General features: G+C 41.6%; 5 protein-coding genes across 9 annotated transcripts; 1 reads left to right on the top strand and 4 right to left on the bottom strand.

Moving 5' to 3' along the window:
* Positions 1-529: 529 nt before the first annotated feature.
* On the bottom strand, positions 530-16,256 carry LOC136750473 (vesicle transport protein GOT1B). The gene is made up of 5 exons (XM_066705620.1): positions 16,097-16,256; positions 15,042-15,133; positions 3,472-3,650; positions 2,877-2,958; positions 530-1,561 (listed from the first exon to the last, which is right to left on the bottom strand). The coding sequence occupies exons 1-5, from the start codon at positions 16,119-16,121 to the stop codon at positions 1,523-1,525; spliced, it is 417 nt and encodes a 138-aa protein (XP_066561717.1). The 5' UTR covers positions 16,122-16,256; the 3' UTR covers positions 530-1,522.
* A 139-nt stretch (positions 16,257-16,395) lies between these two features.
* recql (RecQ helicase-like) lies at positions 16,396-32,801 on the top strand. Of its 3 annotated transcripts, none has more exons than XM_066705615.1 (16): positions 16,401-16,547; positions 19,813-19,852; positions 20,186-20,386; positions 22,045-22,224; positions 23,681-23,787; positions 24,040-24,238; positions 24,564-24,730; positions 24,927-25,008; positions 25,446-25,594; positions 26,121-26,238; positions 26,495-26,633; positions 26,840-26,931; positions 27,803-28,022; positions 29,298-29,427; positions 31,874-32,026; positions 32,663-32,801. In XM_066705615.1, the coding sequence occupies exons 2-15, from the start codon at positions 19,837-19,839 to the stop codon at positions 32,000-32,002; spliced, it is 1,929 nt and encodes a 642-aa protein (XP_066561712.1). In that variant the 5' UTR covers positions 16,401-16,547; positions 19,813-19,836; the 3' UTR covers positions 32,003-32,026; positions 32,663-32,801. The 3 variants fall into 3 exon arrangements, with proteins under 3 accessions (XP_066561714.1, XP_066561712.1, XP_066561713.1); XM_066705616.1 differs by lacking the exon at positions 16,401-16,547 and adding an exon at positions 18,826-18,844; XM_066705617.1 differs by lacking the exon at positions 32,663-32,801 and having other exon boundaries at positions 16,396-16,547; positions 30,344-32,016.
* Positions 32,802-34,186: 1,385 nt separating this feature from the next.
* Positions 34,187-53,304, bottom strand: pyroxd1 (pyridine nucleotide-disulphide oxidoreductase domain 1). 2 transcript variants are annotated; one of them, XM_066705618.1, is made up of 12 exons: positions 52,836-53,303; positions 52,151-52,231; positions 51,573-51,692; positions 48,543-48,671; positions 47,862-47,935; positions 47,544-47,704; positions 44,763-44,863; positions 44,092-44,230; positions 43,725-43,840; positions 43,210-43,332; positions 42,290-42,427; positions 34,187-35,301 (listed from the first exon to the last, which is right to left on the bottom strand). In XM_066705618.1, the coding sequence occupies exons 1-12, from the start codon at positions 52,908-52,910 to the stop codon at positions 35,053-35,055; spliced, it is 1,506 nt and encodes a 501-aa protein (XP_066561715.1). In that variant the 5' UTR covers positions 52,911-53,303; the 3' UTR covers positions 34,187-35,052. The 2 variants fall into 2 exon arrangements, with proteins under 2 accessions (XP_066561715.1, XP_066561716.1); XM_066705619.1 differs by lacking the exon at positions 34,187-35,301 and adding an exon at positions 36,299-38,850 and having other exon boundaries at positions 52,836-53,304.
* A 13,275-nt stretch (positions 53,305-66,579) lies between these two features.
* iapp (islet amyloid polypeptide) lies at positions 66,580-69,533 on the bottom strand. 2 transcript variants are annotated; one of them, XM_066705614.1, is made up of 4 exons: positions 69,095-69,533; positions 68,497-68,600; positions 67,832-67,957; positions 66,580-66,773 (listed from the first exon to the last, which is right to left on the bottom strand). In XM_066705614.1, exons 2-4 carry the CDS (start codon positions 68,574-68,576, stop codon positions 66,596-66,598), a joined length of 384 nt encoding a protein of 127 aa, XP_066561711.1. In that variant the 5' UTR covers positions 68,577-68,600; positions 69,095-69,533; the 3' UTR covers positions 66,580-66,595. The 2 variants fall into 2 exon arrangements, with proteins under 2 accessions (XP_066561711.1, XP_066561710.1); XM_066705613.1 differs by having other exon boundaries at positions 66,580-66,776; positions 69,095-69,528.
* An 8,457-nt stretch (positions 69,534-77,990) lies between these two features.
* LOC136750469 (solute carrier organic anion transporter family member 1C1) lies at positions 77,991-90,386 on the bottom strand. Its single transcript, XM_066705611.1, has 15 exons — positions 90,244-90,386; positions 89,512-89,684; positions 85,818-85,959; positions 85,584-85,716; positions 85,206-85,324; positions 83,454-83,600; positions 83,095-83,193; positions 82,786-83,010; positions 82,430-82,594; positions 81,950-82,145; positions 81,564-81,729; positions 80,462-80,646; positions 80,124-80,188; positions 79,461-79,578; positions 77,991-79,315 (listed from the first exon to the last, which is right to left on the bottom strand). Exons 2-15 carry the CDS (start codon positions 89,620-89,622, stop codon positions 79,171-79,173), a joined length of 2,016 nt encoding a protein of 671 aa, XP_066561708.1. The 5' UTR covers positions 89,623-89,684; positions 90,244-90,386; the 3' UTR covers positions 77,991-79,170.
* Positions 90,387-121,896: the final 31,510 nt, after the last annotated feature.

The raw sequence follows: 121,896 nt of genomic DNA, 5'->3' as shown, positions 1-121,896 counted from the left end.
GAGGAATCTCCAAACTCCTGGAATGGCTGAAAAGATTAGAGATGGACTGATTTACACCGCAGTGTATTCAAGAATCGACCCATTACCAGGATTGAAAAGGAAAATATCACAGCTGTGAAACTCCTCACTGCATTATCAATAAACTTGTCTAATGCTGGCTAATACTCCTTTCTGTTTAAAGTAAAAGAGCAAAAAGGAAATATACCCATGTCTCTCCAAGATGCAAATTCTACATGCGTAATCAATGTTCTCAACATGTTTAATAGACTAAATACTGTGAAAAGTAGAACGTTTCAATCCCTTTCTGTAGATACATTTTGTTACTAAAACTGTGGAGATGCCTCCATCCAGCAGTGATGGATTGTACCAGAGGGCATTTGTCATTTGTATTCCCCCATATGGTTTCTGAAAGATTTGATATACATGGCATACATGGTTAAACCTTATTATTCTGAATGACCCATTGTGAAGAACATTTTGCTGCCCCGTTATTTTTAAAGCAAACAAAAAGGCAATTCTTCTCTGATGCTTCCTTCTCAGGCCACAGTAGTGTTTATTGGGATTGTCTTAAAAAACACATAACAAGTTTCGTATTTCAAATGTGTATTTACAAAAGTTTCTTACAGCAAAACATTATACTTTGTTAAATTGTTGTTGATTTTTGTCTTCAATACTTTACACAGGTAAAAGTGACTGAAAAATTTTACTTTTAAAAATAATATAATGCAGTCCAACCTCCTTACGCCACTAGATACATTGAAGGTTCTAATACAAAGGAGTATTTTTTTTTTTTTTCTTTCATTCATTTTTTTTTTGGCCTTTTAGTTTTCCAGAACAAAACTAAACAAAAAAAAAACAAAACTAAATAAAATATAAATTTCTTTTACAGCACTTAAGCTTTCTCCAAAGGAAAGCAAACGTCCAGGCACATTAATGTAGCACAGCCGATTATCTTTGTAACAGAACCCACAATGCCATTATCTCCAAATGAAAGCTTGGTACAACGGCATAAAGTGAAATGGTTGACGGAAGCTTTCAGAAACTGCATTCCGAGGAACTTCTAACTCATAGGATCAGCCTGGTACATTTAATTCTTTCAGAGACTATATCTTCCACAAAAAATGTATGTTTAGAAAGGACACATATAGCAAAGGATCTTGTAACAGTATACACTGTCTGCGCATTGTGCTATTTAAGCTCCATTAAAGTAACTATGTCCCCCTGATTATTTGAGACTGGAGAACTTCCACCCGCTGCACTACAAAAGCTGACACGATGTAGTCTTTCCCGGCTTCTTCTTGATTTTTGCAACATGGATCAAAGAAGAAATAAATAAAGCAGATTTGATTTGTTTTAAAAATTGAAAACAAAGGTAAAATATATTTCCTGGATTTACCTCATTAGTAACATCAGACAGGGTAAAGTGGGGGGTAAAGTAACTTTAGGAAACCCTTATAAATATAATAAAGCGATTAAAAAAAAAAAAAAAAAAAAAAAAAAAAAAAAAAACTTGAAGTCACTGTTATACCATGTTGTTGCTCTCTCCAACTTTATCCACAAACTGTGAAAAGAAGAAAAACGGGAAGGGAAATGTGGTTAGACAATGATCTTGACCTTTCGGCTATACACATACCTACACACACACACACACACAAAAAACAATGCATTGGTAAAAATAACCTATTGCAGAAACCAAAACAAAGAAATCTAGGAGAGGAGAGAGCAGAATGATTCAGAAGCAGCTTTGTTTCAAAGATGCACTGACACAACTGTTTAAGGTTCTCTTTCTGACTTGAATACAGAAAAAATTAAAAAAAAAAAAATCATGACAGAAATCAAGTGCATTTACAAAGAAGAATGCTTGTTTGGGTGACTTCATTCCAGTAGGGAACTTCAGAAGAAAATAATGAAAAGAAAAAAAAAGTTCTAGAAAACATCCTAAGTTAAAATGTACAATGGTTTAATGCATCTCCTCTTAAACAACTATTGGAAAATAACTAGCTGAGGGCATCATGCAGACAAAAGTTCAGTGATAAAATTTACTGATAAAATCACAAAGAAAGCTATTCATTGCACAATGGCAAGGTTTTTACTCTTAACTCCATAAAATATTGTATCTGTTTTCATCAGATACTGCACAGATGATAAATGTGGTAATAAGGGTAGCATTTCCCTCTCTCACTAAGCTTTCAGTTTTCTTTTGCCATTATTAAGCCAACACCCAGCTTTGTAGGAAACCATGGGGTATCCTTAGTACAGCAAGAGCAATATGATTGCACCATTTTAAATACAATTCATGCTATGAAACAGAATTACGATTATAATTAAGAAACTGAGAATTAACAATGGTTCAACAAAGTAGGTATATTTTCATTAATACTGATGAAAGAGAATTAACAACCCTGATACATTATTTTATTTCTATTAACTACTAACACACATAGTGGAAAAATTTAATTTAAAAAAATGATCTTATGAAATTTAGCACTACTTTTAACATGTTAACATGAAATAGTCCAAAAGTCACAACTACTGTGTATTTTATTCACCGATGGAGGGTACTGGAAATGCATGCAATATAGAAAACCTAATGAAAGATGAACAGTGACTGACCATTACCGCAGACTCTTCTCAGCCTTAGGTAGGCTTTAAAAAAATATTACAAAAGCACATTTACCTTAAAGAAAGAAACATTTGCACTTCAATAAAGAATAACCCTATTGCAATGATGACACCAATTTGACAAAGCGTCAGATATTGTTTCCTCCAAACAACATATTTGCTACTTTTGGCACTTTTACGTATTACACACTGTCTATCTGTAAATGTCCAAATATATAATACAGGCTGACTAACTTACAGTTAGAGACACTTACCCCTCTGATTCCTGGCAAATTCAATAATGATCCAAGAACTGGAATTCTTCTGATGAACCCAACAGCCACAGGAAAGAACCCCCTTAAACACAATGAAGAGAAACCATATGCTTTACAATTAGTACAATTAGCTGAATTTGCACGATACATATTTTAGCCTAGTTCTGTCCTTTTATTTCATTTTCAGACTTATCCACACATAAGAATTGACATACACCAATACTAGGTGTTCTGTGGAGGTTCAGAGATGGTCATTAAGAATATACACAAAAAATAAGATAATTGAAATGCCAGGGAAGACTGACTTTCCTCAAGTTGGGTGGATGAAAGATAGGTTTAAATGTGTCTTTCTGTTGAAGACACACAATAAATAATTATGCACTGATAACTTGGACAATGTGTGACAGGGATCTGCCTGTGAGACCAAAATCACACACCCAAGGGTTACAGTCATTGTAAAGCTAGGTTTTGGATTCTGATTTTGATTAACCATGCACATTGTATGGTACACTGTTGCTCGCCCCCTTCCCCTCAAGCTTTCCAGAAAAAACAAAACGTGCCACACCAACTGCAATAATTCCACATCTGTTCTCACCGGAACAAAAGGAAGAATCCATAGATCTCCAGCACCATCCCAACCATGGGCCAGCCAATCAGCACAATGAACACACCACCCAGGAAGAAGCCAGTAGCTTTCATCTTGTGTTTCTGGAAGAAGAACCTAAAGGTCCTCTCCAGTCCGATGACAAAGGACAGGCCTGCCACAAACAAGATCTAGAGACCAAGAGAGACAGATTTAGAGAGAGATTTACAGAACAAGCCAGAGGAATCACACCTTCACTTCACTCCTTAGAGGATTTTCTAAACATCAACATAATTTCTCAGTTTGGATGTGAATTTGCTGGAGCAGCTCCATTCAAACACAGACCTATGAAAGTCTTTGCAACCTCCCAGGCAGGCAGGGTGCACTGCAGGGGGATCAGGGTCTTGGAGCAGAGAGAAGTGGCAGAACATGCAAGTCAGGATCCCGCAAAGGTCACCCAAGCTACAGTTCACAGAAATACTAAACGGTTATGATGGAGAATGTGAAAACGAGATTTTAAATATATCAACAACATAATCAATATTTTTAATATTAAATAATATGAATAATAGCCTAGTTGTTTATAATTGATAATTACATAGTCATAGGTCCTCATAAGAGAGGAACAATTATATAGGCCCTATGTACAAGACACGTGCACTACTGTTGACGCTGTTTGAAGTTACATGGTTTACAGATTGAAGCATCTTCATACAATTTAAGAAATCGGTTTACTCCACAAGTTAACCTTTCCATGAATATTCCCTTTCTTCAAGGCAAACAAACACTCAGCTTTGAGAGAAAATAAAATGTTTACACACAAGCTGTGAATTTAAGAAAAGATCTGAAGATGTCTTTTACCTCTTGAGTATTTCTGTAGGCCTTTATGATTCATGCAACATTCCCATAATGAAACACAGTGTCAAGGTAACAAATCAACATTTAATGAAGGGGCAGATTGCCATTGGCTTTCTGCCCTGTAACCTCGGACATTGACAAACACACTGCAGGTGACTGTTTCTCAGCTGAATCTGATGGTAGGTTGGATTATATCAATAATCATGACTGTCCATTAAAAAGAGACTGCAATACTGGGGTCAGTTTGAATTCATCAGTTACCGTTTTATATCTAGAGTCCTGGGATATACATAGTGAGTCTGCTGGTGTTCTCTTTGCTCTCTCTGCATGATTAAACTACAGATAATTAAAACCAATTGCACACAAGTTAACAGCGAAGTTAACAGTGCCAGTAAATGCCTAGGCCCATTTTTCCAAGAGGAAAAACATGTAGATGATCAGACAACACCTGCTGGTGACCTCTCACATGTGTGATGTGAGAAATATGTTTGTAACACTTCATGACTGTAAATGTCTTCACCTTCCCATTGGGCCCTACATTTTGTACACCTTTTAACAAATTGTAATTCATTCGTTCTCCTGCTGGTAGCTCTGTAGACACTGCAATACAACTAAAACAAGTAATAAACGAAGATATTAACACAAAGCTCTGACTAAGTAAAAAAGGGAAACAATTAGGCTTTTTATGTGCTGCCATTAAATAAATTGCCACAATTTAAAGAAAGGATGCAGAAAAGCACTTTTAAACACAAAATCTCTTTTGAAATAGGATAACATCAAAATAAATGTTAAACATCAAATAAAGCAATAAAATACGTTTCTAGGTGGTTTGCACAAGTTTACATTTTAATGTATAAAAAATACATGTAATTATGGACTCATTAGTATAAAAATAAAATATAAATCAAATTATCCATTAAGCTTTTAATATGTGGTTCTGCTTATCATTGTTTATAGATTTAAAATATATTTAATTTGAATGAATAGTAAATTGCACTATTTGGCAGTGAGTTACTTTGTGTTGTATGTTATGAACAGAGTAGGAAAATATAGGTGATTACCATTGACAGCAGTGCACTTACAGTGAGGGAAAGAAGTATCTGATCCCCTGCTGATTTTGTACGTTTGCCCACTGACAAAGAAATGATCAGTCTATAATTTTAATGGTAGGTGTATTTTAACAGTCAGAGACAGAATAACAACAAAAAAATCCAGAAAAACATTTTTCAAAAAAGTTATAAATTGATTTGCATGTTAATGAGGGAAATAAGTATTTGATCCCCTATCAATCAGCAAGATTTCTTGCTCCCAGGTGTCTTTCATACAGGTAACGAGCTGAGATTAGGAGCACTCTCTTAAAGGGACTGCTCCTAATCTCAGCTCGTTACCTGTATAAAAGACACCTGTCCACAGAAGCAATCAATCAATCACATTCCAAACTCTCCACCATGGCCAAGAGCAAAGAGCTGTCCAAGGATGTCAGGGACAAGATTGTAGACCTACACAAGGCTGGAATGGGCTACGAGACCATCGCCAAGCAGCTTGGTGAGAAGGTGACAACAGTCGGTGCGATTATTCGCAAATGGAAGAAATACAAAATAACTGTCAGTCTCCCTCGGTCTGGGGCTCCATGCAAGATCTCACCTTGTGGAGTTTTAATGATCATGAGAACGGTGAGGAATCAGCCCAGAACTACACGGGAGGATCTTGTTAATGATCTCAAGGCAGCTGGGACCATAGTCACCAAGAAACAATTGGTAACACACTACGCCGTGAAGGACTGAAATCCTGCAGCGCCCGCAAGGCCCCCTGCTCAAGAAAGCACATGTACAGGCCCGTCTGAAGTTTGCCAATGAACATCTGAATGATTCAGAGGAGAACTGGGTGAAAATCGAGCTCTTTGGCATCAACTCAACTCGCCGTGTTTGGAGGAGGAGGAATGACCCCAAGAACACTATCCCCACCGTCAAACATGGAGGTGGAAACATTATGCTTTGGGGGTGTTTTTCTGCTAAGGGGACAGGACAACTGCACCGCATCAAAGGGATGATGGATGGGGCCATGTACCGTTAAGTCTTGGGTGAAAACCTCCTTCCCTCAGCCAGGGCATTGAAAAGGGGTCGTGGATGGGTATTCCAGCATGACAATGACCCAAAACACACAGCCAAGGTAACAAAGGAGTGGCTCAAGAAGAAGCACATTAAGGTCCTGGAGTGGCCTAGCCAGGGCAACACAGCACATGAGGAAGAGAGTGTGGAGAAGTGAGCAGCACTGAGCTTCCTGTATCCTGGAGATGTCTTGATAGCGACACATGCACAAGCACTAACATTGCTCGGCAAAAGAAATGCAATCCCCAGATTAACTTTGTCTGAAGCTGAAAGCCTTTGCATGACCAAATCTTGAATAGCTCACTGCCACACTGCTCCAACTTCTACTGAATTTGAATCTATGTGTTAACTGAATTTTCTGCTGCATTCTGTATTTTGTTGTTACACCACTTTACAATATATTTTTGCACTTTGTATTGTGCTTATATTTTGTAAGTCGACCTGGATAAGGGTGTCTCCTAATAAATAAATAATAATAATAATAATAATAATAATAATAATAATAATAATAATAATAATTGATTTTTCTTTTAATACATGTAATTGAAGTTGCCTAGGGAAAAGACATTAGCCACATGAAGTAATAACAGGATAAGAAGGAAATGCAAAACAACACATGAAAGCAGATTCCCTTTCAAATCGAAAGACAGCCATTACCTAATGGGAAGAGCCTTCTGACCTGCCAATCATTGAAAGTATGTACCAAAGCTGCCCAACAGGGCAAAAGTCTGCTCCTGACTGCAGCTCCCTGCCATTTCTTTCTTTCACCTTGCCAGTGATTGTGCTTTATTGTGTTTTCGCTTGCGATCACCTTAAAGTTTTGAGAAGTGTGCTCACCTGCTCTTCGGAGTTAGGTTAAATTTTTGCTAATCCTCTACGGAGTGTTATTATCCAATTTTTTGTCCCTCCGGAGCTCAGACTACGGTCTTTTTAATTACTATTGCTTCACTTTGGAGGTAAGTGTGCAGTGGGAGTCTCGCTCAGAGCCAGCCTCGGTCCCTCCACTGAGATTTGTTGCACAATTTTACCTCCTGTACCATCCATTTTTCTTTTACAGATTCGAGTGGCGTAAGGACAGGAAAGAGGAAGGAGACTACTCTGCTGGAGCAGCTTCCCCACGGCTGGTCAGCTGATGTTCCGCTCTATCTTCTCCGGACTGTCTCAACCTCTATCGGCAGACTTTAAACTACTTGACATGTCGAGAACGGCTCTCGACAAACCAACACTGTCGACCTCAACCAACATGTCGACCTCGACCGACCTTGTTGATACCTCGACCTTTCTGTAGATATCGACCAACTCTCTCGATCCCTTGACCTCTCTGTCAACATCGATCTCGGAATTCCAGCCCTCATCCATCCCTTGACGACCTTGACCAACTTTGTCGACCACTTTTTTATTATTATTATTTTTTTATTATTTTATTTTTTATTTCTTGGCAGACGCCCTTATCCAGGTCCTACATCCTGGACGGTGAAAGCTAAATGCTGTCAAGATGTAGGGTCACAGTCAAGGGCTACGGGAAAGGGAGCAAGGAGGAAAACAATCAAGAACGCCAGAAGCATAATAAAAACTGTGAAGTGATATCTAGCAGGGATAGAGGACTAATATTACAAGTACTGTTGGAAAAGATGCGTCTTGACCACATCCGTCGACCTTCGTGTCACTCTTATCGAACTCGACGTCATCGCATCGACCCTCTCTCGACCTCTGGACACCCGTGTCGATCTCTTGGACCTCGACATTGAGGGGGACAGTATCAGCACTGAGGATCTGCCACACTGCGCAACTTTTAGGGAGGCCACACGCTGCAAGAGAGCCAGGAACTCCCCGGCGAGCTCGGCTCCATGCAGACCCCCTGCAAGTGTTTCTCCACAAACGCAGAACAGGCTGCAATCGTCTTCCTCCTGGGCTTCACCAGTGAGGGTGCAGTCTATCTCCCCTTCTCCACCTCCTCGCAGGCGCTCTCCCAGAAGGAGAGCGTGCTCCCCCAGACGATGGTCCCCGAGAGCGAGACGCTCCTGCTCCAGGTCATCCAGACGCTCCACTCAGTGGACTCCTCCACACCACAAAAGACAGGAGGGATTGCTACACTGCTCAGGCAGTTCAGGGAAATCAGACATAGGCTGGACTCCCAGCAGCAGTTGCTAAACACTGTGTGGGCGTGACTTCCACCGGAAGAGGACGCACACCTGGCCCCTCAGCTTTCCCACCTGGATAGGGTCCAGGCTGGTGCAGGCGAATGCGCTATTAGGCAATTAGGACGCTATTAGGACGCCTGAGGGAGCGCCAGTCTATGGCAGATGTGGAGGAGATGTAGCTGGTGAATGCCTACATGACGTACTTGCTACAAGAAGGGGTGAAGGCCATGGGGAGGTCCCTTGCCGCTTTGGTAGCAGCCAGACGCCATCTGTGGTTGACGCAGGCTAAACTCTAGGACAAGGAGAAGTCTGTCCTCCTTGACGCTCCCATCACCCCAGGTCAGACGTTCGGTGAGATGGTGGACCTCTCCATCAAACGGTTGGCAAAGGCAAAGGAAAAAGCGTCCAAATATACAGATCTCCAACAGGCTAGACGACAGCCACAGCAGCGCCCAACAGGCTGTGGCCGAGGCAGGGAAAGCCTGAACCTAGGCAAGTGGTCCACAGCCTGAGCATTGCCGCAGAAGCCAGCCACAGGCGAAAGAGAAGAACAGGCTCTCCAGCTGAAAGCCTAAGGGCAAGGGAGACACCAGAGGACCGGACTCGACCAATGGCAAGCCTGCATCCAGGACTCTTGACCCACTAATACGCCCTCCAATACCACTCTGGCCCCCCCTTCAGGAGAGGATTCGCCAGGAAGGAGCTCAAGTTCTCCTGATCTCCCCCCGGTGGCTGAGACAATTGTGGTTCGCGACGCTGGCATGGAGACGGGAAATCTGCATCCACACTGAAAGTTTATTTGGCTGCCATCTCAGCATGGCAAGATAAGATGGACAATGTCTCACCCGGAGCACATTTCCTTGTGATCCAGTTTCTGAAAGGTGCAAGACACTTGAGATAACAAATAAAGGACACAATTCCAGCCTGGGACTTGGAATTAGTGCTGAAAGAACTGAGCGGTGCTCCCTTTGAGCCCATCTCCACCACGGAGCTCCGCTTCCTCTAGCTCAAGGTAGCTTTCCTTGTAGCAATAACATCGGCAAGGAGAATTAGTGAATTTCATGTCTTATATGTGGATAAAGCCTGTCTAATCTTCTCGGGAAACAACAACAGAGTCACTCTCAGGACGAACCCGGCCTTCCTGCCCAAGGTCGTGTCGGCGTTCCATATAAACCAACCTGTTGTCCTGGAGTCTTTCCATCCCCCTCCACATACATCGGATGAGGACTACAGACTACATACACTTTGCCCTGTACAGCGTTTGCCACTGGACACTCAGGCAAGCCAGCAGAGGAGTCGCCTATCTCAGCCCAGTTAAGTATGTTTTTTTCGTGTATATCTCTTAGCTAAACTAGAGGACATCAATTGTTTACGTGGTTAATTGTTTAGCTAAGAGTTCGCTATATTTTGCACCTCTATTATACTAACGACAGTCAGTGTTTGTTAGTAAATTAGCAACTGACTTAACACACTTTGTCCTTAGATTGACACACAGTTTCTGTAAATCAGAAGCATTGTAGGCTGTTATTATTTAGTATTGTTGAGAGGTAATTGTTCAGTGTAACTGCGTGTGTCTGGCATGGTCTTTATCTGTATTCAGATTTATAGCGGCCATTAATTGTGCTATTAGCAGTCCTGCCTGGGAGGGATTGTACCATCATGACAGCCTTGTGTCAATCAATGCAACGCAGGTGTGTACTGTCCTAATTAGCTACAGGTGGAGTATTTAACAGCCCCCTGGACCTCTGCGCCAGCAGCCTCAGTGACTGCCTTCTAAAGGGCCACGCTTACAAAGGGCAGGGATTTTAGTTGTGGGACTCCAGCGAGAAGACTGCAAGGAGACGCTGCACAGCAGCAGCAAGAAGCCATGACAATCTCTCCGATTCCTGTCCTGTTCTCCTTCCACACCTGCATGCCATTGTCTCCCTAATCCCTCTAATGTCATCTCCCTGCCTCTCTCCTCCTCCTATCTATTCCACTCTCCAGAGGCCTGTGGAACTGCCACTCAGCCTCCAACAAGGCCGACTTCATCACCGTCTTCGCCTCCCACCAATCTCTCGATTTCCTCGCTCTCACCAAGACATGGAACTCCCCTGAGAACTCAACCACCCCTGCTGCCCCATCCTCTCCATTTGTCCTGTCCCACTCCCCCCATTTTCCCTGGCAGGGAGGAGGAACAGGGCTCCTGCTTTCCCCTTCTCTGTCCCACCATTTCTCTCCTCTATCACGACTAACAGTTTTGAATTCCACGCAGTGGACCTCACCTCTCCCTCTCACCTCTTCCTTCTAGTTCTCTACCATCCTCCCGGTCCACTTGCCTCCTTCCTGGATGAATTTGACTTTCTTCTCTCCTCCCTCTCTGTCCTCACCTACCATCCTCTTGGGAGACTTCAACATCCACCTCTCCAACCCCTGCCAGATTTCTTCCTCTCCTTCACTCCTTTAACTTCTCTCTCTCTCCCCCCACTCACAGGGCAGGGTGCCAGCTAAACCTCATCTTCTCTAGAGGCTGCTCCCCGTGACACCCATGAACATCTCAGACCACCATTTAATCTCCTTCTCCCAGCTCCCAGCTGCCCTCGAACTCTACCGCTCTCTACTGTCCACATTCTCCTCCTCACTCACCTCAGCCAAGAAGTCTTACTTCCAATCACTCTTTGAATCCACTGTCAACAACCCCCGCAAACTCTTCTCCACCTTCTCCTCCCTTGTCTCTCACTGCAGATCTTGCCTCCTTCTTCTCCTCTAAGATCACAGACATCCGCAAGCTCTTCAACAGTCCCCCCTCCTCTCACATCACACCTAGGCCCCCACCAACCAAGCTTCCTTTTCTTCATTCTCAACTTTCTCGGACTCTGAACTTTCCTCTCTCCTCCTAGGTCACAATCCTACAACGTGTCCTGGACCCTCTGCCCACTCATCTCCTCCAAGCGACTGCTCCTGATCTACTCCCCTTCATCTCCTCACTCCTCAACTCTTCACTCATCTCTGGCTGTTTCCCCTCTGCTTTTAAACAAGCTGCTGTCATCCCACTCCTCAAGAAACCTACCCTTAACCCCATCTCTCCTCAGAACTACCACCCTGTCTCCCTACTCCCCTTCCTCTCAAAGACCCTCAAACGTGCTGTTCACCGTCAGCTCTCTGCATTTCTTTACCATCACTCAATCCTGTATCCTCTGTAATCCAGCTTCTGCACAGCTCTCTCCACTGAGACGGCTCTCCTGACAATCACTGACTCCCTCAACTGTGCTCAGGCAGCTTCCCTCTCCTCACTCCTCATCCTCCTTGATCTCTCTGCAGCATTTGACACCATTGATCACTCCATCCTCCTCTCCTGCCTCGCTGACCTTGGAATCTCTGGAACTGCTCTCACCTGGTTCTCCTCCTAGCTCAATAAACTATGACATGGCGAGGTTCCTCATCCAACCCCCAACCTCTCCTTACAGGCGTACCCCATGGCTCCGTCCTGGGTCCCCTCCTGTTCTCTCTCTACACTTGCTCCCTGGGCCCCCTCATCGCATACGATGGTTTTTCCTAGCACTTCTACGCAGATGATGCCCAGATCTTCCTGTCTTTTACCTCTTCTGACCCTCTCATTCCCTCTCGCATCTCTTCCTGTTTGTCTGCTATCTCCACCTGGATGCACTCGCACCACCTCAAGCTCAACTTCTCCAAATCGGATCTCCTCTTTTGTCCCCCCTCTTCCTCACCTTCTGCTGATCAATTAATCTGAATCCCCTTGAAATCTACAAGTCTCCCCTTCTTCTTCCGCTAAGAACTTAGGAGTCACCCTCGATCCTGCGCTCTCCTACACTCAACACATCAACATGCTGACACGCACCTGCAAATTCTTCCTGAGCAACATACGTCGAATCCGACCCTTCCTCACCAACTACTCGACTTGGCTGCTCATTCAGTCCCTGGTCCTCTCCTGCCTGGACTACTGCAACTCCCTCCTGGCCGGCCTGCCTGCAACTACTACTCGCCTGCTCCAGCTCATCCAGAAATCTGCGGCTCGTCTGGTATTCTCTCTGCCCCGATTCGCACACGCTACTCCACTGCTCCGCTCTCTCCACTGGCTCCCGATAGCGGCACACATTCAGTTCAAGACTTTGACCCTCACCTACCACTGTCTCGACCACACTGCACCAAGCTACTTTCAGTCACTCGTCTCTCCATACATCCCCTCCAGACCACTGCGATCTTCCGGTGCAAGAAGACTAACTCTGCCTCCTCTCCACTCCCCTTCCTCCAGAGCCGCTCCTTCTCATCCCTGGCCCCTAAGTGGTGGAATGACCTTCCCACTGAAGTCAAAACAGCAGAGTCCTTGACCTCCTTCCGGCGCTTATTCAAAACACATCTTTTCAGACAGTACTTGTAATTTAGTCATTTACTCTCCTGTAAGATAGCAATTATACAACATTTTATCATCCTACTTGCCTTGCATTAGTAGTACTCGAATTGTTTATTTTGATTTCCCCTATGCTCCCTTTCACTTGGCCCTTGACTGTGAACTAACATCTTGTCCGCTCTCATCAGCTCTTGAAATCTAGATGTAAGACCTAATATATTGTATACACTTGTGTAAATTGGAATTTGCAAAATGCATCATGCTTTGAATTGCACTGTATTATGTGAATTGGAATTTGTCATGTTTTATGCCTTGAACTGCACTCTATTTTTGCACTTTGTATTGCGCTTATATTTTGTAAGTCGCCCTGAATAAGGGCTTCTGCTAAGAAATAAATATTAATAATAATAATGTCCGTCTTTCTTTTTCAGGGAACCGGGGTTATGATAATAACCTATCGTTATAGGACATATATAAATAAACAAAAAAAAACAATTCCAACATAAAAAGTGGGCAGGGAATTTCTGACCTACACCTACACCAGAGCAGAGGATAAATCAATAAAAAAATTCTGTAAGTTAGCTTTGTTTATAATCATGTCCTTTGTTCATTAACTGCACAAGACAGGTAATCAATCTCAGGGAAGTCATGCTTTTGACAACAGTTTATTTCAGCACCTTGTCTTGACCTTCCTCAGCTAGGTCAATTCTATAGGACTGATTTATCAAGTTATCAAGAGCTGGGGTGAGTCTGTTTGACGGCATGAATGACCCCTCTCCCACTCACAATCTCTCCTGGTCATTCACAATAAACCTTGTCTACCTTAGAAAAAAGCAGGAACTTAAAAGCTTTAACGTCTACCTGCCTGCAATATTTAGATCACTGATCTATACATATATGGATAGCGAGCACCAATGTTAAGTGATAGACAGTGAAAACACCGGAAGATTGTTTTTCACCATCTTGCCACAACCAAAACAAAGACACTCCATACTGTGCTATGCGTTGATTCCACTGATCTTTATCTGTTATTTTTAGCAAAACAACACAGAATCACTGTAACTTCACTCTGAAATACACAATGAAGTAAAGAAAGACCCTAAAACCCAGATGGATATGTGTGTATATCAATGCATGTCTCTATGTGTAAATATCTCATGTGCTGGAGTAGAGATTATATTCATTTGAATGAACCTTGTGGTCTGTACTTCGTGGACGGTGTTCAATATATGAATAGTGTAAACCTGTTTCAACACATCTACATCTGGATAATGGTTATTTTAATAAAAGTAGAAATGTGTTATATGCATGTATTTTCTAAACTTTATTGTGCATGTATTTATTTCTCCACAGATGAAAATAACTATATGGGGAGAAAAACTGTTGCATACACGCAAGAAAGAAAGAAATAAGCAGATGAGCCTGTCTATCTTTCTTGATGTCAACCTAGCAAAAGAAGGAATTTTGGTCGTATTTAGATTGGTTTCTGCTTGGATGAAGAAAACTTTAGGCTAGCTCTCTCGAGGAACAACCAATCAACTATATGGTATGTTTCTGCCTTTTTATAGTGTGGTCTTGCAAATGAATATACTTCATATTGTTGAATAAACATTAATTTTAAGGTGTTTTTATTATTTACGATAAGTCTACATGATATAGGATCATTTTATTTTTCAACAGCTTATGAGATATCTGTTATTAAACAGGTATTCAACTACTGACTCAGTGAGGGGGCAGTTATTTGGGTGTGGTAAGATGGTTCATACTGGCTTCATCTCCAGCACCAATATGTGCTGGCATTATCCATATATATCAGCGGTCAAGACAAATGCTTCAAAAGCTGTTCAGAAGTATTGGATGTCCACAAAGCACAAAGATGTCAAGGAATTAACACATCATTCTAGTATTCAATGATACAGCTTTTGATAATTGCTTGTCTGGAATGTTTCTGGAGCATAATCCAAACTGGATTCGTTTTTTGTTTTTTTTTCTCAAACAGACCTGAAAACACTTATTTTAAAAGTGGATTCTGCTCACTTTTCGTTTTTTTTTTTTTTTTTACACAATAAAATGCACAGAACTCAAAATAAATAAATAAAAAAACATGCAAAACTAAGCACTTACATTTCCTATAGCTAGGAGAGCTTTGTCAAAGAACAGGATCATTCCGAAAAACAGGAAAAACACACCAAAGCCTGTTAGTCCCATTCCGATTTCTGGGAAAAGAAAAAGAAATAACCAAAAAATAAATACATACAATGAGTGGACATTTGTTTATATATCTAGACTCTCTCACTAGTTTCTTTCAAACCACAGCAGTAGAATCTACAATATCTATTAAATTTAATGTTTTTAGGTTCCTAAAACGTCTGGAATTCCATTTCAGATTTGAGATTCATAAGAATTAATATGATGCAGCAATTTGATTATAATATTTCATGCAATATTGTTTTTCAAATCAGGCATCCCTTCGTTTGGAATAGAGGGGCTGCCAAAGCAAATGAGAGACTAGAAACTACACGTTGGCTCTCCATGCTGACAGTCATCTGTATTTAACCATCTGTACAATTTATTTGTAAGCAGTAATACAGAAATCGTAATGCAGAAATATATTATGATATACATATATAATGTGATATAATACAGCTAAAATTGGGAGATGACTGGCTGGAATCTATATTTAATATTTTCTTGTCACGAAACACAAATGATTCAATACTAGGAACCTGAATTCAGTAAACGAAACCTTTACACTATTGCCCATTGTTTGTCATAATCATAACCCACGTACACATGCAGATAACTCGACTGATGTGTGTGCAGTCATTTAGTTTCAAACCATTTGGACGAGTTTCTTAAATAATCCGCCCGTGGATTCTATTCGTGAGCTGCTCTCCAAGCGCAGAGGCTAATGTTCAGATTTTTATTTGACATTACAATCAATCATATAACCAGAGACCTATCAGAAACCATCTGCCGACAAATCAAAAATGTATTTTTCTAAATGATGCACAGAACCGGGGACCCGGTAGGGTACGGAGCAAAAAAGGCCTAAGAACTCCATTCATTCGGATGCAAGATAAACACAAATCTCGGGGATCGATTGCTCTCTTTTGCACACCTCTGTAGACAGATAACAGGCACAGATCGCGCCGAGGCATAAAACGTAATGCTCTTACTCTGTGAATCCGTTAGGGAGATCATTTTTGCAGTAGTGGATTGACCAAAAACTACACAGGCAACAACTGTCCACACTTAAAGAAAGCCCAACTCTCTTCCGAAAGCAGCTTGCTGTTGTTGCAGCCGCCACGTCTTCCGGAACCACACACTCACGCAGCAACCCGAGCAGACATTGGTCCACCATAAGCAGGCCAATCAGCTACAACTTTACACACTGTCAACGGATATGAAACTGAGTACGCATGATCCGCCATTTTGGCACCTAGAACCGTTGATGGGGACATAGGAGCGCAGGTGTATAGAGCCACAATGGTGTTCCTTTCCTCCTACTCAATCATGGAGCCGGCGTGATCTTCTTCTGATTGGCCGGGGCGTCTGGTACAAGGGCAGCGTAAGTAGCAACGGCTTTGCTATTACAAACAAGAGCCGAGGAGTGGTACCTCTAGAGGAGTAAGTATTGTACCTGCTCTAGGTTTATCTCTGCCTGTGATCAAAGTTTTTTCAGTGCAAGGAGACAGATTGTTCCCCGAATGGCTGCTCGATGCCCGTCAGTATTTACACCCGAGCTGCAGCTGCGGTGTTTCTCTGCTCGGTTTGTAAGGTTGCATGTGCGCACATCGTAGCAATATTCAACTGCTAGTTTCAGTTTTGAACTGTAGGCTATTAATTTATTAAGAATTATTATTATTATTTTTATTTTTTTCGGATATCAACTCAAGTCCTCGTCATTGAGGAATACTTACTGTACACATTTTACGATAGTTATTTTTTCTGACTAGGCTACAGGTGCTATTATATTAATATAGTCTAATCATAGTTTGACTAAACATTTTAGCAATACGTTTTGCATATGCTTTTGAGGGGTGATTTATATGAAATTATAATTTTCAGCCAAATTGATTGCCGTAATATAGTGTGCTTAGTTTGAATAAACTCGTTTTTATTTTGTCATAGCGTTAACTTTGACACAATGCTCATGTTTTATTAACCTCCTTTCCTTTGGATTTTGTAACATAACAGATTTAGTATTTTTAATTTATTTTTCTTCATTCAATGTCTCTTTTATGATCAGATAAGCTTACAATTTCCATAGTTTAACCCATTGAATAATCAGGTACACTTAACGGCTTTGGGACCTTTGACTGCCATTATCTATCCATGATCTAATTCAGTGTTAACTCGTATGAAGGACCTATATTCTTATAAAGTTTGGTTGAGACGCACAATAAACTATTTTTTGGGAAACCGCCACGTGTAAATAAGTGATTCAGTGACCTTAGATGAGCACAGATTCATTATATTTCTTGGTGGTTTTAAATATCGAAAGGAAAAGTTTCGTGGGGGGTTTCCTCTCCCATTCAGTGTCCTGTTATTGGTCATACATGGAAATTCCCCGTCGTTAGTGAGACATTTGGCAGGGTAACATAAATAACTGTCATGAACTTATGCGGGAAAAAAGAAATGTAAATGCAACTTGTGTGTGTATGTATATATATATATATATATATATATATATATATATATATATATACACACTCACCTAAAGGATTATTAGGAACACCATACTAATACTGTGTTTGACCCCCTTTCGCCTTCAGAACTGCCTTAATTCTACGTGGCATTGATTCAACAAGGTGCTGAAAGCATTCTTTAGAAATGTTGGCCCATATTGATAGGATAGCATCTTGCAGTTGATGGAGATTTGTGGGATGCACATCCAGGGCACGAAGCTCCCGTTCCACCACATCCCAAAGATGCTCTATTGGGTTGAGATCTGGTGACTGTGGGGGCCAGTTTAGTACAGTGAACTCATTGTCATGTTCAAGAAACCAATTTGAAATGATTCGACCTTTGTGACATGGTGCATTATCCTGCTGGAAGTAGCCATCAGAGGATGGGTACATGGTGGTCATAAAGGGATGGACATGGTCAGAAACAATGCTCAGGTAGGCCGTGGCATTTAAACGATGCCCAATTGGCACTAAGGGGCCTAAAGTGTGCCAAGAAAACATCCCCCACACCATTACACCACCACCACCAGCCTGCACAGTGGTAACAAGGCATGATGGATCCATGTTCTCATTCTGTTTACGCCAAATTCTGACTCTACCATCTGAATGTCTCAACAGAAATCGAGACTCATCAGACCAGGCAACATTTTTCCAGTCTTCAACTGTCCAATTTTGGTGAGCTTGTGCAAATTGTAGCCTCTTTTTCCTATTTGTAGTGGAGATGAGTGGTACCCGGTGGGGTCTTCTGCTGTTGTAGCCCATCCGCCTCAAGGTTGTACGTGTTGTGGCTTCACAAATGCTTTGCTGCATACCTCGGTTGTCACGAGTGGTTATTTCAGTCAAAGTTGCTCTTCTATCAGCTTGAATCAGTCGGCCCATTCTCCTCTGACCTCTAGCATCAACAAGGCATTTTCGCCCACAGGACTGCCGCATACTGGATGTTTTTCCCTTTTCACACCATTCTTTGTAAACCCTAGAAATGGTTGTGCGTGAAAATCCCAGTAACTGAGCAGATTGTGAAATACTCAGACCGGCCCGTCTGGCACCAACAACCATGCCACGCTCAAAATTGCTTAAATCACCTTTCTTTCCCATTCAGACATTCAGTTTGGAGTTCAGGAGATTGTCTTGACCAGGACCACACCCCTAAATGCATTGAAGCAACTGCCATGTGATTGGTTGGTTAGATAATTGCATTAATGAGAAATTGAACAGGTGTTCCTAATAATCCTTTAGGTGAGTGTATATATATATATATCTGAACAACAACCAAAAAAGAAACTGTATTGTGAATCTGTTTAACAGCTAGACTAGGGGAGGAAATCATTTTATAAACATTGGCGAGGAGCTTCCCAAGGCTGTCCTTACATACAGCGGAACACTTACTGTTTACACAGTAGAGTGTGTTAATAGCTGTTTTGTTTCTTGGATAGACCACTCTGTCTAAAACATGTTGTATATTTTAAAGTAGGTTAAAACAATATCAGTAACATCTGAGTTTTGTTATTCTTAGTGAGAAATGTATATAATAATTTAATAATAATAAAAAAAAAAAAAATCAAATCACTGGACCCCCTGCAATACTTTGTCCACTGCACTACAGCTCAGTGTTATCTTTAATGTCTCCCTAAGCACTACACTTTATGAAAAATTGGTTATCACTCTTGCCCCTTTACAACTTAGTTTTATTTATTTATTTATTTATTTATTTATTTTATTACAATTTGTATACTCGTTAGTATTGTGGCATTGCATGTTTTCTCATACTAGCTATATGTTTCATGCTGAAAGACATTTTGCCACAAATGCAAAAAATACATTTGACCACGAAACCCAACCCAAGACTTTGAGTCTTACTGTAGAATTCTGCCTCAAAATGTTCAGCAAAACCTAAATCACAAAATGCATGTTTTTTCTCTTAAACTGGGGTTATGCCACTCCAGTGCCGTGTTCATTTCTGGTTTGAATTCCATCTCTGATCTTAATTAATACTTTGATTCAAATCAAGTCAAATCAGCTGTCTGTCTGTCCCAGGTCTGACTTATTTGGCATTTGAAAAGGGCCTCTAAAACCTGCAGGAATCCAGCACTTATGGCCTGGCATTGCCTACTACCCTAGGTGTATACGAATAAGAAACTGAAAAAGTTTTGTAATAAAAGTTTGGAAGTAACTCTTTGTGTTTTTTTTTTTTTTGTCTCCTACAGAATTGAAGAAGTCTTGTTCATGAAATGGCAAGCCCTGAAGGTAAGTTACTCATAAAACTATGAAATAGTATGTTATTCTTGATACTAAAGACAAAGAAAGCCAGCTGAGAGTGAAGTGGGTGGTCTGTTAAATCACTTTTTACAGAAGCACTTGATACCTGGGCTTTGTAAGCACTGCAAGAAAACGGTTAACATCTCTTTAGGCATTAATAGCCTTTGTGTCCTTATGTCATGGTAAGGAATTAATTATGCACACGTAAACAAACTTAAAAACCCAAACAGACTCCCAACAAACATAAAAGCAAGGCTGAGTATGGGTGTTCAGTACAGGCTGGCTGTTTCAGTTGCTTACTTTTCCCATTTTCCCCTGAAGAGATACAACAGGAGTTGGACTCAGTAGAGTATGAGTTGCAGGCGATCGAGCTGCAGATCAGTGAGCTGCATGAGCGCCAGGTGGAGCTCAACTCCACCAAGAACCGCCTGAAGAAGAAGCTGAAGCAGGCCACCGAGCAGAGCCCAAGTGCTGGCACCAGCACAGCCCAAGCCGTCGATCTGCAAAGCTTTGTGAAGAAAGGTGGGCTGATGTCTCTTCATCCTTTTATGTATTTTTATTTTTTGGTTTATGCACTGATTGGCATTTATTAATCAATGTATTTTTTTTTTTTTTTTTTTACAGTGGCGAGAGTTTGTGAACCCCTTAGAATGTTTAAATATTTTATATTTCAAACCTAAAATGTTAAATAGTTAAATGTTTATAGTTAAAGATGACCTTATTAAACAAATTACCCAAACAAATACACTTTTTCAACAGCTATTTGTCACGAATGATTGAATATCATTGAATATCCATGTGTTTAAAAGTATGTGAACCTTTAGAATCAGTTACTTGTGACACCCTCTTGAGTAACAATTACTCCTTAGAGAACTGCTTCAACTCAATGACATTTGGGGGCTTTCTTGCATGGACCGCTCACTTCAGGTCCTGCCACAACATTTCAATGAGGTTTAGGTTCAGACTTTCATAAGACCATGCTAACGTGGAAGTTTTAGTTGCAATTCTGAGTCTATTCTTTTTTTAGACCTGCTTGTATGTTTTGGATTGTGTTGCTGCATGACCCACTTGTGTTTCTGCTTCAGCTCATGGGCGGATGGCCTGCCATTCTCTTCTAGAGTCTTCTGATGCAATGCAGAATTTCCCCCAGAAATTATGCCAGGCAGGGTGGTCTGGTGCTGAATTGTTAAAGGGGGGTGGGGCGTTGTAATGAATGTTGGGATGGGAGAGCTTTGTCATCACGCAATTTTTTTTTCATGTTGTTCAAGGGGGGCAGCTGGTGAGTTTGGGGGGGTGGACCCTAGGGAAAACACTGAGGTTCTTCTATTCAAATGCCATGTTTGGTTTTTGACAAATGTAACGTTTCTTATTGAAGCCAGAAAGTTCAACCTTTCATTCGTCTGTCCAGAGAACATTGTTCCACAAGTTTTGGGGATCATCTGTGTACTGTTTGGTGAACTTCAGATGTGCAGCAATGTTCTTTTTTAGAGAGCAGTGTTTTCCTCCTGGCCATCTTCCCACACCATTCTTGTTCAGTCTTTTTCTGATAATCGAGTCATGAACATTCACATTAGCCAAGGTGAGAGTGACCTACTGAACCTTAGATGTTATTCTGGAGTTCTTAGTGGTCTTGAACGATCAATGGATTGGCGGAGCCCAAAATCCTTATAAATGGTTTTGTAACCTTTTCTAGACCGAAGAGAATCAATAACTTATTTTTCCGAGGTCCTCAGATTTTATTTTTTATTTTTGTATGATGTTTTACCACACCTGTATGGTGAAGATCAAAGATGCAAAATGTGTTTTGATAAAACATTATGAAGATCAACCTAATCATCTAAACACCTGATTTTAATTATCTCCTTTAAGTGAGCTGATAGAACCAGTTTGCTTTTTCACATACCCTGACTCTGTTACTCATTGTTTGTCTAATTCAAACATACTTTTATTTCTAAAGAGATAATTGGTCCCTACTGGACATTTAAGAAATTACTAGTTTTGATTCAAGAAGCTATCATGGTAAAACTGTGGAAATTCTGTAATTATCATTGGGGTTCACATGTGTTTTCTGACCACTGTAAAAAAAAAAAAAAAAAAAAGGGAGTGTAAAATATGGTATGTTTGGTGTATTTCTATGCTTTTATCCTTTGACCCTTGTTTCTTCATGAATTTATAACTAGATTTCCCATGGTCCAAGAAGGTTCAGAAGAATCTAGATGAAATATTCCATCTGTCAGCATTCCGTCCGCTGCAGCTGCAGACGATAAACATCACTATGTCTGGGAAAGATGTCTTCCTGGTCATGCCCACTGGAGGGGGGAAGAGCCTGTGCTATCAGTTACCAGCTGTGTCTTCTGAGGGTAGTATAATTCTCTGTCATTATTAGAAGCAAACCCTCCTTGCTAAAATGAACTGCATAGAGTGCCTTGTGAAAGTATTCACCCCCTTGGCGTTTTTCCTATTTTGTTGCATTACAACCTGTAATTTAAATGGATTTTTATTTGGATTTCATGTAATGGACATTCACAAAATAGTCCAAATTGGTGAAGTGAAATTAAAAAAAATTACTTAAAAAAAAAAAAAACTGAAAAGTAGTGCTTGCATATGTATTCACCACCTTTGCTATAAAGCCTATAAATAAGAGCTGGTGCAACCAATTACCTTCAGAAGTCACATAATTAGATTGCACACAGGTGGACTTTATTTAACTAAGTGTCACATGATCTGTCACATGATCTCTGTATATATACACCTGTTCTGAAAGGCCCCAGAGTTTGCAACACCACCAAGCATGTGGCACCAAGTGGTTTAAGGGGAAACATTTAAATGTCTTGGAATGGCCTAATCAAAGCCCAGACCTCAATCCAATTGAGAATTTGTGGTTTGACTTAAAGATTGGTGTACACCAGCGGAACCCATCCAACTTGAAGGAGCTGGTGCAGTTTTGCCTTGAACAATGGGCAAAAATCCCAGTGGCTAGATGTGCCAAGCTTATAGAGATGTACCCCAAGAGACTTGCAGCTGTAATTGCTGCAAAAGGTGGCTCTACAAAGTATCGACTTGGGAGGAGTGAATAGTTATGCACGCTCAAGTTTTCTGTTTTTTTTGTCTTATTGTTGTATTGTCTTATTACTAAAGCTAGCATGTATGCTCTTTCAGGGTTTCAGGATGTATTGTCTTAACTTCGCACCACAACTACAAAAACACTGGATTTGTCTTCCTTGTGGCAAGTCATTATCAGGTCAACCTGAGTGTTAGTCTTTCACAGTCTTGCCCCTTGATGGCAATTATAGTTTCTATAGACATGTCTTGCTCTGCTCACGGCTGCAGTAAAGACCATTATTTTCTCCTTTCCAAACCAGGGGAGATGAATGTACTTATAAATCTCTGCAGCACATACTCCAACATTCAAAAAGGGAAAAAGATCCACAACTATCACTTTAATTAATCCAACATTTGCATAACTTGAATCATCCTACTCGCCTAAGCTGCTTTGTAGGAATAGGCTAATGCACATTAATGTATATTACAGTGTAAGATTTTTGGAATCGAATGTGTTCATAACCTAAATATACTGAACAAAATTCACTTCTGTAGCCACACAAATGGAACAAAAGTGCCCCTTTAAATATTAAACTAAATCAATGTATTGTGCATTAACGCTGGTCTACCAAGAATGGACTTCTTTAAGTAATTGTATTACTTCATTAGTAACTTTGTGTACTGTCGGTTTAACAGGTATTCTGTTATTTTAAAACATGTAATGGAAGTTCAGTAAAAAAAACTCTCTTTAATATGTACAATCTAATGTCTTAGGTTTTACGCTGGTGATTGCTCCCTTGGTGTCTTTAATGGAGGATCAACTCATGTATTTGGAGAGACTGGGCATTTCAGCAGCCACACTCAACGCCTCCAGCACCAAGGTAAACAGTGTTGTCACTGGACACTGAGCCAGTCTCGTCTCCTGGCTCCCACCTTCTGGATTGTTCATCAGATAGTGACCCTTGTTGCACATATGCTTGTTGTCTTATTAAAACAGTTTGGAGTATTTTACCATAAAACCACACTGCAACTCTACAGTTCAGTCTATTAACTGTTAAGCTAAAAAGCCACTGCTTAAGAGTAATCTAAATTCCATGTTCTCTATTAACTTGCTCCATGCCTCCACATTTTAGGAACACAATAAATGGGTGCTGAATGCAATGCTTGAAAAGTCATCTGAATTCAAGCTCCTGTATGTAACGCCGGAGAAGATCGCTAAAAGCAAAATGTTTATGTCCAAGCTGGAGAAAGCATACCATGCAGGGAGACTGACCCGCATTGCAGTGGATGAGGTTCACTGCTGCAGTCAGTGGGGACATGATTTCAGACCTGGTATGTATAGTAGCCAGCAGTAGAAAATGGAAACTCTGAATGTTATTGTCATTTCATCAAGTTGGCTTGGTTTTGAGCATTTTCGATGTGTTGTAGAACTTGGGTGAAATAAACATTGACACTTTGACACATTTTAACCAAATTGTTTACTCACATTTTTTAGAATAAATAGGAAATGCCTTCTTGGAACTGGAACCAAACTTAATTCTAAACTTTTTCAGTCAAAATAGACACACTTTTAAGTTCAAAGCAGTGGAACTTATCATTTTAATGTAAAATTACCCCTGTACTCCTTATGAGGAATCTGTTTGTCTCTTCTATCCAGATTATAAGGTCTTGGGAATCCTGAAAAGGCAGTTTCCTAATGTTCCATTAATTGGATTGACTGCCACAGCCACAAGCAATATTCTGAAAGACTGCCAGAAGATCCTGTGTGTTGAAAATCCATTGACTCTGACTGCATCTTTCAACAGGCCTAACCTTTATTATGAGGTTTGTATGGTTACAGTGAGACAGAAATCACAGCTGCAAACTATGTTGTGGGGAAACCTTTCATTGTGATTCCATTGGTTTAATTAATTCTCCTTTCTTTTGCAACACTTCTAGATCTTAAAATAATACTTCCTTTTAATAATTTCATAGTGTAAACAATATTTGCAAGTGATTTATATATTTTTCTTCTCTAAAGGTCAGGGATAAACCTTCAAGCACTGAGGATTTTACTGAAGACATAGCGAAATTGATCACCGGAAGATACAAGGATCAATCTGGTAACATTTGGCCATAGTTGCTGATGGTTTTAAGATTCCCTCTCCAGTGATCTACAAAATATTTATTTCCATTGTGAAATAATCCCCTGAGCATGGAAGGCTTAAATTGATTTAGAATTGAATCACTAATTGGACAAAGATTGATTCTCAATTCAATGGAACTTTAAGGGAAGTTCTGCAGTGAAGGCATTATTTGACAGATTTTTGATCAACAGGAAATAGTTGTCATCATTAATGGATGTGAGATAAACATAGCTTTTTCTTTTTATTTATTCATTTTTTAATTGCAGTGGTTTATTCTCTTAATACAAGGTTGGAGTAAAGATTATCTTGGTGAATTTCTGATTAACTTCAGATTACACATTTAAGTAAAGTTTAAAAAACAAACACTTTAGAAATGACTTAAAACCTTTCGATTTTACATTTTTCCCCCGCAGGGATCATTTACTGCTTTTCTCAGAAGGACTCTGAGTATGTTGCTGTAAATCTGCAGAAGATGGGCATCCGGGCAAAGCATTACCATGCAAACATGGAAGCTGCTGATAAGAGTGATGTGCACCGAAACTGGACAGACAACAAAATACAGGTGAGCATGAATGCCCCCAAAACAAAATAAAAAAACATCTAGATTAGGGCCCCTCAAAGCAGTCAAAGTGCTGGCACACATTTGGTTTCGGTGAATTCCAGGGGCACACAAGCTTAAGCGCTGGATTTATTTTTCCCATTCTGCAAGCCCTAGACCATTTCTACCCCAATACTTATCAACTTTCTGACAGCAGAAGCATAGAAGAAAAGTTATGTTACTGTAACCTCCACAACACCTGGCCATAATATAATGCACCTTTTAAGATATGAGCTTTGGCAGACACTGCAGCTTAACTCCAAGAGAATCAGTTTGAGGACTAGATCCATCTTTTATTTTAATTTTATTTTCTCCATATATTACCAAGGAAGGTTGTGTGCACTTCAAAATTGAATACTTATTCACATCCTGAAACGTCTTGGAAATTATGAAGCAAATGAATTATGCTGTAAAATACCAGCTGATGCACAGTGTTGGACAAATCCCTATGCCTGTGGAAAAAATATAATTACATACGTTTTCTTACTAGGTTGTTGTGGCCACTGTCGCCTTTGGAATGGGGATTGACAAACCCGATGTGAGGTTTATCATCCACCACTCGCTGAGCAAGTCCATGGAGAATTACTACCAAGAGAGTGGACGCGCAGGTACACTGTTCACACCTTTTGTGAAGTGTCAGAGACATCTTAGTAAGAGAATGTCAGGATTAAGTGGTCTATAAAGTAAATGCATTTAAAATATTGCATTTAGTGTAAATTGTTTACATTAGGAAGCATGCAATGTGTCTATTAATTTTCTCCACTCTTAGTTGTTGCAAGGTGTTTTTGCAAATTTGTCCAATTAAAGCCGGAAATACTCTTGGTCACTTTGTTTTAAGAACGTCCTTTAATGTGTTTTTTGTAGGGCGAGATGATAAGAAGGCCGACTGCATTCTTTACTACAGTTTTACGGACATCTTCAAAGTTAGTGCGATGGTTGTCATGGAGAATGTGGGTCAACAGAAGCTGTACCAGATGGTGTCTTTTTGCCAAGATAAAGAGAGGTGTGTGTCCCCTCTTTTAATTGCTGTGTGAAGGTGATACAAAACTCTAAATACAATATGTAACAGGGATGGTGTAAGAGAGTGTACAGGAAGTAGTCCATAAAGGTTTAAGTTCTACATAAACATCATACATCAGTATGTAACAGTTTCTACCATAGTATTTAGTGCACAGTGTTTTTTCATTGAGCATTCATGTCTCGCTGCAGGTGTCGTCGTGTCCAGATCGCTCAGCACTTTGATGAAGTTTGGGACTCCAAAGACTGTAACCAGATGTGTGATAACTGCCGCCATGACAACGGTGAGTGTCCCAGTTGTACTCTGAAGAACTCTTATTGTTTGTCAAATCTGTGTACTAGTTTTGCAATAGTACGTAAGTCAAACAATATAAATGGATAGAAGTTGCAGAAGCAAATGTGTAGGCCTGTTTGGTTTTTCTTGTGTTGCTTAAAACAATCTTTGATGCACACTCCTATCTTTAGGTAAATGCATGTAATTCCGCAACTACTTTATCCTTCAATAGAAACTTGGCAACAAAAACGTTAACACCATGGACAGCCATCCGAACGCTTGACCAAATATGAATTGTCAGCTTCTTTTAGCTGTTGAAGCCGTGAGAATATGTAATAAAAAAAAAAAAAAGGTATTTGTACATGCAAAATTTTTTTTGGCTGGTGTGCCCAAAATCTGCAGGTTCTTTTTGTCCCTCCCATTCCTTTTTTTGTTCACATATTATGATATTTAATTATAAATGTACAGATATAAAAAAGCAATAGTAAAAGCATGTTTGGAATGTGCCTTCCAAAGCATGTCACAACATAGAGAATATGTGCATCATACAATTAAAACATAATTTCAATACTGTTGTATTGTTAATCACATTTCATCATCCATTAAATTTGATTAGCAATATAATACAGTACATTTAAGAAACTATCACAGTGCACCATACTGCAGCAGAGGGACTGGACTCATGATTGGTGACACACTAACACTCATTTGCTTTATATTTATATCACACATCACTCACAGCGGCCTGATTTGTTTGCCCCCACCAACATTTTAAACACCTTCAAACATATGGAAATACATGGTGGGAAGATCCATACCAGGTGGCCTGTTACCGCATATTGCACACTCATTGCTTATTTTTCCTCTTCTTTCCCTGACAGCTTTCATTATTGTCAACATAGCCAACCACGCCAAGGACCTCGTCAAGATCCTGGAGCAGGCCCACAGCCTCGATGAGAAGCTCACCCCGCTGAAGCTGATTGACTCGTGGCTGGGCAAGGGCATCTCCAAACTAAGGGTGCTGAGCGTGGCCCCCCCTGGATTAAACCGAGTGCAGATTGAGGCTGTTATAGCCCACCTGCTGGTACAGCAATACTTCAGGTACAATGGGACCTTCACTGCATAAACAAACTTTTAGAGGGCAGCATGGAGTTCTTTCTGCCCACAATAGAGATTAATTTAGCATTTACATTAAAATTAAGAGGAGTGGGCAGTGTGCATATAAATAAATATGAGGTTTCCTCTTGTCTGCTTCTAGTAGAATGTTGGGTGAGTGCTTGTTTGTGTGTGTTTTTGTATGTTTGATTTCCACAATAACGGAAATCTAAATTAATATTGATATCTCAGGTCTGTATGGAAGTTAAGTCTGTTTGTAACTCCCAGTATCTGCTGTTTGGTCACACTTTTGCCTCGGTTCCACTGGCTTAAGCGACCGTGTCGTGTCATGCTGTGTCGGATGCGTCCGTCCTCAGACGTGTCCCAGACCTTTTTTTGCAAAACCAGGCTGTTGTGAAGTCCGTCCCCCTGATGGAGGAGCAGCGACTGTGGGTTTGGTTTGTGTTTCGTTTTAAAAACCTCCGCTGCTGATAGCGAATCATGTCCTCAGTGGGGACGGATGCTTACGGACACGCCCAGCACCAGCAAGTTAACCGGCCACAAAACACGGACGCGCCCAGACGCTTAACCAGTGGAAACACCCGTTTAAGCGTCCGGGGCCGGACGTGTCTGCCAGTGGAAATGGGGCATTTGTTTTAAATGGTGGGTTTGCATGCTAACAAAATACATGTGAATTCAGTTATTATTCACATATTTGTTCCTAGTTGTTAGAGAGCTAGGTAATGCATACATTTATAAACCGATACTTTTACTATCTACAAATTAAGTTATATATATAAAAAGAGATTATTATTATTTTCTAATAAATGCATATTATTTCCACTTAAAGCTGAATTGGAGGTCTTCACATCACAGAACCCAAGTTGGTTAAAATGTTTTGGAGAGCAGTGTTATTCCACTTAAATTGTGTTAAATCCAATCCTAAACAAATTCTGAATTTAAACTCCCTGTATCCATGTCATAGATGCTGTTGTGTATAAATTCAATAAAAGTAAAATAAAAAAATATTTGAATTGCACCACAGAGTGCATACAACAAACATACAACAAATAAATAAATAAATACATAAAAATAGACCTTTTTAACAGTTGCAATGAACAATAATAAAGTAAACAAACATTAAATAAACCATTAGGCATGTATGACTGAGGTGGTATTAATAATAATAATAATAATAATTTTTTTAAATAAGGGCTTGAAACTCCTTTTGGAAATACAAATGTTCTTGGCCTGATGCTTATTATTTTTCAATCTGTACAGGGAGGATTTCAGCTTCACCCCCTACACCACCATATCTTACATCAAACTCGGGCCCAAAGCAGGGCTACTGAAGAATGACAAGCATACCATTATGATGCGAATGAAGAAGGACAGCACAACCAAAGATCCAGTAAGTCTCTACCACCTGGCTAGGGTTAAGGTCCCTAGTTTCTTTAAAGAGGATTATTCTTAGGTTTCACAGATGTTTGCAAAGGTTACCATCTTAATACATCATTATTTTTTAAGGTAAATAATACTAAACCCCCTTCTTTTTTTCACCCTCTTTGTGCATGACAGGCACAATTAGCAAATGAATACAATACAATCTGTAGTTTATTATTTTTGTTTCGTATATTTCAAAGGCTTAAGTAACCCACTAGCAATTTTATTGTATGCTTAAATTATTCAGTTACAAAGGCTACTGGAGACAGCTGTAGTGGTTGACACAACAGGTTTCCTGGGACTGATAAATTTTATGATATAAACTTCTAATGATTAACTAGTTTGATATGGATAAGCATGGGGGGAGTAAAGAGTATCCAGCCTTCATATAGTTTTGTTTTGTTTTTTTTGTTAAATGTTTACGTCTGACTCTTTGGCTCGTGGCTGTATTTATAATTATGTAAACTTACTGCTTAAATATAAACCGAGTGTAATTTCTTAGCTGATGGTAATCTAGATTTTTAGTATTTAAAAAAAAATGTGATTTATTTATTTAATCTCACGGTCTTCTTTTCTCTTCATCTCTTTCATGGCACTTCTTCCTTAGATGAAATAACCCATAGTCACAGTAGATGATCTATTATGTATGTCTGTCTTATGTTATGTATTAAGAGGTTACATGTCATTTTAACCTTGCATACCTATTTATTGAAGATACTGTCATCAGCAATTTATAATTATGAAAGCCAGGACTGAAGGTAGGTTATATAAATCTTCTATTGCTATTTAAATGGGTGTAATACTCAACTTTTATAAGTGCTGTATAAGATGTAGTTTAATGCCCATATTTTGTGTGTTTTCTCTTTCTCTTTAAATTTTTCAAGGTTAGTATGGTCATTTATCCATGCACTAATACATGAGCATACAATTTACTAACGCCAATAAAACCAAACCCGTTTATATCACTTTCAAAGTCAATGAAACTGTTATTTTTTTGGGGAAACTGAATCATTCACAAAATTTAATTGTTGGAAAATCTCAGTTGGAATACACCGATCTTAATCCTCAATGTGCTAGAAGAAATTCTCCTTATAGTCTCCTAAATGCATGTGGATGTCTCTGTAGATTACCTTGTAGCATTTGGACCTTTTATTTTTAGGTGTGACTGATTCCTAGGGAGGGGTTAGTTCTTGTTTTCGGTGTTTCAGTTTTAAGGATACAGATATATTAAAACGGTATTGTTCATTTTCAAACCTTCACATTAGCTTTGGTGGTTTAGCTGAAACACATCCATTCATTTATTGCAGTAAGCAAAACATGTACAACAAAGTACTGTTGATCTTGTTCGGCAGCCTGTCGAACCCATATTCCTTCAAGTCTTTCTGCTTCTCTTTGACACCTCAAACATCCCTGCCTTCCTGTTCCTCCATGCTGCTGTTCTGCACTTTAGCCCTGGTCAGCATCCTGTGGCTCACAAGAAACTAAAGGAAGTCCTGGGAAGGATCTGACATCTTTCTGGGCCTGTGGCACAGCTTAGTATGCTTATGGTTCACGTTTAGGAGCATTTCGATTTTGTATATTTTTTCTTTTTCCAAAAGCCGCTGAATTTTAACTGCAAGCCTCTCCCCTAAAAAAAAATATTAATTAGTACCGCTGTACAGTTCTTTGTTTAAATTTAAGTGTGTTTTTAATGTCTATTAATTCCATTACAGCTTAGGATACTTCTCCTATAAACAAGAACATTTAATTTTTTTCCTTTACTTTTATACATTGTTTATACTTAATGTACATAATGTTTTTACTTGGATTCCCCCCCTCCCCCATAGCTCTTAATATAGAACAAAGCATTGCTTCTGGATATTGTGAATGGCTAATGGCAAATCCAATTTCTTTAATGATTCTTTCAGTTGATCTAAGAAGTGGTGGATATAGACAGACATGCTGCTAGGTTTATCTTGGTTGAATGACTCAGTGTGAGCAAATCTGTTCCCGTATATATAATTTCAGCAATTTTTTCTGAGAAATCCTCCATAGTCCTATTCTTCCTACCCTAACAAAAGTATTGTTCCATGTATTATTGCAAAAGTCCAATTAGTTGCCATAGAGATCTCAGTGGCACATATTAACCCCCTTCTCTTTACATGTTGTCCTGAAAATCTTTTAATGTTCAGTAGCAGTATTGCCAAACCGATGATACACACATTGGACAGCTTACACAGCCACTTGTTTAGACCAACTGAACAGACAACAAGGATTAAGCATCTCCATACTGCAGACTTGCTTCAGCCAGCATTGCTTTGCTAGACTGCAATGCTGAGTAAATCTATTCTATAACTTCAGTTCTTAACCCCTCTTTCTCAGTTTTTGTTTAGTACATACTCTCATGGTCCTGGATTGTATTAATGACCCCACAGGTAAAGTCCCCAAAGTTGTCCTCTGGAGATAAAAATAGTGCAGAGGTAAAGAAGGAACGGGGAGACCGGAAAAGGCCTCTGTCCGATGACTCCAGGATGCCCAAGAAAGTCAAGAAAGAGGTTGTTTGAGTCCTGCAGGAGAGCAAATACAAAGTACAGTCCACTATTCTCTGTATTTACATGTTCACAACTACTAAAGTACTAAGCTGTTCAGCATGGTAATGCTATTTTAAAGTGTATTTATCTTCAAAAGAAACCATTTTATCCCCCCCCTCTTTAACCTGTCTTCGGAAGCGTTTCTGAATTCTTTTTAGCAAATTGACCTAATCAGATGGTCCAAGTGCTGATTTAACTGCACTGAAAGGATTGAGAGGTAAAAATGATGGATTGTTTTAGCATTCTAGACTGAGTGTAGTGCTTGTTGAATTAAAAAGCAAGTGTGCAGAAGAAAACAGAACCACTTAAAGAGGGGAGGCAGAGGTGTATGTATGTATAGATGTATATTTTTATATCAGTGTTAAGTTTTTTTTTTTTTGTTGCCCCTCTTATAGTTCTGTAACCTTCCTTTAAACATACTTTAATACTGTAATCATATTCACAAATGCTATTAAATTATAACTGGTTACATGCAGATGAAACATGTGCATTCATGTTTACTAACTCATTGTGAAACGTTCTCAGTCCTTTGACTAACACCTTCACTAAATGCATGGTGGGTTAATGCATGATGGTGCATGTTTTGTATCAGTTAATCACAAAATGCTAAAGACAGTTTTCATATCTTTTTAGGAGGATGTACAGGCAGCTGTTTCAGAGGGGGAGAGCTCTCCTCCTGTAGTCAGAAGGGACAGACCTTCACAAAAGAAAAGAAAATACACAAAGAAAACCAAGAACCAACAAAATCATGCCAAGAAATACCATGAGAGCCCAGGTGAAAACACAGTTTCAGAGGATTTAGAGTCAAAGGGGAGTGACCAAACAGATGGTACCAGCCCAAGTGCAAATGGACACTTGATACAAGCAAGACTGGAACCCACTGCCATTGAGGTGGAAGTGCAGATTGATAATGCAAACCATGGCAGCAGCGAGAATATTGCTGCAGAGCCTCAGTCTGCTTTACCCCCAAAGACCAAACGCAAGGTGGCCACACCCAAAAAGAAAATTAAACCAGGTGATGACACAGAGCAGCCTCCAAGCCAGCAGAGGGCAGCACTGCTTTCTGCACCATCAGAAGTTTCCATTATTTCTGCAGCTGCAGTGGAAGAGCTGAGTCACTTGCACAGGTACTACAGCAAACAACTGCAGAGGATCAATTACATCTCCCGGGAAAACCTGCATGATTCGGACTCCGGTGTGCTGATCTGCAACAAAGGACCCCTGAAAAATTTCAGACTGGGCTGGCGGTCATCCATAGCTAGGACAGCCCGGAGTCTGTGGGCACGCCTGAGTACACGCAGGAAATTCTTTATCAGGAAATAAAGGCAACACAATGAATAGCCTCAGTTTATACATTTATCAAATAATTGCACTTTTGGTAATCTTTCAAAATCCTATGATTTTCATTTTTTTTTTAAGATTCAAATTAATTTGATTGTGGGATCTTTAACTAGTATAAAAGATTCACCTTTTAAATCTATATATTTATTTTTTTAAGGATGGCGGGGGATTAAGTGCATTGCCCTTTGAATTCTTCACCTTCTGGCTACTGAATCCTCTATCTGTAATCGGAAACCTGGCAACAAGAATTAAGTGTACCTTATTTTGCACCAACAATAATTTCTTAGAAACTTGTAAGCACTTTTAGCTAATCTATACTGTATTTGGGGGGGGGGGGGTGAAATCCCCACTTAAATTGCTTATCTTGGCTGGAAAGAGGTTATCCAAAGTATTCCTACAGATTACCTCCTATGGTCCAGCTCAAAATACTTTTACTATTTAATAAATTAGTTTTGTTTTACTTTAGATCCCTGTGGTTGTACCAGGAATTGTTTGTAAAATATATAAATGCCAAAATACATAAACAAAATTAAGTAATTTCCCTTTATATGTATTCTGGCATTTTGACTTACTTGCATTGCACTGCAACATGTTTTGGTACAACCCCCCTCATGATGAATAAGGTGATGTTACCAAATGGTGTATAAATGGTAAAAGCTGGAAAAAGCTTGATACAGAAAAGAAATTGCAAATGTGAAATTGTTGAACACTGCCCTCTACTGTTGTGACAATTTAAAACTAAAAATAAAATACTGGTCTTGACTGTTTTCACCGTAGCTCTTACTTTCTATGTATAGTGGACCCACACAATTTAAATTAAGAAGGGGACATGGTTTATTGGTTGAGGGAGGACACAATCTTTTTTGCATTTACAAACTCCATTATGAATTTATTAATACAATACTTAGCCAACAAAAAATATTTAAATGTGGCATAGTTTTAACTAAGAAAGCTCCCTTTAACCAAAAGAGAACTTAATTATTGCCTTTTCACTGAAGAGCTGATTGGGTTTGGGTGAGGTATTTAGGGATTATTAAACAATGACTTATAACTGGTATCTGCATATCATTCATTACATCCATAAATGTATACACAGATTGTTAAAATGAAAATGTATGAATTAAAGTCTCAAGATTATTGCATCATTCAATGTATCAATTCTTATATATATATATATATGCACAATTTGAAATTTCATTTTGAATCCCTCGGTAATAAAGTGCAACAAATTATACTTATTTTTAAATGTTTTCAGAGTTTACAAACACTGATTCAACTATAAATATACCAGTTATGATAGGAGAGTAAACTGCCATTCAAATAAATGAATAAAATGGTTTCAAATGAAAGGTCTATATAGACATACACATATGAGAGGCTGAAATGACCAAGCATTCAGTTTCCCCTGTACAATACATTCAACCTCAGAGCCTCCACCATAAAAATATTAAGAATCAGAATCAAGAATCAGGCACTGATCTGCAGAAGGCACCGTTTTTGCAAATCCAGATCAAAAACACAGCAATAACTACACGAACAAGCAAAACAACACAAATAAAGGGCAGCTTTCACAGACCCAGATTAGCACTAATCTTTAACTATCCAATGTTATTTTAGGTAGGGTAATCCAAGACTAGAGCTAATCTAGGTCTGTGGAACCAGCTGAGAAAAAAAAAAAAGTGTCAATCAAAGTAGTCCTCTATGTCAATGCTGGGGTTGAGAAGGTCCTCCCCATAGGCTGAGAGATCCATCTGGTTCAGAATTAGGTTTTCAAAGGTCTCCTCAAGGTTGGTATCTCCGATCAGCACGGCCCCCACCATGCGCCCTCCCCTCAGTACCAGCTTCACGTACTCCATCCCCTTGGTACAGCGCACCATCAGTTCATGATCTCTGCCCAGGCCCTGGGCATTGTATTTCCCCAGTAGCACCACCTGTCAATGTGAAACAGACACACACTCAGACCTGTTCAACTAGGTTGGTTTATTGAGCTTGCCCCCCTCATTTATTTCTTTATAGTCAATAATGCCCCCTGGAGTCCATGTGCTGCAGTTGCTATTAGAAATCCTATATCAAAAGATAACACACACACACAATACGAAATTTCTGTATTAGTTAGCATTTATTTAGCGTTGCTGCAAGCTATTGTTCAGTGTAAGTGTGTGTGTTCGGCGTGGTCTGTCTGTATTCAGATATAAAGCGGCCATTAATTGTGCTCTTAGCAGTCCGCGTGGGAGGGAGGGCCATCCTGACCAGCCTTCTGTCATTCAATGCAACACAGGTGTTTCTGTCCTAATTAGTTACAGGTGTCGTATTTAACAGCCCCCCACACCTCTGCGCCACACCTCTCACCGAGACATGGAGCTCCCCAGACAACTCTATCACCCCTGCTGCATTATCCTCTCTGCTCATCCTGTCCCACTCCCCTTGACTTACTGGGTGGGGGGGAGGAACAGGGCTCCTGCTCTCCCCTCGTCTCCTCTTCTCTGTTCCCCCCTTTCTCTCCTCTATCACAACCAACAGCTTTGAATTCCATGCAGTGGAACTCGCCTCTCCCTCTAGCCTCTTTCTTCTAGTTCTCTACCGTCTTCCTGGTCCACTCACCTCCTTCCTGGATGAACTCGACTTTCTTCTCTCTTCCCTCCCTTCGCTGTCATCACCTACCATCCTCTTGGGAGACTTTAACATCCACCTCTCCAACCCTTCCCACTCTGCCGGACTTCTTCCTCTCCTTCACTCCTTTAACTTCTCTCTCTCCCCGTCTCCCCCCACTCACAGGGCAGGCCGCAAGCTAGACCTCATCTTCTCTAGAGGCTGCTCCCTTCAACACTCTCCGTGACACCCATGGACATCTCAGACCACCACTTCATCTACTTCTCCCTTTCTTTCCCCTCCCACCCCACCCCACCCCACCCCACCCACTCCCTCCACTCCACCCACTCCCTCTGTCACCTTTCACCGTAATCTGCATTCCGAACACACGGGAGTCGGGGCCTGGGGTCTGGAAGCTCAACACCTCTCTGCTCGATGACCCTCGTGTTATTAAGACCTGTAGCAGACGCCTCAAGGAGTGGAGGACCCTGAAGGACCTTTTTGATTCTCCCATAGAGTGGTGGGAGATGGTGAAGAAAAGGACCAAGGGCTACTTCATTCAGCTGGGGAAACGGAAAGCTCGTGAGAGGCGGGCGAGATATTCCCATCTAAACGCCTGCCTCCAGCGTCTGAGTCTTTTACAGCTCAGAGGCTTCGACCTAGCTGAGGAGGTGGCCCGGGTCAAACTGAGTCTCTCCGCCCTCTATCGGGAGGAGCAAGAAAAGATCAAGGTCCTTTCCAGGGTCCGCATCATGGAGGACGACGAGAAGTGCAGCCGCTTCTTCTTCAAGAAAACGAAGGAGAGGCGGCCTGCAATGTCCTCCATGATCGACTTCTCGGGGCAGGAGGTGGAGGGCAGAGAGGCTGTTGAGACAGTGGTGCGGGACTTCTACAGGGAGTTGTACGATCAGAAGGTGGTGGATCAAAATCTGACCCATCACTTTCTGTCCCTGTTGGAGTCCCGCAACGAGGGGGACGAGGAGGTGGAGGAGGATGCAGAGATCACCACCACTGAACTCTCCCAGGTGATAAAGAGTCTTAACTCTGGAAGGACACCGGGTCCCGATGGGATCCCTGCTGAATTCTATAAGATCTTTTGGGAGGTGCTTAAGGAAGATCTGGCTCAGGTCTTGGGGTCGATGTACAGAGAGGGTAGACTGGCCCCTTCTATGAAGAGGAGTATCCTCTCTCTTCTTCATAAGAAGGGAGATCCAAAGGATCTGAGGAACTGGCGGCCGGTCAGCCTCCTGTGCACCGACTACAAGATACTGGCCAAAGCACTGACGCTCTGTCTGCAGCGGCCACTCCCTCAAGTCATGGGTCCCGACCAGGTCTGCGGTGCCCGGGGGAGATCGGCGGCCGACAACGCCATGCTGCTCAGGGATGTCGTGGCCTACTCGAACGAGAGAAGGCTTCCCCTGGTCCTAATCAGCCTGGACCAGGAGAAAGCCTTCGACAGAGTGGGCCACGAATACCTGCAGCTTGTTATGGAGAGGATGGGTCTCGCTCTTGGCCTGAGGAAGTGGGTTAAGATCATCTACAGCGGCCTAAGCAGCAGGGTCCTTGTGAACCGCCACCTGACAGAACCATTTCTGGTCAGGTTGGGGGTCCGACAGGGTTGTCCCCTGTCGGCCCTGCTGTACGTCCTCTGTCTGGAGCCGTTCATGCAGGCGATCCGCCGGGACGTCCGGGTGACAGGTTTCCATCTCCCGGGTTCCGGCGGAGAGCAACTGAAAGCCCTGGCCTATATGGACGACGTGGCCGTGGTATACACGGACGCGCCGTCCGTGGCCAGGGTTGAGGAACTGCTGGACGGCTTCTGCAGGGCGACGGGGGCCGCTGTCAATAGGGCCAAGAGCGAGGTCTACCTCTCCAGAGCATGGCCTGTCGGCCGGGGCCCGCCGACCGTGTTCCCTGTGAAGTGGCCATCAAGGTTCTGGGGATCACGATCGACGGGACCAACACGGGCACCCGGAGCTGGGAGGAGGCTTCATCTAAAGTCCAAAGAAAGATCCACGGCTGGAGCACAAGGACCTTGACGATGGCCGGTAGGGTGCTGGTCGTAAAGGCCATCCTCTTCCCGATACTCCTCTACGTAGGAATGATCTTCCCCCCAGACAAGGTCGTCGCAAAACTAGTGACCACAATTATATTTCGGTTTGTCTGGGGGAGCAAAATGGAGAGGCTGAAGAGGGTGCAAATGATGAAGGGTATCCTGGATGGAGGCAGGGGGGTCCCGGACGTTGTGCGGCTGATAAAGGCGCAGGGGCTGGCCTACGTGGTCAAGAACATCCAGGCTGCTTTTTATGAACTGCTTCTACTTTGCCAGCAGCCTGAAACCATTCGGCCTCTGCGCCATGGATAACACCAGGCCACACTCGTGGGATCCCCCGCCGTTCTACAGGGCGCTCCGAGCCTTTGCGCTCGAAGTAGGCCTCCATAAAGTCGTGCTGGCCTCCTGGGATTATAAGACCATCTGTAGCCACATGAGATCTACCCAGGAGACCAGCCGGATAGAAGATTTCCCTCCCGAAACCTGCCGGTTTATCTGGGCTAACGCTACGCACGTTTGCCTCACAAATACGCAGAAAGATGTCTCCTGGATGGCTGTGAGTCGGTGTCTCCCCACCCGAGTGTTCATGCACAGAAGGGGCCTAGCCCCTTATGACATCTGCCCCTACAAGGGTTGCCTGGGGAAGGAGACGGAGGCTCATATCTTTAGGGATTGCCCCTCCGCCTACAGGGTCTGGCTCCTGTTTTCTCCGTTCCTCCACAGGTTTGCCGTTCCTGTGCGGGCGACCGCCCAGCAGATCCTATATGGTCCAGCCAGGGGATTAACATCTTCCATCCTGAGGTGCTGGTGGCGTGTCGTCTGCGCAGTGAAGCAGGCCCTGTGGGAGGGACGGAACATCTGTCTATTCAATAAGCAGGAGCTGGACCCAATTGTCATCGCGCGGAGGGGCATAGTACTTGTGAGGGATTATGTCAATCTGGAGGTCCATCAGAGGGGCAAGGAGGAAGCCTTTAGGAACTGGCAGATACAAGATCTGGGGGAGCTCAGGATCCCATGATGGGACCCACCTCCGGGGACGGTCATCTCCCCCTGCTGGAGCCCGAGTCCAAGATCTTTTAACTTTTTAATGAATGATTGCCTATTAAAATGACTTTTAAAAATGAATTTTAACTGTTTTTAAAGATTTAGTTGTTTTTAAAACACTAGTTGTTGTTTTTTTTTTTTTGGTTTAGTTTTGTTCTATTTTTTTGTCAAATACATTTGGATTTAATTTTAAATGCATTGGACTGTTTTTGTTTGTTTTTTATTTTTACCATTTTAAATGTTTTTTTATTTGTCCAGTGCATTTTCAGTTATTTTCAATGTATTTGACTCTTTTGTTGGTAGCATTTTTTGCTTTAATCACGTTTGTTTTGTTGTTTTGTTTAAGCACATGTTTATTTGAGTTTATTTATTATATTAATCACTAAGATTTTAAAAATTTTAAGTGATTTTAAGAATTGATTTTATTTTTTTTTAATCACAAGTATTAAAATTTGATTGAATGTTTTTTATTGTAATGTAAAATACTTTTACCAATAAAACAGTATTCCAACGTAATCTCCACTTCGTTTCCCCTCCAACCCTTGCTTCAACTGCCCTCACTCTCTTACCTTCCATTGACTGTTTTTCCCATCTATCTGTCAACTGTGCTACCTCCTCTTTGTTCTCCTCCCTCACCTCCTCCCTTGACTCTCTGTCCTCTCACGTCTCGTCCTGTGAGTCCCTCCCCTCCTCAGCACTCTCCCTTCTCGCCTCCTCCAAGTGACCGCTCCTGATCTACTCCCTTTCATCTCCTCCCTTCTCAACTCCTCACTCCTCTCTGGCTGTTTCTTCTCTGCATTTAAACAAGCTGCTGTCATCCCACTCCTCAAGAAACCAACCCTTGACCCCACCTCTCCTCAGAACTACCGCCCTGTCTCCCTACTCCCCTTCCTCTCAAAGAGTCTCGAGCGGGCGGTCCACCGTCAGCTCTCTGCTTTTCTGTCCCACCACTCAGTCCTTGATCCTCTGCAATTCGGCTTCCGCACAGCTCACTCCACTGAGACGGCTCTCCTGGCTGTCACTGACTCCCTCAGCTGTGCTCTGGCAGCCTCCCTCTCCTCAGTCCTCATCCTCCTTGATCTCTCTGCAGCATTTGACACTGTCGATTACTCCATCCTCCTCTCCTGACCTTGGAATCTCTGGGACTGCTCTCATCTGGTTCTCCTCCTACCTCAATGACCGGTCCTACCAAGTGACATGGCGAGGCTCCTCATCCACCCCCCAACCTCTCCTCACAGGTGTTCCCCAAGGCTCCATCCTGGGCCCCCTCCTGTTCTCTCTACACTCGCTCCCTGGGCCCCCTTATCGCATCCCATGGTTTCTCCTACCACTTCTACGCTGATGATGCCCAGATCTTCCTGTCTTTTCCCTCTTCTGACCCTCTCATCCCCTCTCGCATCTCTTCCTGTTTGTCTGCTATCTGCGCCTGGATGCACTCGCACCACCTCAAGCTCAACCTCCAAATCTTTTATTTCCCCACTCTTCCTCACCTTCTGCTGATCTCTCCATCTCAATCCCCTTGGAATCCACCACACTCTCTCCTTCTTCTTCCGATAAAACTCTAGGAGTCACCCTCGATCCTGCGCTCTCCTACACCCAGCACATCACCACGCTGACACGCACCTGCAGATTCGTCCTGAGCAACATACGCCGAATCCGTCCCTTCCTCACCTCCCCATACATCCCCTCCAGACCACTGTGGTCTTCTGGTGCCAGAAGACTAACTCTGCCTCCTCTCCACTCCCACAGCCCACTCCTTCTCATCCCTGGCCTCTAAATGGTGGAACGACCTACCCACTGAAGTCAATACAGCAGAGTCCTTGACCTCCTTCCGGCACTTACTCAAGACGCATCTTTTCAGACAGTACTTGTAATATTAGTCCTTTTAATCCCCGTAAGATAGCACTTCACAACATTTTATTATGCTTCTTGCATTACTAATACTTGTATTATTGATTTCCCCCTTGCTCCCTTTCCCACAGCCCTTGACTGTGACCTAACATCTTGACTGCACTTAGCTTTTACTTTCCAGGATGTATGACCTCACTTATTGTATTTACTTGGGTAAATTTTAATTTGTAAAATGTATTATGCTTTGAATTGCTTTGTATAATGTAAATTTTAATTTGTAATGTTTGATGCCTTGTACTGAACTGTATTCTTGCACTTTGTATTGCGCTTTATTTTGTGAGTCGCCCTGGATAAGGGCGTCTGCCTATAAATAAAAAATAATAATAATAACATGCATAAAAAATGCTTTACATTACAATGATTTTTAAATGTCAAGAGTCAAATCCTCTCCAAAATGGTACTACTGATGTTAATGAACTCTGAATGGCCTCCCAAAACATTCTTAACACTGTTCCCCAAGATAAAATGTCCCTACAGAAACAAGTGATTTTTTAGATTATAATAAAACCCCAGAAGAAAAAAAATGTGTACACTCCCAAATAAAATGTTACTGGTCTACAGAAACCAAGTGTTTATTAGCTAAAATAAAGGTGAAAATAGGCAAAATCCATGTAGTTATACAGCACCGTTCAGGGTTTGTTTCATGAGATTTAAGACCAGTTGCTAAGGCAATGATAATCAATTGTTTAGAAATGCTCCCCAAAAAGAGAAAGCAATACGTTTGGGTTCTGAGCCCCACATAATGTTACAGATAGTATATCCACATTGTTGACAGCAATTTTCTATTTTCTATCACAATGTTAATGCAATCTATTTTTTTCCCATTTTGTTTCTCGTAAAGCAGTCTCTCATGAGATACTATATGCATTGTGCGTATTTGGTCTTCCAATTCTTTTGCTACTATAAAAAAAACTTTTTTAAAGAAACAGTTGTTCAACTAAGGTAGATAGAAACTGTTGTGCAGAAGTTTGATTCCTGTCCATTGCTCGAATTAATGTAAACAAATAGATGGTGTCAGGAATGATTTAATTGTTTACTCCAGATTGACTATGTTCTTCCATTTATAAACAAGAATAACAAACTTTTTTATAGAATATGTATGCTTTCTTTAACTCGAATTACCCTATTTTGGTTGTTCTTAATAAAGGAAGATATACAGAAAAGAATGTTTCCGGCAGGAGAAAGAAGTAAATATTGATATATAAGTATATATTTACATAATAAATATAAGAATTACATTTAAAATGAAAGGCAATGTATCATGCTTTAGAAAGAAGCTGAAGTGTCCTTCTGTGTTGCCCAGCATTGTTAATGGCACTCACCTTGTAGTTGAAGAACTTGGTGATGTGTGAGAAGAGCTCGAAGCAGAAGTCCAGCTCGATTGGCTCTCCCAGGGCGTCAGCCGCCATGCATCTGGCTGCGTACCAGCCCATCTGCCTGGCCTGTGTCCACAGCCTCATCTGAAACAGGGGACACAGCCAGGTAGGCACGCCAACTCGTTAAGCACCATTCACACTGGGCACAAGTGACACGAGTGAAGGGAAAAATGTCAATCCACTATAGTTTTAGATTATAGTGGGTCATATGTTTTACATAACATTCATGATGTTTATCCCCTATGATTGAAATGATTTTAATCTATAGGCCATTGAAAAGTTTCGTTGTAGTGGGACTTCTGTCGGCTAGTGAAAGGTTTTTGCAACAGTATGATTTATTCATAAAAATTTAGTGGAAAAAACAAAGGTTAAGATTACAGCTTAAAAAAAATGCTTAAAATTAATTATCATGTTCAAGTTGTGTTAATGTCGATTTATTTATATAAATAAAATCATCAATCTACAATGAAAAACATATTTTTGCTGAAGACTACATTTATGGTTTGGTTTACTTATTAATAAATCAGCTGGTAACCCAGGTTGAAATAAGTACTTGCTTCTAAATTCACCTTCTAATGCATACAAGTTGATGTTCCCTACTCTTCTGTAGGTCTTTCTAAAGGTTTAATTTGCAATATTGCTGTACCTCAAAATTCAGCCCATGCTGATGCCTGTAGTTTTTAGGCAGAGATACACATGCATCAAGGGTGTTAACTTTGCTTCTGATAGGTCAGAATCATGCAAGGAAAAAAACAAAACTGAAAAACAAAACCAGGAACTCAGAGAAGCAAAATAATATCTGTTAAAAATGTAGGGCCATTGATAGTTCATGTTAAACCATCTTTTGGGGAAGCAGATTGTTTTACCTGCTGCCAGAGAGCACTGGGTTCCCAGGAGGCTGTGCACACGTCCCCCGCAGCGTACACCCCCGACACCGATGTGCGCATGTGGTCATCGACTTTGATGCCAAAGTCTTCTGCTATTTCAATCTGCAGGGGAAAGGAAGAAGCACACCGAGGCATCAAGTGTTTTGCGCAGAACTGAGCAGCACAATCTCTTAAAAGATCTTGATCTGCAAATACACACAAGTGATGTGATCTGTGGGGGAATAGAAAAGAGATCCCAAGAGAGTAAATAAATCCTATAACAAGATCACATAAAAGATGAGAAGATTAAATAATAAACTTTGCAGACATGAACTGGAAAACAGAAGCTATAGATTGAAACAAGTGGAAACATCTTGATCTAGCAGTGAATCAATATAGGCTGATGATGATTTCAAAATAAACAAATAAATAAAAGTACACACACACACACACTCACACAAATGTGAAAAGCTTATCAAGCAAAGCATAAATCACTGTAGCAAACAGGTCCTTACATTGTTACCTTGGACGATTGGTTCAGTATTTGGAATGACTCCTGTGGCACTGACAATAAAGTCACAGCCGAAGGTCCTCCCGTTTGACAGCTCCACGTAGACCGGCCACACCTTGGCTGCAGTGCCACAGAGAGACCACACTCACTCATTAGCTGAATGGGCACTAAGGCCCTAAAGAGATGCTGAGCATAATCCTTTTAAGTGGTAATACAATATTCAATAATTGTATGATAAAATGGTTAACTTTACAAGCTTTACAATATTATCTTCTAATGAGGGAACAAAACATAAAAAGTGAGGAGGTGTGATTCTTCTTTCATAGTCAAAATTATTTTGTACCATGTAACATTTTATGACGTTTTAGGACCTGTATCGGTCTGTGGTTTGAGCTTATCCGAGTTGTGCTCTGGAAACTGCAGGGCTGTGAGCTGAGACTTCAGGAACTCCTCCGGCGTGTAGATTCCCTTCACTTCACACTGGTACTCCACATGGACTTTGTGTGACACCTGCGGATCAAAGGCTTTCAATTCAGTAGATCTTCCTTAGCATATTTTTTCTACCCTTTTATTTTTGTTGTGCTTAATTCCCTCGGGGTATATTCATAAAGACAGAAATACTTAAGAACCGAGAGATGCTTAAGGTTACCAGAGACGTTTCACAAATAAAGCAGACATGTATAAAAAGCATATAAAAGGTCACATATCAAACTGAAATGCCCAATGTACAGTCTATTTAATTTTTAAATCACATTCATAAAGCCTATGTCTTATTAATTCTGTGCAAACAGGATGGTGCTATCAACATATCCTTCTGTCTTGCATTTTATCAGCAATAAAATAAACTGAAGAAAAAAAAAAAAAAAAAGACATTGGAGACCAGAACCTATGAAGTGTGGTTCAGTTTTTCTCCCTCTAGTAGGGGTTGATCTGTATTGAACTGGTAAAGACAGAGACTTCTTTCAGATACTCTGCTCTCTTTAGACACAGAGAAGGTTGATCTATTCAAGCTCGGGTTTATTTTTAACCTTCTCACAATCACCTCTTGTGTGCCTTTGAGTTTCAGTCCTTCGTGCCAGTCAGGCCCCAGGGCACTGCCCAGTTCTCCAGCTTGGGCTGAGCTCTTCTCTTCCTTTTCTTGATCTGAAGCAAAAATCAAGACGGAAACAACCAAGATTGGAAACCCAAGACTCCCAAAGTCGGGGGGCTTAAGATTTATTTTTATCCCCCCGGAACGGAAAGCAAGATATATAGGACGTCTATTCAGCCTCGGAATTGATTGAGGCCTTACAATACGGAGATCTGGGATTTCAATTTTAATTCGCCTAAGAGAATACAGGTCACATAAACAATGATAAAGTGGCACCCAGTACAAAACCTTTATTATTCAATTTCCTACCAGGGATGTGAATATTCCCGAATTGCAGCTAAGCATGTTGTGTATACACTAGAACTTACGAGAAAAAAAAGGTTTTACTTGATCTTAAAAACTTAACAAAATAACATAGCATTAATTTTGTACACCAGTCAACCTTCAATTACACATACAGTGAATTATTAACCCTTTGCACTAGTCTCATTGTCGAACAAGGTTTTCTTATTAAAACAGTATTTAAATGTAGTGTGTGTAAGCGTCCAATGGGTGGCAGTATTGAGACATGGCCAAAAATATTGCTTGTGAAGTTGGCTTCCACACACCTGTAAGTATACAGGAAGATATCAGTGAGATTCATAATGATTAGGGTTTCTTTTTTAAGCCATTAGTCAGTGACAAGCATGGTTATTAAGTCACGTTGGTTAACATGGTCCACTTGGCATTTAATAAAAGAGAAATTACATACAGTAAACAGCTTCAAAGTGAATTGATTCTCATAAAAATAAAAATAATGGGATTCATGTAAGTTTTTCAAATTAATAGTCTAAGAAATATTTGGAAAATACTAACAAACAGCCAGAACAGTGTGTAAGACTGAAGGGAACTCTTGGTTCATATTGCCTACATCAAAATGCAGAAAGATCTCTGGAGCTACTGTTTATATGAATAACTACACTGCTCAAAAAAATTAAGTGAACACATAATCATCACAGTATAACACCAAGTCAATTAAACTTCAGGGATATCAATCTGTCCAGTTAGGACATTGTGTGTTAGCAATTGTGAATCAATGTCACCTGTTTTGGTGCAAATAAAAGTGACAACAGGTGCACTGGAGAGGCAACAGCAAGACAACCCCCAAAAAGGGAATGATTTTAAAGGTGGTGGCCACAGACAATTGCTCTCTCCTTATCCTTCCTGACTGATTCTTCTCTAGTTTTGCGTTTTGCTACTGTCCTTGTCACTACTGGTAGCATGAGGCGGTACCTGCAGCCCATTCAGGTTGCACAGGTAGTCCAGCTCCTCCAGGATGGCACATCCATACATGCCGTCGCAAGAAGGTTTGCTGTGTCTCCCAATACAGTCTCAAGAGCATGGAGGAGATACCAAGAGACAGGCTGTTACACGAGGAGAGCTGGACAGGGCCGTAGAAGGGCATCAATCCAGCAGCAGGACTGGTATCTGCTCCTTTGTGCGAGGAGGAACAGTAGGAGCACTGACAGAGCCCTACAAAATGAGCTCCAGCGAGCTACTGGTGTGCATGTTTCTGACCAAACTGTCAGAAACAGACTCCATGAGGGTGGCATGAGGGCCCGACGTCTCTAGTGGGACCTGTGCTCACAGCCCAGCACCGTGCAGCTCGACTGGCATTCTCCAGAGAACACCAGAATCGGCAGGTCCGCTATTGGCGCCCCGTTCTCTTCACAGATGAGAGCAGGTTCTCACTGAGCACATGTGACAGACGTGAAAGAGTCTGGAGTCGCCGTGGTGAACGTTATGCTGCCTGCAAAATCATCCAGCATGACCGGTTTGGCGGTGGGTCAGTGATGGTCTGGGGAGGCAAATCCTTGGAGGGTTGCACAGACCTCCACGTGCTAGCCAACGGTACCCTGACTGCTGTTAGGTACCAGGATGAAATCCTCAGACCCATCGTCAGACCTTACACTGGTGCAGTGGGCCCTGGGTTCCTCCTGGTGCAGGACAATGCCCGGCCTCATGTGGCCAGAGTGTGTACGCGGTTCCTGGATGACGAAGGCATTGATGCCATTGACTGGCCCTCATGTTCCCCAGACCTGAATCCAATTGAGAACCTTTGGGACGTTATGTATCGGTGTATCCGATGCTGTCAAGTAGCGTCACAGACTGTCCAGGAGCTCACTGATGCCCTGATCCAGGTCTGGGAGGAGATGCCCCAGGACACCATCCGCCGTCTCATCAGGAGCATGCCCAGACATTGTTGGGAGTGCATACAGGCACATGGAGGCCATACACACTACTGAGTCACATTATGAGTTGCTGTGATGAAATTCATGCAAGTTGGAACAGCCTGTGATTTCAATTGTTTACTTTGATTTTCAGTGTGAGTTTGAATCCAGTGGTGATTTTGGTTTCCATTGACCGTTGTTACGTCATTTTGTTCTCAACGAATTCACAATGTACAGTAAAGATTTGGATCTTTAATATATTTCGTTCATCGAGATCCGATGTGTTATTTAAGTGTTCCCTTCATTTTTTTGAGCAGTGTATTATGTTAATGCGCCAATCTTTTATGATTTCCCATGCAGGACTTCCACTCCCTACAGCATTGATCCAAGTCCGTGAGACCTGCTTATCAACTCCAATTTCAGATACATTCGCTGAAACTACTGACGGCAATTAAGCCCAAGCTGAAAAAGAGCTCTGATAAGTGTTTTTCCCCAGCAGAACTCCCCCTCGGTTGTCTTGTACCTTCAGTGGTGTACTTGGTTCTCCTGCAGGAGGCTGGTCTCTCAGGCTTCAAAGCCTCGAGTGCAGGAATCAGGAACTGAGCGGCTCCGGCATCAAAGAAGGTATTCCCGATCGCTTTGTCTTTTATAGCCCAGATAACTTCACAGCCTTCGATTTCATAGCTGCAGACAAACACAAGACACAGAGAAAGAGAGGGAGAGAAGCTGAAAAAGACACAAGACCACTTCAAGGTATCAGAGCTTCCAGGCACCTTTTAACTTTGAAAAAGCCCCAGTGTAAACATGAGAGGTGGATTATAAACTGAAATGCAGAACTTACACAAGCTCCAGCGCTATCCCTCCATTCCCCACCACAGCTATCCGTTGCGCCGAACACAACCGCTTCTGAAACTCCTGTGAGCGAGAGAAAACTGATTGGGTACTTTTAACAATGTCAAAAGGATTTTGAAATGTAGAAAATATCTTGCACATTTAACCACTATACAGCAACGGAAACTATAAACCCAAATTATTAGTACATACTATACATTTTATTTAATTTTTTGCAACACTTTGAAAATGGATCAAATGGACGAGTCCACCGTACGTTCCATTACAAGAAAAGAAAAATACATCGGTTTGACTCTTTATATGGAATTTCATTTGAACTTTTAAATATATATAGTTTACTCTGCTTTATTCGCATAATCCCGAGTATACGCAGTATATCAGGTGCTCAGTTAAAGTAATAAATACAGCTTTAAGATTCCTTCTGGTGTATTTTTCTGACGTATGTATACATTTTTTTTTTATTCACATTTTCATTTGGTTTTCACTGTTTTCCCTAGTTTTCTTCAGTCTAAGAACTCTAATTTAAGTTTTTTTTTTTTCATTAACAAATAGTATGTAGTGAGCGTAGCATTCCCAACTGATGAAAAAACACAATTAAAAAACTAAACGAAAATGGACACTTAGGGCACAATATGTAGCATGTGTCTCTCTCAGGACTGGGAGGGGTTACCTGAGCGCTGTCAGTGTCCCGGATTCCCAGCACATTCGGGTTGTCTCTGGCGATGAGCTTTGGCCTGCCCCCAGCACACACACACAGCTTCTCATAATCAAACCATTGGCCGTTCTCTGTCAGCACCCTCTGAAAGCTCAGAAAAGAGAGAAGGGGTTAAGCAGTGGGATGCCACTGGACTCAACAGCGCACAGGGGTCCAGAAATTCTGTAGAAATCAGAGACAGAAATGGTCTTTGACTGAAGGATGAACCTCAGCACTGCAGCAATGCACAGTTTCTCCACACATAACCCCAACACAAATACAAATCGAGGCAAATCAGTCAATTTAGCTCCATAATAATCATAAGGGTGTTCTGTGTTTAATTGTTCCAAGATGCTGCAGAATGTGTGGTGAGTGTTATACAACCTTAAAAGTGCATAGTTTCAGAACTAGCTTTCTAATTTTATCCAAGAAGAAGAGCAAAAATAAATAAATAAATAAATAAATAAATAAATAGGTACAACCTTAGACAAAACTGATTTAGAAACAAAATAACCACACAGGGGCAGTATTGATAAATGTTTCCTATATTTTCCCTTCCACATTTGGACTCTAGCATGAATCCAGAAAACATTGTGGTACACCTGAGCTTTACCAGTTTTATGTATTTCATAGTTAACTACAATCAAAATTAATATTAAGTCCTAGGGGGAACAGCATGATAAAGTTTCAGACTCTATAATGGATTCCACAGTTGCTTTGAACTTCTGCTGCGGCTCCCGGTTATTATTTCCCCAGAGATGTGTCCATAAACCTTGACCTTTTCAAACAGCATAAATTATCCTAATCAGAGAATGCTGTTTAATAGGGACACATCTTGGCATTTCTCAACCCTGATCATGGAGCCTTTCCTGCCAACTTGTGAACTTTATTTTTTAGATATGCAGTAAAAAAAAAAAAAAAAACAGGAATGGTCAGGAGACGTCAAATCAAGCTCAGAGAAAGAGTATGTGATGAAAGGTTTTTTTTGTTATCCTAAAAACGAAAAACATAAAACTGGTTTGAAGCTACTGTGGTATGTATTAAGGGACAAACGGCTCCCTGTGGCGTGAATCATCACATATCACATAACTACTTAATTGTCATTCACATTATGAGAGAAAGAGGTTGAGGTTTCGAGAGACGCAGCGCTAATGGCTGAAACCCTCCCCAGTCTCAGGGTTGCGTATTTCAAGGCCTGTGACATTAGCATTCACAGAATATGAGGGACAGGGTTACTGCCTACAGTCAGGCATTATGAAGTACTGTCTCACAGCTGTGGGTGTACAGAACACAACCAAGATTCTCCCACAAGATCTCACATTGTCTTGTTTTTGCAGTGGAGTTGTAGGCCTTACGAAGAGTTAATTCTCCCATGGGGCCACTACAGATTATCTGTCTCAGTGTAGAGTGCTAAGAGGTCTAGAAGTGGCAGAAATGGTACTCTCATTTCCAGTATCAGTGAATGTTCAGAGGAGTAGCAGATAAATGGTACGCTCTCACTCGCTCGCTCTCTCTCTCTTTGATCGTCCATAAAGTGCTGCCCTTGAAATTAAATGAGGCAACCTTAGAACCCTTTAAGAAACTGCTTCACGATTGGGTTGACTGCTGTGTGAATTCATATCAGGCTTCTGACGGTGACGCCTGACAGGGACCAGAGTCCAAACGCTTTTATTATCGCTTCCAAATCAAACCGACACACAGGTACTGACCCCCCGCCTGCACAACACTGTGCTGCAAACAGGTAGCCTTTGCACCCAACACCTAAACTGCAAGTCACCAAATAAAAATAATGATCTTCGACGTCGCCAGAAGAACATCTCCGTACAGGGTCAAATGACAGCGTCACAAACATTCCAGTTCCTACCAGATATCAACTGGTATTCACAGCTCCCAAAGCAAAAGTGACAAGCCTGCCTCTTGTATTCACAGACTGATGTTATAGCCAGCTAAATGACGCACTAACTTCCGGAGAACCACAGAGCTGGAGAAATCCCCCATAAAATTCACAGAATTTGAGATTCCAGATTGCAAATGACTATCAAGCATTCAAAAGTGCCTTACTCCTAGGGTATAGGATGTTTTTCAATAGTCTTTGATTCTGTCTCCCCTCTCTCTCAAACCCATTGGAAAACAAGAAAGAATGGATGATGTGTACTTCTAAGCTACTGCCATACAGCTGATATGCTTTAAAGCTGACAATCTACAGATTAAGCTTGTGTCCGATGTACAGCCACTTAAACAGGGGAGTCATGCAGCTAAATGTTTTTGGGGGTGGGGGCACAGTCGGAAAACATGGCTGATATTTAAAGTTTGTGAATTAAAATACAGGAAAGCACCTGAACACTTAAATAAAGTACCAAAAGTAAAATGATTGACAGCAATGTATGTTGTACACCCAAGTTACAAATACTTTCTTTTGTTTATAGCATTTTTGTAAAAACACATTTATAGACACGTTGAACAATCAAATATGAACAATGCAAATAATGTGGGGAGCACGTGCCCCCCTGTGTCCCACTGGCATGATGCCACTTTACTTAAGCAATATAAATGAAAAGAAAATAGATTCATTAACGCTAATTTACAGTTATACCACCGTTAATATTGTCTTTTAGAATTTTTCAAACTTATCTAACCAATTATCTAATCTAATTTTATTTAATTTTCCATTAACTGTTGTTCTATAATAAAAATGATCTTGCATCTTCAAAGTGTTGAGTAGGTTGTGTAAATCAAAGGAAAATAAACCCCATTTAAATGTGTCCAAATTTCAGGTTGTAACAACAAAATGTGAAAAAGTCCAAGGGGGGAGAATTCCTATAGGCATTGTAAATGGGTAATTGTATAGAAGTATAATGTGATATATTGTAACACTTAAGTCGCCCTGGATAAGGGTGTCTGCTAAGAAATATAATATTAATATTATTATTATTAATAACAATAATAATAATAATAATAATACAGAAAAGAGAAGAACAGAACAGGACATTTCGTTTATGGGCTCACCTGTTGATGCGTTCTCAGTTCCTTCACTGCAGACTGGATTACTTTAATGTTTGGGTACTTTTCTTCCAAGAAACTGCAGGGCTGCTCTTCAACATCAAAATCTTCTAGCGTTTTAGAGACCTGATGTACACAAGAGGTCAAGTGAAATTATGACCCACAGACCTACAAAAAACACTCACACGTGAGTGAACAGCAATTAAGTTACGTGGTGAAATACTATTTGTTTTCTTCAGAGTAAAATTATTAGAGATAAGTTAGTAGATACAACCAATTTTACAATTCTCACTAGTTTAACTAGTTTAGTTTTATTTGTTTTAATGGGACTCAAATTCTAAAATATCTAAATCTCAAGGTGAGATTCTAAATTATTGAAATCAAGGAAATGGGATTTTAAAATACTGCTTTATTTTTTTAATTGATTAAAGAAAAATTGATTCATGAAAGTACACCCCTAAGATACAAAATATAAAATGCCAAATAGACCACTGATTTAAAGCTTTAAATTAAAAACCTATTTAGATATTACATTCAACTTTATTTAAAATAAGATAAAGACTGGGTCTGGGGGTAGGTTTTACCTGTTTATAATTTGTCACTGCCTTAATCAAATTAGAGGCAGTCAGCAGCAAAATCCTATCTGATGGAAACTGTGAGGCAAGCTGTTGGACAAGATAAACAATGATTATACACACACACATATATATATATATATATATATATATATATATATATATATATATATGTCAAATTTGGAATAGTGTGAGGAACTTTTTAGGTGAATTCACTGAATGTAAAAAATGCTAATTGTTTTATTCATCAGATAACACTAAACCTGTATAATTAATTGAATTACAATATATAATAGATCATGTCAAAAATATAGCAGTAGCACAAGATGACTAACAAAACTATTTTGTAACCAGCTGAATTGTACATCATTGTTGATCCACTGCACTGCATAAAGTAATGTCTTCATAAGAGATTCATGTTTTCATATCTATCTATAGTTTATGCTGGGTATTTGTTTTCCCAGTTGTGTTTCAGTTACATACAGCAGCATCCTTCACAACCTGTTTGTAGCCTATGTTCTCCCCTTCTCAAAATAATATGTGTAAGTTTGCGGCCGCCTGTGAGAAACTGAACAATGACCCAACATGGATTTACGCAAAAACATGGATGATCAGACTATAACCGTAAAAGACAGCGCCAATTGTGATTGTTTGTGTTCTGAAGTCTCTGGGTGACGGACCGAGTAATGCTCACCTGCTCAGCACATGTTACCCCAGAAATACCACCACCTACGATTACAAACTTGTTATTAACTATACCCGTAGCCATCACTTCTCTGGATTTGTAGTATCTTGGTTAGATTCATACACTACCGCAGTATTGGCAGCAGTTTCAGCTCTGGTACAGAAACTCGTGCACTTATTCTTGTAGTTAATGAATCGCAATTTGTTATTGTCAGATTTAAAAGCGAATTATTCTAATTTAATGTCTCGTAGCGCAGTCAGAAACCACCCAGAGACACACTGAACTACGGTGTTGCGAGTAGGACAAACTTCATATTCGACTTACAACGTATTGTTCAATCACATTAAAAACGATCCATGTTGTTATTATTAAAATGCAACCCTCTCTCTCTCTACAGATTATATATATATATATATATATATATAGTTAGATAGATAGATAGATAGATAGATAGATAGATAGTCTGTAGCTATTAGAAATACAACTCCATTGGTTTGCTTCTCTTGATGCGTGTTGGAAGGGTCACATGACAGCTGTCGCATGTTTTTCATAGAATACAAACGTGAATGTGATTAGGCTAATAGATATCTTTATAATTATTAATTGGGTGTAAAAATAGCTATGACTTATGTAAGATCGATATTGTTGATAGTGATTTCATTTTAAGTGATTTTATTTAAATAGAAGTTTTACTTTATTTATTTATGATTTCTGACTTTAATATAGGTGTCTATTCTTGTATTTGTATTCGTGTGTTAAAATATAAGCCTGTTGGCACATGAGATCAAATGGATTGTCAGTGTAACATTTATATATATATATATATATATATATATATATATATATATATATATATATATATATATATATATATATATATATATATATCATGTTACACTGAGAATCCATTTGAGCTTATGTGCCAACAGGCTACTTCGGTAACTTAAGTTTACTCAAAGTTTTATCTGTACTCTGGTTTTCAAATAATGAAACTATTCAGCTGCTTTCAGCTAGCTCTTTCACATTTTCCCTAGAAAATGTACTTGTTCTAGTTATTTCTTATTGTTTTATTAATTGAACTAATTTCCAACAATATAAAGTACACCAAAGATTAAGTTTGAGTCTGTTTTTCTTAAGATAAGTGTCCTTATGACAGAAATACAGTAACCTACAGTGCCATTCTTTATAGTCAGAGTTTAGAAACTAAATGTTCTATGAAGTGGTGTATGCCATTTTATTTTTACTACTTGAATGACAAGTAGTATGAGAGCATGACTGGCCCTAGGACATATGTAAAAATGCTTATAACCCCCTCTGAAATGTCACAAGAAACAAGCATTTAAAGGCTGTTTAAGCATGCCCCCAGACCCCCTCTAGGATTAAAGGGTCCCTTATTTTATTTTGCTAAAGTTGGCAACCCTAGACACAACCATATATTGAGAGACATCCAAAGACAGACATCACACTTTATATTGTGTTGAACTATTAATTTAATTATGTGTTATTGTTAGTGGGCTTCTACTTATATCGTTAAAGGTGCTGCACATATACATACATATACAGTGCCTTGCAAAAGTATTCACCCCCCTTGGCGTTTTTACTATTTTGTTGCATTACAGCCTGTAATTTAAATTGATTTTTATTTGCATTTCATGTTATGGACATACAAATTGGTGAAGTGAAATGAAAAAAATAACTTATTTAAAAAAATTCTAGTGGTGCTTGTATATGTGTTCATCCCCTTTGCTATGAAGCCCCTAAATAAGATCTGCTGCAAACAATTACCTTCAGAAGTCACAAAATTAGTTAAATAAAGTCCACCTGTGTACAATGTAGTGCCTCGGTTCCACTGGTTTAAGCGCCGTGTCGTGTCTGTAAACCAGGCCGCTGTGATCCGTCCTCTGATGCAGGAGCAGCGACTGTGCTTGGTTTGTGTTCAAAACAGAGACAGGAGACACTAGAGCGACACAGCCTGAGTGGACAGGACTTTGTGTCTGTTTTATTCTTTCTTTACAGGATTGGAAACAGCGTAATAAATACACGTTTCTGTTAGAGATATACGGAAGAGATAAACGTGTAGAGGCAACATTATATTCAGACAAGCATGTTACCATAAGAATACGTTTCCATGTGCAACAATAATACCAAATAGCGAATATGTATTGTTATTATTATCGTCATCATTTGTGCTAGTATATATGTGTTTTAAACGCACAGCGTGACCCCCTTCATTTATTACTCTTTCTACAGATTTGTAACTGCAAACAACACTTTTTGCCGTATTATTTATAATGTACTTATCAGACGTCCTTAACCCGGGTAATACAGTTGAAACAAAATACACACGTTTCACGATTAATCATCCAGATACAATATAGCAGTTATAATTGAACTAAAGTGTGCGCGTCTCAGTCATGGCGTTTATGGACGCATTTATTAAACCAGTCCTTATGTTTTAGAGGAAACCCAGATCTGCTGTATTTATTTATTCATTCATGTCACTTGTAAATGGGCACTTTAATGAATCGTGTTCGCCTTCATACTGACTGTCTCTGCTGGGCTGATATACAACAGACTGCACACCATTCACACAACACAGCCTGAAACACGCCCAGCTGTTCATACAATATTAATACAATCCGATTATTATCCTTCAGTTTATTTTAACTAGTCAGTCACTGCACCGGTCCTGTGAAATCAGTCTTTAATGCACTCGGATATTAACTGTATCAGTCATTGTCTCTGTACGTGGATTTCACTTAAGATTATATCTTCCGACACAATGTATCTATCTACAAACGTTTTAAATACAAACTACAGTATCTTATAAAGGCCAAGCAATTTCTTAGCAGACACCTTAGTGTGACTTACATTTGTTACAGTATATGACATTATTGTCTAGGTAATGTAACTTGCTCAAGGATACCACAGCGGTGTCCCCAACCTGGGGTTGACCTCACAACCCTGAGCACTACTCCACACTGCGCCCCTTTCTACAGGCCAAGCTCTCCTTCAAGACAACACGTTTAAAATGTAGCCTATCCATTTGCCACGATGGGATCAAATGAAAGGAGACAAACGCAGCGCTGTTACACACGGAACGGAGAGAATAAGGATAAAGCAGGTGAATAGCGGCTTCTGTGGGCGCGCAGCCCGCGGGCTAAAGCTGCTGTGTGCGGCACCTGGGAGCTGCGAGATGAAAGGCTGAAGCAAGTGAATGCAGCCGGGAAAGCATAAGATAAAGCAGTGTTTTATGCCTCTAGTGGGTATTTGCGGTAGCTGTTCCATAGACTACAATGGGGGGCTAAATCGTGAAGGCTCAATGCATGTGCCTCTGTTTCCTGGAGCTACAGGGGCGCCCCCCACCCTCGCCTCGATTGCCTCTAGGCGTTTCGATGCATGTAGAATCGCGAGGATCGGGTGGAAAAAAGCCATTGCTTAAAGAAAAAAATAATTCGCTAAAGGGCATGTGGGAGACTCCCCAAACATATGGAACAAGGTACTCTTGTCAGATGAGACTAAAATTGAGCTTTTTGACCATCAAGGAAAACGCTATGTCTGGCAAAAACCCAACACCTATCATCACCTCGAGAACACCATGGTGGTGGCAGCATCATGCTGTGGGGATGTTTTTCATCGGCAGGGACTGGGAAACTGGTCAGAATTGAAGGAATGATGGATGGCACTAAATACAGGGAAATTCTTGGTTTTTGAGATTTGAGACTGGGAAGGAGGTTCACCTTCCAGCAGGACAATGATCCTAAGCATACTGCTAAAGCAACACTCAAGTGGTTTAAGGGGAAACATTTAAATGTCTTGGAATGGCCTAATCAAAGCCCAGACCTCAATCCAATTGAGAATTTGTGGTTTGACTTAAAGATTGCTGTACACCAGCGGAACCCATCCAACTTGAAGGAGCTGGAGCAGTTTTGCCTTGAACAATGGGCAAAAATCCCAGTGGCTAGATGTGCCAAGCTTATAGAGATGTACCCCAAGAGACTTGCAGCTGTAATTGCTGCAAAAGGTGGCTCTACAAAGTATTGACTTTGTGGGGGTGAATATTTATGCACACTCAATTTTCTGCTGTTTTCTCTTATTTCTTGTTTGTTTCACAATAAAAAATATTTTGCATCTTCAAAGTGGTAGGCATGTTGTGTAAATCAAATGATACAAACCAATCCCAGGTTGTAAGGCAACAAAATAGGAAAAATGCCAAGGAGGTTGAATACTTTCGCAAGGCACTGTACATATACATATACCCACATATATATTGTATATTCACTATTTACACTATACAGTATTATGCATACATTTAATTAAAAATACACTAATACACTACACTTTCTCTCTCTATTGGTGCATATATATACACTCACCTAAAGGATTATTAGGAACACCATACTAATACTGTGTTTGACCCCCTTTCGCCTTCAGAACTGCCTTAATTCTACGTGGCATTGATTCAACAAGGTGCTGAAAGCATTCTTTAGAAATGTTGGCCCATATTGATAGGATAGCATCTTGCAGTTGATGGAGATTTGTGGGATGCACATCCAGGGCACCAAGCTCCCGTTCCACCACATCCCAAAGATGCTCTATTGGGTTGAGATCTGGTGACTGTGGGGGCCAGTTTAGTACAGTGAACTCATTGTCATGTTCAAGAAACCAATTTGAAATGATTGGACCTTTGTGACATTGTGCATTATCCTGCTGGAAGTAGCCATCAGAGGATGGGTACATGGTGGTCATGAAGGGATGGACATGGTCAGAAACAATGCTCAGGTAGGCCGTGGCATTTAAATGATGCCCAATTGGCACTAAGGGGCCTAAAGTGTGCCAAGAAAACATCCCCCACACCATTACACCACGACCACCAACCTGCACAGTGGTAACAAGGCATGATGGATCCATGTTCTCATTCTGTTTACGCCAAATTCTGACTCTACCATCTGAATGTCTCAACAGAAACCGAGACTCATCAGACCAGGCAACATTTTTCCAGTCTTCAACTGTCCAATTTTGGTGAGCTTGTGCAAATTGTAGCCTCTTTTTCCTATTTGTAGTGGAGATGAGTGGTACCCGGTGGAGTCTTCTGCTGTTGTAGCCCATCCGCCTCAAGGTTGTACGTGTTGTGGCTTCACAAATGCTTTGCTGCATACCTCGGTTGTAACGAGTGGTTATTTCAGTCAAAGTTGCTCTTCTATCAGCTTGAATCAGTCGGCACATTCTCCTCTGACCTCTAGCATCAACAAGGCATTTTCGCCCACAGGACTGCCGCATACTGGATGTTTTTCCCTTTTCACACCATTCTTTGTAAACCCTAGAAATGGTTGTGCGTGAAAATCCCAGTAACTGAGCAGATTGTGAAATACTCAGACCGGCCCGTCTGGCACCAACAACCATGCCACGCTCAAAATTGCTTAAATCACCTTTCTTTCCCATTCAGACATTCAGTTTGGAGTTCAGGAGATTGTCTTGACCAGGACCACACCCCTAAATGCATTGAAGCAACTGCCATGTGATTGGTTGGTTAGATAATTGCATTAATGAGAAATTGAACAGGTGTTCCTAATAATCCTTTAGGTGAGTGTATATAGTAATATAGTGTTATATATATATATATATATATATATATATATATATATATATATATACACACACACCTTTATCTATCTATCTATTTATCTTTATAATTAGACTTAGACAAAACAATATTTTGCCTTGTGATATCTGTCATCTTCGCAAGTGTGAAGGCCAAATAAATCACCTTGTTCAAATGATACCCAGACAGCTAACGAAAGAAGCCTACGTCATAGACTATAAATAGGGAGCAGTAGCTTCAGAATTGGAATAAAATCATAAATAATAATATGAATAATAATAATAAAAATGATAATTTAGAGCCAAGAAGGTAACATTTGTCATCTGAGAGTTTTACCATTTACCACATTAGAACTGGCATGTCAATTTCAATTTTTATGTGTGGCAGAACTACAATACTTGTTTCTAATTTTAATAGAACATTTATTATTATGATACGGGTTGACATATCTTGGTGCTGTTCATTTTTATTTTCACAATGTACAACACTGAAATCCAATCAAAGTAAACACACACACATACACCATATGAGTTAACAAGGAAGCATGATAAAAGATAACAAATAACTGAGAACAATTATAGGGCACCAAATGTAAAACAGCACACACTTTTTTCGAGTCTCTTTTTCACACATTTAACTAAGCCGTTTTTCCACATTTATAAAAAACTTTTTTTTAAATAAATACTTAAATAAAAGCTTAATCTCCGTTTTTGAAAAATAAATATTTATCGTTTGATTAAATATTTAACTAAATCCTAAATCTCTGAGTCAGAACATAAATATGTAGCTTTTAAATAAATATTTAGTCTAAATATAAATGTAAATGTTAAATATAAATATAAATGTTAAATATAAAAGTTCAATATAAATGTTAAATGTGGAATTTGCAAAATAAATATATAGCTCAAATACAGTCCCTCCCCTCAAGTGCAGGTCAGCCTCTCACAGCAGTGGGCGAGGGTTCAGTAACCCATGCAATTGGAGCTGGGTTTCGGTGCATCGTCGGGGCATCACATTGTCTGATTGTGTTTTCGTGATGCGGTCAGTGGATCTAGTGGTCACTGATCACTGTGTGGACACTGGCTCCCTGTAAAAACTGAATTAAAAACATTCACCAAGCTGAGGATGTAGCGAAGAGGGTCAAGGCAGAGCTTTATACAGTGAGCGGCCAGCGAGGCAGCGGCCCAGGGATTATAGTATAAACTCACAGATAATTGGATTCACTGGCCCACAATCACACCAGCATATTGGATTTATAATAAATAACACACAGTCTCGTCCCAAATCGCACACTTGTTCCCTCGTTCCCTTCCCTTGCGGGGCGGAAGTACTCCGGTGGCCATCTTAAGAGGTGTCCCAAACCCTTAGGGAACGAGTGAAGGAGCCTAATCGAGCTGCTTGTGCCCTTCAGTGCTCCCTTCGACGGAGTGTACAAAAGAGCGCACTTATAGCTTCACCTACACCCTCCTCACTGAAGTGAACACTCTGTGACGTCAGCACAACATCACGCAAAGTGTACACTTGTCGAAGGGTGTCAGGAGCAAGTGTGTGATTTGGGACGCAGCCCTGCTCATCAGTGGTCCACTGAACCAGCGCACTGTGATGGTGGCCGGTCAGGCCTGTAACCAGATGCATTGTGGGATACTCGTGTATAAAACACTCAGTATAGGAAATATCGTGAGATTCAGAGAAAGTTTAATTTAGAATGCATCATAAGATATGCATTTATAAAGTTTCAACATGTTTTTTTAATTTCCCCGAAGTTAAATTAATAAGTTTGTGAGCTGCGCTTCCTAAGCATTGATGAAAGCTGAAACGTTTGCTGCTTTTTCTCTTGAGCCTTTAAGACCCTGATTCCACAAAAAATGTCTGACTTTGTTTACTTTTCAATGTGGTGTTTTCTCACTGCTGTAAGAGGCTGACTGGCACCAGAGGGGCGGGACTGGATTTGCATGTTAGCTATATATTTATTAACTACACATTTAACATTTATATTTATATTTAACATTTATATTTAACATTTATATTTAAATTTAGCATTTACATTAATATTTAACATTTACATTTCTATTTTACATTTATATTTAGACTAAATATTAAAGTTAAATGTTTAGTTTGCAAAGCCCATATTTAGGATTTAACTAAATATTGAATCAAATGATAAATATTTATTTTTGAAAAGGAGATTTAGCTTTTATTTAAGTATTTATTTAAAAAAACAAAATATTTATAAATGTGGAACAAAACACAAGATTTAAGTTAAATGTGAGAAAAATGTCACCCGAAAAAAGTGTGCACTGTTTTACATTTGGTGCCCCATAAACAATCAAGTAAATATGTTGTTTATTGAACTATGAACTATGGATAATCATATTAATTACAAATAATCAGAAATTAAATTAATCTTATTTCAACCACTACTAAACATGGCCTAATCCATTAACTGATATGTGATATCAAATACTGTCCTATAATGTGCTGGTGGAAATGTATTTGTAGATGTATTGTCAAAAAATCAAGTCCCTTTAAATCACTGTCTTCACTTTGAAAAGGAAAAGGGGCATGTATCAGTTTTTTAAAGGAAATGTGTGCAGATACAAGGAAAGGGAAATGGATATGTAGTGGTTTTAGGAAGTCCTAGGATACACCGATGAAGAAGTTTATTACAGTTTACACAAATACAGGTTAACCCGGAGCTCTCCTCTCACATGAAGTGAAGAAAAGAACTAAGGATTTGAGTTGGAGAAGCCTTTTTGTATCTTCAGAGACAATGGGTTACAGTCTTCTCTGTCAGAAGTGATAACATCTCATTAAAATACAGTTGTACAACATAGTTTACCACTTACATAATAATTAAGTGTGTTACTGTTGTTGAAGTGTTTGAGTTGATTGGTGATGGTCAGCATTCTTAGGCAGCAGAAGTTTATCAAAGACATTGTTGTAAGTCCTTAACCAAATACCTGTGACCCAAAACACACAATCTCTATACTGTTTGACTGTTTCAGCTGATTTAATATCCAGAAAACAGTGGCTGAATGAAATCATAAAAAGACAATGCTTGATTGAAGTAACCTCTCGGACAGAATAAATACAAACTAATGATTGCTTCATAGATAAAACTGAAACAATGTATACTATAACAACATGCAACAATTAATAATATATACAGAATATAAAGGAAATAATAAAAGTAAATTTTCCCACTACAGATACATGCAACAATAATTATATTATTCCTCTGGAGTAGAGGAAGATAAAAAATTCAAAATTTCAAAATTTCAGGCACTGTCTGTTGATTGGGTTGCCTACAGTGAGATACAGGGGTACTATGCCTTATGATGGTTGTAGAGAACAGGCCTTTTCTGTCTGATACCTTTGTGATATATCTAATAAAACAATTAGTGATAAATTACCATATTTGTCACACCCATAACATATAATTCTAATTCTATATTTTATTTATTTATTTATTTATTTATTTATTTATTTATTTTTGGTCTCAACTGAAGAATTCATTCATTGGTAATGGAGTTTTCAACATTTCAATAGAGTCCCGTATCTGCTGGTATTTGTTTTAAATAATGCTACTTGATACACTTAGATTGAAAGAGAAGGGAGCAGAAACATCACTGTGTCACAAGGAAATACATATCTTTCCACTGTCAGGTTGATTATGCTGCTTATTATATCACAGGTCATTGGTTCCTCTGAGTCATATGGAGTTGTATAGGAACCATGTTGATCCAGTGGAAGTGTTTTTGGAAGAAGGTGACAGACCAGTGAGAGAACATATTGGGAGGTGTTTTCAGAGTGGATGTGTGGTGGTGGAGGAGAACAATTGCACTTGTGTTCAACTTGAAACACAAGAAAGAAACTTGGATTTTAACCTGCAGATTACTAATTAACTTCCCCTACTGAGCAGAGAAAAGCCTTATTATATATCTTTCTAACTTGTGTTGTAAATGTATAATGTAATATTCAATAATTTGGGTGACAGATAATACAGTCCCTGACCTTCACTTAAAGCCTTGCTTTTGGTTTTGGTACACTCTCAAATGCTTTGCCTGTGTGACTCACTGTATAGCAGACTCAATTTGGCTTCATTCTTACCATTGGTAACCTTACATCACAGATGTCACTCTGTGCTAAAATAAATAAATAGATAAATAAATCAATCAATCAAAGGTTGTCTGATGATGGACCATCTTGACATTTCCCGTTAACTGTGTGTGGATTTCAATCTGTCACCTTTCTTGCTCTGCAATTTCTGTGATATTTGTATATCTGTAGACACACAACCTTCTCAGACATGAGGCCATCTGTGCAAATTGGATCACCCATAATTCAACCACTCGAGCTGTTTTCATTGATTGATTTATTTATTTATATTTCTTCATTTCTATGTTTTAAACAGTTGTGTCTTATGTTTTCTCATTTCCTGGCCTTGGCTTTACAAGTGTTGTTCTCTGTGAAGTAATTTAGGCATTTGTTAAAGGCATTGCTATTTTCAGAAAAGGTGCCAGGCAAGTAAATAACACATTAATGAAATAAATATTGCACTGTGCTGTCAGGGCAGTTATCTGTGGAGACAATGTTTCTGTGAGAAGTCAGGGATGTTTAAGGAATTGAAAACAGTCCATTGAAATACAATCTGAACATTTGATCAAACATTTGAAAAATAAAGATAAGATAAAGAGAGTTGTTATACTGAATATATATACAATTTTAGAATGAGTCTCCAGGTAAACTCTTTCATATAGTCCAGGTTAACTTGTTAAATTGGAAATGTATTATCATATAGCTCAAACCAATACAGTTTCCAATACCAATTTCTATTTTGCTCTGTGAGAATGCCTAAAGTTTACAATTGTATTTCAGTAGTTTACAACCCAATTTAGGGTTAGCATGAGTGATTGTAAGAGTCACAGTATTATAATAATTAATCTAGTCTAATCTATTAATCTGATGCTTTTATTTACAGCAATGTTTGTTTTAAGAAAATGATTTTAGGATTTTAGATTTTAGGATTTAGGATTATATTTGTTTTTAATTTTAGAAAAATCTTGAATGCAAAATGTATTAAATGCTATCCGGCTAAAAAAGAATAAAGAAAAATAATTGTATGATACTATTGGATACAATTTTCTATATTTAAATGCAACATCTAACAAAACAAGATGAAACCCTATATATGTTATAACAGATTAATTCATCAACATGGGATATATAATTGTTTAACAATGTCTGTTAATACAATGTCAGAGGAATAATAAGAATTCATAATGCTGGTAGTAAAGAAATTTGTCAAGTAGAACATTAGGGAAACAGAGGAAATTCAGACTACTGAAATTTATAGTAAGTACCTCCGATTTCAGCCTTTTTTATTCCTCTGTTTATGTAATTATGTTTCACATAGAGCTAGAATACATTTGTGGTTTTATATTTGCAACCTCCCCCCCATCCCAACAAATCAAACAATTTTAAAAATGTTGGTGACTAAATAAACACATTGACACGTCCATACTTCATTAAACATAAGTTTCAGGAGAAATGCATTTGCAATGCCCCATCAGCACTAGGGGCAGTGACAGAGCCATCGCTGAAGTGTTTGTTCTTCAATTTAAAATAGCCATTACAACAAAAGAAGGGTTGCACATCTATTAGAAAAATTAATCATGCCTGCATTTTTGGAGATGGAGTGTGATTTAAATATAGGTATATATATATATATATATATATATATATATATATATATATATATATTTATATTTACTGTATATTACTTTACATGAAATGTAAAGTAAAAATGTGTGCAGGCCAGGTCAAAGAGAACCCTTTTATGGTGATTCAGAATATCATTGGAGATAATTTCACCTAATGACAGATGTTGTTTTGCATTAATGTTCAGATAGGCTGCATAATTGATGACCACCCCCCCAAAAAAAAAAAAAAATTCACAAACGGGGATAGTGGATTCCTTCCATTCCAGAAAGGCACAGATACTGGCACAGCTGCAAATGAGCTTTAGCTCAGAGAGGAGAGGATATCTGTTGCATGTAGGAAATGCAGAGAGAGACATAAACTGTACACACATGTACTTGCAATACTGATTTGACATATGGAGTGATTCTTGAAAGAATTATATTTGCATGCATGTATGCACGTTGGACAATCATTCTGCTACTTGTGGTTGAGAAAAACACACATCCACAATCAGTTTTTATATTATTTTATTTTTCTGTTGTAGCTTATAGACTTATGTAACGGGCAAATCCAACTTTGTAGATTGACAGGATCACTGAATTCTTCATGGTACACAAAAGGTTGACATAGCACAGGTATAATGTTGTTTTAGGTAGGACATTAGATTGAGATTCTTTACCTAATATGAATCAAATAAATAATGTTCTGATTGTATTTTTCTGACCAGTAATCTTGATTTGGTAAATCCACAACTGTATGTCATGTAACAACTTTATTTAATAATAAATGGTAATAGTTATGCTTGCTAAAATGAACACACACACATATAGATACATATACATCATTTTTGTAATGTGCACAGAATGCATGCTTGTCTTGATCTATCATGCATGATCTATCATTCTTATTTCTATTATTTTATATGCAATAGTTATTTCTCCTGTTCAAACCGATCTCTGTTTCTACACTTTTTTTAAAAAGCATTACTTTTACGGTACAGATCAATAATTTAGTTTGGGCCATATTCCCTGAACTATTCAAAAATAAGGAAAAAATACCACTGTCTTTCTTAAAGGGAATAAGGTAGAGTGTATTGACCTACTATTGCAATGTTAGCAGATTAAATCTCTTCAGGAATAATGGAATACAAAATTGTTTCTGATGCAAACCACATGTGCTTACACCATTTTCTTTCAGCTGTAACTGCAGTAGTCTGGAGCCAGTGGTAATTGGGATTTCAGTTTTGAGATGTAATTCATTGTCTCTGTTTGTAAAGACCAACCAAAGAAACAGGTGATTTCAGCTTAGGTGGCTGTGTGGAAGTTAGTCAGTAGCCACCATATTCAAGTCTTTTCATGGCTCTCTCCTGATACTGCAAAGTTACCTCCACTCCAGCTCTAGTGTTATTTGCTGGCTTAAGGGGAAATCCATTTTTTATATATATAAAAAAGGTCTTCAGTAGTACTAGGATACAGTTCACTTCAACAAGGAGATCAGCCTGATTGTAGGAGATGGGCTTTTGAAAAGGAAGTCAGGGGTTCTCCAATGTGACTACATCTACATCTAGAACAAGCCTTTATGGTGTTAAGGGGACCAGATTTTGTTGCTTTCCATTTAATTTATAAGTAAGTAGATTTATCAGTAATGACTAAACAATAGATTTGGGTTTCTCTGCCAAACTGCCCCCCAATTTGTGTGTATGTGGCAGTAATTATAACAGTTAGGTGTAACTGTATAGAAAGAAAAGCATAATACATATGGAAAGATTCCAATTTGGTGTGTAAAGCTTCGACTATTACTCAATAGATTTCTTTGAATTGGAAATAAAATGTTCACAAAACTCAGTTAAATTAATTGGAAACTTTACAGTTTTCTATGAAGGCTGTATCAGTGTTCAACAACAACAACCAAAAATAATTGATACATAAGTATAGTTTAATGAACTATAGTTTTATTAAACTACATGAATCTTCCCACAATGTTGTTTTCCAATGAAGGGTGTGATTACTTTCCACTACAACTTTAAACATATCATTATAAACTAATATAAACATTTGACAGCCTGCTGTACTTAAGTGCCCAGCCTTTGCTGTTAGTGATTTCACACAAACTTGATTTTTTTAAATGTGTTTCATTGTTTTCTTAAAAAGAAGCAATACAGATTTATTTAATCAATGTACTTTTTACAATGCCTCTGAGATCAGCAAGCAATGTTAAACAAAGTTTAGTGAGAGGCTTACACAAAATGCTAATATTATTACCATACAACACCAAAAAAAGGCACTGGAAGTTTACAGTTAAAAAACAACTAATATTTATTTGTATTTTTTATTATTGTTATTATTATAATCTTATTTTTTTACAGAAGAGTACAAGTGCTATTTTGCCCTCCCTGCCAAACCCCCCTCCCCCCCACCCATCCCCTGCCCACCCCATGCCCACCCCATGCCCAATCATTGCTCCTTTAAAGCTGTAGGTATTTGAATGGCTCTACACTACTAACATCTCTCTTGCCATAGGTGTTGGAGCCGACATTGGTGGGGGAATACACTGTGCCGATGGTGTTGCTGGAGCGGATGAGAAAGTCCGCCAGACGCTGTGTCACACATGTGGCTGTGTTACACTTCCTCTTTTCCATGTGTCTGCTAAAACAAAAGTGATTAGGTAAGCATGAACATAAAATAAGAAATGTGACAAGGAATAAATGTAGATTATATTGAATGATTCTTTGGAAACCACTCTCCTTCAGTAAAAAAAAAAGTAATGTATTTTATTTGCACCCAAGCAGTGCCTTCTATTTTTCTTCCTGAACTGACAATCGCCTCCAAGATTTGCAATACCTGTCTTTTACCATTCAAGGTCTCATATAGAAAGCGTTTTCATTTATCCCTTCAGTAGACATCATATAACTGAACTATACATTTTGGTAACAGTTTCTCTGAAGTGATGAATATAGATGGAAGTATTTGCATCACTTTCATGTCTTATTAAGCATGCCATGTAGTCCAAACTAATTTCTGCAGCCTGACTTCTGCATTGATATAAATCATGATGGTATTTTGTACCTATTTATGAATGCAGTCTATTCATATACATAACATCAGAATGCAGCTAAGGAGGGGAAATTAATAATGTACAGCAGATATTGTCACGATACTTAATCCTTAGTTAATCTATAACATCGTAATAACTAATTTTAATATTGCACTATATATTATGCAAGGAACTAATTTGACGAGAGATGAAGTTACAATGCTTAACTGTATATATATATACTTTCAGAGACAATTAATTGTTCTTGAACACAACATGGTGCACACACATCCATACAATGCAGTTTACAATAATTTCACCCAGATTGTATCTCACAGGATCAAAAGCTTATCTTCTATGTTCCATGAAGCTTCATATAATGACTGATGCAGTGCTACTATGGTCTGCACTTTTAGCTGGGAAGAACATGATGCTTTCATTACCTTTGCTTCCATCCATATAGGAAAGAGATCACTTTCATACTCTATATACAACAAAACAATTACTTTGACTACACAAATTATATTTATGAGGTTTAAGAGCTACCTAATGCATGACACAAAGTAGACAAGAAAGGAGCAAGGCAGTGCAGGATGAAAATAAATGTTTCTTGTTTTTTTAAGTTATGCACATCTGAGCTAATAATTAGCAAAGGAAGATCCGGTACCTGGCAGCTGTGGTGAGATCCCCTTCTGGTGACGCTCCAGTGAAGCTGTGGAAAGAGTTCTTGGAGAAGCCAGGCAGAAGCCAGCTCTCTCTCATATCTGGCTGCTCGCTGGACACAGGGGAGTATCTGTGGCAAGAGGGAGAGGCAATCAGGCTATACAACCCGCTCTGCAGACTGTGAGAGCATCGCATCAGCCACCACGGCATTTCAGAGAGCGTGGCTGGTGGCACTGCATGCTAGAAGTGGGCTGTCTAATGAGTTTTCACTCAAAGTGGCCTGGGCACTTATCAGGTAAATTAACTATCTTCAGTAAATTAAACTTGACAGTGACCTGTTGCAGGTTTCTTGTTTGATTTATTTCCTTCCATCGATAGGAGGAAATTCATCTACACTAGGTAATATTTTACTATCTGTCTCACTCTCTCTCTCTACATTACAATTTTGTAGAATAGCGACAAACAAACCAATCTGAGTGGTATGGTGAGCAGGAGCTTTCCCACTTTTTAACAAATCCTTCATGTACAAAAATACATCTGTAGTTTTGCAGACTAAAATAATACAACTCTTTTTAACATTGCACACATGGAATACTAAAGATGTCTAAGCAATTCCTTTTTGGTTTCTTTTGCATCACAGGGAGACTGAGCCAATGGGACACTCCTGACCTGTTACTGGGGGCAGCGCTGACACAGTGTAGTACCACAGAAAGCACAAAGACTAGTGCAGGCAGCTTCAGGTTACACATTGTCCTCTGTACCTTTCAAATGATCTGAAACCCAGAACCGAAATACAGCCATCAGAATAACCAAAAGAATTTAATACAAAACCATAAAAAGTCAGGTATCAAGTTCATTCTGCATGCAAAGCAATACAATTGAAAACATTCACGATGCATGTTTAAATCAAAGAGGAATATAGACAAATAACCACACAGTACTTAAAACAAACAGATAATTAATTAAATGTATTGCAAAACTACAACTGTATGTTAGAGTAATATGTTTTATCATTTCAGTGGGTGTTTTGTGATTTTTGTCCTTTTGAATGGATACACAAGGACTGTTTAGGTTTTAAATCCTGTTTTGTGTCATATTATCTTTTCATATGCCTTGTAAAGATACATTTTAAAATACTTTAATTCTTGCACATGAAGGTGCCTAACATTGATTATGCAGACAGACAACAAGTTCACCTTCCTGCCAAGGTAAGAAGGTAAGAAACACACGAATGAAGAATCAAGAACGTAAACATAAATTCACTTACTTCTAGTAGCTGGGAATCAGAGCTTTATTAAAATAACTGATCCAGCTTAGGGTTCCAGCAGTTCCTGATGTTTCTACTGGATGGTTCTCTCAGGTTTTAAGGGCTTGGAGTTTATGTCTGTGTCTTTATATGCTTCACACCTTAAGCACTTGTGACATCACCTCTTCCAAATATAGCCTGCAATTGCCATTTGCATAGATGGAGGTTTGTTTTGAGAATTCAGACGCACGATGGGTCAACCCATAGAGGCTGCAACAACCGTCATCGTCATCAACATCACCATCATCAGGTGCATCACATGTTGATAGGTGACCTAATACAACTAATGCTGAAGTGGACTATATAAGCCACTGCAACACTTTCAACTAACACCCTGTTTTTGTGACAGGAATATGTATATATATATATATATTTTTTTTTTTTAAAGAAGGAATTAATTATGAAATCAAAGACATAATATTTAATCTAGCTTGCTTGTCTCTCTGTAGCTTTCTTATCTGAATCCAAAGTGAAAGCCTTCCTAAACACAAAATCCATTCCACATTCAAGAAGTATCATTTAAATATTGGGACATTTCAGGGGAAAAGAAGTGGAAACTTGGGTACTCCCATTTACTGTGTATTTTAGACCGTGAACACTTGGTTTTTAACAACATAGCTTGGAAGTAATGCTATTTTGTAAATGAGAGGGTCAAAGATTAGGGTCAAAAGTGAACATTTATTTTCCAATCAGGAAATGGTTCAGATGTTAGTATGATAAATAATAATAAAAACAAACAAACAAACAACAAATATCTCTGTCGAGTGGCAGTAAGAAAGCCATTGTTAGATTGCAAAATAAGAAAAAGAGGCTTGCCTGGGCCATGAAGCACCACCAGTGGGCTACAGAAGACTGGAAGAAGGTCTTATGGACCGATTAATCAAAATTTGAAATCTTCACATCATTTTTGTACGCCGTCAAGTAGGCGAAAGGTTGTTTCCTCAGTGTGTGACACCAACTGAAACATGGAGGAGATGATGGTCTGGGGCTCTTTTGCTGGATCCAGAGTACTTGCACTCTGAACAGAGTGAGTGGCACCCTGACCCAAAATGTCTACCACAGCATTTTGCAGCGCCATGCAGTGGTTCATCCTACAGCAAGATAATGACCCAAAACATGGGATGAACTGGACAGAAGGGTGAAAGAAAAAGCAACCTACAAGTGCAACAACATTCATGGGAACTTCTGCAACAGTGTTCCCGGTACCAGTAGTGTACATTACTGTAAAGTAAATCACAAAATTATGAATGTGGACATCACAAAACTACAAAATATTTCCCTTGTGCCACAGGATAGTATAAAGGCTCAGTGACACTAATTTCTTGTGAAAGATTGTAGCTGTCGAATCCTGCCCAGCCCAAGTTGTGCCAATGCAGCTGGTTTCACAGACCCCGATTAGTTTTATTCTTGTAGCACACTACATAAAATAACATTGGGTAGTCCAAAACCAGTGTTAATATCTGTGTGTAACCAAACCTAAACATTCCAGTGAAATAGAGTACAAAATGAAAATGTGATACAATTAGTTAAACTAGGGCACAGCCTTTGCTGCCAAAGGGAAAAAGAGTTAGAAATGATCACTCAAGATTTACAGTTTGACACTTTACAGTACTCCTGTGTTACTGTAATAATTATAATAACTTACTGGCAACTGGTTACAGAATGTTTCTAGTTTTTGTTTTTAAAGTGCATACTAAACTAGATTTAGAAGTTTCTGGAAACTTCATCTGCGTACAAAAACTGCCATTTTTAGACCGTTTAAAAGAGTGTCTGATCAATATAAGAAGTTCAGCATGTGAAATATATTTTAAAGAATTGTAGCTTGAAAGCAGCTTCATAGTCCTTCTGTGGGAGGATTTATGAGAACATATGTAATTTGACCTTAGATGCAGGTCAAAGGTCATCACATAGGCCTTTTTCAGATAGATCATACATAGTTTCCTATATATGTTCCATTAAAAGTATGAGCGTGAGTGTAATCTGTAAGGAGTTATGAGCCCGTTCTCAGTTTAACCTTAAGGAGAGGTCAAAGGTCACAATGGAGGACATTTTCAAGTAGACCACATATGAGTTCTATATCAATCATTAGCCTATCTACATTATTAAGCTCAATATAAGCAGTTTTAGACATTGACTGACCACTAAGGGGAGGTCAAAGGTCAAAATGAAGGTGCTTTCACTATTTTAGAAGTAAACGTATGATGTTCATTACAAATTTGAAGTCAGAAATCAGTTTTCAGCCTTGCGTCTAGGAGAAAATAAGATTTTTTTAAACTTCATAGTGAATTTGACCTTGAAGGACAGGTCAAAGGTCAAATTCGGGGGCATATTTTGAATGTCCATCCATCATTTCCTATATGTGTTCATTATATACCAAATGCTTATTTCCTCTATGTGAGGAGTTATACAGCAAAAAGTAAAAAAATATTGCATTTGAACTGAATCGAGAGCTCAATGGTCAATTTTTTTGACATTTTCAAATAGACCACTTATGGTTTCCTATACATGTCCAATACTAAATGTGACTCTATCTTCAATCAGGAAGCAGTTATTAGGCAATATAACTTTTAATTGACCTTTGACCCCTGAAGGAAAGGTAAAAGTTCAAACTTTAGTTTTTCAAAAGAACACATTTGGTCCCCTATGACATGATTCATGGTGACTTTTGTGGATTTTGCATGCTGTAACTCTGAAATGCAAGAAATTGTGATTTGAGAGGTCAGAGGTCAAGTTCAAGGTCATGCATGGACACAGCCCATATGCTTTCCTATACATGTTCTATAGTGACTATCATCGTATCTGCCACCCGTAAGGAGTTATAAGCCTTCAAAAATCAGATTACATGATCAGTATCTGGCTCCAGAAAGGTCAAAGGTCAAGAAAAAGGGCATGGTCGGATAAAGCACCATAGGTTTCCTATACGTGTTCAATACATACCATGACTGTATTTACAACCGTTAGAGAGTTATAAACTACTTTCACTATTACAGGATGTGGCATGCAGGTCCGAAGGTAGACCACAGACCTACAACAAAAGTAATAGCAACCATTTTCAGATATAGTGCAAAAAGTGCACAGAGCGTCATTTTGATAGCTGAAAAACTGTAGGAGGAGATGCGTTTACTTTTAAGTGGTCGGAAATGAGAATAATAATAATAATAATAATAATAATAATAATAATAAGCGGAAGAATAATAAGGAAACCGAGTAATAACAAGATCTGCGTTTTTCAATGCAAATAATTAAACTGCATAAACAAACATTTGTATTTTTTTTGGTATGATTTCAACAACAAGTGAGTGTGTAATGTGAACTAAGTCTAGTGCTTCAGTGGAGGGTGATCATAGAGTCTTCATGTTAATGTCACAGCTACTGCCCAGCACTCACTCCCTGTCTAACTGCACCTCCACTTATCTCCACTAGATGTTGCCTTCACCCTTCCTTCCCAGTCACTTCTCCCAGCTCCCTTTCAATCAATCAACATTCCTGAATACTATGTACACTTGTTCAATCACCCTCTGCCCCATTCACCATACACCTCTCAAACCTGGTTCCTTGCTTTCCTCTGGTCCCCATATAAATGCCTCAGTCACTATCTTTAATTGTGAAGTTTTGTCAGTATAAGCTACAATCCCAAGCAGTCTCCTAGTGCCTTGAAAGATAATTGATTCCTCGACCACTTACTTTACTTCCCAAACCACGACTTTGGACTTCTCCTGATTGTCCAGCTGGTTGTTCCAGGGAAATACAGCGGCTCACCAGAGCACTGCAAGGGCTTTGTACTGCAATGCCAGCTGTACTTTGCTCACCTGCCCATGTCATTACATTACATTATTTGTCATTTAGCAAACGCTCTTATCCAGGGCGACTTATATTTGTACCCATTTATACAGCTGGGCATTTTACTGGAGTAATCTAAGTGAAGTATCTTGCTCACTTGCCCACCGAGGATTTGAACCCTCAACCATCCAGTTATGAGTCCAGAGCCCTAACCTACTCCATAGTGCTTCCCCACCAAGGAGGCTAAGATCGCCTTCATTATCACCCTCCTGACTGTGAGAGTACTCAGATGGGCTGACAAGGTCCTTGACTGCCTTCCTTAAACACTTCCTTTAGGTCTTTCACAACCCAACGGAAGGGAGAGACGCCGGAGAACAACTCCTAGCTTTGCGCCAGGGCTCCTTGTCTGCTGCGGATCACGCCCTGACATTCTGGACCCTGGCACGGAGCAGCAGATAGGGAGATCGGGCTCTGCTCACTGTTTTCCACTGGGGACTAGACCAGGACCTACAAGCTGAGCTCGCTTGCTGAGACAAGGCTCTCTCGCTGGAGCAACTCATCCAGCTGGCAGTCAGGCTGGACAATCTGATGATCCAGGGACTGTGCCATTGACCTCCTTTTGGGCACCTCTCCTCCCAGAGGGCGCAATTACCCTCTCTCTCTCCCAGAGTCTTAGGCAATGGAGTACATCAAGGAGGCTCTGGACCTGGGAATCATGCATCCTTCCACGTCAACTGCTGCTGCCAGCTTCTTTTTTGTCTCGAAGAAGGACGGTGGTCTTTGGACCTGCATTAACTACAGGGGGCTCAATGCAGTAACTGTCCTTAGTGCCAGCCGCCCTGGAGCAAATAATAGGAGCCCGTTACTTTACAAAACTGGACCTGCGCAGCGCTTACAATCTCATCCAGATTTGAGAGGGGGATGAATGGAAGATGGCATTCATCACACACACGGGCCATTATGAATACCTGGTAATGCCGTTCGGTCTCACCAATGCCCCCTCTGTCTTCCAGGCGTTCGTTAATGAGGCTCTGAGATCATTCCTCCATTGCTTCGTCATCGTCTACATTGACGACATTCTGATTTACTCTGCCTCCCTCTCTGAGCACGTTTCCCAGGTGTGACTGGTTCTCCAGTGTCTGCTGCGCAATGTACTGTACATCAAGGTGGAGAAGTGTGAGTTCCACTGACAGTGCTTGGGGTTCCTGGGTTACGTCATCGATGCCCACGGCGTGCACATGGACCTGGAGAAGGTGATCGCTGTCACAAACTGGCCTCAGCCCCGCACTGTGAAGGAACTGCAGCACTTACTAGGCTTTGTCAACTTTTAGCGGCGGTTTATCCGCAATTTCAGTTCTGTTGCCTCTCCTCTAACTTCTTTGTTAAAGGGATCCCCTCGGACATTCAACTGGACGGACTCTGCCACTGCCGCATTTGCCCGCCTCAAGACGCTGTTTACCACAGCCCCCCTCTCAAACACCCAGACCCCTCTATCCCATTCGTTGTGAAGGTTGATGCCTCTGAATCCGGAGTGGGGGCTGTCCTTTGCTTTCCCAGTGACACGGACAGCCACCCCTGTGCTTTCTTCTCCTGAAAACTGTCACCGGCGGAGTGCAATTATGGCATCAGCAACCGTGAGCTCCTCGCTGTCAAGCTGGCTTTCGAGGAGTGGAGACACTGGCTGGAGGGCGCTGTGCATCCCTTCCTGGTTCTGACTGACCACCGGAACCTGGAGTACATCCAGTCAGCGAAGCATCCCAACACCTGTGAGACGCGCTGGGTGCTCTTCTTCACCCACTTCCAGTTCACACTCACCTACTGCCCGAGATCGAAGGCGGACTCCCTCTCTCGCCAGTTTAACTTCTCTCCTGCCCCTCAGTCCACAGAATCCATCCTGTCTCCCTCCTGCATTCTGGCTCCCATTCAGTGGAGCATCTGGGACCAGATCTGATGCGGACTCGCCTCTGACCCGGCTCCTTCCACCTGTTCAGTGAACTGGACCTATGTCCCGTCTTCTGTGCATCCCCACTTGCTGCAGTGGATCCACTTGACTCCTGCCTCCGGTCACCCTGGTTTCAGCCGCACTGTCGCCTTGGTTCGGGAAAATTCTGGTCACTTCCTATCCCTCACCGTCCATGGTCCCACATTGCCGTGGATTTCACCACGGATCTCCACAAATCCCAGGGCTACACCGCCATCCTGGTGGCCATCGACCGGTTCTCCAAAGGCTGCCGGCTTATCCCTCTGAGGGGACTCCCCACTGCACTCGAGACTGCGGAGATGCTGTTCACTCACGTCTTCTGCATCTACGACTTACCAGAGGACATCGTCTCCGACCGGGGTCCCCAGTTCACCTCCCGTGTCTGGTCTGCCTTTTTCAAGGCACTAAATGTGAGTGTCAGCCTCATGTCTGGCTATCACCTGCAGTTGAATGGACAGACCGAGCAGCTAAACCAGGAGATCGGGAGGTTTCTCTGCTCCTATTGCAGCTCATCCCAGATAGACTGGAGTCGCTATCTACCCTGGGCCGAGTACGTGCAGAACTCCCTCACCAGCTCTTCCTCCGGTCTCACTCCCTTCCAGTGTACACTCGGTTACCAGCCTGCCCTGTTCCACGGATATCCCGGCACTGGGCGACTGGTTTCGCTGCAGTGGTGCATTCTGGCAAGCGGTGCACACCCGGCTGCAATGTGCTATCCGCCACCAGAAGACCGGAGCAGACTATCATCGCTGTCCAGCGCCTCAATATCTGCCGAACAGGAGGTTTGGCTGTCCACCTGGGACATCAAGATGAGGCTCCCCTCCAAAAAACTCAGCCCCTGGTACATTGGTCCATTCCAGGTTCTGCTCCAGGTCAATCCGGTCACCTACCACCAGCAGTTGCCCCCACACTAACAGATCGACCCCACTTTCCACGTCTCCCTCTTAAAACCTGTGGTGTTGGATCCATCGCCTTCTCCAGCTCCTGCTCTGCCTGTCGCTGCTGCTCCTCCTCCTCCTCCCCCCCTGGATCTGGATGACGGTCCTGCTTATGGGGTGTGCTCCCTGCTCCACTCCTGTCACCTCCGGGTGTACCTGGTGGACTGGGAGGGATACGGTCTGGAGTAGCGATCCTGGGTTCCAGCCTCCAATGTCCTTGACCTTTCCCTCCTTTCTGAGTTCCATATTGCCCATCCCTCTGTGCCTGCTCCTCTGCCCCGTGGCCGGCCCCGCCATGTCCGGTCTGGCTCGGCTGCAGCCGATCGTGGAGGGGGGGGTAATGTCACAGCTACTGCCCAGCACTCACTCCCTGTCTAACTGCACCTCCACTTATCTCCACTAGATGTTGCCTTCGCCCTTCCTTCCCAGTCACTTCTCCCAGCTTATTTTCAATCAATCAATCAACATTCCTGAATACTATGTGCACTTGTTCAATCACCCTCTGCCCCATTCACCATACACCTCCCAAACCTGGATCCTTGCTTCCCTCTGGTCCCCATATAAACCCCTCACTCACTATCTGTAATCACAAAGTTTTGTCAGTATAAGCTACAATCCCAAGCAGTCTCCTAGTGCCTTGAAAGATAATTGATTCCTTGAACACCTGCTTTACCTCCCGACCACGACTTTGGACTTCCCCTGATTGCCTGTTTGCCCGATCGCCCCCGACCCTTGCCTGTTACCACGACCATGTCTTTACCTAGCCCTTGTTTGCCCTGTCCTGCTGATATTTGATCCACTCCTGTCTGACCACCTGACCACACACCGCAACTGGGTACCCTGTGCCCACAGAACATTACAGTTAACAGTATCATGCATACAAATCTGTCTTACTACATATTTAAAGGTCTTATTATTTTTTTTCTAATAAGCAGACATTGTAGGTCTTTGATGCCTGGCCATTCATCACGCTAACATTTTTACAGATGAGTGGTTTTAATTCAATGTACCTGTATCAAGCTAACTGAATGCTAGGCTTCATGCAATATTTGTCAAAAAATAAATATATTAAATGGGGGTGGCCCTCCGGAAACAAAAAGTTAATTCCAGTACCATCTGCTTATGTGGCTTCATTGTAAAATCCCTCTTCTGAGTTTCTAAAATTAATAATGATAACAAATAAAAAACGTTCCAGTGACATAAAGCCTTTTTGTTTTTCTATCTCCAGCTAATTATCTCTTGTTATCAATACATAATCAGGAACTGCGTTCCTATGTCTGTCTGTGTAGGAGGTCCATCATTGATTCTAATTCACACTCAACAGAAGACAATTATTTACAATGTTTACAGATTGTCCTGTAGATAATAATAAAATAAAGATTAATTAAACACAGACAGTATGAACAATGCACCTGTTTACATTTAAATGACAGACATTGTTTCTCCCTTGATCCCTCACCACATAACACAAAATAAAAACAGGCAGCAGAGTTAATTAACAAATCTGTTATATTGTTCTGGGAATCTCTCTTTACTGTTTCTAGAATTCGGACAGCCCATTAACGCTTTGGTGTCTCACTAAACCTTTGACTTGTAAAATATTCAATATTTTATGGTAGCATTTGTTTAATGTAACCCTTTTATTGGTGATACCTAACTTGAATACCCTACCTGTGTTACAGATTACTGGAGCTAAAACTTGCCCCCAATTACTGCAGAATAATTTATAAACTGAACTCAACAAAAAATAAATTTGGATAATGTCAGATCAAGTTAGTAGGGAGGAAAAAGGAATAATGATAATATCACAGTTTCCTCCTAATACAATTAAATACAAATTATCATTATTTCCTTGAAGTATGATTTAAAGGGTGGAACATATACTGTTACCTGTTCCTTTTCAACAGAAGCTGAATCAGTGAATTTCTGGGGCATGTTTTGCACCATCAGTTGAAGGGGTATGTTTGAAATGAAAGGGAAAAGGAGTACAGGTAGCAAGGTGGCATGGTGGTAGAAACAAATTACTTTTTCTATTTAACACTACAGGGCCAAATACAATTTGTGCTGCTTGACAATTTCACATCAGACTGGCATGCAAGTGCTCAATACCGCCAAGTACAAAAAAGTCAACCAGTAAGCCCAAACCATTAAACAGAAACAAAATGAGAAATTGTTTATTTTTTGTGCCATGGGGCATTTCTTTGTACAACTCTTTAAATGGTTGTCATACAAAAATGTGTTACAGTTGCATTTTGCCAAGCAGCCAGCTGGTTCACACAGTAGCCCACTTTCTGTATCTCTGTATGGCTGTAGGTGTGTGCTTTAAATAAGGGAAGGAACTGTTGTACACATTTGCAACTGGATACAAAGGCAACAATGCATTTGTTTAATGCATTCAACTCAGTTATATATAACAAAATGTCTACTGAACTAAGAGACTTCCAAGTCTTTTATTTTCATTCCTTGATCACTGTCATTCACTGATTCCTTTCTAGACATGGATTTTAAGTTCCTTTCCAGTTGTAACAGTAAAACTAACAGTCTGCAATATATTTTTTGGATCCCCTTGACATTAATTCCATGTAACATCAAGGTGCATTGTTTAGTTCAGGGAGTATTTGAGATAAATAGGTAAATTCATTGCTGGATCTGTGATTTCAAAGTGGAAAGTTGTGGGAGACGTGACTGATGTTGCTGGGCAATTACAAGATACATATTTCACTTAATCTGGTAACAGTATAGCCCCACAAAGCAACTCTTAAGATCTGACAGTTCTTCTGCAACTAAAAAGGAAATGAATCCACAGGGAAAAAGGTAATTGTTCTTCTACTGCCATCTAGTGTGGGCACTGCTGGTTGATTGCTCTGTTTATCTAAATGGTGTTTCTGTGGTAACTGGGATAAATAGATGCATTGACAGCAATTTAATTAAATGCCAAACAGTAATTGGTATGGCAAAGAAGGATAGAATGTTGCTGGCTGAGCCAAGGCTGTAAAATGTAAGTAAAAGAAAGCAGATTGCAAACTTATTGATTCTCCAAAAACACAATAAACTGTGATTTGTTCATTCAAGCCAATGCACAGTAAATTGTGATTATTATTTTTTTTGTGCAATTAAGTATTCAGTCTTCTTTCTGAGATACCAAATAGCAAATACAGAATTATATTATCCATCCTTCACAGCTTTTCTTTGAAAAAGTTGAAAAATATATTTGCCTTCATAGAAACTCTTGTTGTGATTCAATAAACGGGGCTTCTAAGACAGTCCTTTGGTAATGTCTCTCTGTTTGTGATTGCTAGTGTGGGAGGTTACCTTTACCCTCTGTGTCCAGACTATTGTTAAGAGTTCTGTTTTACATTTAACTCCAGTCCTTCAGCAGCTTTTTTGTCGTTTCGCAATTTCTTCTTTATCTGAATGTTTAAGATCCAAAAAAAGATGTACCCAGCTAGACGAAGACTCAAGATCAAGCCCAGGAAGAGGAACCTATAGGAAAATAGAAAGCTAAGTCCTGGCAGCACATTTGGTAACAATTAATTTGTAGTGGCATTTGTATCATTTATTAATTAACATTGTTTTGGGTTAGAAATCTATTTAATTTAATGCAGATGTGTATGAATTGGAAGGGTACCTGAAAGTCTCAATGTTGTACATCCTGCATGCTCCTTTCCCTCCACACTTTCTACTGCCCCATTTCAGACATGTTGCATCAATCAGGGCTCCAAAATAAATTGGAGCTGTAATCCCACCTAACCGAACACATTGCAAGGACAATACATATGTGAGAGAACTGTAACAAAATGCATATAAAGTATGGAAAATAAATACATATAAACATAAAATAATATTAGCCTATATATATATATATATATATATATATATATATATATATATATATATATATATATATATATATATATTTCAGTACAGAAAACAGATAATTAAAAGATTACACAGATGCCTGTAGTGTCTAGAATGCAAGCCATTTAGCAGTCCCAATGATAAAGTAAATGTAAAAGTAAATTTTTTCGTCTAACTATGCCTTGGATGTGTATAAAAGTTCAGGGAATATATACTGAGTTACTGAGTGAAGATAACAAGGGGCAGGTGTGGTAACTGAAAGAATGATCTAGATGCACTTGAATTAAGGTAACCAGGAGCTGAGATAACCAAAGTTTAGGAAAGGGGCAAAGAAGAGTGAACAGCAGGCCCTGGTGGTAAGAACTGGAAACTGTTAGAGGGAAGATGTAACAGTAACTGCTTGCTGAAATATATTTACAAATATTTTACTTACCAAGCATCCTTAATAACAACATGAAAACTCCAACAGAAAGCGACTTCAGTTCTGGTTCAACACACCTGTCCTCAGACACAAAGGAGAAGTCATTGCCGATGATGACCGACTAACACTGGGAACGAAGTTTATGAATTTCTTATGTAAATATTCACTTATTCTTCTATGTTGTTTATCATGTTATTTTTATTGTACTTATTTAACATATGCTGTATTATGTTTTAACTTCTACAGCTGTTTGAGGCACCTTGATGTGAAAGGTGCAATGAAAGTAAAGTACCATTATAAGTAGTAGTAAAGTACACACACAATGCAGGTGTTTCTGGGTTTTACTGTACCTGAGGAGTATGATATATAGAGGAGTGCTTCCCAGAGAAAATATAAAAAAACTCAATGAATGTAGTGCCAAGAAGATATAAAGCATTGTAGAACACTTTTCCTCTCTGGCACACTGTCCCAGAACTGCAGAGGACTTCCCTGTATCCAATCTGGAACTTTTAAGACAGCTGCAACCATGGAACGTCTACAGTGGAATAACACAGTAAATGAATTGCATCTCTGTCCAAGAATCGCAAGAAAGTAGTCTTTAAGAAGTGAAGCTAAGATATGATTGGAAATAACACAGGCCAAAACTAATAGACTAGATCCACTGAAGGCAACTTCTTCTAATTTGCAACCTAGAATACAATGCAAACAGACATGTAAGTATTCGTATTTAAACTTATTTTTAACAGGAAGCTAGCTGACCTTTAAGTAATGTTTTCAGTACTTGGAGTACTCTGGTTATACATTTTGACACTTTCTTTCCTATTTCAGAGATACTTTTATTATTAACTGAGAATAACAAAATACCACAATGTTTTTTTTTTTTTTTTTGGTTTGTTTTTCAGAGACTTCTTCATCACCTCATGACACAATTAGGTCGTATTACTTCTCTTGTTGTGTAATGACACCCATGTATTTTAATTGCAACATTCAAACAGGTTTTCCTCATGCTTACAAGCTAGTGCTATTACTGACCTGGGGACTCACTGCAGAGACCACAGTGCATGTAATATGACCAAGGTGAGGGTTCTCAGAAGACAGGGGAGAATGCGCTAGAAGATTGGGTGATATGATTTCATAGCAGTGGCTATTCAAGGTGGGGAAGGGTATGGGGCAGGGTTCATGCTGCCTGAAGCAGTGCTGCCTGAGGCAGTGCTGTTGTACTCTTGAGCAAGGTACTTCACTTAGATTGCTCCTGTAAAATACCCAGCTGTATAAATGGGTACAAATGTAAGTTGCCCTGGATAAGGGTGTCTGTTAAATGACAAATAATGTAATGTAATTATCATTGGAGATGCAAAGTTTCTTCTTTGTTTCTCTGGGCACCCACAACATTTACCAGTGATAATTTGCATGCAATGGAGTCAGATAGGCACCCAAACTGGGGATTCTCACCGTGTTTTTTCCAATTCCACTGGTGGAGTTACAGCCAGCAAAACATGGAGAAATGTAGGTGACTCCATTCTCTCCACAAACGGGGTCCCACTGGGAGAGGGAACAGCTGCAGTCTAAATTACAGGTAGAGAGCAAGCTACGCTCCTGACCATCGATTGAAATTGAACTAGGGAAAAAAAATTTTTTTTTTATATAATTATTTATACATTTTTACAAACCCAAAGACTATACTGAAGACTCATTTCATTCCTCATGTGATAGTTATTTATCTATGGCTCTCTGTATATATTTTTAAATGTGCGGTTTATGCATATATTTATTTCTCTATAACCCCTTCCTCTGCACATAAGAATTGTGTTTGACATTATGGAGTTAATGTTCCTCACCCATCGTATGAGACAGTCAACCCTGCAATGTCCAGGTTTTTGCAGCTGAGAGCGAAGAAGGGCAATGTGCAGAGACAGCCACATATGGATGCACAGAACGACACCCTGACAGCTCCCAGCATGTCCAGTTTAAATCTTTTCATGATGTATCCACTGAAGAAAATCCCAAGAGACACTGCTGGCATGCATGTAACCCCTACATTAAAAAAAAAATTGGATCTGAAGCTTTTAAACTGATAATCAGAGCATATGCTAATTCTTTAACGTGTCTTTTTTCATTGATCTGTTTTTTTCTTTTTCTTTTTCTTTTCTTTACTTACCAATCTGAAATTGCTAATTGTTAGTTAGGTGGCTCAACGCTACAACATCTGGACTATTGCAGTTAGGATGTAGGCATTCAGCATCCTTTAGGATGCCAACCTTTTTTCATTTGCAGTATACACAGTATGACAATAAAAAATTGCACACATTGAGCTTTACCTATTAGAAAGTTAGCAGTTGATGCACTCTGTCCGAACTGCTGCTCCAGGAACTTGGGTGTGAATGTTATCAAGATGATGAAAGCATTGAAGATGAGGATGTTGGTAACCAGAATCAGGAAGAAAATCTTGTTGGTAAGCAAACGCTTCAAAGAGGGCCCAAAGTCTGCAGAATAATGGGAGGGGGGGCGCGGGAAACGTTTAGGTCATGGAAACATACTTGCTGTCATATTCCATTCAACGTTCAGTTGCTGAAGTATACAATTCCTGGAGTCATTGCAAAACATATATGTATAAATTATAATGGACAGACAGACAAAATGCAGAATATTTTCCAAGTTTTTTCTGAATAAATACCTTTAGCAATTTCTGCTAAACTGGGTTTGGGTTCTGCAGAGGGTTGGATATGGAGGTTTTCTGAAGAGATGCTGTGCTCCTTTTTCTTCTGCTGCTCCTCTGGCAGGGAGCTGGGCAGGAAGCAAAAGGGCAGCGCAGTCACCAGACTGAGGCCCCCAGCCACTATGAACCCCAGCCACCAAGCCCCAACCCAGCGGGCATCCTTTGGAGTTATCGTCACAGCGTCTGCAATAAAAACATTCATGACTGCTTCAGTGCCATGTGTTCTTAACTCTGAAATGTCAATGCAGTATATATGCTGTTCCTCACCTAGGTTGACAAAGCCAATGTCCACGTATAGCCCGGCACAGAAGGAGCCCAATGTAAATCCGAACAGAGGCCCGATCACAGCAATGGTATGAATACACCCTAAGACCAGTGAGAGAGATCAGAACTGACTTAAGGTAAGAAGATCCTTCAAGCCTACCCTTAAGAAAGCTTACCTACCACAGTAAATTCACAACATTTTCCCTGGCTTCCCAGTGATGATACCACACTTGGCTGTGATGGTTTGCATAATCATTTTACAATACAGTCCTTCTTTATGCTTTTCCACAATTTAATTTTGCTTTCCTACACTTTAATTTGTGAGGACCATGGTGAATTATGTAACCATGAGACAGGCTTACCAATGTAAAAGGCTGAGTTTTCTGGCCTAGCGAAGTCATCAATGAACGACATTCCCAGGGGTCCAATGGTGGCCTCGCCAATCCCCCTCAACATGTTTCCCAGCAGCACCACCACCCACATGAGAGAGTTGTTATGGTTTACACAACCTTGACCACAAAGAAACAGATGTAGAATGCGTTGTTTTCTTAACAATCAATTCTACACCGATCAGCCATAACATTATGACCACTGACAGGTGAAGTGAATAACACTGATAATCTCGTTATCATGGCACCTGTCAGTGGGTGGGATAAATTAGGCAGCAAGTGAACATTTTGTCCTCAAAGTTGATGTGTTAGAAGCAGGAAAAATGGGCAAGCATTAGGATCTGAGTGACTTTGACAAGGGCCAAATTATGATGGCTAGACAACTGGGTCAGAGCATCTCCAAAACTGCAGCTCTTGTGGGGTGTTCCCAGTCTGCAGTGGTCAATACCTATCAAAAGTGGTCCAAGGAAAGAAAAGCGGTGAACCGGTGACAGGGTCATGGGCGGCCAAGGCTCATTGATGCACATGGGGAGCGAAGGCTGGCCCGTGTGGTCCGATCCAACAGACGAGCTACTGTAGCTCAAATTGCTGAAAAAGTTAATGCTGGTTCTGCTAGAAAGGTGTCAGAACACACAGTGCATCACAGTTTGTTGCGTATGGGGCTGCGTAGCCGCAGACCAGTCAGGGTGCCCATGTTGACCCCTGTCCACTGCCGAAAGCGCCTACAATGGGCACAAGAGCATCAGAACTGGACCACGGAGCAATGGAAGAAGGTGGCCTGGTCTGATGAATCACGAGTTCAAGGTGTTGACTTGGCCTCCAAATTCCCCAGATCTCAATCCAATCATGCATTTGTGGGATGTGCTGGAAAAACAAGTCCGATCCATGGAGGCCCCACCTCGCAACTTACAGGACTTAAAGGATCTGCTGCTAACGTCTTGGTGCCAGATACCACAGCGCACCTTCAGAGGTCTAGTGGAGTCCATGCCTCCACGGGTCAGGGCTGTTTTGGCGGCAAAAGGGGGACCTACACAATATTAGGCAGGTGGTCATAATGTTATGGCTGATTGGTGTATCTAGATAGCCAAACCAATATTAAAATAAATGTAATACTACTACTATTACTGTTACTACTACTACTACTGCTTCTAATATTGATAATGATACTAATAATAACAACAAGAACTTTGAACTTCAGTCCAAGCTCTGGTTCTGTCAACGGCAGTGTACTGTACTCCTGCCTGTACTCAGTGCACCACCCTCCCCCACTCCCACACCCTGTGATTGAAGACATTAATACAACGCAACATAATTCAACATATATTCGACCTTCTGCTGAGTACTCAAGACACATCTCTTCTGACTTGACCTGTAATACAGCAGCCTTTTCGTGTGTCACCAGTTACAAACAGGAAACAGGAAGGGGCCGCTTGTGTGACATAAGAATGGGCTTATAGGCAGTTTTGATGGAACATTTTTTCATATGAGGTAACATGGAAACTGGCTTAACCAATCCCCCTTTGTGCAGTGTTCTACCTATCAACATATCATTGTTCATAGTGCTGCCAAATTGATGATATAATGATGAAAATAAAGAAAACGATTACAAAAAATATATTGTTATCACACAAACCCCACAAACAAGTAATAATAACTAATAATACATTTAATTAGATGTCTTACTATAATTTAATTATTGTTATTACTCTCCTACACACTCCTTACCTGGTATTGACTGCGGTATAATGTCCTCCTTCAAAAGTTGGCTGGAGCTCTTTGAACATGGGGCGAGCATTGTCATATTGGAGTCAAGGGAGGTAGATGCCACAGTCTCATAGTCGTAGCTGTGAATAAAGGACAGATTGTGCATGTGTGCATGTGTGCATATGTCAGGTGCATTTTAATATTCTCTACTGTCCCCACTGTCTATATTGCTGTTGGTATTGTTGAAGGGTCTCACAAAGCTGATGCAAGAAAATGTACAGGAGAAGTATAGTATTGTTCTTGCATAGGGATCAGAAACTCATTGGTGACACCTATAAATGGCTTTTTCAAAAATGTTGGATAATATTTCCTATGAGCATAATTCAGTAGCAAACTCACCGTCCCATGAAAAAATGTGGCATCGCCATGAGAAATGTTCCAAGGGACATTAGCAGGCACCCTGCCCCAATTAGTTTTGGTCTGTGATATTTGGCTCCAAAGTAGCTCACAACAGTTATCACTAATAGATTACCTAAAACAAATAAAGACCATTACAAATCAGCTAAATGCTTTGTACTGGTATGTAAGCAAAGACACGCAAAGCGCAGTGCTTGGGCTTTTAAAGGTACCTACCCATTTCAAATCCCCCATCAATAATCCCAACAACTGAACTTGAGATCTCAAATCTCCTTTCTATCTGGGTGATTGTGCTCTTGGTGTAGCTCCCAGATAAGGTTTTGGAAAAGAATGAGAAAGCCAGAGCTGCCAAGAACATCTGTGAATAAAAAACAGAAGTGCTTTAAGTATAATTATGTAATTGGATCTAAGGTACAATAAGGTTGCATAAAGTTTTTTTGTATTATTATTATAATGACACAATTATATGGTTACATTATAAAGGCCCTGCTAACACATGATGTTGCCACCACATTGTAGCAAGGGTTACAATAAGCCTCTAATGGGAAAACTACAGTCTAGCTTTGGATTCAAACTGGATTCAGAAGGAAACATTGAAGACCAAGTAAAGGTCTTCTGTTTAATTTACAAGGTCAATGTGAGTAGTTTACAGTATAATTTGTGAGCAAAACATCCGTTTGCTGTAGTGATTATAATGATTTTTGCTGATTATAATAATTTTTAAAAATCAGTTTTTACCATTCCCGTTCAGCGTTGTTATACTGTAATATCAATGCCTAGTACACTACTGGTCAGAAGTTTTAGAGCACCCCCATTTTTCCAGTTTGTATTGAAATATAAGCAGTTCAAGTCCAGTGAATAACCTGAAATGGTACAAAAGTAAGCGGGTAACACTTTATAATAAGGTGCTGCTGATCAAATGTGTTATTAATGTTGTATAAATGTTTAATATATACTACTAGTTATAACTTGGTAATAACAATACATGGAATGGCCACTGTCGAACAGGTAGCTAAAAAGTGTGCCTTCTATAAAACAATTATGATTAAAAAACGAAAAAATATTTATTAGGAGTGTGTCAAAGCAGTAGTGAAAAGGGACACATTTTAGCAACCTGTTAAATGTTGTGACCATTCCATGGAGTGCTATTATAACTAGTTTATAATGTATTATTCATGTTTTATAAAGTATCTATTAATAGTATTGATAATACTTTATAAATCATTAATAACACATTAATAAGCAGCACCTTAATCTAAAGTGTAACAGGTAAGCAGTAAACTGCCAGAGGTTAAAAAAAAAAGTTTAGGTTACCAAAAACTGAAAAATAATGTACATTTCAGAGTTATAAGCTGTGTTACTACATTATTTGGCAGTGTTACACGCAGCTCCTGTGCATAGAAGTTACACTGTATTCCTACAATACGCACATCGTTTGATAGCTTATTCTCTTGGCTACCAGCACGTTTCATTCTCAAAATATCCAATTTACAGTTTCCGTGTCGCCTGTGTGGGGGAGAAAAACAGAAATCCTATCCTGCCTTTGTCCTTGGTGTACTGTTACTCCTAACTTGGTTATCAGCAGCTCACATTCCTTTCTTGCAACATATTATCTGCAAAGTACCTTCCAATGCAACTGGCAATGTAGAGGTTAATGATTATTATTCATGAGTAATGATTATAATATTGATGAGATGGGAAGGCTTAGTTTAGAATGCCAATGAAATCACTGCTAGAAATGACCATTCAGACACTGTTTGTAAAATGTTAAGGCCCCTTGGGTGTATGTCTCAGAGGTGGTATAAAAGCTTTGTTCTGTCTTAAAACTTTTGGGGAACAGTGTCATGCTATCCTAAAATCCTTTGAGTTCTGTGTTGTGCTGTTCCTCCCGTGCACATAATAAATTCTGATTAGAACTCCTAAACTTTTTTCCACCACACCTGCCATCATTCAGAGCCTGGGGAGTAAACACACAGTCTGCTCTGAGGAGAGGGGGTGGGGGGGGTGTACAATTCAGACAGTCACAGATCACTCAATTTCGATCAGATTTCTTTGCAAAGAGGCTTGTTTTGTTCAAAATAACCTATATTATAATAATAATAATATATATTATTTGATGGTCTACCAAACACAGATAAGTTCACATCCAATTATGTAATATCATTGTGTACTGTAAACAGAGTTTTCCATCTTGACATTATGAGCTCATTGTGTGTTGCTTCTACCAAAATGTGGTTGGTCTTGTTTTGATCAGTATACTGTCTGGTTCCAGAATATGTCATAATTGTAAATCTTTTCTGAGATTTTATATTCCTACTCAGACCAAGTACCCCCCCCCCACCCCATTTCAGAATGTGGAGGGGGAGGGGGCATAAATGTGCGGGGGGGGTAGGGGGTATAAAAAACACATTTATTTTCACATCAGAGAATGCTTCACATCATTAGAAAGCTGGGAGTCTCTTCTTTCATAGGATAACAAACACTTACAGTAAAACAACAGTAAAGAGTACACATGGGATTAAAGAGAAGCACACAGAGTTGGTGCCTTTGTAAGGGTACCAGAGGGGTTTGTCAGCTTAAGGGTTTAAATTGTGTTGAAATGATTCCATTATTTATTTTGTATCTCCGGTTGTTTATTTGTTCTATGCTTTAATTTCATAGTACACTGAGACATTAAACTGCGTGAATTTCAATAAAAAGTTGAAAAATGTAGGTGTTCTAAAATTTTTGACTGGTAGTGTATTTATTAAAATATTTATTTTGTATGTGTGGCACAACCACTTAAAGAGTCTTACACTTATCTTAATAAGTTCCTGATTAATCGACCGATTAATCAACTAATGCCCATTGATTAACCAATCCATAATGTTTAATCAACCGACAGCCTTAATAATATGTATATATATACATTTAAAAAAGCAATAACAAAAAAAATCTTGTTGAATAAGCTTTGACCTCAATTACAGAGTTAGGTAGCAATAAGCTGAAATTTATTGGAAACCCCTGCCCTAGATCAATGACTGTATTGGAGGCTGATTGCATGACATCAAGTCTTTTTTATCTTGTATTTAGTTTGGAGACCTTGGCTTATGTACAGATTAAAGGTTCCCAGTGTTTGTATTAGAAGCACAGGTTAAATTTACTGGGCCACTCACTTAGAAGGGAGGCAGACACACACACGCACTGTCAGATGAAAGGTCAGAGATTCTGTGAGTCAAAAAGGTTAAACTCTTTGCTTACTGCATAGGGCCGAGAATCTGAGAACCCAATGACTTAAAATATTGTTCTTTCAATACAGCTTAGCCCTGTTAGGTGTTTTTCACCTTTAAGCATCACAGCTCCTGAGAGAAGCAGCAGATCAGACAACCCTACATACACTGTAGCTATCTCATTGGGGAGTCTCACTGAATCTTGTTCCAGAGTGTTGCTGCTCTCCTTCTCAAGGGTGTGAAACGTTACTCAAATTTCTGAGTAATATGACGTCACAAAGAAACAAAAAGGATGACAAAGAAACGACACTATTTTAACCCAGTATGCTCTCCTGATTATATTCCTCTGTATATTACCATACATTCAGAAATAAAAATGTAATGTTCAGACAACAGCAAAAGTCTATAGGCTACCCCTAATATGCACTGCGTCAGTGTTTGTTTTAGAGGCAGTGGAGCAAATAAGAGAACACTTCCCTTATTATAAATACAATATTATAAAAATGTACACTAAATGACTTATTATTTTATGTTAGTAAAAATATTTGTATTTTTATTTAAAATGCTTCGGTTTGCGAAAAAATATGTAAATGCATTGGTTTTACTTGAATAATTAATAACGAGATAAAACACTTTTTGATATAGCTCTATGTTCAAAACCTTCAGATGACACTCCAGACAACACTGACTATAGCTCATACCTTCAGAGTAGGAGTGCAGCATTTTCTTGTTCCTGATGGTCCTGACTCTTTTACACTGTCTGTCATGGATGGAGGCTCAGTAAAGTCCTTAGGTCTGCTCTCTGCAGTCATGGTGCCTGTGTTAGAGTCTAGGTTGCTTTGTTGGTCTCTGTGAGCCACAGTGTGCTTTTGTACTGGAAAACCCAAGAGACAGAGGTTATAGACAATCACTTGCATGCAACTCATTAACCAAATGTTTATTTGTGAAGAGCTAGTCTCAATTCTTAGTAAAGTGTGTTTTTGCAAGGTTACACATTGTTCTTATAAGTTTAATATGTGAAGGGCAAGAACCAGTGTTTTACAAAGTTTCTCTTCTGAAGTAATACATTGAAATAATATTGTATATGTAGTCTGATACCGTATATAGCCATATTTCTGCCAATGCATCATTTACCACTGTATTTATTTTACAGTAATCTATAAACAGTACATAATTTTGTAATTTAACAAACCATATGAAATTAAGCGCATACAACAATGTAGTTAAAAATGCAAAAACTTAAAACAAAATCAAAACAGGATGTGTTAATGACACCCTAATAGTTTGCTGACATACATTTTTTATAGCATTGACAATCATTCCAAAATCTATTAGGAAGTAGATATTTCTAATTAAAATTTAAAATTGGTGCCCATGACCCTGTTGTCTAATTTAAATACCCCCCAGATAAATCCCTCCATAACAATGCTTACCATTTCAGAGCAGCAGTCTAAGGAATTATGTTGAGTATGCACTTCCAATATAGCAGTCTGCCCTTTAACTCCCAATTCTCCAGTAATAATTAACCATTACAGATAGCTGCCTTTCTCTCCTCTTCCCAATGTTTGGGTAATCAGTACTTGATGCACAAACATCACATTCCTACAAAAAAGGAACACACACACACACACACAAACACACACACACATACACACACGTTTCAATGGTTGCAATGGATGTATTTTACAGTCCTCCAATTCAGGGTACTTACCTTTCTTCTTATTCAGCAATATATCCCAGAGTCCACTCCAGATATCCTAGTTTCTGTTGCAGACAAACACACACTGAAGCCTAGAGCAGTAAGTATCACCCAGTGATATATCTATCCATCTTGGCCAATTAAATTACAGAAACTGAGGCCAAAATTAGTCATCCCATACTTATCTCTATCTCTATTTACATTATTCTAAAGTCTTCTGTACTCCCTCTCTTCTCTTGACCTAAGAATCTAGCCAACACCCTTCCCTCTCCATCAATCACTTCTGAACCCAACCCTTCTTCACTGACTACTCACTGAAGCTCCTTGTTCAGGCCTGGGTACTTTCCTGCATAGACTACCGCAAACTCCTGCCTGACCAGTGTCCCCATCCCCTGTCTCCAACTGGTGTTCTCTCTGTCCCAATTTGGCAATGCTATTCCAGTACTACACTCACTTCACTGCCTTCCCACAACACGCACCTAGTTCAAGCTCTTGCCTATTGCTGTCTTGAATAGACTGAAACCTGCTCAACGCATACTCTCATCTCACAATATAAACCATGGTAACCAATCTGCTCAACTTTAAGATCATCACTAGCAACTGGGTGTAATAAGCCAGCCATCGCCAGTCAGCCCTGGCAATTGCACTTGACCGTAATCACGGGACCTACCAACAACTGTGCAGGGACAAATAAAGGGCTGTCAGCCACCCTACCACTAAAGCTTGGAGCACTGCCATCACATGTATTAGGTGGCTGCTCTAATCTTTATTAAATATAACAAAATTATCTAGGTAAGCAGATGCATACTGTTGATGCAGTCTCTGAAAGGTGTAAGGGGCTCCGTGCAACCCAAAAGGCATGGTGACAAATTGGTATAAGCCCAGAAAAGAAGAGAAGGATGTTTTTTTCTTGGAATGCTGACGCTAGCCGCAGAAGTCCGTCGGTTCATCTCGGCTTTCACACGACTACTAGTTGTTTAATATTATTATTATTATTATTATTATTATTATTATTATTATTATTATTATTATTATTATTATTATTATTCAGGCTAGTTTGCTGTGTTGTTTTTCGTCCACAGGACTTTTTCCTCCACAGCAAGTGCGCACACAGCGGCAGTAATAGCTGAGGCCGGCCGCCCATCCTAAGCCTCGGTCTGTCTTAACAGACATCACCCACGAGAGGGGCTCCTCCGCCGGCTTGCGACCGCACTACAGCCCACAGCTGCAGTTGTAGGAGGTCTCGCTCTTCCAGTTTTCTGGATTGAGCTCTGCTGCACTCACTCTCCGTGTAGTGGTTCTGGTGTGTTAAGCCGCGCTTCCGTTAGTGGTTTTTCTACCGTGGGCCCTCTGGATTCCGATCAGCACAGCGCCCAGTGTCCACGGTACCCCCCCTGGCACACATGGTGCGACTTTGCCTGTATGGCCTGCACGGCACTTGCAGTGTGCAGTGCTTTGTTCGGCGCACTTTGGTGGTACTTGGTGTTACTCCTCAGGACCTCCTGTGTTGTTGCCACAAAATAAAAGGCACAACTTGGTAGTAGTGTTCCCTGGTTTTTCAACCCAGTGCCCCAGTGCAGTAATGTGTGGTCGGCGTGTAGTGCCCCTCTCCCACTGTGCTGTGTTGCATTGCAAGTGGAGAGGCGCATACAGCAGCAGGTCCCACTTGGCGCTCCACTGCCTCGAGAGCACCTCGGCTGCTGGTGTGAATTCAGTACCCGCGCTGACCGGAGCACTTGCTGCGCACTCACATCACAGGATGTTGGCAGGAGTACATGTGTTTTTACACCTGTACCCTGCCATTGTACATAGTTCCTTTGCCAGCAGTCTGTGGCCCTGCCCTAGCTATGCTAGCTGTGCTGAGGGCCGCTGCTGCTGTGTCCAGTGGAAGACACTTGAGTTGGCTCTTGTTGCCCCGCTGTGTATATAGTTCCATTATTATTAATTGAATTACCAGCATTGGCTGTCCAGTCTGGTTATCCCGCTATATGTTGAACCCAGCTTGCGAGACTGCACCCTGTGCTTATATGGTGTGGTCATGGTATTGGCCTCACTCCTAGCCTTGCTTGTGGAACAGGAGGTCGCTATTACTAGGCTTCGTATATATTTTCTTAGTGACTTACAGTTTAAACAAAATATACACATTTCAAGAATCATCATATAGTCACAGCAGGTACAATAAACAAGGAGAGCAACATTATTACAGTATACATATTTGCATATATATACACCAATCAGCCATAACATTTTTACCACCTGCCTAATATTGTGTAGGTCCCCCTTTTGCCACCAAAACAGCCCTGACCTGTCGAGGCATGGACTCCACTAGACCTCTGAAGGTGTGCTGTGGTACCTGGCACCAAGACGTTAGCAGCAGATCCTTTAAGTCCTGTAAGTTGCGAGGTCGGGCCTCCATAGATCGGACTTGTTTGTCCAGCACATCCCATAGATGCTCGATTGGATTGAGATATGGGGAATTTGGAGGCCAAGTCAACACCTTGAACTCGTGATTCATCAGACCAGGCCACCTTCTTCCATTGCTCCGTGGTCCAGTTCTGATGCTCACGTGCCCATTGTAGGCGCCTTCGGCAGTGGACAGGGGTCAGCATGGGCACCCTGACTGGTTTGCGGCTACGCAGACCCATACCCAACAAACTGCGATGCACTGTGTGTTCTGACACCTTTCTATCAGACCAGCATCAACTTGATCAGCAATTTGAGCTACAGTAGCTCGTCTGTTGGATTGGACCACACGGGCCAGCCTTCGCTCCCCACGTGCATCAATGAGCCTTGGCCGCCCATGACCCTGTTGCCGGTTCATCGCTTTTCCTTCCTTGGACCACTTTTGATAGGTACTGACCAATGCAGACCGGGAACACCCCACAAGAGCTGCAGTTTTGGAGATGCTCTGACCCATTCGTCTAGCCATCACAATTTGGCCCTTGTCAAAGTCGCTCAGATCCTTATGCTTGACCACTTTTCCTAACTAGGGATGGCTCGATACCACTTTTTCTTTTCTGATTCAATACCAATACCTCAACCTTTACTATCTGCCGATACCGATCCGATATTTTTGTTTATTACTAAGGTGTTAATATGCCATATGTATGGATGCAATTCTCTATTTCCAAAAATGAAAAAATACAAAGCCCACAACAACATGACTTATACAATAATGCTGCTTCCTTTTATTTAGTGAAACTCTTTTAAATGAAAAAATATATATTTAAGCAGCATTTAAACATTCAAGATGAATACTGAAATATCACTGAAAGTAACTGTGCAAAATTCAAATCTCAACATTTAGTTAACACAATATATATATATATATATATATATATATATATATAATTCTAGTGTCATACACTGGATTAAAAGATGACAATATAAATAACTCAAACCTCAATACTCAACTTTAACATTAACGTAAATAGCATCTCCAGTGTTAGTCCTAAGTCATACAATTTAAGTTTTCACTTAAAGATCTTCAATTTAATTTATTTTTCATTCAATAGCCTAATAGTTTAGCAATATGAGCTGCACCGAAAATGCCTTAACATTAGCGTCATTGTGGCAATGCTTTCTGGTCATAACAGCGAAATACAAAATGTATTAGACTATGTAACTAATTTATACAATCTACTTAACTAAACAATTTATATGTAATTTGTCAATGCAACTATTATAATCCTAGAACACTTTGATCCAGTTCATTAAAAAGTCAGTAATTAAGACTATGAAAAGTCATTAAAAGTCATGATTTTTCCACATCCTTAACCTGCAGGAACCTTGCTCTAATGTGACTGTTATGCCTTCTATGCCCTCTATGCGACTGAGGTTTCCTGAGGGCAAAAAAAATAAAAATAATGGCGCTATTATTTAACATGATTATTTTATTCCAGGCACGGCCATGTGGCTCCAGCGCAGCGCAGCTCTGTGGAGAACACGCGTGCGCAGTTCGCACTGCCTTGTAGCCACATGCCGGTGCCTGGAACAAAATAATGTTAAATAACAAATAATAATAAAGTTAACTTTTTATGACTACAAACCTATGGTTCTTTCGGAAAAATAAGGGTGATGGGTCCAATCAAACGTGCATAAAATGTTATTTGTAATGATTTTCGTGACTTTTCTGATTTCCCCCATTTACTCTCAGGAAAGCAGCTCCAGAGTTAGGACCCTGGTGATCTCTGATTTCTGCTACATAGAATGAGCTGGACATGAAAAACTCACTGCACATAATACGTTTCTACTTATAGAATTTTTGGTGGAGTTCCCCTTTAAGGCGAAGTTTCAGGCTAGATTTGTCGGTGGATCATATCGGATTACAACATTTCTTATTTACAATATCTGATCCAGTGTTTTTGGTCTGTATCAGACTGATACCGATACGGACAGTGACAGTAGGATTAACACAGATAACACACACACACACACACACACACACACACACAGGTATAACAATAGCAGACGCACAAAGCTCTCGACAGCACAGACAACACACTACGGCAGACCCACCTAGTCTATCCCAAAAATACACATTGCGGCACCCTGCGGTGGACTAACCTGGTGTATTTCAACAAAACCCAATCCTGCGTGATGAATATGTCAGCCCTGGGGCGTCTTACCTACCTACGTCGCCCTCCCCAGGCTTACTACAGGGATGGGTGACAGTAGGATTAACACAGATAAGATACACACCAACAATACACACGAAACCCATAGATATAACAATAGCAGACACACACGGGAAACAAACAGACCAATGACAAGTGACGATGGAGGAAACCGGACCTGAGAGAGACAGCGGGGGAAACACAGCGCCAACAAGAAAACAACGACACCGCACAGACTGCACAAGTGCGGGGTCATAACACTGCCACCCATCAAGAGCAAACCCGTGAGGGTTTTGCAACAAACATTATTATAACCAAGTAAAAGGAAAAACAAACCCACATACCACCGTGTAATGCATCATTAAAGTTCAAAAACAAAATATGCAAGACAATTTCAAGCATGAGAAAGGGTGTCCGCCATTACATTCTCAGATCCCTTCTTATGGCGGATCACCAAATTATAACCCTGCACCATTAACGCCCAACGCATCAGGAGGTGATTATAATTATACATGCGATTCAGGAAAACCAGCGGGTTGTGATCTGTGTACACCACGACTGGGAGAACGCTAGAGCCAACATACACTTTGTACATGTTGTAAGGCGAGCAATAAGGCAAGACTCTCCTGTAACGGGACTGACAGCTATTATATTTACGAGAAAAATAACAGACCAAGACCATCCACATTTTCATGCAATAATACAGCACCAGCACCAACCATACTCGCATCGACTTCCAGTTAAAATGGTTTAGAAAAATCGGGAGCAGAGAGAACCGGAGAACAACAAAGCAGCGCCTTTACAGCTTCAAAAGCATTCTGACATTCAGATGACCAGCAAAAAGAGACAGACGGGCTGAGTAAATTCGTTAGAGGGGCAACCACGGTAGGAAAGTTTCTGCAGAAACAGCGGTAATATCCAGCCATCCCTAAAAACCTGCGCAGCTCACGCCGGGTGGTGGGTGGAGGAAAAGCTGTGATAGCGGAGACCTTAGCGGTAATAGGACGAACCTGACCCTGCCCAACCTGCTTACCTAGATAAGTGACCGTCGCTTTACCAAACTCACACTTGGCTAGGTTCAAGGTCAAGGAAACCTTAGCTAAACAATCAAAAACTGTGTTTAGTGAATTTACATGATCAGACCAAGTGGCGGAATAAATCACTAAATCGTCCAGTCGTACGGTGTTTACCAAGCGCTGGAATGTAGCGGGAGTGTTCCGCATTCCAAACGCCATGACGGAGTACTGCAGGAAGTGGTCAGGGGTGACGAAGGCAGATATCTCCGAAGCACGGGGTGTTAAGGGAACTTTCCAATAGCCTTTTAGCAAGTCCAGCTTACTGACAAATGTAGCCGAACCGATGGTGTCAATACAATCATCTAACCGGGGAAAAGGAAAAGAGTCGGGCACAGTGACTGCATTTACCTTCCTATAATCAGTACAGAACCTAAATGTACCATCAGGCTTCGGTATTAATATGCACGGAGAACTCCAAGGACTAGCACTAGGCAATGCTAAATCATTTTTAAGTAAATAAGAAACTTCTTGTTTCATGGCCGACCTTTTGGTCATGTTGACGCGATACGCATGCTGCTTTACGGGAGCTGCGTCCCCAACATCCACATCATGCTCCAGGACAGTCGTGCGTGTAGGAACATCACTAAAAATGCAAGGGAAATCATTTACCAAGGCCACAATGTCAGCGGCTTGTTCACCATCCAAATGTTCAAGATTAGACGGGAGAGACAACAGCATCTCAGTGTTGCATAAACAAGCGCAATGCTGGGGCGCATTACGCAGCACTAAGCCATCTTCGTCAACTTCATTTGCAGGGTTAGAGCCTGGAATTAAAGCAGCAACAGAGGCAACAGAAGAGACAGCGGGCCCTGCAGTCCTATCTGTAGAGTCCATAAGGGAAACATCTCTAGCATGGTATTGCTTTAACATATTGATGTGACAGACGCAAGACTGTCGTTTCATATCTAGAGTTTGCACAAGTCAGTTTCACTTAGTTTCTTTTCAATTGAGTAGGGACCAGAGAATCGTGCAGACAGAGAGGAACCTGAGATGGGCAACAAAACTAAGATGTTGTCACTTGGCTGGAAGGAGCGTGGAATAGCCTTTACATCAAAGTGATGTTTCATTGTCTTTTGAGTTATAGAGAGAGCTGCTTTTGCTAGAGCGCATGCGTCATGCAGTCGCTCTTTGAACTGACTCATACTCCAACACACTTCTGGAGCCGGACTCGGTCACTAGAATCTGATCCTTCAGCACTTTTAAGGGGTAGCGAACTGTGTGTCCGAAAACTAGTTCTGCAGGGCTGAACCCAAGCGACTCTTGTACTGTTTCACGTACAGCAAACACCACTAATGGAACCCCCTCATCCCATTCCTTCTCAGTTTCCATGCAGTATTTTCACAGGATGGACTTCAAAGTCTGGTGCAACTGTTCCAAAGCACCCTGGCTTTCGGGATGGTAAGCACTGGAAATCTTATGTACCACAGACAAAGACTTTAACACACTCTCAAACAATTTCGAGATAAAATTAGTACCCTGATCAGTCTGGAATACTTTCGGAAAGCCAAAAGTAGAGAAATATTTAATTAATGCCTTTACGACAGCTTTTGTCATAATTTTACGTAAGGGGATAGCCTCTGGATACCTTGTCGCAGTGCACATGATGGTTAATAATAACGGATTACCCGACTTAGTCCTAGGTAACGGGCCAACACAGTCAATTAATACATGCTCAAATGGCTCTCCCATAACAGGAACAGGATAGAGAGGAGCCGGAGGAATGACCTGGTTTGGTTTTCCCGTTATCTGACAAACATGGCAAGTACGGCAATAGTGAACCACATCCGCTTTCATGCCCGGCCAAAAGAAATGCTGAAGAAGACGGTCATATGTCTTAGTGAAGCCTAAATGACCGGACCATGGGACATCATGAGCCAGAGACAAAACCTGTGGACGGAACGCAGTGGTGACAACAATCTGAAACTCAGTACTCCAGTCAGTGTTGGTTCCAGCGCGGGGAGTCCACTTATGCATTAAAAGACCACTTTCCAGAAAGTAAGCTACTTTCTCAGTATCAGCATCCTTCTGATTAGTGACATGGGAGAAACATTTGGCAAGGCTACCATCATTGGTCTGAGCGGCTACGAGTAACTGGCAACTTTACCTCACAAGTACAATCGGCCACTCTCACACTCCCTGTGTCGGGACACACAGACGGCACAGGAGGGGGAGACTGGACACAATTACCAGCGAGCACTCCCCCATCGGCGAGACTGAGCCCACATCACCACGCAGGCGTGGAACGGCCTGGAAAATCCACGGCTAAGGCATCTGAACACACATGCCCATCAGGAGTGTCCAATACATCCAATACTGGCATCACTCGGCCACCCGCGATGTCATTTCCCAAAATCATGGACACACCATTGACTGGGAGCGGAGGCTGCACACCTACTCTGAAGTAGCCACTTACTAAATCAGAGACTATGTGGACTTGGTGTAGGGGAACTGGCATACGACCCATTTCTATGCCCTGTAACAGTACACTCTCACCACAGTAGGACTGATCAGACCAGGGCAATGCAGCAGAGCGCATCAGAGACTGGGCAGCACCAGTGTCCCGCAAGATCCGGATGCGTTTTTGGTCTTTTGAGACACCGGTCAACGAGATGAAACCCTGAAATATGAAAGGCTCATATGTTGGATCAAGGGAAACCTGAACACAACCAGGGCTACAATGTGCTTTCACTACACCTCGATTCACCCTGTTAATCAAGCCGAACCCTTTCGGGTGTTCAGCGCTCAGAGGCGGGGGCTGTTTCCGCTTCAGCGTCAGACAATCCGCAATCACGTGTCCAGCCCGGTGGCAGTAACAGCAGGAGCGCCGCTCTGTGGGGCTCGGAGTCGCCCCCGGAGCCCGGACAGGATTATGGGTTAAGACAAACTCATCCGCCAGCACGGCGGCCTCCAACAGTAAAGCCACTTTTTGCTCATTGAGATAAACTACCGTTCTGGGAGACAATTCTTAAATTCTTCCAACAAAATTAACTCCCGAAGGGTAACACAATCAGTAGCCTTACTCGCGGTGCACCACTGGTCAAATAAAGTCTCCTTCTCCCGAGCGAACTCCACGTAAGTCCTATCTGTGGATTTCTTGTGGTGCCTGAACTTTTGCCGGTAAGCCTCAGGCACCAGCTCATATGCCCGCAGTACTGTGGCCTTTACCGTTTCATAATGCAAACTGTCTTCAAGAGAGAGGGTTGAAATAACCTCCTGAGCCTTACCCACTAATTTGCATTGTAACACATCCCTGGGCCAGCGAAGAGAAGCTGCGATGCGCTCAAACGCACTGAAATACGAAGCCACTTCAGTCTCTCTGAAAGGTGGAACCAAGGCAATGTACCTGCTAACATCAAAGGTGTTGCTTGGCTGAACAGGGGACACCGACCCCCCCGAGGAGGAACGCACAGCCGGACTCAAGGCCACCTCCCCAGCCTTCAACTCGAGGTGCCGGATTTTGACCTTCTCGGCCTCGATCTCGCCGCCAGACCTCAAGCTTGGAGCTATACTCCAGCTGCCGTGCCTATGCCCTGTCCTCATTCTCCAGCTGGAGACGTGCAAGCCGAACTCTGGTCCAAGCATCCATACTCGACCCCTCCGAAGACATTGAAAGCGGTTCAAAATGTGGCATTGTAGCGGGGGTTTTAGTGTTTACAGCGGCGTCAGCCTCCGCCTCAGCCTCCGTGTTAACACTCCCTCGCAATTCCCTCACGTTGCTTTCCTCCATTTCACAGGATTTAGCGGCTGCAGTCTCCATAGGCAACAGCGGCGGTAACACAAGCACCTGTCCTGCCAATACTAACTGTTTAAGCTCTACCTTAACAATGCTTCTCGATACAGAGATACTGAAGTGCTCCGAAATAAATCCACCTTGCGACACTGGTCTAGCAGTGCTAGCGATGGGGCATCGAGAAACGACTGCAGCACAGAGGTGGCCATTATTGTAAACACCAACACAACACTGTCAGCTTTCAAATTCACCAATAACACCACACCGAAACACAACAGGCACAACACTAAACTCAACCACATATGCAGACACGAATATACATAGGATAAAGTTCTCCCGGACAAGCCCCCATTTATGTTACGAGCTCCCCCTGCCCTTCTTGGTCTAGGATCTAGGGGTAGAAAGTGTGGGGGAAAATGCAACATAACGCGCCTCCACAAGCGGCTGGGGAAAGTGCGGTGAGAGGAACGAGCATTGGGGAGACAGATGGGGCCACGGACAATGGGGTAAAATAATAAATATTTATTGTTGACAACAATACTGAATACCGGGGCATGACAATTACCCCGGATAAAACACAATAATTGAACAATAACACAGGTCCAAAGGGAGGATGAACAGACGGGTGCCAAATCAAAGACATAATCAAAACCCCAACCTATTTAAGCCCTTACGGCAGACCCACCTAGTCTATCCCAAAAATACACATTGCGGCACCCTGCGGTGGACTAACCTGGTGTATTTCAACAAAACCCAATCCTGCGTGATGAATATGTCAGCCCTGGGGCATCTTACCTACCTACCTCGCCCTCCCCAGGCTTACTACAGGGATGGGTGACAGTAGGATTAACACAGATAAGATACACACCAACAATACACACGAAACCCATAGATATAACAATAGCAGACACACAAATCTCTCGACAGCACAGACAACACACTTAGAATGACGAGTCTCCAGCGGGACAGAATGGGAGGGTTCAAGTAGTCAGGGAGCCTCCTCTGATTGGACGACCCAGGACAGCATGGGAAACAAACAGACCAATGACGAGTGACGATGGAGGAAACCGGACCTGAGAGAGACAGCGGGGGAAACACAGCGCCAACAAGAAAACAACGACACTGCACAGACTCCACAAGTCATTTGATACATTGATACATTTGATCCAGATCAGAAATGGCAGCGTAAATACACCTAAGGTAAATCTAAAGAGTAGCACTTTATATTACAGTGTCATTAATAAATCATTTGTAAATAGTTTCTGAATTAGTTATGAACCATTAATAATTAAATGTATACATTACCAATAAACCTTCATAAGATATGTTTTGCCACGGCAAATCCCAAAACACTATTTTGTTTATTGTAATTTTATAAATGATTCATCATTACGTATCCCTTGATTACCCTAACAAACTGGAAGATCCAGAATATAAGCATGAACTACTCTGACTAAATGAGATGCTTTCAAATAGGGGATCCTTGATCTGTTCACTTCTGGCTCAGCTAAATCAAATCTTTTGACCTACCCACAAAACACAAAGTCAGAAAAAAACAACATATGAATCCAAATTAAGAAAGAGAGAGAGAGAGAGAGAGAGAGAGAGAGAGAGCATTGCCTGCCTGACGAGACTGACCTAAGCTGCCCTGTGAGGAGAAGAGGAGAAATTGGGTATTATCTGTTTCTTTCTGTAATCCAGCAGAAGCTTAATATTACTTATTTTCAGTAATATAATTGAATGACATTAGTTTGCTATTTTTGTCACAAATAAATGATTATTGCACATCTGCAACTTAACCGCATCTTCCGTCTAAAAATAATCTTAAAAGAGAAACTAATTGACCTATGAGTTTTCAGTTAAACTATTTATTTAGATTGACTGAAAAACCAAGCATATCAAAATTCTCTTACACTGGGTTACAAAGCAGCTTTCTCAAGGAGGGAAAGAAACCTGGAAAGGAAGAATTTTAAATGAAAAACATTTTTGAAATATATATGAAGAAGAAGAAATTAGCCTATACTATTATTAGGCCGACTATAGCAGTAATTTTATATAGAGAGAGTTACAACCAGATATTAAATAAAACATTTATAGGCTATGTATGTGAGCTTTGTTAAACCCGTTACAATTTTTGTACAAAATGCTTGGTATTTTGTAAAGTAACCCACCATCAGAAATCTGGGCCATTTTCAAGTCCTGCTCTGATGAGCTCTGTGAAACTCCTTCCAGAAACCACACAGGCGAGAGGGTGAATGTCAATTCCAGGGGTTTATTTGCACACCACCACACTCTTGTGCAGCAATTGAAATGGAGTAAAACTGAAATAAACAAATACAAACATATGCTGTAATACATTGTATGAAAGTGCTTAAACTCATTGATGGTAAACTCGGAGCAATAAATTATTAGCATGTACGTGAAAAATTGGCTATAGTAGCCTACTAGAAACTGTGATTCAGTACGAGTTGTAAACAGCAGCAGAAACACAAATTAACTTAGCTGTATTTCACGTAACATAGTAAATGAATGAATCACGTATTTATGTACAAACATGAACAGAAACACTAAGATAGCAAACAAAATGGCTTCCACTAAAGGTCAATGTGAAAGGTTACTATAGAAACCAATACTAATACATTGACGGAATGCAGGAAGGGAAAAACACCACTAGGTGGCTCCAAAGCAATTAACTGGAGCCAGAAAACTCCCCGCCTGGTATCTGTAAGATGCCATAACTAATACACAAATTGAAATAATTCAATTAGAGTTCTTATTTAGCCTCAGGGGACAAGAGAAGCACACCTTGCACGATCCCTCTTTTGCAACTTTGACATGGACCTTCCTGACCCTCCCATCTTTGCTAGGAAAGGCCTTCAGCAGGATAAGGTCCCCCTCCTGAAGATTAGGCTTCTCATGTTGCCATTTCTGATGACTCTGCAAGGTAGTGAGGTATTCTCTTTTCCAGCGATGCCAGAAGTTGTTGGCAAGACTTTGAACTTGCCTCCACTGTCAACTGAATAGGTCCGTATCACTAAATTCACCCTGGGGAGCAGGAAGGGCTGCCACTTTGTGAGTAAGGAGTGTTGCTGGTTTCAGGATGAGTGGGGAATCTGGATCTGTGGATACAGGTACCAACAGTCGCGCATTAACAATAGCTGCAATCTCGGCCATGAAGGTGATCAGGACTTCATGAGTCAGATTTGATGATCCGACTCTCAGCAGGATGTAGTCGAGGATATGCCTTGTGACTTCTATCATACGCTCCCAGCTGCCCCCCATGTGAGATGAATGTGGAGGTTTGAAGACCCAAGTGCATCCATTTTCAATCAGGTATTCTTGAACCTACTTGTCACTGCGGGCCTTTGACTCAATCCTGAGCTTCTTGCATGCACCGACAAGGTTAGTTCCACAATCAGACCTTATTTGTTTCACAGGTCCCCGAATGAAGAAGAATCTTCTCAGAGCATTTATGAAGCTTGATGTGTCCATTGACTCTATAACCTTGATATGTATGGCCCTGATACTCATACATGTAAATAGCACTGCCCAGCGTTTGCTATTTGCAAGTCCCCCTCTTGTGCGACTTGAAGTGACTGTCCAGGGTCCAAATATATCTAACCCAACATAGGAGAAAGGAGGGTCAGTACTGAGACGATCCACAGGTAAGTCAGCCATCTTTTGAGTCTCTCTCCTTCCCCGCAGTCTGCGACACGTCACACATTCGTGGATGATACTGCTAACTCATCGTTTACCACCAATGATCCATAGAAAAGCAGCTCTTATGGCACCCTCAGTAAAGTGGCACCCCTGATGGTGGACCTGCTCATAGTAATGACGAATGAGCAGGGTGGTTGTGTGAACACGTCCAAGGAGGATGAGAGGTTTAATGTCATCTCCTCCAAAGCTTGCTTCAGACAGGCGTCCTCCAATTCTAAGTAGGCCCGAATCGTAAATGTAGGGAGATAACTTCACAAGTGCACTCTGCTTTGGGATGCCTATCCTTTGTTGAATGCCTCTCAGTTCCTCTGGGAAGACTTCCTGTTGTAGACTGAGAATGACAATGTTCTTGGCTTTATCCAATAACTGTGCTGTCTCGGCAGTCTCCGATTTGAAGGAGTAAGCAATATGCACAAGCTGTGCTATTGTCCCATTGAGTAATTTCCAGCTTGAAAAACGCTCAAAATGCTTGGGATCTAATGGATTTCCAGAAACTTGAGTGGCACAAGACACAAGTTGTGGGCGGATTTCTGTGTCAGATCCAGAGCCAACCAAGTCAAAGGAAGTGTTCCATGGGCTTGGATTAAAAGGCTGGTCCTGTCAAACATGTGCTGAGTGATTGGCAGGGTTCTGGTCGGTCCATTGCTTGGGGCTAGTTGATCTCCTAATGCACTGCACTCAGTTGTTGACAAAGACATAAAATCTTCATGACTCATTATGTATGTAACTGAGGACTACCTTAATGTCAGAGTAGAACCTCACAGCATTGAGTTCGGTGTCCATTTCGTCCACAGTTGTCTCTGCTACTTCCGTGGCTAAAACTGCAGCACAGAGTTCAAGTCTTGGGATGGTGATCTCTGGATGCGGGGCAAGCTTGGCCTTGCCAAACAAGAACCCAACACTGATGTTCCCGTCTGCATTGGTTGTCCTTAGGTAAGCTACGGTGGCAATTGCCATTGTAGAAGCATTGCAAAAGACATATATCTCCTTCTTCTGCATATGACTGAGGGAGCTGGATGTGTATGTGCGTGACATTTCCACATTTTCAGGTTCTTTCAAAGAGTATCTCCACACTTTCCATTCGTTATATTTCTCATTTGGTAGAGGAGCGTCCCACTCATAGGCCTCCATGATAAGTTCTCTGAGCAGAGACCTGCCCCGAACACTGACTGGAGCTGCAAACCCAAATGGATCAAACAGGTTATTGATTGTAGACAAACCCGACGTCTGGTATAGGGTTTTTCAGTGTCTGACACTTGGAAGGTGAACACATCCTCTTTTACAGCCCAACTTACTCCTAAACTTCGCTGCATGGGCAGAGCATCAACACTGAGGTCTAGGTCTTTGAAACCCTTTTAAAGGTCCTCTTTGTTAGACGCTATTTTGTGTAGCCATAAATTTGAGAGGGTCTTCTTGAGTAGGGTAACAGCCTCTGTCTCCATGGGGAGGGATATGAGACCATTGTCCACATAGAAGTTCCTCTCAATGAACTGTCACACTTCTGGACCATAATGTTTTCTCCCTCTAGGGCAGCTCTCTTAAGCCCATAGATTGCTACAACTGAATAAGGGCTATTGTACCCTTCGAAAACATGTACCCTCATTCTGCACTCTGTGTCCTCTGGGTCATTATTGCGAAACCAAAGAAAATGCAGGAAGTTTCGATGGTCTTCTCTAACCAAAAAACAATGAAACATCTGCTGTACATCCGCAGTCACAGCTACTAGCTCCTTTCTGAAATGCAGTAGCACTCCTAGGAGACTACTGTTCATGTTTGGCCCGGTAAGGAGGACGTTGTTCAAAGACACACCTTGGAATTGGGCGCTTGAGTCGAACACTACCCTGATCTGCCCTGGCTTTTGAGGATGATATACACCAAAGATGGGTAGGTACCAGCATTCTTCATCCTGTTCCAGAGGTGGTGCTAGTTCTGCATGCCCATTTTCAAATATCTTTTGCATGAAGTCCATTAAATGGTCCTTAATTTCTGGCTGTTTCCTCAACATGCGACTGATTGAGGTAAGGCGTCTCTGAGAGCCATTGTCATGGGCAACGGAAAGGGAGGGGGGTGACCCAGCTGTTTGATTCATGCTGATGGAACTCTCTCTCCATTTTCTGCAGGAAAACCACATCTTCAATAGAGGGGGCAGGGTTGTTGTCGTCCTTTGTGCAGCAGAAGACTGATTTTCCCATTTGACACTCAGCGTTTGTAGGCATGCATTCCTGTTTCAGGGTTCGAGCTGGAGAAATCTGGAGCGGACCTTGACCACCATATTTCTCCTTCACATGAATGCTACTTGGGCAGGGACTCATGAAGGCTTGTTTGCGCCTCTCAGACAGACATCTCCTACAATGACCCATCCCAGGGCCAGACTCTGTGCAAAGGGAGCGTGAGGGGGTCTTGTGCACTTGAATGATGTCTCTCCCGAGAAGTACATGAATCTCAGCTGTGGCGTCCAAAGGAGGAATCTTTGTTGCTACAGACTTCAGGTGATCGTGGTGGTGTGCAACATCTGGAGTGGGAATTTCAGTTCTATTGTTGGTGAGCACGTTACACTCGATGAGTGTGGGGAGGGGTAGACTAGTTTCCGCTAGCTAGCTCTCCTCCCTGTTGTTTCTGTCACTCCAGCACTGGTCTTGAGTGTGTAGGGAGATGTGCTGTCCATAATGTTATATATTTTGAAGAAAGCTGATCTTGCTAGAGACTTATTGTTCTGATCTTCTTTTCAGGATGACCCCTTGGGTAAACATTCGTGAGGCAGATTTTTGAACAAGATCTTCTGCTTGCGCTGTCTCCACAAACCTCAGTGCATGTGGAGGTAATGGCTGATGAAGAGGCTTGTCTGTCTTCCTCCCCACCGTGCTCTGTGGAGGGGCTGACTTCATATTTCCTAATCCAAGGTGCTGGTTCGGCATGAAGAACAGCTATATGTCTGTCGCTGTTACACTCAGAACACTGTATAACCGCCTTGCAGTTTTTAGCTTGATGAGTGGTCGAGGCACAGCAACGGAAGCATATAGAGTTCTCTATTAGGAAGGTTTTCCTTTCCTCCAGGGGCTTCTCCCTAAACCCTCTACATTTCCGGAGGAGGTGTGGTTTTTTGTGGATAGGGCACTGTCTATTAGGATCCTCATCGGACGTCCTGTGGTCATCTTTGTAGACAGTATTGCCCTACTCTATCTTGTGCACTGCAGTGGGAGTTCTGGCAGGTCTTGTAGAGAGCCTCTCTCCCTTAGCTAGCATTGGGCTGGACATCACAGTGGTAAAGCTAGGGTAATTTCTAATTTTTGCTTAATTTCTTATGAAACTAGAGAAGAATGAAAAAGGAGGGAAACTAACACAGTGCTCCTGTTTGAATTTACTTCCCTGCAACATCCACTTCTCTTGAAGCCCAAAAGGCAGCTTTTCCAAAAGCAGTGCAGTGTCAAGGAAGGAAAGGCCAGGTAAGTACCCATCTGTTTTCACTCTTTCTCCAGGAGCAGGTCTGCATCGCCTCAGTAGAGCCGTAGCACTCTTCTAGCCTAGCCCAGACCATGTTGAGTCCGACGGCTGGATGGTTGATGTGAACTTACCTTATTCGCCTCGCATGCTCTGCTGATTCTGTGCCCAGTCATTTGGTTAATAGATCAAGCTCCTCGCTAGGCTTCAGTTCAAGCCCTTCTATAGCATTAGAGAATGTGGATCTCCATGCCCAGTAGTTTTCTGCCTTGTCATCAAACTTCCTGAGTCCAGCTATGATGAGCAGGTCACGGCAGGACAAGAATTTTGTGAGGTCAGACACGTCTGAGCGTCCTAGTTGGGATTCATGGTGTTTGGCGTTGGGCAGTTGATTCGAATCCATTGACCATACTGGCTTGAATAAGGCCTCCTCAGCACCCACTGAATGGTTTCCATGTGTTTGTGAGCTATGTGGCTTATAATCAGGGTGAGGCGTGTTCCCTTCAGGCCGTCTGAACGACTGAGATTGGGGTTGTGGCTGTTCGACTAACATTGTGGTATTCAGAAATCAGCAGAATTTGTCATAAGATGAGTGCTCAGCAGGTCTGTTAAGTGCAAGACAGGAAATGCGAGACTAACGGGAGGCAGCTGGGAGTGATGCTTGAGGTTTGGTTTCATATGTTGTATCTGCCTCATCTGGTGAAGGCTGATGGCTGTCGCCGTGGGCATAATGTTCTTCGACGTACCTCTTAGTCCGTTCTAATGAGTGGTGGGAAGAGGTTGGTGTATTAACCCCAGATAATTGCTCCACATTTGCTATGTCCGCAGCCGACTCCAGTATTTCAGCCTCCACTAGGGCTGCTTCTGCTTCTCTTTCTTGATGAAGGGCATCTAGCGTTACTTCCAATCGCGTTTCCTCCACCTTGACCTGAGCCTTTTTGACTCTGACCTCAATCTCCCTCTGAGCAAATGAGGCCCTTGTCCGTGTAGCCTCTGCCTTGGCACGAGCTTCCAACGCAGCCATGCTAGCTAGCTGAGGACCGATTGGAGCACCTTGATAACCTTGAAGAGTGTGAGCACACTGACCTGATCTCCATACTCTATTCTTCCTTAACTGACTTTGAGGAGCTGTCAGTACAAAGGGCTTTAAGAAAAGGTTTGAAATCCAGTTCACCAGAACTGTAATTGACTGACTTTTTACCTCTGTCTAACTTTGTAGGAGAACACTTAGTGAGGGTAGAACAGTATCTGTAAAAAACATAGCAGAAGAGAACTCCAAATTAAGTTTGCAGTGCACTTTTTAAGATTCAATTCACCCCTATATATACAGTGCCTTGAAAAAGTATTCAGACCCCTGACCAATTCTCTCATATTGCTGAATTACAGACGGTACATTGAAATTTCATCCTGTTTGATATTTTATTTTCAAACACTGAAACTCAAAATCAATAATCATAAGATGACATTGTTTTTTTATCTGGAAATATTTGTGATTTTTTTTTTAAACTGAAATATTGTGCTTGCATAAGTATTCAACTCCTGAGCTGTGGAACCTCCCAGTTTACACAGATGAAAGAAATTGCCCTAATGAGGACACAGTTACCTTGGCCTCCACTGGTGAAACATTAATGTTGCTGTCACATCTTCTGGATAAAAATCCCACTGTTGAAAGATTGTTGGTCAAGCTGTGAATGTGAAGAAAAGTGAAGACTAAAGAGCCGTTAGCAAAAGTTAATGATAAAGTAATACAAGATAAAGGCAGTAATACTGCGAGGAGATGCCGCACATCAACACCAGGCAGATATGACATATATCTCTCCAATTCCTGTCCTGCTCTTTCCTTCCTCTCAGACTCCCTAATCCCTCCTGGGAAACTTCAACATCCACCTATTCAACCCCTCCCACTTTGCCAGATTTCTTCCCCTTCTCCACTCTTTTAACATCTCTCTCCCTGTCTCCCTCCCATTGGAAGAGGTCCAAACTCCCAGCTGCCCTCGAACTCTACCACTCTCTACTGTCCACATTCTCCTCCTCACTTACCTCAGCCAAGAAGTCTTACTTCCAATTGCTCTTTGAATCCTCTGTCAACAACCCCCACAAACTCTTCACCATTTCCTCCCTTTTCGCCCCCCATCCCCCTCCTCCTCCTTCCTCTCTCTCTACAGATAATTTTGCCGCCTTCTTCTCCTCCAAGATCACAGACATCCACAAGCTCTACAACAGTCCCCCCTCCTCTCCCATCCCGCCCAAGTCTCCCACTAATCAAGCTTCCTTTTCTTCATTCTCACCTCTTTCAGACTCTGAACTTTCCTCTCTCCTCCTAAGTCACAAACCCACAACATGTGCCCCGGACCCTTTCCCCACTCGCCTCCACCAAGCAACTGCTCCTGATCTACTCCCCTCATCTCCTTGCTCCTCTCTGGCTGTTTCCCCTCTGCTTTTAAACAAGCTGCTGTCATCCCACTCCTCAAGAAACCTACCCTTGATCCTACCTCTCCTCAGAACTACCACCCTGTCTCCCTACTCCCCTTTCTATCAAAGACACTTGAGTGTGCTGTCCACCATCAGCTCTCTGCATTTCTTTCCATCACTCCATTCTCCTCTCCTGTCTCACTGACCTTGGAATTTCTGTGACTGCTCTCCCCTGGTTCTCCTCCTATCTCAATGACCGGACCTACCAAGTGACAAGGCGAGGTTCCCCCTACTCTCCAACCTCTCCTCACGGGCGTACTACAAGGCTCCGTCCTGGGCCCCATCCTGTTCTATCTCTACACTCGCTCCCTGGGCCCCCTCATTGCATCCCATGGTTTCTCTTAACACTTTTACGCAGATGATGCCCAGATCTTCCTGTCTTTTCCCTCCTCTGACCCTCTCATCCCCTCTCGCATCTCTTCCTGCTTGTCTGCTATTTCTGCCTGGATGCACTCACACCACCTCAAGCTCAACCTCTCAAAATCTGATCTCCTCTTCCACCCCCCTTGCTCACCTTCTGCTGACCTCTCCATCTCAATCCCCTTGGAACCTATGACACTCTCTCCCTCTTCTTCCACTAAGAACCTAGGAGTCACCCTTGATCGTGCACTCTCCTAAACTCAGCAACTACTACCCACCCAGTGCAGAATCCATAACGCTGCTGCTCGTCTGGTATTCTCTCTGTCCCGATTCGCACACGCTACTCCACTGCTCCGCTCCCTCCACTGGCTCCCGATCCCGGCATGCATTCAGTTCAAGGCACTAACCCTCACATACCGCTGTCTGCACCGAGTTACCTTCAGACCCTCATCTCTTTATACATCCCCTCCAGACTGCTGCAATCTTCCGGTGCCAGAAGTGTATGCGAGTATGTGAGTGTGGCAAGCAAGAAGCCGCTACTCAAAAAGTACCATCTGAAAATACCATCACTCTCATGCTTTCTGGCAAACTACAGACATGCTTTCAGATGGTACTTTTTGAGTTTTGTTTTTATTTTTCTTACAAATATTTCCAAACATAAAACAAATGTCACCATTGATTTTGAGTTTCAATGTTTGAAATAAAATGTCAAACAGAATGAAATTTCAGTGTACCATTTGTAATTCAGTAATATGAGAGAATTGGTCAGGGGTCTGGATACTTTTGCAAGGCACTGTATTTACATGGTGAGGATTACCAATTACTGTCCAATCAACTCAATCGATGTACCTTTTCATATAATCCTTTCCGCAATTTCAGAATTGTCCCCTTCCAAAGTCTTGAGTTTGGTTGAACTGAGTTGAATGAGGTGCGCTGCTAAAGCATGCAAAGCTGAATTACAGCCAATAAATTGTAATGCAAATTGTAATTGTAATTGTAAATTGTACGGGGAAAATATATATGTTATCTTTCAAGTCGGAAGCACTGCCCAAGGGGGAGGGGTTTCTGCACACTTCCGTAGGAACCCGATCGAAACGTCACTCTATAAAAGCTGCCATTGGCCCCTGCGCACGTCACCCAGAACAGGTCCCTTCCCACTTCCTGTTCTATAAAACATGATGTCAGCGCAGGTTCATCCTCTTTTGCCATTTCGCTGGACTTGAGAATGTAAGCTCTCTGTGTCTGTGTTTGTAATAAACATACAAACTGCGTATTTCGTCTGGTTGGCTTCACTCCATAGTGTTGTTCACCACCGTTTTCGCTACACATCATCTCTGTCTTGTGTGTGTTTAGTTATTATTGATAGCTAATCCTGATTCTGTTCTGTCCATGCACCGGAGGTCCGGCTGCGCTTTCGGTTTCAGTTTCGTTCACAAGAAGAGCCTTTTAAAAATAATAGTCGTGTTTATATAGTGCTATATATATTCTGACTGCTTGCTGTGTTGGTTTTTTGTCCACAGGACTTTTTCCTCCACAGCAGGAGTGCTAGCAGCGGCAGTAAAATCCAAGGCCCAGCTGCCCGGCCTGAGCCTCGGTGTGTCGTAAGAGCTGCAGCTGTAGGAGATCTCGCTCTCTCAGTTAGCTGAGAACAAGCTCTGATAAGCAGGATGGACCACATCTGCACCCTCCTGTCTGCGCAGGCAGTGCAAACAGCAGCCCAGACCCTGACCCCCCCACATCTCGAGTCTCCACTGCCAGCCCATGCACCACTGGACTCTAAGGGGAGTCTCTCTGCCCTGTCTATGGACAAGGACAGCAGACAGGTAATCTGAGAGGAGGACCACCTATTACTCAGCCCACATGCGGGTTTGAAGTCAGAGGCGGAGCTCATGGAGAAGGAACCGGCCTCGTCTCCCCCCACTCCATTGAGCAACAACACTTCCCCTATTCTTGTAAGTCAGGACCGGGAGTTTTGGGCGGTGAACTGCTTGCAGATCCCCAGGCCCTCTGACCCCGCCCCCCCCACGCTCCAGGTTCGAGAGGGAGCACCGGCTGCAACAGCCCACACGGGCCCTCCCGCTGCTGCCAGACCTCTTGGATGACCTGAGAATCACCTGGGACCGTCCGGCAATGCCCCCGGCCCAGGCTCGGGCAGGGGAGGCCTATGCCAGAACCCAGGGTGCGGCTGAAGTGGGCCTGATGGACTTCCCCCGAGTGAACTCCACCATCGCCGCACTGGTCTCCTTAACCCCACTGTCCACAGAGTCACGTGACTTGGCCTGTCCTGACAGGCAATATCGTGTGATGGAGACCCTGCTCTGGAGGGCCTACGAGGCTGGAGCTCAAGCAGCTCGCCTGCGTAACACTGAAAGCCTGCTGGCCCTTTACCTGGCCCAGCTGGCTGAGGGGGGCAGAATGTGCCCAGGCAGCAATCCTACCCCCCTGCTGATCTTCGAACCGGCAGGCAGGTGCCCCCCACGGCAGCCCGGCGCCAGGCCTTATGTGTGGCACATCGCGTCAAGATCTCCGCTCTCCTGGAGAAGCGAGCAATTTGTGAAATGCCCCCACTGGTGCAGCACAGGTGATTCTAATCCCCACATTTCCTGGTTCTCACGGAAAATGGCGGTTTCCACCCCATCTTGGATTGGAGATGCCTGAACTGCCACCTCAGGGTGTTGTCAGGCAGGTGAACGGAGCCCGCACGGGCCCTCCATATCAATGTCCTGTTACAAGCAGTACTCCTTGGACTGTCTCATTTCCTGCCAATGTTCCTGCTGCCACGCGATATATATTGTTGTTCATTTGTACAACATTGTAGAGCTGGTGTGGCCTCGCTCCTATCTGGGCTAGTGGAGCAAGCGGCCAATGCTCCCATGTTATGCAGAGAGGGCATGAACGGTTTTCCTGCACACCGCAATGTTATGGTTTGATTGTCATGGTAGAGCCTGCTGTTGTCCTGCATTAGCTGCACTAATAGGTGACAACTGCTCCCGTGTTACGTGGTGGTGCATGATCTTCTTCCTGCACCCCGCGATGTGTATAGTGGTTATGACAGCTCAGTGGAGCTGGACGCTCGGTACCGTTCAGTGAATGTGATTTTTCCTGTGCTGCATGGAGGCAGCATGAATGTTCCTGCTGCCACGCTGTTTATACAGTTATGTCCAGCTGTGGCTACTCAGTTGACTAGCCAGCTGTGTGTTATTCAATTATTCAATCTGTGGCCCCGCTCCTGCAGGATCAGGTGTTCACTGCCACGTTAATGCGCGAAAGGCGCACAAGTTGCTTGATTGCCCACGCCATATATTGTGCAAGTAGATATACGGCCTCGCTCCTAGATGCACTAGTAAGAGTTGACCTCTGTAGCCCCGCTTTGTACAACCCCAATTCCGAAAAAGTTGGGACAGTATGGAAAATGCAAAAAAACTAACAAAAAGAGTCATTTGAAAATTCAGTTCACCCTGTACTATATTGAAAACACATTATTAACACATTATTTGATGTTTTACTTTGTGAATTTAATTTATTTTTGAAAATATACACTAATTTCAAATCTGATGACTGCAACACACTACAAAAAAGTTGGGACAGTCGACTGTTTACCACTGTGTAACATCACCTTTTCTTTTAATAACACTTATTTAGCGTTTGGGCACTGAAGACACCAGTTGGTTAAGTTTAGCAAGCGCAATTTTCCCCCATTCATCCATTATGCATTTCTTCAGCTGGGCAACTGTACAGGGCCTTCATTGCATTATTTTGCGCTTCATAATGCACCACACATTCTCAATCAGAGACAGGTCAGGACTGCAGGCAGGCCATGCTAGCACCAGCTAGCATGGCCTGAATATGTTGCTCCAGAATATGTTGCTCCAAAATGTGTGCATATGTTTCTGCATTAATGGTGCCCTCACAGATGTGCAAGTTACCCATGCCATGGGCACTGACACACCCACATACCATGACAGACGCTGGCTTTTGGACCTGACGCTGATAACAGCTTTGGCCCGGAGAACATGACGGCTGTTTTGTCCAAAAACTATTTGAAATGTTCACTCGTCGGACCACAAAACATGATTCCACTGTGCTGCTGTCCATCTCAGATGAGACCGAGCCCAGAGAAGTCGGCGGCGCTTCTGGACTGTGTTGATGTATGGCTTCTGCTTTGCATAGTAAAGCCTTAACTTGCATCTGTGGATGCAGCAGCAAATGGTGTTGACTGACAAAGGTTTACCAAAGTATTCCCAAGCCCATGTCAGGATATCCATTACAGACTCATGATGGTTTTTAAGACAGTGATGTCTGAGGGATCAGAGATCACGCACATTCAGAAGTGTTTTTTTGGCCTTGCCCTTTACGCACTGAGATTTGATTGGATTCCTTGAATCTTTTAATTATATTGTGCTCTGTAGAAGGTGAAATGCCCCAAATCCTACCGATTTGTCTTTGGGGAATGTTGTTCTCAAAGTGTTGGATTATTCGCTGACACATCTGTTGGCAGATTGGAAAGCCTCAACCCATCCTTGCTCTTGAAGGACTAGGCCTTTTTTAGAGGCTCCTTATATACTATGATTACATGATTACCTCACCTGTTTCACATCACCCACTTATTTCAACTTGTCACATTATTAGTTATTAGTCCTAAATTGCCCACGTCCCAACTTTTTCAATGTCAAAGTACATTTACAAATCACTCCTCTTTGTTTTTATTAGCATTTTTCATACTGTCCCAACTTTTTCGGGAATTGGGGTTGTATATTGTAGCAACCCCCATCCTGAATTCTCTTTCCGAGTTACCTGTTCAGCGGGAGGAGAGTGGATGGGCAAGGTCAATCAGAGTTCAAGATCTGTCCCCCCACATTGATACAAGAAGGAGGGGTGTTCCAGAAGGAAGTCTATTTAGACGGCGGGGTTTGGCTGCTCACTCTCTGATTTTTACAACTGCAGTGGGAGCCCCTGTCCCCCTCTCTATGGACTATTATTAGAAAGCTGTTCATCCCGTCTTCCTATTATTATTTGGTATAGACAATTTTCTTTATTGTTTCTCAATAACGAGTGTTGTTACACTGGTGACCAGAAGTGGGATTATGTTACCTACGCAAAGGAAAGTGAAATCGGAACAGGCAGAGGGGGAGATCCAGCCACAGCCATGGAGGGAGGAACATCAGAGGCAGAGGGCATCTGAAGTGACCGCTGAACTGAGAAGAGCGATGGGCAGGTACACAGATGTGGAGATGAGTGAAAGCATGGAATGGGCTTTTGTCAGGGACATGCTAGACGTGGTGGGGTGGAACATGATGATGTCAAAACAAGGCGTCGCGGGATGTGGGGACGTAAGCCAAGATGGCAGCGTCCAGGCTGAACATGTAAACAAAAGGGATGCAGCATACACAGATGAACAGAGAAAGAGCAAGAAATACTGCAACAGCAGCCAACAGCCCAACAATAACAACGCCCCCAACCAAATCTACTATGATGTTAAGACCAACTGGCAAGATTTTTTAAAACAATTTGAATGGATAGCACAGCTCCAAAAGTGGACTGAATTAGAGAAAACAAGGAATCTGATTGCTATCTTAAGAGAAGAAGCATTGCCGTATCGCTGGCTAATTACTCCTGATAAATGTGAAGACTATGAGAGGCTGGCCTGGTTGATGAACTGTTTCACCGAGGGACTAGTAGTTAAGCCCCGAAATGGGCCCCATGCCGATCACGGGAGGGTTGAAAAAACAAAGGAAGAGGAACAGGCTGAGGGTAAAACCAGAAGCAGATTACAGTCTGACAATGTGAAGATGGCAGGATTTGACAGGACAGGGAGTTGGGAGGCATTCACAATGCAGCTCACAACACTGGCACAGCTGCATGGCTGGACTGACAGAGAGAAGGCCAGCCGCTTGACTGCTGCACTGAGGGGTGATGCACAGCTCGTCCTCCTGAACCTACCTCCTGACTGTATAGGAAGCTACCAGGCTCTGAGTGAAGCATTGGCCAGACGATTTGGTAATTTGTCTAATCCGGAAGGCCTGAATCTCTGAGGTGACGCCAGCGTAGAGAGGGAGAAAGCTTGGCAAGTTTAGCTTCTGAAATTGAGAGGGAGAGTTGGCGGGCCTACATGTCATCCTCCCATACTGAACAAGAAGCACAAGCCCGCCTACAATTTGTGGAAGCATTGGGTCCTGGAGAATTGAGGAGACACCTCAGGCTACAGCGGCCTGCAACGCTGCATGCTGCATTCCACTTGGCACAAGAATGGGAAGAAGTATTGACAGAGGAAGGTCCCACAGGACCTCAACCATGTGAAGGGGAGACTGAGACCAGCCAGCCGACCACTGCCTGGCTTCCAGAGCTGGTAGCTCTCATCAGGGCCACGGCACCACATGCCCCCCAGGCCAACCGGCCAGGCACACGCCTGTGTTGGAACTGTGGGCAACCAGGCCAAAAGCAGCGCTTCTGCCCGACTGCCCCAGTGCCCCAACCCACAACCACCACCTCCAAACCTCCCTTGGGAAACGGTCAGGGGCCCATGTGAAGAGGCTAATGTGGGCTCCCTGTTCCTCTCCAAGCCTCCAAAAGCCATCCAAAGACCCCTGGGGAACTGAACTGCCTCACAGGAAGAATGGGGTTCCACTCTCTGCTAAAGCAGCTGTGTTCATCCCATGAACACCACCTTCACCACCCACCTTTCTCCAGCAACCAGTTGTGGTGGTCGGCCGGACCTCAGTCGGGGACTTCTGCCATGTACCTGTACAAATTGAGGAAGTCCCCTACATTGCCTCGATGGATACGAGGTCTACTGTGACTCTTGTGAGGCCGGATGTACTCCCACCCTGTGTGGGTTGCTGCAGTTCAGGATGCCTGCATCCTGGGCCTAGACTTTCTGCAGGAAACCATGAGCCAGCTTGACCTTTAGTCCAGGACTTTAAGTTTTGCTTAAACCCTAACCATGGCTTCCGCAAGGGACGTAATCCCTGCTCTGAGAGAGATCAACGCCAGCCCTAAACTGCAACGGGTTAGGACAGCATCCAGCAACCCGGCCCCTGCCAACTCTGTTACACCCTCGTCACTGGCCAAAGAAAACGAGACACTAGCGGCCGTCACAGCTGTCTGGCAAGGGGCTCAGCCTGGAGCAGCAAGCTCAGCTGTGGGACCTACTGCTGGAGTTTCAGGACAGCTTTGCTCTCTGCGAGCAAGCCATGGGAAGAACGCACCTGGTCCAGCATGGCATCAACACCGGAACTGCTAGACCAGAGCGGCAACGGCCACGCAGGCTGCCCCTAGCCCGATATCAAGCTGCTGAGGAAGTGCTACAAGAGATGAGAGAGGGAGGAGTTATTGAGCAGTCTGACAGCCCATGGGCTTCTCCAGTGGTGATGGTTCCGCAGAAAGGGGGAAAATGGCAGTTCTGCGTTGATTACCACCGTCTAAATGAGGTAACCAAGAAGGATTCCTACCCACTGCCTCGCATCGACGAGTCCTTAGACCTGGTCATGGGGTCCTCCTGGTTTTCCTCGCTGGACCTCAAGAGCGGCTAGTGGCAGGTAGCCCTGGTGCCCGCAGCTCGCCCCAAAACAACTTTTTCCACCGGCTGTGGGCTCTGGCAGTTCTGCGTGATGCCGTTTGAACTGTGCAATGCTTCAGCAACTTATGAATGTACTGACAGGTGTTCCTCGCAGCCAGTGCCTCGTGTACTTGGACGATCTTCTTGTACATGGCCCTTCCTTCCAAGATGCCCTGAGAGCCTTGAGGGAGGTGCTGACCAGCCTGGTGCACACCACAGCAACGCTGATGCTCTGTCACTACGACCCTGCACCGACCCGCAATGTAAGCACTGCCCACATCAAGATGCCTGGGAGGAAGAAATCTTGTGCCCGTCGAGGGAGGGCTTCCCTGCAGTGGATTGTTGGGAGCTGACTACTGTGGAAATGAATGAGCGGGTGGCTCAGCAGTGTGAGGATCCAGAACTGCAACCAGTGTTGGAATGGCTGGCATAGGGATGGCAACCCCCTTGGGAAGAGGTGACGATGCAGTCGGCTGTGCACAGAGGACTATGGTCGCAATGGACCAACTTGGCCACTCGAGACAGGGTATTGCAACGGAAGTGGAGGGTGCCAGCTACTGGGGAAGTATGTTGGCAGGTAATTGTACACTGAGGCCTGCAGAGGGCAGTATTGGAATCCCACCATGGGGCCCCCGGCTCTGGACATTTCGATGTCACCAAGACCCTTCGCCACCTTTGCCGTAGCTTTTACTGGGGGCGGTGTCGTAGAGATGTCGAAGACTTCTGTCGGAGGTGCGACCTTTGAACAGCCTGGAAGGATCCACCTCCTGATGCTCCTGCCCTTCCAGCTGGCCCCGAGTTTGCCAATTGCCTTCAGGACCAACTGGAGACTGCTTACCAGTTTGCCAGGGAACATCTTCAAGCTGCAGGGTCCCCTCAGTGGAGGAATTATGATCTACACACTCGGGGCCACCCGTTTCGCGAGGGAGAATTGGTTTGGGTGCATCAGCCCAAAAGAAAGAGAGGGCGCTGCCCGAAACTGGACAGCCATTGGGTCCACATTGGCCTTGTGAGGTGTTGGAGCGGCGGGGCGAGGTTGTGTATCGCATGCTGCTGCCAGGTCGATGGATCGACTGGCTCCATATAGGAGTCAAGGGTCAGTCTAGCAGAGTTCGTCAAGACCCCCCAGGCCATTGGTGAGTCCATGTACACTCTCCTCTCCCTGGTTCTCCCATGACGGGGGCAGATGTCATTTCACCTGATCTCAATGAAGATCTCGGACTCGGATTTCCCTTCATCACCTGAACAGGGATCCGGAGTAGATTCCTGCAGAGATTGACACTTGTTTTTTTGTTCCAGCAGAGGCAGTGTGGTGTTCCTGGTCCAGTGCGAGGGAGGCCCAGCTGAGGATGATCCACCTGAGGGGAGCAGCCGAGGACCTATACCTGCCTAGACCGTGGGACCGAAGACCGGGGAGGATCTTGATCGGCAACCAGGCTTCAGGGAGGCAGCGCCCCCCAGGAGACCAGGACCAGGCCTCAGCGGGAGGAGCGCAGCCCACTGGAGCAGTGATGCCGGTCAGACCCCTTCACCGACACCAGCCCACTGGAACCTCCAACACCAGCAGGAGACCAGGCAAGGACCGGCCTAGCAACCCCAACCAGCAGAGTGGGCCTCCTTCAACGAGGGAACACCAATCTTCCATCACCTGGATCAGGGTGGGAACAGCCCCACCTGCCTCAGGACTGTGAGGGCCTCCTCTGCAGGATTGTATTAAAATAATTGTTTTTAAACTTTGTAAAATGAAAAGAGACCGAAAATTGTCTCTGTTTTAAATGTTTTTAAATGCACAGGGTTTTGTTTAATTTGTATTTTATGTTTTTGGTTTGTCTGATGTGTTGACCGTTTTAAGTATTGAAAAGAAATGCATTAGACTGTTTTGTTTTGTTTCAGCAATATGTTATGTTTGTTATGTTGCTTAATGCATTCACCATTTTGAAAACAACACATCAGATTGTTTTGTTTTGGTTCTTGTTATTTTGGCAGTTTTGCCACATTACACAAATTGTTTTGAATATGTAATACACTTTTGAACTCACTTGTTTGATTTAAACTTTTTAGGATTTTAAAAAGTTTAAGAGATGATATTAGAATTGAATTTTAAAGAATTTTAATCACGAGTATTACACATTTTTTGTTTTCTCTTTGTAATGTAAAAACAGTATCTCAATGAAGATGGACAACCAGAGGAAGGCAGAGAAGGCGGCTGCCTTTCCATTTCCAGGACTTTGTGTTGCCCTTGTGGTCGAGGGCCTCTGAAAGACTAGGGCAGTGTAGCAACCCCTGTACTGAATTCTCTTTCCGAGTTACCTGTTCAGCGGGAGGAGAGCAGACAGGCAAGGTAAATCAGAGTTCAAGATCCGTTCCCCCACGTTGATACAAGAAGGAGGGGTGTTCCAGAAGGAGGGGGGCTGTTGATTGGACCTGCTGGGTCGGACTGGCAGTCTATTTAGACGGCGGGGTTTGGCTGCTTGCTCTCTGATTTATTCAACTGCAGTGGGAGCCCCTGTCCCCCTCTCTGTGGACTATTATTAGAAAGCTGTTCATCCTGTCTTCCTTTTATTTCTTTGGCTGTGTTCACCGGCCGGAATAGGTGGGCTGTGTTAAAAAATAACGGATATTTGGAACCTTATTATTTAGTATAGACAATTTTCTTTATTGTTTCCAACTTATTTATCCATAACGAGTGTCGTTACAATGTGCTGAATGCAGACAGTCCCCGTTAGAGCGTGACTGCGGTCCTCGCTCCTGGGCAGCCCAGTTTGGCCCCAAAGGACCTCTGTGGCTCCTGTCTGCGGTACACCTTGGGGCAGGCTCCTTTATCAGCTTGCTGCCTCCTCCCTTGCAACGGTTTTATTATACAGTAACCCCTCCCCCTTGGGCAGTGCTTCTGCGAATGCAACCCCAGTTATCTGAAAAAGGAAGCACTGCCCTAGGGTTGCAAGGTCACATGGGAGTCCTTGCTCTTGGCAAAAGAGTTGCACTAAAATGGTCTTACTTTAAGTCTTAGCCTTAGTCTAAGTCCTGTGAAATTGGACTTGTCTACATTTACCTTTAATAAGCACGCTGAGGGGGCGAACACTTCCTGCTCTTGCTCATTACATTTCTTAACCCTCTAGTTACCGTGACAGCTTCTGCAAACCTACCCAGAGCTACAAACCTCACTGTGCATCATCTGATATAATAGTTGAAACACCTGTTATATAAAATTTGTATAAATGCATCACATAATATGCATATTGTTTTGGAGTGGTGTTTAATACAAATACTCATTTTAGCGTATGCCTATTTGTATAGTTACAATTATTAATATATATATTGCTTATTTTACAGCTGTTATACCTACTACATAACAACAGGACATTTACTTATTTAATTGCACATTCTGAAGATGTTGGCCCCATTCAAACTAAACAAAGAAAAACTAGGTTCAAAGAGAGGACCTTTACGTTGAAGTGTTGGAACTCCAGAAGGGAAATATTTTGTTGTAAAGGGAAAAACTTAATCTAGAAATCAAAATGTTGTAGCGTAAGGTACACTTATAAATTTCAGTGGTGAATTTAAGTATCACCTTATCAAGAATCCTAGAATCTTGTAGAACTCAATTTCTGCAATAATTGGATGCAGACACCAATTTCAAAGATATAAATTCTCAAATGTATTAAAAACAAAGATAAAATGTAGCACTACACTAGTTATACAAAAAGGGAAAAACGAATTAAAATTCACTCAAGATCAACAAATCAAAGACAAATCACTTCCGTGACTAAATCAAAGACCATGGAATCACATATGATAACACACAAAACGTTACACAAAATTACAAAGACAATGACTACAATACCGGTTAGTAAGACAAAGGCGAGTCTCTCATTAGTATTGTTAATCGGACATTAAATAATTAAAGCAAGTCAAATAACTTCTTGTTATATATATCAGTCTCATTTATGTTTGGGTGCCGAGAAATATTCTATCATTTCTTGTTACAACAATTCTCCCTAATTGATTACTGTTCAATGATTAAGGATAGGCAGGGCCACCTATAATCTAGTGTCTATTAACGTGTGTCAATTTCAGACTATACAGCAGCCGCGGCTCGTCTGTATGGGCAGGTGGGGCAGAGCCCCACCAAAATATTCAGCCATTTAACATCATAGAACTCTATATAAACTTAATAAATCCTAAAATTGTTAACTCATAAATGTGTTATTTTTAAAAGGTTATTTTAAGTCATAAAGTGGGATTGGTATGTTTAAATTTAGCGCATGGCTTCGATTGATAGGGTGACTATATTAATGATTGCATTAAGCGGGGCACCTGGTCTCTGAGCTGTCCCGAGCTCAACAGCGCCCCACATTTTTCCAATGTAAATCTGTGGTGAAAAATGGAAATGCAGCGCACTCTAATATAGAGCCATATG

The sequence above is a fragment of the Amia ocellicauda genome, chromosome 5 (assembly GCF_036373705.1).
Source record: "Amia ocellicauda isolate fAmiCal2 chromosome 5, fAmiCal2.hap1, whole genome shotgun sequence".
NCBI classification, from domain to species: domain Eukaryota; kingdom Metazoa; phylum Chordata; class Actinopteri; order Amiiformes; family Amiidae; genus Amia; species Amia ocellicauda.
Note: the sequence above shows the minus strand (reverse complement) of the source record. Positions and strands in the feature narration are given on the sequence as shown.

What these genes read in the sequence shown, in the direction of transcription:
- LOC136750473 (XM_066705620.1), bottom strand. Translation starts at nt 16,121, where the DNA reads ATGATCTCCCTAACGGATTCACAGA. An exon ending in CTCCCTAACGGATTCACAGA is followed by an intron (nt 15,134 to 16,096) that starts GTAAGAGCATTA and finishes TTCTTTTCCCAG; the next exon opens with AAATCGGAATGGGACTAACA. An exon ending in ATTTGCCAGGAATCAGAGGG is followed by an intron (nt 1,562 to 2,876) that starts GTAAGTGTCTCT and finishes TTCTTTTCACAG; the next exon opens with TTTGTGGATAAAGTTGGAGA.
- recql (XM_066705615.1), top strand. An exon ending in TCAACGCCTCCAGCACCAAG is followed by an intron (nt 23,788 to 24,039) that starts GTAAACAGTGTT and finishes TCCACATTTTAG; the next exon opens with GAACACAATAAATGGGTGCT. An exon ending in GGACAGACAACAAAATACAG is followed by an intron (nt 25,595 to 26,120) that starts GTGAGCATGAAT and finishes TTTTCTTACTAG; the next exon opens with GTTGTTGTGGCCACTGTCGC.
- pyroxd1 (XM_066705618.1), bottom strand. Translation starts at nt 52,910, where the DNA reads ATGGCTACGGGTATAGTTAATAACAAGTTTGTAATCGTAGGTGGTGGT. An exon ending in GGGATAGCGCTGGAGCTTGT is followed by an intron (nt 47,705 to 47,861) that starts GTAAGTTCTGCA and finishes GTTTGTCTGCAG; the next exon opens with CTATGAAATCGAAGGCTGTG. An exon ending in AACTCAAAGGCACACAAGAG is followed by an intron (nt 44,231 to 44,762) that starts GTGATTGTGAGA and finishes TTTGATCCGCAG; the next exon opens with GTGTCACACAAAGTCCATGT.
- iapp (XM_066705613.1), bottom strand. Translation starts at nt 68,576, where the DNA reads ATGTGTAACCTGAAGCTGCCTGCACTAGTCTTTGTGCTTTCTGTGGTA. An exon ending in AGCGCTGCCCCCAGTAACAG is followed by an intron (nt 67,958 to 68,496) that starts GTCAGGAGTGTC and finishes CTCTTGCCACAG; the next exon opens with ATACTCCCCTGTGTCCAGCG. An exon ending in GATCTCACCACAGCTGCCAG is followed by an intron (nt 66,777 to 67,831) that starts GTACCGGATCTT and finishes CTTTTGTTTTAG; the next exon opens with CAGACACATGGAAAAGAGGA.
- LOC136750469 (XM_066705611.1), bottom strand. Translation starts at nt 89,622, where the DNA reads ATGACTGCAGAGAGCAGACCTAAGGACTTTACTGAGCCTCCATCCATG. An exon ending in CCACATTTTTTCATGGGACG is followed by an intron (nt 85,325 to 85,583) that starts GTGAGTTTGCTA and finishes CTTTATTCACAG; the next exon opens with CTACGACTATGAGACTGTGG. An exon ending in TTGACTGTCTCATACGATGG is followed by an intron (nt 81,730 to 81,949) that starts GTGAGGAACATT and finishes TTTTTTCCCTAG; the next exon opens with TTCAATTTCAATCGATGGTC.